Source organism: Dipteris shenzhenensis, chromosome 16 (assembly GCF_047967505.1).
Source record: "Dipteris shenzhenensis isolate YYH24624 ecotype China chromosome 16, Dip_SZ_1.0, whole genome shotgun sequence".
Classification (NCBI taxonomy): domain Eukaryota; kingdom Viridiplantae; phylum Streptophyta; class Polypodiopsida; order Gleicheniales; family Dipteridaceae; genus Dipteris; species Dipteris shenzhenensis.
Genome location: NC_141611.1, coordinates 43,219,166 through 43,363,344, shown reverse-complemented (window position 1 = coordinate 43,363,344; position 144,179 = coordinate 43,219,166). Strand labels below are relative to the sequence as shown.

The 144,179-nt window shown below is 43.6% G+C and overlaps 2 protein-coding genes across 5 annotated transcripts; one reads left to right on the top strand and one right to left on the bottom strand.

Moving 5' to 3' along the window:
* Positions 1–38,254: 38,254 nt before the first annotated feature.
* Positions 38,255–88,282, bottom strand: LOC147892996 (uncharacterized). Of its 2 annotated transcripts, XM_087387775.1 has the most exons (9): positions 88,045–88,282; positions 87,333–87,523; positions 87,038–87,227; positions 68,903–69,017; positions 41,508–42,053; positions 40,773–41,080; positions 40,582–40,665; positions 39,150–39,655; positions 38,255–38,953 (listed from the first exon to the last, which is right to left on the bottom strand). In XM_087387775.1, exons 5-9 carry the CDS (start codon positions 41,849–41,851, stop codon positions 38,552–38,554), a joined length of 1,644 nt encoding a protein of 547 aa, XP_087243901.1. In that variant the 5' UTR covers positions 41,852–42,053; positions 68,903–69,017; positions 87,038–87,227; positions 87,333–87,523; positions 88,045–88,282; the 3' UTR covers positions 38,255–38,551. The 2 variants fall into 2 exon arrangements, with proteins under 2 accessions (XP_087243901.1, XP_087243899.1); XM_087387773.1 differs by lacking the exon at positions 68,903–69,017.
* Positions 88,283–136,648: 48,366 nt separating this feature from the next.
* On the top strand, positions 136,649–140,489 carry LOC147892995 (pentatricopeptide repeat-containing protein At5g27110-like). Of its 3 annotated transcripts, XM_087387382.1 has the most exons (4): positions 136,649–136,793; positions 136,886–137,019; positions 137,131–137,207; positions 137,289–140,489. In XM_087387382.1, exons 2-4 carry the CDS (start codon positions 136,968–136,970, stop codon positions 140,268–140,270), a joined length of 3,111 nt encoding a protein of 1,036 aa, XP_087243508.1. In that variant the 5' UTR covers positions 136,649–136,793; positions 136,886–136,967; the 3' UTR covers positions 140,271–140,489. The 3 variants fall into 3 exon arrangements, 2 of the variants coding, with proteins under 2 accessions (XP_087243508.1, XP_087243506.1); XM_087387380.1 differs by having other exon boundaries at positions 136,649–137,019; XR_015542350.1 differs by having other exon boundaries at positions 136,649–137,207; positions 137,284–137,421.
* The last annotated feature ends 3,690 nt before the right edge of the window (positions 140,490–144,179 follow it).

Here is a 144,179-nt window from a genome sequence, read left to right as displayed (position 1 = left end):
ATGGATCCTTGCCCAATTGAAGAAAGACTTCGGATGTCATTAGAATGGATTCTTAACTCATTAGAAAAATGGAAACATGTTCCTGGCACCTTAGTAACTTTGCAAGGTGAGTTTCTTCTTCCCTACACCCTTCAAGCATCTATCGAAGCATTTCTATTTTGCCACAAACTCATTTATAGCTCTCCTGCTCTTTATTGGTAGTGGCTTGCCAAACCTGATCCACAACTCCCTTGCCTTTGTGAGAATTTTGAAATAATTTGAGCTTTTCTTCATGGTATATGGTGGCGAGAAATTCAACCTTTCCCATTCAAGAATGTCATCTTGAAATAGGAATATATAAGTGATGACCATGGAAACTTCGCCATATATTCATCGCTTGGCAAGTTTCCTTTTTGCACTTCCTCAAGGGCAATCCTGCAAGCTTCAAAAAAATCTTTCCCATCAATGGGCTTGAACCTACATCTGTCCAGGAAGCTATTTTTCAAAAGCACATATCTCTTTGCCACATCACCCTCATATCTACTCTGGTACAATGCAGCTTCACAAATTACATCCCTCATTTTAAAGTCTTCAAAGGTTTGGAAAAAGTTCCATCTTTTGAAATGTGACAAGAGGCAATAGAGGATCATCAAGTTGAGATCTCTTGAACATCATAGGACATGATAGAGCAATGTTGCTTGCAAATGGCATTTTGATTATCCTTGTATCTTCATAGAGTTTGTGTGCAAAACACTCATCTAGCTACCATTGATTGGTGAATTAGGAAGCTTGTTGAAACATCATATTCAAAAATTTTGGACTTGTGTAAAGTCCAATTTCAAAATTGGACTAAAGACAAGTCTACAAATGATGAATACTCTACTAATACAAATTTTTAAGCCAACTTTTAAAACTAAAGTTTAGTAGAAAATCAAATATTTGCTAAGATAAGGAACACTATAGCACAATAAAATACTTGTTGTTATTAATCAAGCATTATATTCCTTAAGATTCACCAAACATTTGCTATGATTAATCTATCTTTTAAAAAAGTATACTTCTAAAGGAAAAATAATGAATGCAAATATTTGCCATGAATGCACTATACTCCTAAGAACATCAATATATGACCAATTCTCTTAGAAAGGTGGTGTACATATATACCTTCTTGGTATAATCTTCTATGCCTCCTGGTAGCTCTTGGGTGGTTTGAGGCACAAGCTCATCATTGCCTCCTAGAGGTAACACATTTTTGTTTGTCCCACCATCTCTCTTCCTATTATCTTTGAATAATTGATGGGATTCATGCTCTCTGTAGAACCCACTTCAAAGTCTCATGGCACTCTTTTGGAGTCTCAAATGCTACATGCCACCATATGTCTTTCTCAAACTGGACTGAGAAGTCTTGCTCAACTTCCTTATCCCCTTGAACAAAGTCTAAATCTTTGTTCATAATATACAAATGCTCACCCTCTCTAGCTTGTGCTCTCTGACCAACTCAGCTTCATCCATTTTTTATAACAAAAATGAGCTTACCATTGCACTTTGAACAATGAATGAGAAAAATAGTTAGCATATGTAGGATATAGAAAATGGAACTAAGTAAAGTGCAATGTTGTGCTGATTGAGTTCCTCTTACCATCCTCTCTCATTCCATAGAATTTGGTATACAACATGCATTCAAAAGGTATTTAAAATCCCCCTTTGTAACCCCTTTTTCTCTATATTATATAACCCCTACTGTGAATTTTTGCCTCAATAATTATATCCCTTCTATAAATCTAAAATTTGAAAAACCTATATTTTTGTCCATCCTCTTGTACATTTCACTGTAAGTTATGAGAAGACTCATTGTGAAACCAAATAAAACACTAAATTATTTTTTATGTCATGGCATGCACCCTTTACACACATACTAATGCCCAATAAAATGTATTTCCAATGTTGCATCTATGCAATTCCTCATGTACTTGCTCCTTCATTTTTATTTTCATTGCCCTTGTATGCTCTTGAACTTGTCACTAGGTACCAGAGTTTTACATGAAATAACCTGAATTGGAGCATGAATAGAATGACACAAATATCTAAGAAGATGGCTTAAACAAAATTTTTAAATCTTATGGTGATCTATCTTGTGAGAGTGTTTATATCCAATATGATGCATGTACTAGTATTATGTTGCTTGTCTAGCACTTTGGCTATTAGAAAATACTAACATCATATCATATCATTAGAATCGCATCAGACTCACTTATGCGACAATTTTGCGATTGGAAAATACTAACATCATGACAATGGCATCAAACTTGATTATACAAAGTGCACACAATTTCCCAAGCTTACTACCAATCCATCAAATGCATTTTTCTCAATCTATCTTCGTTAATTTGTCTTCAAGCTACTTGGTTTCATATTTACGTAATTACTTTTCTCTAATATTTGATAGATCCCTACCTCCAAATGATACTCGATATGCACATGATATAAAAGGCAAAGTTGTAGGAAAAAGGAATACTAAAACTTCTTTGTTGAACTTAAATTTTAATTATTCATGTATCTCAAGATATTTAATCTAGAAACCACCCTTTAGTCCATTTCCAGATGTGGGATGTTTGGAGTTTTAAAGAAATCCATATCACACCTCCATTGGATGCATGATTTGGTAGATACACTCTATTTTGTAGCTACTTAGTCTGCTAGTCAAACACTAGCACACAACCAGGGGTCTCAAAAAGCTCAAGCAATAGATAGCAAAAAAATCATGAAAGAAACTGAAAGAGAAGCTTGAATTGGATCAAAAGTACAACTATATTAGTAACTAAAAGTAGAGGTGAATTACAAGCAACAATTTTTGTCATCAAGAGTACAGCCAAAACTTCCTTTGGATGTGGTCAAAATTTCAGCTAAAGATAGCTAGAATAAAGACTACTGTAGACTTCTATTCCTCCTTTAGGGAACCCAGAATGGCTCAGTAGGATAACATGTAGGAGGGGAAAGTTTTCTTATAGTGCAAATAATATGGCCAAGGGAAGGGCTTAAAACAAGCTGCTACTCCCCCAAATCTCGCCCTCCATCTGATGCTACCCCCTGTTGTTTCATAATAAAGAATTGGACATACTTAATGTAAGAAGAGAAATCTAAGAAGAGTTTGTATTGAAGTTTTGTCTTAAGGTATTTCACTTACAAAAAATGTAGAATTTTGCCTCAAGAATCAACCCAACTCGTTATGCGGTACATGTGAAGTGTCATTGTCTAAAACCACAATCAACCAAGGATGATCTAACGCATTATAAGATATTTTTAAAAGTTTCCACTTACATGAAAATGAATGGTAAACTTACTTAGCACTTTTTAAGAAGTCATTAAGAACTTTGTAGTCATTCTCTTCTAGTTGGTACTTACCTGTTCTTGCATTATATGTCAAGTTAGCTGAAGCAATAATCGTCTCGATGTCCACCATGTTTAAGTCAGCCAAATCATATGTGAACATTAATGCTACTTAAACCCTTTGATACCAGCCAAGCTAAATTTCTAAACCTTGCGGCCTATCTATTTAATCAAAACCATGCTTATAATCCACGTACCTCCCTCCCACTTTCTTCCTCATCTTTTGAACTCCCCCCAAGTACCATGTACCATGAGCTGCATCCATCTTTCTTGAGCTTCTAGCTTTGCCATTTGTTTTGGTGTATTGGTTTTCTTCTCCTTTTGTGTCATCATGAAAGTATACAGTGTAATCTGTGGGGGTTAAAGGTCACTGTGCCTTTACCCCGGTTATATACAATACTTAAACACATATATAAATGAATGAAAAAGAAGATTAGGGTGTTCTACACCCACTAAAACTTGTGTGACTCTCTGTTTCTCTCTCTCCCTCTTGCATTCTTGCTTCCGTTGAGAGCACTCTCAACTGGTATCAGAGCGCGAGTGATCTAGTTGAGCGTACGTGAATGCTTGAAGCTCAGCAGCTTTGTGGGAGGAAGGAGAAGCTCTGTGGGAAGCTTTGTGTGTGATTTTACTTGCATCCAAGTGCGCAAAGATCTTGAAGGAACCTTTGGAAAAGTCACTTTGGTTTTGCGAAGTGGTTTTGAGAGCTTGTTAACTGTTTTCAAAGAAAAAGTCGTTTTTTAAGCTTTTCCCTATTCCATTTGATGACAGAGACTCCGTATTGACTTGTAGAGGCAACTATTGCTTGCTTTTGGTGTCCATTTCACATTAGGAGCTTGGAAACATCTTCATTCTTGAATCTAGGATCATTTCATTGGATTTCTGACTCACTGTGTCAGTTCCTACATTTTTCTGCCCGGGTGTTGGAACTCAAGTTTGGAGCAACCATTTATAGATTTGTCAGCTTCGGTGGACTCAGGAGGTCCTAAAACTTCTATGTTGCTCATCATTCGCACTCCAGTGGAGTTTACAAACAGTGCAGTTTCCAAAAACGTTTTTCAGTCTGTGTGTTGGACGTAGTGATTGAGACCACGGTTTCCAAAACCGTTTGTCCCATTGCGTTCCGGATGCCTAAAAATCCCTACCTATCAGTTCTTGTTCGATTCGGTGGAGTATTTTCAGAGTTATAGATCTTTGTGTATTGGATTTTGTCTCTCTATTATGCATTTTTCATTCTAAGGTTTTGAAACCTTAGATTTATGCCACATGGCAGTGGATAAGTGTTGACTCCCATTTCTCACTTATCAGTTGGGATTTTGGAGTTCCAGCAGAAGAGAGATATTTGCAGATTTTCTTGTTGAGTCCAATTATGCAATGGCGCCCATGTTTTGAGGCATCTCAAGTTCTATTTTTAGTAGCGGTCATTGTCGTGGGACCATGATTTCTTGAGCATACCTTATACAGATCACTTTGGTTGCAGTTTGAGCCATGTGTGCTCATTCATGGTGTGCATTGGGTTGCAGTGGATGATTTATAGGCCATTTGGATGCATTGTGATCCTTATTGGATGCACTGATAGGCCCAGATTGCCTTGTGGGATGCTATTTTTTATGGATGCTATTTTATGTTGAGGGACAACTTTGACACATTGCAGGTGATGCACTGATAGTGTTACACTCTCTTGGATGAGATATTATTGATGCATATGCCCATGGATGGTGTTTATGCTTGAGCCATTTGGCACTTATTGGCATTTTGGATTGCCATTGCAGTTGGCATTTTCTTTTGGGCCAGATTTGCTCATATGGATGCATAGTACATGCACATGAGTCAGCTGTATCTTTTGATTCTTTGAGCTTTGAGTTTTGGTGACATTTCACTCTATTGTGGCATACACATTTGGGTGCACCTGGTATTTGGTGTGATTCTCTCTTGCAGGTACTAGCATTTGGGATTTTGTTTCATTTGCATCATGGCATCCTCTTCCATGTCTAAAAAGGAGTTTTTCAGCATTAAAAAGTTTGATGGGACAAACTTTTCTTTGTGGAAAGAACAAATAAGGGATGTGCTTATTCAAAAGAAGCAGATTAAACCCTTGGCAGGTATTGAAGCTAAGCCTGCAGATATGTCTGAGGATGATTGGAATGACTTGGATGCATTAGCAAAGTCTACTATTAGACTTCATCTTGCAGAGTCAGTTTATTTATAATAGTAAATGAGTAGACTACATAAGATTTGTGGAAGAAACTGTGTGCCACTTATGAGAAGGAAACTGCCTCTAATAAAGTTTACCTCATGAAGAGGTTGTTTGAGCTGCAGATGAAGGAAGGGGTCTCCATTGGTTCTCACTTGAATGAATTCAATATTATTTTCAGCAGAATGAAACTGCCTCTAATAAAGTTTACCTCATAAAGAGGTTGTTTGAGCTGCAGATGAAGGAAGGGGTCTCCATTGCTTCTCATATTATTTTCAGCCAACTTCAGGCTCTCAAAAGATGAATTTTGATGCGGAGACTAAGGCAATATTTCTCTTATGTTCATTGCCATCTTCATGGGATACCTTCCGTACAGCTGTCAATAACTTTGCACCTGGTGGAGTACTGAAATTTGATGATGTTGTGGGTAGCTTGTTGGCCGAGGAGATTAGATGAAAGTTTATGGATGGCAACAAGTAGGATGCAGCCTTAAATATGCAAAGGGGTAGATCACAATTCTAGGGGAAGTCCCAAGAAAGAGGAAAGTCTCGTAGCAAATCCCGGGCACAGAACATTGAGTGTTACCACTGTGGCAAGAAGGGCCATATGAAAAAGAATTGCTACAAGCTGAAAAGAGAGCAAAAGGATAACAAAAAGAATGCAAAGTGGGGTGCAAATCAGAAGGAAGTGATGCTGGTTTTCACACCACTTTTGGCTTTCAGAGTTGGAAAATTTAGAAGGGCTCTATGCTTTTGGCCAGGGGTGCCAAGTGTGGGACTTTGTATTCCTTACATGTATCAGGGGTATTTGATCATGTTGTTGCAATAACCGAGCAGCCAAGCACTTCTTTATGGCATTGCCGATTGGGCCATATGAGCCAAAATGGGATGAAACTTTTATGTCATTTGGGTTATGTACCGCGTTTGAGTTTCTCTAATTTTGAATTTTGTGAGCACTGTCTCTATGGGAAGCAGACTAAATCAGCCCATAAAAGAATGGGAAAGAAAGAGTTTGAAAAGCTTGATTTGGTGCATTCAGACGTATGTGGTCCCATGCCTACACAGTCATTAGGCGGGGCTGAATACTATGTGACATTCATTGATGATGCAACTAGGGAAGTCTGGGCTTATGCCATAGCTCGGAAGAGTGATGTGTTCCAGGTATTTCAGAAATGGCTGGCCTTGGTTGAGAATCAGTCAGGTAGAACGCTTAAATGCCTACGAACTAACAATGGTGGAGAGTATCTCTCTCGTGACTTTTAGCATTTTTGTGATACACGTGGGATTAAGAGGGAGCTCACATCCCCTCGTACTTCAAAGCAAAATCCAGTTGCAAAAAAGAGGAATCGTACCATTCAAGAAAGGTTGCAATGCATGCTTTCCAATGCAAGTCTTTCTGGTGGTTTTTGGGCTGAGGCCATGAAGACACTGCAGTGCATGTGACCAATAGATCACCTAGTAAGAGTTTGGATGGTAGTATCCTAGAAGAGGCATGGAGTGGCAGGAAGCCCTCTTACTCTCATTTGCATATATTTGGGGTGAGGCATATGCACATGTGCCAAAAAGAGCTTCGAAAGAAGCTAGATCCTAAGTCTAGGAAATGCATCTGAAAGTGGAGAGATGGGCTATCATCTCTGGGATCCACAAGCAAAGAAGATCATATGGAGCCATGATGTAGTCTTCAATGAGAAGAAGATGCATAAGGCACCCATGAGGGATGTTGAAATGAGGAGAATCACTTTCCAGGACGTGAATCCACCAGCATATGTTGATAGACAGCAAGCTGTCCATGCACCAAATGTGCAAGAAATAGTACCACCAAGTACTCCCACAGGTATACAATCAAGGGTAGATGATGGATCATCTATTGGTGGAAATGATGAGCCAAATGTGACTGATATGCAGGTGGGACAGCAAGCTGAAATGCCCTTGAGAAGATCATCTAGAGTATCTAGACCGCCTGATAGGTTTGTTCCAGGGGTAGACTATGTGATGCTTACTGATTGCGGGAAGCCTTCTTGCTATAGAGAGGCTATGATGTGTGAGGATCAATGCAAGTGGGAGTATGCTATGCAATCAGAGATGAGTTCACTTATGAAGAATAAGACTTGGGACTTGGTTTCTTTACCACATGGAAAGAAAGCATTGCCATGTAAATGGGTCTACAAGATGAAGGTCACAGGTGATGATGTGCCTAGGTACAAGGCCCGTTTGGTCGCTAAAGGGTTCAAGTAAGAGAAGGGTGTGGGCTTTGACGAGATATTCTCTTCGGTTGTGAAGATGACCACACTTAGATGCATGCTTGGACTAGTGGCAACAGAAGATATGGAGCTTATGCAAATGGATGTCAAGATAGCTTTCTTGCATGGGGATCTGCATGAGGAAATTTACATGGTGCAGCCGAAAGGCTTTGAAGAAAAGGGCAAAGAGCATTTAGTTTGCAAGCTGAAGAAGAGTCTCTATGGTCTTAAGCAAGTGCCTAGAGAATGGTATCAGAAGTTTGATGCTTTCATTTGGTCCCATGGTTTTAGGAGTGAAATTGATCATTGCCTCTACACTAAAAGGACTAAGGATAATAGCCTGATAATCCTGGCACTATATGTGGATGATATGCTATTGGCTAGCAAGAATACTTATGAACTAGATGCATTAAAGGCCAGGTTGCATGAGGCCTTTGATATGAAGGATTTGGACTTACAGGTCATATTCTTGGTATGCGCATCACACGTGATCGAAGTAGGAAACTCCTTTGGCTTTCACAGAAGGAGTATGTTACAAAAGTATTATAGTGTTTCAATATGGAGGGGGGGAAGGCAGTGAGTACCCCATTGCCTCCATATGTGAACCTGAGTCATACAGATAGTCCCAAATCAGATGAGGAGAGGGCCATGATGGCCAAGGTTCCTCTCTCAATCCCTCTCTTTCCCTCTCTCAAACATCCTATTGATAATAAGCCAGGCGAGGTGAATCCGATCGGCCAAGGCGGGTCATCACTTGGCCTGATTAACCAACTCTAAAGGCTCTAGAATCTCACTAAAAGGTAGAAGCGACAACTGTAGCAGTGGGAAAACAATAGGTCTAGCAAGGCGGTAGTGGCGAGAACGGGGTCATTTTATAGGATTTCTCACAGACACCGAGCAGTACCGTCCTACACTGCGCGGTATGTCAACATATAAAATTTCTTATCCTTCCCAATAAAACGATCCAGGGTGTCACACGTGCCAAATACTGCATGGTATATATGACTAACCACCGTGCAGGCAAATGATACTGCTTGGTATGGCTAGCTACCGTGTGGTGGTATGCACATTATGGTATTGTGTGATAAGAGTGTACAACACGCGGTAGTCTTCCAGTCGACAACCGGTGTAAAGAATAGCATTTTTTGCATTTAGGGCGTTAGGCCCCGATCTTTAATAAAAAAGTGCGTATTTTTATTTTTTTGAATGTACTTTTAAAATCCCTGGTCCGAGCCTTGACATTTCTCAAGGCAGAATACTTTGGAAAATATAGGTTGGATAATGGCAAAGCTTCGGGCACATTTTCACCTAGAAGAGAGGCATTTTCTTTTGATATTTTGTATTAATAAACTTGTTTTCATGTCTAGTGTCAAACGGCTTTGCAGGGGTAATGATCTCAATAGCGCTAACACCCTCACGAGACTGGACAAGTCACAACATGTGCTTCTTGTGGTGCCTAAAGGAAGATAGTGCATTTAATCCAAGGCTGTCAATCTCTTGATGTATTCTTGGATGAGATCTTAAGTTTCTTTAGCACCAGCTCTATGCACCTTCGCTATTATCCACCACAAACTAGTGAAATCTGAATAGGGATTTAGGTCTTGACTATGCCTCACGTCTGTCGTATATAGTAGTATGCTTATGGATACCTTTAGCAACATGCCTAGCAAGACTGGACAACGTGTGGTTCTTGTGGTGCCTCAAGGAAGATACTTAACTGAATCCAAGGCTACCTACGCTATGACATTAAAAAATCATATTAGCCAAGGATAAAATCATATTAGCCCATCCTTGACTGAAGGGGGTACTTGGGGGAGGTATAAATTTTGGGGATATGATAAAATGTCACATGCCATTGTCTCCACCGCCCTCCACCCTTCTATAAAACAAAAGGTCATCCATCGGCTTTGGCTTCTGCTTTCGTTCCCTATTGCTTTCCCTTTCACTCATCCGTCTACTTCCCCCTCCTCTGTCTGCCCTCTTCTACCTCCCTCCCATAACGAGTCCTTCTACCTTCCATAATCATTGCCTCCCTCCCATAACGATTCCTTTGATTTTATGCACGAATTTTTTCAAACTTATGAATCTATCTAGATCTAACGATACGAGCGAATGCAAAGAGAAATAAAGCAAAAAATCACGAAGCCGTTGCAACAAATTCTATCGAAACTTGATGCTAGAATGCAAAGATATAGAATTTTTGGATCTAGAAGAGCCATTAGTTAGTAGAGCCGTATTGATGGATTCTTGGATGAGATCTTATGTTGCTTTAGCACAAACTCTATGCGCCTTCACTACTAGCCCTGATAAACTAGTGAAATCTGAATAGGGATTATGTTCTTGATTGTACCTCGGGGTTGGCATATATAGTAGCATGCTTATGGATACCTTTAGCAACATGGTGCTAGTTGTATTAAGTGTGTATGTTGTGGTTAACAAAACGGTAATTTCTCTTACTCTTAGAAAAAGAAAGCATGTATGTTAATTTAACATTTATTTAAAGTACAATCTTTAGACAAGACCTAGTAGCCATGTCACAATGCTCTCTTTTTCTTTTGAGCATGATATGATAGTCCTCAACTTTCCTGCTTGCTTTTAAGTACTCTCAAAATAATGCTCTCTTTTCATCCACCGTTAGGGTTGATTGAGGATGTGTGCTACTCAAGTACATATCAGTGAAGCATGTAACATTAGGCATCAACAACGATGTGTCTAGTAGGTAATCTCCCCACAAGAGGAATGTAAAACATTGTGTTCATTAATTCAAAATGAACCAAGGCCTATATTTGAACAAATTAAAACCAATGTAGTTGAGCTATTTTGTGGGATCAAGAAGAAAATAGTAGGCTTTTATTAAGTATGTTTTGCCTTGAAGGCAATGTCTTAGGTTGAATGTAGCTATTGTTTCATTTATTTTTTTATACTTTAGTAAAGAAAGTGTCTTTTATTTGCACAAAAAAAAGTTTGTGTTCATTAGGTTTCAATAGTGATCAAGACCCTATAGCATGTGTCATTTTTTACCTCAGATGATCATGAAGTTGGATAAGGACCAAACTAAGCCAATAGCTAAAATATTTTCCATGTGAGGAAAGAGGCAATTTGGAAGGAGAGAGCACCCTATATGGACAAGTCAGGTCCATGTGGACTATGCGGTAGGTTGGTTCGGTAGCAGTGAGTATGTTAGCAACTCATGTGCTAGCTTCTTCTTCTTCTTATCCCGTGTAAGAGAGCCTTACAATGGCTTCTATATAGAGATCAAAAGCTGCAACAAGGTCTCCATCTTGTTTGGTACATTCGTGAGTTGCTTGCATCTTGGCTCTTTTGTTATGTCTAGAAGCTAAAATTTTTGTTAATCCATGAGGGAGTACTCATGCCTATGTACTGATGGACCTCAGTATTGCTGACCTAGCTAGTGCCATTAGGCTGATGGATGGGCAATAGAATGAACTTGTCCAAAAATTTTTCTATAAGAACATCCCCAACTCGTGCTTTCTTTGTGATTTGGTAGGTCATTTTACCCAAGATTGCCTGTTTTGAGATTGTCATACAAAGGTAGCACAAAGGAAAGGGAAAATCCCTCAAGAGGAACTAGAGCCTACTTAAGAGAGCTTGCCAAAACCCCTTAAAGCCAAGGCTCAAGAAAAGCGAAAGAAAGAGTAGGATGCAAGAGAAGTGAAAGTAAGGGAGTGGAAAACCATAACACCTTAATAGTGCAGGGATGAAGAGATGGACTCACATAGTCTTGAGAAGGATGAAATAGAAGAGGTGGTTCTCAATTCTTAGATGTTCGAGGGTAAGACCTGCAAGGCTGATCAAGCAACGATTGAGAATGAAGGTCCGACCTTCACATTGGTTGGAGAAAAATGAGGAAGCAAGTTGAGAAGAAGACTACTCACCAGGAGAAGAGCACACATAAGGGTGGGTTGGATTAAAGGAAGATACCAATTTAAAAACCATGATAAGAGAAGATACTCAAAGGAATTTTTTGTTTCTTGAGTGAGCCTAGTTTATATTAAGAAGAAAAGCAATTTAAAAAACATTTAGTCATGTTAGACACCACACAAGAAAACTCTATTTCTTGAGTGTTAATGTTCAAGGATTTTTTATTAACACATTACCTCAAAGGTGGTGATCTCAAGGAGGTGGTTGAAAGGTTTAGTTGTTAGACTTGATTTCTTAGCCTTACAAGAACTGAATGTAAGGGAGGGGGGCTCAGGTGTCAATCATGTAGAAAGTAGACAATAGGAGTAAATGGTTTATTATTGACCATGCAGAAGGAAAAGGAGGTGCAACTTTAGAGGTGGCATGCCATTTAGAAAGATACATTAGTAGGGCCATCCTAATCTTAGGAGTGAATGGGGTTCCCATCGAATTTATGCATAGAAAATTGTCTTGTAGGACTACTATTGTCATGGGTGACTTCAACATTGTTGAGAGCAAAAATGATAGATGGAAGGGCTTGGGTAGTACATTAAGGGGAAGCGCCTAGCAACACATTAAGGAGGTTGGTAGATATGTCAGAAAGCACTTCTTTTACCTAGACTAATAATAAGACTGGGAATGCCAAAAGAGCTAGAACTGATAGGTATATGTTATGCAAAGTGTTTAATGATGAATCACTAGAATGCAGTTGTAGAATATTGAGATCTCTTCCCTTTTTTGATCATAATCCCATCATGAAAGGAGCAGGAAAGAAGGTCAAAGATTGGTTTAAATCCAAGCCCTTTTTTTCCAACCACCCTATGTACGATCCATGATAAAAAATATATGGAAGGATTCTTTCAGGGGGATAGCTAGCTACTAACAAATGGCTAAGAGCTATCCACCTCCTCTGGTGTGGTTGATTTGAGGTTGGCTCAGCAATAAGAAAGGGGGCATGTTGACAACCACAACCACAGAATGCATGGTACAGCCACAAAATGCATGGTAAAGAGTGACTAGAGGTGATTAGGCTTCATGATTTACTTTAATGGCTATAGCCATGGAGCATAGTCATGGGCAATATGGGTTTTGAGCCGCAAATGGCTCAATATTGACCTCGCCATCTGGGTTTTGAGCCTCAAATGGCTGAGGACAAAGGCAAGCATCGGGACCATCCAGATTGGCAAGGTTAAGACAAGCACTAATTGGGACCCGGGTAGGAGCAGCTCCTAATGCCAAGTTTATCCCAAATGCCTTGGCAAGAGCACCTCCTAATGCCAAGATTGTCCCAAACACTATTATATGGTTAACACAAGTGCTATTTTTGACACACAGAGAAGAGTAACAACAAGATCTACAATTGAAAAAGGGAAGGAAAGGATAGAGAAGATGCCTTGGCACCATATGGGCCCAAGAGCCTTGTGAATGTAAAGAGAGGGAGAGTGCAAAAAGGAAAATGGTTAGCCCTCCCTTCAAAAGGTGACTTACATAAAAGGGCAAATGGTTGACTTTGGTCTTCATTGTTGTATGCACAAGTTTGGAATACAAGCTCCCTCTTCCCTTCCAATAGTGTCTTTGGATGTTCTCTTGTTTCCCTCGTACTGCCTTTGTGTTTGCCATTCCATCCCCCTTCACTCTCTCCTTCCCTCCTCCTTCTACCTCCCTTCTCCCCTCTCTTCTCCCCTTCTCCCTCTTCTCTCCCTTCTCCCCCTTCCCTCTTTCTCTCATGGAAACACATTGCAACAATCTGGGAGCCACTTGAGTGACACATGTATTAGCTTCAAAACTCTGTTGCTGGCTGCGGATACAACAAGTTGATATTGATGAGAGGCTGCTCAGGGTTGATGAGCCAATCAACTACCCATGCTTTAGCCACTAGATCTTCATGTGGCTTGGTGATGTCCAGTGCCATCTCAAAATTCGTAGTATATAGGACTCAGGTCACCCTTTGGTGAGTGAATCTTTACATAAGTCACAAACATTATTTTGCATCACCTCTGCTTTTGTAACATGGCTACTAATGAGCTTCTTGATCTCCTACAAAATCTTGGAGTAATAGGAAGGGAGCTTGGGCATTGTAGGCTTGGGTAGCTGGTAGATCCAATCAGCAACAATCAACCGATGCTCTACCTTGAAAATATTCTGCTAGCATAAGGTGTGCTCTTTGACAAATGGTTGAAGGCTTTTATAGCCCGGTCGTAAATTTGTATAATGGGCTACACTAGCTTGAGTGAGGCCTGAGTACACCCTGATGCACAGATTGTGGGGGAGCAAGAAACTCAACTTCTTCCATCTGCCGCCGCCAGACATGATATCTAATAGGTATCTCCTCTCAACCTATAACTTGGTGCAAACTTTGGGAACTGGGATAGCCTCAGGGAGATCCTACCTCAACAAAATTGGTTCGGCATCGAAAACCTACCCGGTTGGGACTACCACATTGCATTGTTTGGCAAAATTTTGACTTGAATTGCAGCATCTTCAAAATAGCAGCAAGTCTGTGTAGCCATACTTCTACACTCTGCTTGGCCCATTGGATTAAGTAGTAATAAAGCCTAGGCCATTATCCCTCTGGTGCCTTAGTCTCTAATGTATCTCTGCTTGGCCCATTAGATTAAGTAGTAACAAAGCCTAGGCCATTATCCCTCTGGTGCCTTAGTCTCTAATGTATCTCTACCTTCAGTCGGCTTTGCTTCCAAGCTACCCACCTGGTTGTTTGGTTGTGAGAGCTCACACACACCAGCCTGATCATCTGAACCTAGTCTGGTGGTTGTCTTTGGGGCAGCTTGTTGGGATGTTTGTCTTCATTGTCGGTAGTAGCAGTAGCAGCTGCTTGATGTATTCGGGTGCTCTCCTTATCGAGCATCTCTATTTTGGCATGGTCCACCTCATATAGCTTTGGGTTGACCCTTTGTTTCTCATACTTCACAGCATGCTGCAACTAAATATTCTTCCCTGCAATAGCAACAAGCTCACTCTGGGACTTGGCAGCAATCATCTTTCTACTTTGCATTGGAGATTGCAAAAGTCCATTTGCAACTCGATATGTGTTTGGATCAGCTAAGAGTGGCTTTGGACTAGCTCATCATACACTACCCTCCTGTTGTCTGATTGCTCTTGGAGACTCTTGCACTCTGCTCTTAAATTTGCCTCAGCCCATCTCAAGCTAGTTATTTGCTCCTCAAAAAACTGTCATCTCTTCTTGGTACCGCGTCTACACAAAAAGATTGTGTTCTAGTGTCTAGGGAGGGAGCCAGTGGTTGGCTAAGAAATCGCCGGCATGTGCTGTGTGCACCATATTCTCCCTTAGGACTTGCCACTGGGGACTCAATGGTAGTTTTATCTTGATGATTATTTTAGGTTAGCAATAATCGAGGGGAAATGGCTCTACATAGGGCAAGCTTCATAGAGGAGAGGGAGGAAACGACAAGGCACTGGTGGTGGTCTGAGTTGCTATACCACAATTTTGTTGCTCAGGCTCGGTAGGTCTCTGTGGAAACTACTCGGCATCACCCTTGTTCGCTCCTTCGGTAGCTTCCTCCCTATGCTCCTTGAGCATTTCACTACCCTCTACCCTTTGGCAGACTCTTGTACCAACTGTCCCTCAGAGGTGCCCTTCGTGCTACTCCCCTCGGTGTTTTCTTGACTTGGCTCCTCGGAGGTGCTCTTGCCATTGTTCCCCTCCAGTTTTTGTTCTTACTCTAGCTCCTCAAAGGTGCCCTTGCCAGTATTCCCCTCTGGTGGCTATTCTTGTCGAAGGTGCCCTCATCGCTATTCCCCTCCGATGTCTTTTCTTGTGCATTTTGTTTGGCACCCTTATCATTCTTCTCCTCCTATGCCTTTCTCCTCTGCACCCTTTTCATTATATTCCTACTCCTCCTATCCCTATTCCTATTCATGTCCCCTATCCCCCTGTCCCTCCAAGTGCTCACCATCTCTGGCTCTTGATGAGCCTGCTCCACCTGGTGTTGGAAGTGCATCGGGCCATGGAACTTCACTGGTTGTAAGATGGTGATGCAACATGAAGAGGTGAGGGCTAAGCTTGTAGTGTAGTTGTCCCTACTTGTGTCCCTGGCTTTGGCTCACCACCTTCAGTTGGGACTCGAATGACTTTTCAAAGGTAGTGAATCATTCCATTGGCAAGTCATCGTCTAATGCTACCACCAACCAAGCCACATATTGTAGTGGGACATAGCCCACGCTCTTCTTCAGACTGATGAACTCATACAGGAAGCTACATGCTATCCTTAGGCTCTCATTAAATGCCTTGATAGACATGTGAGGTTGAGTAGCTCTCATCATCAAAGCATATATTGCATCTGTCAACAAAGGCAAACTTTTATGGCCTTGGGTATGCTCTAAAGCTTAACACTTTCTCCAGCAACCTTGAGGTAAGGTGGACATGGATGTCATCGATCACGACACTATGATCATCTTTGTCATAGGAGTCCAAAATCTCTTCTGCCAAAATTTCATTTTAGACCTCCCTCCATGGAAGCCTTGTAAAATTTAGGAGCATATTGCTCCTAAAAATCCCTCTGGGGATATCACTTTCAAATTTCTCAATTGGGTGCAAAGATGACACACGAGAAGGCATTTTTCGCTACCTCTATTGATTGATTTGCTCTCTGCACTTCTCCATGGGCATGAACACTACATGGTAGGCAGCTGATTACAATAGACAAGGATGATGAAGGAGAGTGTAAACCATAGCGAACGATTGGGCGCGATGAAAATAAGAAATCTAGTAGAAGTGAAAAAGACCACGAAGTTGCTATGAACAATAGGATATGAGAGCATTATAATGTTGAGAAGGCAAATGGAGATGATAACGAAAGTCCCCAACCCAAGGTAGCCAAATGGGATCTAAATTTGTATGTCCAATCATATGAATGCTGCATGAGTATCCCTTTCTTTGGCATGATAATTTTACATTAATGTGCCCACAATGTTTAATATAGTAGAAGAACATTTTGGTATTCTAGTGTGTCTAGTTTAGCACAGCGAGATACCGTCTCATGGGATTTTAATTTCTAACAAAGTCAATGATGCAACCAAAGAAACAACCACGAGAAATGGGAATGAGTTATTAGGACCCCCATCCAGATAATACATCAATGTTCGCCAAGATAATCTGAAAGGTAGCTCAAGATCTAGCAAAGATTATGCATATGGTTGCGGACACTCCCCTATGGAACCCATTATGTACAAAGAGTAATCAAGGTCAAGCTAGAAGAAGTGAAGGGTTTTGTTTATTTTATAAACAATATAAGCTCTCGAGAGCATTCACTTCCTCTCCCAATTCGTAATAAAAATGATATGATAGCAAAAAATGTTTATGACACAATATACACCCACAAAAGAATACTTTCACTCATATTAAATTAATCAAGGCTCATCCTTGCTGGGCTTGTTGTGCCAGACTACTACAATAAAGAATGACTAACCACTTAGCAAGAGGACATAAGGAGCGCATGGCTCAAGATGACTCTTATATATTAAGTAGTGCCAAACTGCCACCTAGAGTAGTTCAAGATCAAAAAGAGAAACTACCTCACAACAATGATCCTTTTAATCATGAAACCTCTTTCATATGCTTGGAATACCATGTAAATAGGGTAGTGCCATGTCAAATCTACATGGTCACCTTGCTTGATTAATGTTCCCAATGAAACATTACACCCCACATACCCCCCTTAACCCGAGGAGGGAAACAACATCACAACAAAAAACAAACAACATTGCTCATACAGTGCCATCACCAAAAGTTGAAAAATCTATCCATAAAGGACCAATCTTAATGACAAGAACTACAAAAACAATTGAACAAAAGATTATCGACAAAGGGCCAAACCTAAGCCAATTTGCAAGAGATAGTATCTCAATCTACACACAAACGGCCAAGACTTAACCAAGAGATTGACCACCCACACGTCCAAGTCAGTTAAAAAACAAGCTACCACATGTTTCAAAAAGCATAATCTTTGATGTGATTATACTCTTTTGCCACCACCAAGCTTGTTGTCTATTGATGTTGCTTTGCAACAAGAGGCACCTTGACATTCTTGTATTCCTTGCATTGATTGTTGTAAGCTTGGATAGCAATACTTCCTTTCCCACAACATTTGCACATAGGTATATTCTTACTATCTTTGCTCTTCTCCTTCCCTTTATCTTTTATTACATTCTTTATTGCATCAGCTATTTCACTTCCTAGCAAAGCACTTCTATTCTATGCTCTTCACTTAATAGAATTGAAACAATTTTATTAAAATCCAAATTATTTTAGCTAAATTCTAGTATAGTTACTAGCTCAGCATGTAGGCAAGCTTGAGAGTAGGATGGCCTTTGCATCATCACGATCTACCCTTGATCCCAACGCATGAAGCTACTTCATAATCGATTGCATGTGATTAAGGTATGAGCCTAACTTTCTTCTTCTCCCATGTGCAATCCGAACAGTGCTTGCTTCAACACAATCTTTGAGTTCCTTAATTTTGCTCCCAAACCATAGCCCAATCAACTCCAATTTTGCACTACTGTCTTGGACACATCGACATGGTGAAAATCGTCTACACCCAATGCTATCCCTAGTGTTCATTTTCCTTTTCATTCTTTTGTTCCCCGATCTTGGATCATCTAAATTCTTTAATAATTATTGGGCTGCTTCTTTGAGCCAAACATAAGCCCTTTTCCATAAAAAAGAGACTAAATTTGAATTGCCACAATTCTTTTCCATTGTGCCTTGTGACAAACGGTTCGACCATGGAGGGTTAGTCTATACCTTGGACAATGTATAGATCGTACTCAACATAGGACAACCCACTAGTACCTCAAAAGACCTCCTACACTAAGATGACTTAATCCATGCACCTGAGAGGTGCTGAAGACCTTGATTACTCTAATTCCATTACGAGCTCTTCAACAAACAATTGAAGCTCTCAAGGGCATTCATTCCCATCTCTCCATACAAACAGAAATGATATGATAGCACAAAGCACCTATGACACCATAGATGGATCCCAAAAAAAAAATCACTCGTATATGGTGGTAAAATATCATTGTCTCCATAAAGATAATGAGATTGATTTGTAAAGATTAATAGTACTATCCAATATGAGCTTGAAAAAAGATAGTGAATGAAGTTGAGTTTGTTAGCAATAATTTGAATGAACACAGAAAACTAAAGCTGACAATAGCTTTCATATCTTAAAAGCAATAGGCATTATCAAAATATACAGCCTTGCACTACAAATGCATGCAAAGGATCTGACAACTTGTCTCATTGTATGCGTAATATCATGACAAAGTGATGGACATTAATAATCAGATTTGACATAGACATAAAGGAAAAGGTGCTAATATTCAAAAGTAATATATAATTAGACAATTTCCTTACTATAGAAAAGCTACACTACTCACACTAAACCATATCTAATAAGGACTCTTGTGTTTGTCCGTAAGATTATGTGTCTGCCTTGAAGAAACAACTTGCATTTTCAGCATTTAATGAGTGAATGAAAACAAAATGGGAAAACACGCAATACAAATCCACATGAAACGCTCCTCTACCCATAGGTAAGTAAAATGAAACACATGTAGCCTTCTCGCATTTCATGTGATAGGGAAATAAGGGAGTAAGTCATCATCTTCTTGTAATTTCTTGAAATATGTGGAATAAAATGAAAATGCAATTATTTGACAGGGAATTCTTTCACAAACTTATCCAAGTAGAGAAATTCATAAGATCTAGTTTACTACAATGCTATTGAATTATATCCATGCTTAGATGGAAAAGATAAGGCACATGATATCAAGTTCTAAAGAGAAAAAGGAGAATCTATATATGTTTTAACTTCAACTCTTTATATATTAGCTTTATGTTTAGAATAAGTTTTTCCAGGTATGGGAGCCTAAAATGATTTAAGTGCTCAAAATATTGAGAAGGTTAGAAAGCTAGGGCAATGTTTTTCCTTATCTAAGGTCTTTTTCCCTAACCAACATGGGTGGATGAGTTAGTAGGTGTGTGTGCCCTCAACCCTAGTTAATGGTTAAGTTAGTATTTTTTCTTGTTGAAAACCTTTTGTAATACTCTATTATCTCTCTTGGATAAGTTTCTAAGTTGAACAAGTTTATTTGTAATACTAAAGTTGATTAGTTTCTATTCTAGGTCCTTGCCTCCTTGCAAACTCGCTTTCTACCATCAATTTGCATGAAATAGTTAATCATGTGTTCCATTTTTTTGCAAGGCACACCCATATGGAGTGTTATATCTTGTGGGGGATCACTTGCAATTACATGCTCACATTGATAGCTAGGTCGAAGACTATGATACCTAACAATCCACCAATGGAAACTTTTTGTTTCACAAAAACTCATACATTGCTTTGTCAAGCAAGAAATAATCCAAGTGGCTATCTTGCCATGTAAAGCTAAGTATGGGGCAGCATTCATTATGATGGTGAATTGTGTATCACTTAGGAGATTGCTTGTAGAACTTCATGGGGTTAGTCACCCACTCTGACCCTCACTAACTATCAAAGTGCTATTGTAGTAGCACAAAATCTTGTGCTTCATGCCCACATGAAACACATTGAGGTTCATTATCTTCATGGGGTTTTGTAGTAACCCACTCCGACCCTCACTAACAATCAAAGTACGATTGTAGTAGCAAAAAATCTTGTGTTTCATGCCCACATGAAACACGTTGAGGTACATTATATCAGAGAGAGGTCACATCCAAAAGAGATCAGCTTGATCTATTGTCTTACACACTAGAACATGGTAGATCTATCAATAAGGCACTACTTAAAGAAAATTTTAAAGCTTTTCGTAAAGCTTTAGTCTTGCTTCCTTTTTGTGGTTGATCTATTTGTCAATGTAATTTGACATCATCAGTACAGGGGGTATGTAGGAAACATTTACGCAATGTTAGTGTATTAATAAGGTTAAACATTTAGGGGTATTTTTTTCCTTATCTAAGGTTTTCCACTGAACAATAGTTAGTGGTTGAGTTAGTTGGTGTGTTGTGCTCTCAATCCTAGTTAATGATTGAGTTAGAGTTTTGTCGTGCTCACACCATTTTGTACTGCTGTCTCCTATCTCTCTCACATTAAATTGGACAAGTTTCTATTCGAGCTCCTTGCCTCCCTGTAAACTCACTTCCACTTGTCTTCATTAGTTGCTACATACGATGATTGCATTTACAACTCAAGGCCATTATTTGCGTGTATTTTACATGCACGATAATAATAAGTTATTTGTTTTAGGCAATAATTGTGCTTATAGACTTGAGATGATTTTTCTAGGAGACATTGTAATGATGTGTATCACGATGCTTTTATATGTGAAAAAGCAATGAAAGGAATTGCAAAATAAAATTAATAATAGTTATGAATAGATATTAATAATAGTTATGTATTGAGGTGGATTGCAAAATAGATTATTAATAATAGGTATGTGTTGAGGTGGATTGTGATTTCATGAGAGGATTTGATGGGAGAGATAAGATTCACTAAGAGAGTCAAACTTGTCTTAATGCCTTGCTCTTATTATATTACATTAATTTTGCCCCAAAAAGGTTGTTAGATATCAATGCTCCACTCTCGTGTAACTATGCAGGAACCAGCTAACTCTACTTGTAAGCCCCCCATATGAGGAGAAGGCATTTGAGTAGCTCGGTTATCCGGTAGGTCCTGGTTTGGACACCAGATGGGGGCCATGTGTGGCCTGATGGCTGGACGACTTCAGATAGAGTTGGCACACTGCCAACTAGGCTACATGCAAGTGCGGGAAGGCATCCCATGACTGATCACACCAAGGGTAGATGGAGCATTTCTCGGGGCAGCCCACTCTCGGGTTATGGGGCCGTTTAGAGTCCCAGATGATCTCGGATGGCTCTGGGCCGAACGGAACCGTAGTTAGCTTGCTCTATTCTGCGCCATGGTTCTATCATGTAGTCAGTGGCCTATTTTGGGACCGGCCTCCAGTCGGCCATTTTGGGCAGACTGGGTCGGCTCCCAATTGGGTCTAATCGACTACAACTGGTGGCTATATAAGAGCAAGCCCGTGAAGCCCATATTCATCACTGGCTACAGCAACCCTAATTCCTTAGCATCCAGCTTTCGTCCTCTACTGTTTCCAATATGCCATCAAAGCTTCTCACATAGGAGCGCATGGCTGGGAGGCAGTGCCATCTATTGTATCAGTTTTACAGTAATCAAGTTTTTGATTCTCTATACTATCTGCTTTTCTCTCTTGCATACGAGATCCTGTTATCTGTCGAGCACAGACATATTCTTTTCTTACAAAGGTTATATTACATTATTTCTTTTGATTTGAATTTTATAAGTTATTTCTCTTTGTTGTTATTTATTATGAAGAGGATATATGCTTATTCTTGAAAATGAGAGTTGGGTAGCTACAATTCTTACATTCAATTATTGTGCCTCCTCTCTTGTATCCTCTAAAATGGTAGACACTCATTGTATACAACGCAAAAGAGGATTTTATGATTCGATGGTCCCTTTGTTTTTCAAGCCCTCATATTTTTCATAATAAGTCATCCACAAGTAGCCTAGGGGTTGTAGTAACATAGAATCAAACAAGGGAGCCAATCAGTCCATATAGAGAACCTACATCTATTGAATGAATGTAAAATGTCTATTATCAATAAAGTCAGCATTGTTTTCAGGTCAATCACTTGTTATAAAATTTGCAAAGATGTAGCTGAGTAAATATGCATGGAAATTTTTGTGTGTGTGTGTGTGTGTGGGGGGGGGGGGGGGGGGAGGGGGGGTGTGTGGGTGTGTGGGTGTGTAAATTTAATAATCCCATCACTAAATGAACCATACAATTAATTCAATCATTTGGATAATTATGAAAAGTTGCATATGATACATGGATTGAAATTTTTAAAGAAAACTAAATTGAAGTAACTTATGACCATACTACAATCCAAACAATTTTTTTGGTAAGGACCTGAGCAACCGGATTGGCACTAGAATTTCTCTTTTTATTCAATTTGCAAATTTAAGCAAAGAATTAGTACAAAAATGTTGAATCCATCAAGTAATCTAGGCTTCGAGGTCAGGGTCCACTTACCTGACCATCCAAGAAAAACTAGGTGTTAGAACATCATAGTTTCAATTGGGTAAACAGGTAATGCCTATATTCCCTGGTGTGTTATTGCTTTACCAAGGAACAAAGACAACCGTCTAGATTCACAAATACCAAAATTTTGCAAATACCATGTTATATGCACTAACAGTGTCACAAATCCATCATATAAGTCTGCCACCAAAGTGTGAGCCTATAAGGGGGCTAGTCCTCACCCTTAGGGACAAGTAATAACGAGAGCAGCAGCTCCTGCGAGCTTCCCCTCCCCCCCTCGCTGTTAGCTCTACCTCCCCCTAGCTCCTCCCCTCGCCGCGACCATCCCCGCCCCCTCCCCCTCCGCCCTCGCCCCCCGCCCCCCCTCCCCCTCACCCGCCGCCCACCTCGCTGCACCCTCGCCTCGCTCCCGCTCCCCCTCGCTGCTCTCTCGCCATTTGCTCCCCTCCAACCCGCCCCCTCGCTGCTCTCTCGCCCCGCCCCTCTGCTCCATCTCACCTCCACATCGCTGCCCCCCCCCTCGCCTCCACTCCCCCCCCCTCTCCCTCGTCTCAGCCGCCCTCACCCCCCCTCTACTCTCTTCCACCCCGCCCCTCCGCCTCACCTCGCTTCACCCAACCCCCCCCTCGCTTCACCTCACCCCCCCCCTCTCGCCGCTCCGCCTCACCCGCCGACCCCCCTCGCTTCACCCGCCCCCCGCCTCCATTCCGTTCTCCCCGCCCCCCGCTTCACCTCTCCGCCCCCTCCACTCCAACCCCGCCCCCCCGCCCTTCCGCGCCCCCCCGTATTCCCCGCACCCCGCACCCTTCACCTCGCCCTCCGGTCTGCTGACCCCCCCGCCCCCTCACTTCGCCTCGTCCGCCTCACTCCCAGGCTCCACCTCCCGCTTCATCCCCCCTCTTGGGTGGCAGCCTGTTCCTCATCGGAAGCTTGCAGTTAGTCTTGGCGGTATGGCGGCCCCCTGCCCGGATCCGGAGGCCCAGTTGGACCCTCCCTCTCTAGATGCCTACCGCGTTATCTTGACAGAGCAACAATCATCTCGTGTTCAGGAGGTTGCCATTGACTTTGCTCGTACCTCTGTTTACGGTAGGGTCATTGGGACACTCCCCCTCCAGGTCTGCCATCAAGGACTGGCTCCAGTCCACTCTCCTGCTAGAGGATGGCCATATTGAGGAGGTGGCCCTTATGGGAAGGGGCATCTTCTGGCTCAAACTCTCCAGTGAGAAAGCTGCGAGCAACCTGATTGCCAGTTCCCCCACATCGGTGGACGGGAAGATTATCATGATAGTCCCGTGGTACCGTGGATTCAGCGCAGCAGATTTCGATGTTCGGTTCCGTATACCTTGCCACCCACCAGTGACACTAGTTTTTCCAGGGCTTGCTGCTGAGTTGCGGCCGATTGTCAGGGACTTGGGCTCCCATTTTGGCTGGGTTATGCACGATACCTTTGCCGACGCGGTGACCATGGCAGGAGCTCCCCGAGTCCGTGTGGCTGTGGCGGATCCTGCGACTCTCCCTGCAGTGATCGAGATTGTGACAGGTGCCGGCAGCATCACCCAGAGCATGATAGTCACCGGACAGCCAGGTCAGTGCCTGCGGTGCCACGGCTTTGGGCACTTGGCGGCTGCTTGTCCACGCTTCGCCAGCTCGTCTCGACCCCCCCGCCCCCGCCCCCTCCGCCCCCGCCCCCCCCGGACAGCCACGTCAGGAGGAGCCGAGGCAGCCGGAGTCTGGTCCAGAGGTAGTGGGCGGTTGGACCGAGGTTAGAAGGAAAAGAGGAAAGAACAAGAAGATCTCGGATAAAGGCAAGGAGGCAGAGGTTACCCTTCCTGCAGCAGCACCCCAGAGACCTGACAGGCAGCCGCCCCAGGGACCTGGGAGAGCTTCTTCTTCGACGGCAGCCCGCCTCCACAGCCTCAGATCCCCCTCTCTCCCGCTCCCCCGCCAGTTTCCCCCCCTTCGCCCGACCCGCAGCTTCAGCCCCCGCCTCCTCTTCCTCAGTCTCCTCCTCCTCCCCCTCAGCCCCAGTTCCAGATGCATCCCCATCCCCCCCCCCCGGTCCCCCTCGCCTCTCCTACAGAGTTAGCTGCACCGTCGGCTTTCCAGCCGAGTGCAGCCCCCGCTCCACCTCCTCCACCTTCTCCGCCAGTCGCCTCCGTGGAGTCCGAGTCGCCTATTCCTCAGCCTCCTCCCCCTCCCCCCCGCTGGCAGGACACCCGGAGTCTACACCACCACTGGAGCAGGCTTCCCTTCCCGCTAGCCCCTCAGTGGCAGACTCAGCTGGGTCTCAGCTCCAGGAGAGAGAGCTTCCTCGAGACTTTTACAGATCTGGCCCCTGGGACTACCTGGATGTGGCCGACCTTGGGACCTTCCCGGCTTGTCTCGACATTAGTATCTTCCTGCTCCGCAAAGGGGCGGATGGGAAGATTGTTGCCTTGGCTCCCAGGGATGGCCCTAGCTTCGCTTTCATGTTCCTCAGCGATGGCATTGAGACCTGGACAGACGACTCGGTTTGGGAGGCTCTCAGAGAGCAGACACACGCCCAGGTTTGCTCCTAGATAGGCCCGTCCGGTGGGCAGCTTCTCGAGACTCAGTGGTCCGAGGGCGATGTGCGCCTGCGGTGGCGTTGCGCCGCCAAACGCTTCCGACTGATTGTGATCCTCAGACCCCCCCTGTCATGGCCTCTCCCCCAGGATGTCAGAGCTTGGTCCCATCAGAAACTCCGAACCTTCTACGGGATGACCACTTCAGAGATCTCGAGCTGGCTCGAGAAAGCTTTTGCTCATGGCACCAAAGGCCTCTCGCCATTGTTGAAGGTGTTGAAGAACGGGCAGGACGACCCCGTCTCCCCCTCCAAACCTTCTCATAAGCGGCAGCGCCTCCATTCCGATATGTCTGATTCTTCTTCGACTTCGACCGCGAGCAGACAGTTGTTCGCAGCCCCACAGCCCTCTCCATGAGCCTACACCTCGTATCCTGGAATGTGAACACACAGGGGAGGAGTGGGGGTGTCTGTACCTCCGTGTGCGAGCAGTTAGCCCAGGGAGTTTTTGGTCACGGCACGTTGATCCCAGGCCGAGCCCTTTGGGTAGGCCTGGATTTGGAGGGATCCAAAATAGGAATCCTCAACATTTATGCTCCCACAGACCTCCGATGCAGAGCCACCTTCTGGAGGACACTTACAGGGATTCTTCCAGACATGGATTCCTAGATTGTTGGAGGAGACTTCAACAACCTGGAGACCATGGAGGACCAGCAGGGCAGAGGTCCGGAGTTCACAGGTATGGCTCAGGCAGAGCAGTCAGCATGGGACTCTTTCATCTTCGCGACAGGAGGGAGGGACAGTTGGAGAGACCCGTCCTTCCGGCGTTGGCACGGGAGCCTGGACTTCTCTTGGGGCTTCCGCAGGGAAGGAGGCAGACTCCTGGAGAGGCTTGATAGATTTTATGTCAGTGATTGGGCCATCAGCAGATGCGGCCAGGCAGGTATAGTTCCAGGGACGACACTCTCCGACCATGCGCCTATGCTCCTATCATTAGATTCGGCAGCCCAGACCCTCCCCCCCCGATCATGCAGGATTCCCGACTCCATCTTCTCGAGGGTGGACGTGCGCAGCATCATTTGCAGTCTTTGGGACAGAGACTGGGGGGAGGGCGTGGATCTGGTAGACTCGGTCGCGCAGGCTCTGCAGGAGTCTAGCCAGATCTGCCAGCTCGCAGCCCTACAGGTTCGACAGGATTGGTGGGCAGAGAGAGAGCTCTTCGGAGGGACCTCGCCTCCATTCAGCGACTCCAGCAGGCTTCCCCGGGCTCGGAGGAGCTTCGGATCCAGGCCCTTCGAGCCAGAGCCCTCCTGGAGGAGACACTCCAGCGTCGCTCCGAGTTTTCCTATCATGCCTCTCTCTCCTTCTGGGCCCGGAAGGGTGACCGGATGTGCAGGGAGTTCTTCAAGACGCATGGACAGAGAGCTGCAGGTGATCAGCTTCGGAGTCTCAGGACAGCGGATGGTCATATCGTTACGGATCCGGGGGATGTCCTGGGGTTGGCCACTGACTTCTACAGGACCCTCTTCCAGCAGGAGCCGCTCGCCCCTCGTGCTAGTCGTGCCCGTGAGGAGGTGTGGAGGCACATTCCAAGCCTAGCATGCAGGTGACGTTGTTGGCGCCGTTCACCTCAGATGAGATGTTGGAGGCCTTGATGGCTATAGACAGACAGAAATGCCCAGGTGAGGATGGGCTATCCCGAGCATTCTTCACCTCTTTCTGGGACCAGATCCATCAGCCCCTCCTTGCAGCTATGCAGGGGATTTTCAGCAGCGGTCAGATGCCAGAGAGCCTTTCCTCAGGACTGATTTGCCTCATCCCGAAGGGAGGAGATAGACAGGAGATCCGCCAGTGGCGTCCGATCACTCTCCTTACCACTGCCTACAAAATGCTCGCCAAGATGATCAGTGCCAGAGTTCGGCCTCTACTCCCAGACCTCGTCCATGACACTCAGACAGGCTTTGTCCAGGATCGCAGTATCCTGGATAATGTCTTCACCTTTTCAGAGGCGGCGGAGTGGGCTCAGCACAGCGGATCACACCTTGCCATTCTACTTCTCGACTTCGAGAAGGCCTACGATCGCGTGGACTGGTCCTTTTTGGAGGGGACTCTGAGCGGCTAGGTTTCCCGGCAGGTTGGATTCAGGGTATCTCAGCTTTGTACAGGACAGCGTCTAGCAGAGTCATCATTGGAGGCAGGATGGGTGAGCGCTTTAGCTTGGAGAGATCAGTACGTCAAGGCTGCCCCCTGGCTCCTTACCTGTTTCTCTTCTTCGCCGAGGCCATGACTTACTACCTTCGGGCGAGGTCCACAGGGCTCAGGGGTGTTCGCCTTCCACTCTGGGAGGACACGGAGCTTTTGGACTCGGAGTACGTAGATGATACAGCCCTTTATGTCCAGGACGATGAGAGGATGCTAGAGAGGGTGCGGATGGCCCTGGAGGTTTTCTGCTCGGCCGCTGGTGCGAAAATCAACTGGAACAAATCAGTTGGTTTTCTCACAGACCCGGGGGCGTGTTCTCAGTGGGGGCGATTTCTGGGTTTCAGATGGATTCCACGTGGACAGACAGCTAGATACCTTGGCTTCCAAGTTGGCCTAGACATCATGCCAGCTCAGCAGTTTCTCCCGGTGCTAGACTCCATCCGACGGAAGCTGGCTTTCTGGAGCACTGCTAAGCTCTCCCTTGCAGGTCGTGCCTTGGTAGTTAACCAGGTCCTTCTAGCCACGGCTTGGTATGTAGCTTCCTGTTGGTGCTTCTCGAGATCCAGCGTGGCACAGCTCAGGAGATTGGTTCGGAACTTCCTTTGGTCTGGGGAGGATGGTCATAGAGATACCAGAGCCAGGGTTGCTTGGCAGACAGTCATTCTTCCGCAGGCTGAGGGTGGCCTGGGGGTCATTGATCCAGAGTTTCAGAGTCAGGCCTTGTTAGGCAAGCTTGTCATTCGCGGTTTGACCCCAGGGGGGCAGACGTGGAAGATGCTACTTCAGCAGGGAGTCGGCTCTTGTGTCCCGCGCCGAGGTGGAGAGCCGAGGTGGAGAGTGGCTACTGTCCCTCAGGTGGATCTTCACCTCCGCCCCGCTCACTCAGCCCTGCTCCCCACTCGTTCGTAGCCTCCTCATGGTTTGGAGGCGGCTCCGCCTCAGTCTCATTCAATCCCCTCCCAGCTGTCAGGAGGAGATCGATCGTCAGCCGCTCATCTGGAACGGTCAGGTCAGAGATGCCGAGGGCCTTCAGTTGGGGGAGAGATCACATATCAGGTGGGACAGCTGGATGAGGAGACCAGCCCGATCCCTTCGTGTGTGGAGGGATACGTACAGACATCTGGAGATGACTGATCTTGCAGATGCAGCTGGAGGTGCACGTGGAGCCCAGGCGAGACACACGGAGATCGACGGTGCGATCCCAGCTACTTGGTCGGTTCCACCTGAGCCTCAGATCCTCATGCCTGGTGACACCCGCTGGCTGGGACAGTTCACCCCCCGCGGCATTCCACTGGTGATCGCAGGACGTATGGATGACTCCTCTATCTCCTTCTTCGCGGTCTCTGGGGATGGACGACTCAGGAGAGAGGGTGCGCTCATCGACCCCCTACTCCCGTGGCAAAGGGTTCGGGTCGTAGGCCTCTTAGGGAAGGTCTGGAGTACCGACCCTAGCATCGAGCAGGTGCAGCTTTGGCGTCTTTGGCTCTGGGAGGGGCGGGCCTTGTCAGAGCTTGATTGGGACCCAGGAGAGTGGTGGTGGCCAGAGATTGCGACAGGACAGGGGCCGACCTCCTTCTTCGCCTACAGTACGACTCTGGGCAGGCGAGTTCTCGGGAGGATGCAGAGCCGCCCCCCCACCCAGCGACCCAGCTTGTACGCACAGGGTATTTCCAGGTTCTTTTTGCAGGCATTCTGGAAGGCCTTGTGGGAGAGCTGGCGGCCGCGGAAGATCTCATACTTCCTGTGGCTTCTTGCCCACAAAGGTCTTCCAGTGGGGAGCTGGTTGAGGCAGATAGGCCAGGACGGATGTTGCCAGATTTGCCATGCAGATGAGGAGACACCAAAACACTGCCTGTGGAGCTGCACTCGCGCCCAGGAAGTGTGAAGGTGGACTTTTGGGATCCTTGCTCGCGCAGCACCAGAGCTAGGATTGATCACTTGGGGCGCGTTCTGTTGGTGCAGCACCGCACCTGGTCTTCATCACTTATTCGAGGCATGCCAGCAGGACCCCACTTTCCTTATTACACAGGGGACGTGGGGACCGCTCGAGGGTATCCCACAGCACCTAGCAGAGGCTGATACAGGAGTTCGGGAGAGGCAGCCAGTCTGGGAGATTATTTGCAGCAGCACAGGGTGGCACATCTGGACCTCGCGCTGTGCGCAGATCCTAGGTGGCACCTCCTTATCGACTGCCCAGATCATGGCGGAGATTTGGAGTGAGATTATTCATACCCTCAGAGGCCAGTGGGACCAGATTCAGGGAGACTCTCGGGCCGGTCAGGAGAAGCGGAGACGCTTCCTCCGGGCTTGGGACACACAGGGCCTCTTCTTCGAGCAGACTACGCAGGGCCTTCGGTGGCATTACTCACCACCCCGATGGCTGTTCATTCATACTCGTCTTATCCCTCCGTGAGAGGATGGTTTATTTTGCTACCTTTTAGGGCTGTGTCCGATTTGTGAACGCGGCCGTCAGCTATAAGCTGACCTCTTGTATCTTGTTCTCGAAGTAATATAATTAGCACTGTTTTTTCCGGAAAAAAAAAAAAAAGTCCTCACCCTTAAAAAGAAAACTTGAAGTGGGTAGTAATCCACTCCCTTAGGTTAGTCAATCTCATCTTATTATCTGATAAACCAAAGAGCAAAAATAACAAATTTAAAATGATCAAGTCTACAACAATTAATAAAAAATCAATATTAGAATCACCAAGGGAAATTTTTGGTAGAAGGTGGTAAATTTCTTTGCAATCCCCGCTTAAAGACAAGGAAAAAACATTACGTCCACTTGTAGTCCACAAGCAATTAACTGCTTAAGATAATCACTCTCAAAGTATTGGCCCAATTTGTTGATTGGTACCTTCTGTGAGTCTTGAAATCCATTTTGGGATTCAACCATCTTGGAGTCTAACGGTTTCGATGCCATGACTTGCCCATTCATCCAATCTAAGAGGTCCCTCCAAAGAGTGGGATTACCTTGGAGTAACATTGCAATGGGCATCTTTACTTTAGTAGAGAGGAAAGATGCCCATTGATTTTGGTTCCTCTAAACCATAAAAAGACATGCCATCACCCTCTCTTGGTTATTATAGACTTGAGTCCTTCTCAAACATTCATTGCATCACATGGGTTTCTCTGAGGAGGAGTTCAAAGCATCCTCCTCATCTACCTTCTCAGGAACATGTAAGGATTTGGAGGCTCGACGAGTGGCCACATGATGCTTTGGATAAATCATATCGGCCCCCTTGCTTGGCCTTGAGCCATTGCTCAAATTTCTCTTAGCACTCACGTACCAAGTTCTATACTTTGGCAAGGCATCATTTCTCTTTAAGGGGGTTGGGATATTCACCATGTCCCTTAGGGGTTGTGGGCTCCAATTGGTCAAGATTCCCCATGTTTCCTTGTTTTCCTCAGGCGGATGATTGATTTGAGGGAGCTTTCCTAGATGAGGATGATGTTGACAAGGTGTCCATGTCTTCATTTGAACCATTCTAGATGATCACCTTATCATGACCCTTTCCATTTTTTGTAAAACCTTTGGTCTTCTGTGATACACTAGCCTTATCTCTTCTAGCCTGCTTACAAAGCTCTTAATTAAATTCGTTGGCCTGCAATCACGACCTGCAATCTCGTGATTGCATTCAAGCATACCAATGATAGCTGACCTCTTTCAATACTCAACGATTTAAGGCTTGTGGGTTTAGAATCAGTGGCCGGCGTTGATGGCCTATGCATCAAAAAATACTTATAGAGATGATCAACTCCACACGTGATACACAGTGGTGCTAGTGTGTTGGAGGAGTTCTGTATGGCATAGGTTGGTTGTCCTTGTAGGGGAAATCCTTCAAATAATGAGGTCCTTGGCACGTATAGCAAGTGACTTGTTGATTAGCTATCCCCCTATATGGTCACTCACTGGCTCTGAGAACTCTTACAAGTATAACACTTTATGGGTAGTTTCCTTGTCAAATTATTCATGTCTCTCACTTTTTGGGAAATAGGAGCCGTCTAATAGATAGGAATATATGGATCATCCTGCATGACATAATGACTCAAAAAGCTCAACCAATATGCATCCTTATCGTATGATAAATAATTATTTCCAATTACATGATGTTCAAGTTCTTCTCAGTCACATTGGGTAGTTCCTCCACCAACACACTTGATTCATAGGAGTGTTTGCTGGTGGTGGTGGTTGAGGTCCCAATTCTGGCAAGGGTAATGGAAGGTCTGGGGCTCTATATTTCCCTTCATTTGTAGGCATATCTCCTTCTATTGCCAATTGAGTATGGTTTTCTATGGTGTGTGGTGCCATCAGCAACAGCAGGGTCAGTTGCGGCCTTGGTTGGAACATGGACTAGGGAGTCACCTTAGGATAGCGACATTGCATAGTGTCATGGTTTTCCCATTGTGCAGAATGAGCCTAGTAAAGTGCAGGTCTTGCCCTTAGGTGAGGGCATTCATTAGTGGGATGATTTTTTATGCATACTCTACACCACACATCGTCACATCACAGGTACAAGTGGGGTTATTGGAATTTGGGACCTTCCTTAGATGCTCCCCCTTTCCACTACTCGCTAAGATTATTTAAAAAATTAGTAGCCAGTTCCTCCACATTCATCCCTTTGCAGATCGCACCTGCTTCTTTAGTGCCTCTTGAGGTAGTTGCCTTTAGAGTTTGAGACTTTAAAGGCAACTACCTCAAGAGGCACTACAGAAGCATCGGATGAAGTTGATGACGATTCCTTTATGGGGCCCTTCTCCATCATATTATTGCTAAGACACATCAAATGAAGTTGATGAAGATTCCTTTCTGGGGGCCTTCTCCATCATATTGTTGCTTAGACATATCGCCATTTTGCTACACAACTCAAACTAAGTTGGATTCATTGCAAACAAATGGTCATGAAGTTTAGAATCTTAGAGTCCTATGAGGAAGCATGGCAATAATTGTGCATTACTCATTCTCTCATGTGGCTCGCATCACGAGTTCAGGTTTTGGCAACGTAATCATGAAGAGACTCGGCCTCTTTTGTTTTACCTCATAGAATTGATTAAGAGGGCTCACCTTTGGTCCACCACCCAGGGCAAACCCCACTATGAATGAATTTCATAAGGTGGTCCAATTAATTTTATCTTATGGGTTCAGCTCCCTAAACCATTGTCTGTCTTGCAGTCAAAGCTCAAGCCAAAGAGGTTTACCATGTCCAAATCTTGAATGTCACCAAAGGTCTCCCATATTTGTTTGAAGCATTCTACGTGTGAGACTGGTTCTCCTTCACCTAAGAACTTTGTAATTAATTGGAGATCATCACTAATTTACTTCTCGATGGGTTTTGCTCTCTACCTGCAAATGTTGTAGGTGCGCCCCCCCTTCCTATATGTAGTAACAATTGGGTAGGGAATGCCTCCCATGCCTTGTGCCCAAGTCTAATAAGGTGGGACTTAAGGTGTTGGGAACCTAGTAAGCGAGTCCTCTAGATTGCCCATTTGTTCTACTTGATTAGGCACTTGGTAATCATGTGGCAATGTGGGGCTAAACAGTGGGGCTAAACACGATTCCAAATGGTTGACCCCCTCCAAAGAACTGGTTTGGTGAAGGTTGGCTTCCTAACACGTATGTTGGGACTTGGTTCCCTCTGTATTGCTTCCGACACTGGTAATTGGTTGACACATGTGGCTCCCCTAGCCCCGTAGACTATCTAGCAGAGGGATTTACCATGTTTGTCAGATTAGATAGACCAATCCTTTCCATCGTAGTTGAAAAGGTTCCTCGAAGATGAGCTGCGATAAAAGGTTCTTTAGAGGTAGAGTTTGGTGCCACAAAAGTTCTAGAATTTAAGGGTTCTCCCATATCTCTGCCAAGGCTCATGGACTCTTTTGAGCTAGATAAGTCATTAGATTGTAGTCCATGTACAGAGTATGAACTAATGACCGATGCTTTCAATCGAGCTGATGTAAAACTGGTGCTTCCAATCAGACTAATGCAAAACTGGGTAGGTAGCTGGATAAGATGTTATTTGAAGCACTATCTTTGAGTTCTAGTTCTGTTTATAGCACCCTACCAGACCTAAGGTGCACGTAAGTGACTTAAATCACTTTTCCAAGTGGTTCCAACCCAATTCAAATTCTAACTGTAGTCTAGTTGCTCAGTCAAAAGCACTGACTTAGATTTTAAATCCACGGTGCTGCTTCTAAGTCAAGCTGATATAGTTTTGAAGTCCTTTTTCAGTTTCGGTCACTTCTGCAAATATTTGGCATAGAACTAGGAGATTTTGGCAGCAATTTGGCCTTTTGTTAAATCAATGACCCCTTTTGTTAAATCATCGTCCTCTTGCTTAAGTCACCATGCTTACTAAATTTGGTAGATCTAAGTACCTAGTCTAACTAAGTGTAGCAAAGATGTTACAAAAAGCTGAAGTCTCAAGTGGGTTGGTGGAATTGATCAGTCAGTGTCCCCTCTAGCTAAATCAGCGTCGTCACTTAAGTCAATGTTTTGATCGAGATGTGAATTCTTGGTCCAAGGATGGTACATGCATCAAGCCTTGATTAAGTTATTGAAATGGAATTGTTGCTTTGATGGTGGCTGACTAAGTAAGCATGGGCAAGTCAGCGGTGCTCACAGTCAATGTCGGCCTGCTAACTATCAGTAATTAATGTCCAATTGGCAGTCCAATTGGCAATTGGTGGAATCTATCAGGAATAGGTGGCTCTCCTAAGTCAATGGCACTAACTTAAAAATCAATCTCTAGTCTGGCTAAATCAACGCATTAACTTGCTAAGTTAGCGCCTAGTTTGCTAAATCAGTGACGACCGAGCAGGTGCACACCCTGGTTTTTTGGAGACTTCCAACTAGAATGTGCTCTTTGTTCAGGATTTTTAGGCCCGAAGGGATCTATCCTACTTATTCAACCTACTAAAACGAACAAACCAAAAAAAAAACACATACTCAACATTTTGGGGTTTGCTTTTGAAATGTGGATAAACTTGTCACCTCAACAACTTCAAAATTCCTTTAAAAACAACATTTTTTTAGTGTCTTTTCTTGTGTTTGACAAGGCCACTACCTTAGCAATCCAAGCACCTATCTACTCCTTTGATTTGACACCTATTCTCCTCCAAAAACACTCAAATCACTTTATGTTCATTCACACACCTCCAATACTCCAAAAACAATAACCATTCGTTGAGCATTGGGAAATGGGTGGTTGACAAGAGAAGCAAATGCAAGTAAAAGCGTACTTGGAACTCCCTAGCAATGGTGTGAAAAATGTGTAGTCCTTGGCAGTGACTCACGTGTTGTGGGAATCTTGCAGGCTGCTGGTGGAATGTGCAACTCCAAGCCACTCTCATTGAGAGCAATGCAAAAACTAGCCATCCGCATGCGTCACATGGCTCCCAAGTTGTTGCAATCGTGATTCCCAATTTGTCTATGATTCTTCATGGCCCTCTTGCTTAGCTTCTTCTTGTCCACACCCCCTCAAAGGTTCCACCCAGGGGTTCTAGGACTCCTACTATTGTCTAGCTGGCCGTTGGAGCTTGATCTCTAAACTATCACACTGTTGACCAAAGCAAGGCTATGGGTGGCTAGGAGCCCATCCTACCCTTGAGGGCGGACCCTCACCGACAAGTGTACCATCTGTCGGGAACATACGCACTATCTTGGGAGGCCAAAAACCTTGATCCACTATTGAAGCTCTCCCCCATCTACACAAGTGTCTCAAGGAAGATCTCCTATAGCAAGATCTCTGGGCACTCTACAATCACTCTGAGTCGTAGGCCCCATCATCTACGAGAACTGAGGCTACTGTGATATGTAGGGACTCCAACATTGTGCCAAAACAACCTCCACTAGAGGACAAGATAGATTGATAATCCTTCGGGAGCATCAAGAAATACGCATCATTAGGAATCAAGGCAAGTGATGCATTGTGTCCATGGCGTCAACTATGAGCATGTGATATCATAGAATAAAGAAAAAAAGGTGCAAGCCAAGGAACATGGGACTCTGGTAATGGGCGAGCTCAATTGGAAAATAAGACTCCTCTCGCCTAGATGGTGACCTCCTGAATGTGTTCATTCTCTAGGGCCAAGCGTGCCTAGATCTAATCACGAACCTAGCTCCTTGTAGGCGTGAGGCCAACAATACGACCCCACTGATGCCCTATCCTGGAGGACTGGGTTGCAATCTTCACCTGATGTTTGTACTCTGCGGAAACGAAATCCGAATGGTTGTGGGAGGGAGCTACCATGTGAGTCCCTCTAGCCAGTCAAAAGAATGGTCACCACCAAGATTGCAGTCCCCTAAACCAAAACAAAAGGACTTCTAATAGCCGAAGGAAGGAAGAGGCAAGGGAAAAGGGATGGAAAAAGGAAAACAAATGGATGGAAAAGGGAAAACAAAAGGGGGGGGGTCTAGATGGAAAAGGGAAAACAGGAGGGGGGTTCTGCAAAGTGCAGCCTGCCCACAAAAACAAGCCTAGGAATTACACCAGTTGCCTCAGTTTCTATGAGCCTATCCACCAGCACAACTGGCTCAAAAGCAATAGAGAACACCCACAACTAGCTGTGCTCACAACAACACAGGGGGGCTAATAGAAGAGGGCCTCCCGATTGCCCTTCAAAAATGCCACCGAGCAAGGGGGGAAGGAAAAACCCCCATGAGTTGTTGCACCTAGAAGCTTGCCTTAGTCATGAAGCGAGCGAAGAGGGGGGGGGGGGGGGGTCGGTGGTTGTCCTCCCACAAACGAGTCGACAAAAAGGGGCGGAGTGGAGGCATGCTCATGCACGCAAAGGACAAGGGGGGAGTAGAGCGCCAAGGGTGGAGAAATGGCATGGAAGGGGTGGAAGGGGCAGGTAGAAATGGGGGGGAGGGTGCTATACGCAGAGTGAAACAAGGAGCTCTGTCTGATGCATCACGCTACTCAAACATCATTAAACAAGACTTTTGTACGTCTTCTCGTACATCAGCCTAATGTTGAGATACCTGTAGCTTGTTGGATTCAAAGTCAAATATGCAAGAAGTAGAAGATGTAAATCAAAAAATGGCACATGCTTTGTCATCCAAGCATCAAATATTGATGACAAGGATGCTCCGTTCAGAGTAAAAGTTGCTTCGGTAGCATGTCATCGTTTTCCTATAACTGCCTAAGTCCAACTCTGTGTTATGCACTTAGATTGTTTGGTGCTGCAAGATAATGCTCATCCAAGCATCAAATATTGATGACAGGGATGCTCCGTTTAGAGTAAAAGTTGCTTCGGTAGCATGTCATCTTTTTCCTATAACTGCCGAAGTCCAACTCTGTGTTATGCACTTAGATTGTTTGGTGCTGCAAGATAATGCTATTAGATTTCTCACGAGAAGCATCAATGATTTGTCATGCCTTTTCGACATCGAATTCATAGTCGTCGTACTTTGTGACAATGTAATTAGCTTGATATGAAGCGGTCAACCCTTTGCTTGGGTTGATTATAACAAAACTCCAAACTCCAGTTACAGATTAAGGATACCATAAGCATCAGCCAACTCAATTGACGTTACCTTAGAACCTACTAGTCCCTATAGAAACTGAACAAGCTCACCTTCGAGCCTAAGAATCACCAAAGGTTGTAATAATATCAAGTATCTTCTAAAGCATTAAGTAAATACATCACGTTCTAGATTTCCATCATTCTACATCCCTATTTGAAAATAGTAGAAAGAACGAGCCAGTATCAGAGGGAAACCTTCATGACCACCAACCAAAGCAAGTGAAGCATCAAGCCAGGCAAAAACCAAACAAACTAGTTGCAACTCATAGCTCCTGCAGAATAAACCTTAATGGCAGCTCCACATTGCCTTTGACCTACCACGAAGAAAATTTTGTAAGCCCCAGGTCATGTGCAGTCCATATCGCATTTCTTCATAGGTGTTATGATCTTTCTCGGTGCACAGCCCTGTTTGCATATACATTCTTTTGCCCATACACATGGTGGATCGATGTAGCAGCCACTAATTGGACCCTACACAGTTGTCTCCTTAGTTTAAAAACTGTTTCTATAGACAGTTTGCCAATGATATCTTCAATTACATCACCAGTTTGCAAAGGATATTCAAAGAATCGACATAAATGACTATCAAAAGCCAACAGTATCGCTGTACATCAAGTCTGGTGTCCTGAAAGAACCCAAATGGAGGTAAAAGAATAGGCATTATACTGTTAATATATATAAATTTTCCGAGTATAGCTTAGTCAACAATGTTTTCTTTAAACTAGATTTGTGCATGCTTGTTTTCCACCAGAACTGTTTATAAAGCTTTCTGTTTGCTGCTTGGCAATTTGGTGTTAACAAGACACGCTTACAGGGGTCCCATTCTGAATCCATTAGACTCGGGCAGGACATGAACAGCAGAAGACTTAAAGATGTATATTATGAAAGCCATCATCATATGGTATATAAAAGGTAAATGTATGTGTCATACATAGAGTTCAACAAAAGAAACTTGTTTTGTCTACTTCAGCAAAGACTTATATCAAACCAGTCATCCAACTAAAACTTCTTATGTGAGCACCTATTCCTTTTTAAAATGGATTGAATATTGCGCACATCATACATTTCTCAAAACACATGAATTACTGTTGTAGAATTTGAACTACATAAATTCCAATACCATCCATTTAATTTACAATCTGATTCACTTCCACTAAAAAACAGAAGAGAAGACATGGATAATATCATCTTCATCTCTTTCGAAATCCTGATCCCATTTTTGGGCATGGATTAGTAGTGTACAATGTATACACTCTAGAACGAACATGAACCTAAATCGCTGCTATCCCAAATTATGAGGGTGCAAAATTTTCTCCCTACTGTAATGAGGATGTTCACAAGACCGTACCAGGAAATTAAGCGGCAAGAGTCCAAGGGCATGAAAAAAATGTGATTTCTTCCAGGGAGTTGATTGATTAACAGAGATGGATGCAAAACGGTGCCAGCACTCTCAATCTTTGTTAAAATCCACATAAGAATTTGCATTTCCATCTTCCATTTTAATTGTCGGCTGATCTTGGTTACACCCTTCAAGTGGCTCCGTAAGTGAAGCATACAGTGGTTCAATCCGTTTTGTTATTGAAGCAATATCCCTGGATTCCCTTTTCCGCCTCTTCCGCTTTGGAACAAACCCAAAACCTGTTGGATGGTCTGAATCGTCCTCTACAAGCACTCCATTTGAGCTGACATCCACCCCCTTGCCAAATACCTTGACCATTCCTTTGGCACCACTCTTAGAGCTTCCCTTTCCAAATGGCATATTTCTGTTTTTAGACCACGGGGCATACTGCTGTTGTCGTTCTTTCACTTCCATCTCTGCATGGCGTCTTCTGTACAGTTCATCATCGGTATCCTGGAAGACAAATGCATACCCCGTAAGTACAATTGCAAGACTGTTTTCAATATCTGCTGCAAGTTCTTAACAGTTTAGGCATCATATACAGCAACATCCTCCAATTTCGACCTCCTCAATACATGGGGCTTACAAATTTCACTAAAACAAATACTGGCACATGCTGAGTAACAAAATGAAAAAGGGTAAAACCTACCTCATTAGAGGAACCTTCACCATCTGATACTGGATTATCAGCAAGCAACCGCCAATGGGGAGTCTCAATAAATGCATGCCTTGCAGGCTCTACATAATTGGCCATCGCATTACCAGGCATCACCACATTGTTGATGTCATAGTCACTGTTACGTCTTCGAGAAATGGACGAGCTTGCATGAATTTTAGACCCACTTAATATAGTCCGAGCTCCTGAACGACCTGGGCACTGTAATTGCATGTGGCCACCTAGGGTCCTTGGACTTGCAAAAAGTGAAAGATGTCCCAAGCTTCCTGGGGAGGATGAAGGTACATCCCTGAATTGTACCATTGCTGCATTTCTGCGCAATGGAGCACCTCGACTAAGCTGGTTTTTAAGCTTCACAACATGCATTTGCAACGCTTCAATATGCCACAGAAGCTGCTCCATGGAATCCTCCTCCCTTGAGAATTCATCTCCTAACTCCTCTTCGAACTCCTGATCGTCAGGCCTGTTCAAATCATCAACTGCAACCATACACAAAATCCAGTTCATGTCAATCACAACCACCTGCAGGCAGAACAAGGTCTCGATTCAAAATCCACCTCCTTGAAAAAGTAATTAATTTAACAAGGTGAATGATATTTAAACATTCAAAAGGCCTGCCCAAGATCAACAAGGTGAATGATAATAAATCATTCATAAGGCCTCTCCGAGATCCAAATAGCGAAAGAGGGCGGAGATGATGCATTGAAAGTGATGAGAGAGAGAGAGAGAGAGAGAGAGAGAGGCTAAAAATGTGGAGGATTTCTAGAGGCAAGTGGACCAATAAAAAATCTCGATTTTTTGAAAATAAAAATTGGCCATTTTACCTTCTTGTTGAATCGCCTTCACTTAGACCTACCTATGGCAGGCCAAAAAAGCAAACAAAAAAGAATCCACTGGAGATGGTGTGGAAGAAGACTGCAGGAGATAAAGGAAAGAGAGAGAGAGAGAGGAGGGGGCGGGGGGGAGCAAGAAAAGGTGGAGATGGCGTGTAGGAAGACTTCAGGAGATAAAGGGGAAAGAGAGAGAGAAAGAGTCAACCACTTTAAAGACTGCATTCAAGTCCATACTAGAGCTAATTAAGAGAAGCCAAGTATCAACATATTGTCGAATAGGAAAAATGCACTTCCAAAAATTCTAAAAATGCCTAATTTCTGCTTTGCCCAATTTTGAAACGTTGCAAAGGCTACCAAGAGGGCAGGCCGAAAAAAAATTAGATCTTCCCCCCAAGAAAGTGTCTTCAAATAATGCCATTCCTACATTAAAGAAACAGTCCCAATCACATGGAGCTTTGTCCCATAGAATCAGATGCTTTCATGTTGTTTACATAACCTGAACATGGCCTGAACTTTACAATCCCGTCACTTAAACCTCCACCACTTTTTAAACATTGAGAAAGAAAACATACACTGCAAAATTTGATGGCTTTCATCATCGTAAATCACGTCCTCAGCTGACACTTCATCTTCATGGTCACGCCGCTTTCGCTTTTCTGAAACACAATGTATGAGTATTATATCAAGAAAATGTACTCTCAAAGACAAGACAGCAAGCAAAGCACAAACACAGGCTGCCCTGAAATGAATCAATCTATACTACCATATCTTGAAAATAATGGGTGCCTTGACATAAGAGATTTCAAGTCGGCATCTTCTTCAGCCCTTCTCCTGCGTCGACGCCGAAGAGCACGATTCTTCTGAGTATAGTCAAACAGAGTATTTGTCCTGGCTGCTGACCCATCTTGCTGCTCTAACAGCTTCTGCTTGCTAATTTTTAAACCCTGAAGTATCTCATCATACTTGGCTGATTCTTCCTGTAGCTCCTTGACTCGCAGCTCGATCCAGCGACACCTCCATTCAATGTCCTGTCTGTATGTCTTCCACTCGGAAGTCAAAGCCCTTTTCTTCCTGCACCAACGAAACAGGTGAAATCTGAAAAATTGAGGCATGGCTCTTGACACCCAATGATGCAAATTGTGGATTACTTCCAAGATCTTGGATCTTGATCAAGTCCACACATACATCAGGATTCACTGTTGCTTTAAATTTTTTGTAAGTCAAGAAGATTTAGTCATGTTTGTAAGTCACTGTCGAGACTCATACGGTTGAATAATTGTTTCTCTCCTGTTCAGTTACAAAACTGCTGTACGAAAGCAATTTACATAACACTTCAGAAAATTCAGAAAAATACTTTTCTGGAACTGAATCACATGTAGTAAGTCTTTGCTCTTTTCAACATGGAGGTAAATTTGTTTCTAGCTACATGCAAATTCTCACATATAAAATCCAACAAACATTCAACACTACCTGCATTTTTGAAGGCATAGAAATATACCTTCTTGAAAGTTGAGGATTGTCCTCCGTAGGTACAAATGCACCATTCCCCTCACGAAGCTGTGACTCGACTTCAGATCCATCATCTCTCGCCTCATGCATGCCAAGTTCATTTTGAGTACCATCAAAAGAACTAGAACACTCTGTTGCCTGATCCTCCGAATCCAACCGTACATCTTCTGTAGGTAACGCCTCAACTACTTCAACTATTACATCCTCCGTTAAAATCTTCTCAAAACCTGTTTTGCTTGTGGGAGAGCTGGCCCTGTTACTTTCTCTACTTTGCTCCTCCCCCTGTTTCTTGGCTCTGGGTAGCTGCAGATCTCCAGATGCACTCACACTCATCTCACTTGATTATATTTTTCTCAACTGTGAGTTAAAACCGTGTTTCTTCCAAGGATTAGATGCCACAACTACATTTTGAGCAGCATCCACACCCTAGATGGTTTTGTTTCATGCTGATTACTACTCCAGGTACCCTTTTTTTAGTCGTACAGCACTTTGGATTTGTTTTCAATACATTGTGGCAAATGAGCTCAGATCCTTCCTGCAAAATACGATGTGTTTTGATTAGTCATGAAAACACAAGTTCTAAGTCCTTTTCATAAACGCCTAAATTTTGCAACTCCAGACCACAAAATGTTGCAAACGATACAGCAGAAACGACATCAAACAACCTTGTGCAGACAGAATGCATGAAAATTGGATATGCAACACTGATGTTATGCAGAAGGAATCACTGCATAATGGTCTCTCTTACCTCTTGTGTTTAAATCTGCAAAAATAGCCAACTGTGGCATAAGTTCTAGAATGGCTTACATAAGTCAGAAAATTCAATTTTAAGCATCGTTGGCGCAATCTGCCTTTCTCACACTCAGCTTTTTTAAAATGCTTGAGATCAGCACTTTGGGAACCAGTCCCTAAAGTAGAGGTTCCCAGGAACAATCTGATAAAACGAAAAACAAGAGCTAACAAGGGGCCGATAGAGATTGATTGATTGTGATGGATTGATTGATTTACTGTCCACTGAGACTGATGGATCCTGTGGGACCCTACTCTATATAGTATAAACGTCTCGGTGGCACTCATCTATGAGAGTGACATGGCGCTGCAAGTATTAGGAGTGAAAACATGGAGATCAGCCTCCCTAAATGATTCAAAACAACTACTGTCTCTTATCCACATCTTATATTTTGTGTGATGTCCCAGATTTTTGGGGACCTCCACAATAGAAGAGCTAATGGCTCTGCTGCTACTTTCTTGCTCAAGGAGGCCACAGTTTTACATCAATCTGCTGCAATAACTTTCTTCATCCTGTTCCAATATGCCAACAAAGCATCTTTGAAATGAAAGAAGAAAAAAAATCTTTGAAAGAGAGGGAGACATGCTGATGGTCCTGCTAACATCCACTAGTACCTGCATATAACCTATAGGACCAAAGACAATATAATAGACCTGCAAGTATTTTGTGATATAAAAATAACTATATCATATCCTTGCTAGTAATGTGTTGTGCCATCAACTTACACTGAGTCATTTCCTAATCTCCCATTACCTGGCAATTGAGTAATGTATTTGTCCATAGCGTTCACATGGCCCTGCTGAAACCAATTGCGCAATAACTTCATGGCCATATGCACATTCCAAAACGACGTGTTGCTCAATTTCCCCAAAATCCTAGCTACAAGATAGAAAGCCCTGTTCTTTGCACAATATCCACTCCTCATGTGGAATATGCCAACAGCATGGTGTGTTCGATAGCTCTTTATGATGACAATTATGACAATCTTTATGATGCAACTAGCATTACACGCTCGACTGAGCAAGGGGGTACGTCCAAACTCGAGCAACAATGCTTTCTTTCTCACTTCTAGGATCCTCAAACCAAGACTCTTCCCTTTGACTCTTTGGTCTGACCAGTAGGTATGTTAGAAGCCCTTGTTGGAGGCCAAATCGATCAAAAATAGATTGGGCTCGACTTGAGATGCTTCAAGTTCGCATGCTTTAACGGATGATTCGCAGTAAGACTTCAGTTGTAACATGCAACGGTAATCTGATCGTGTAATCACAACAAGACCTTTAAACCTTTAGTGAGGAATAAGTGTTCTGCACTATAGAGAGAGAGGAGATAAGGGTAGGGAGAGAATGGAGTCAACAACCGATTGGGCCCCTATACCCACACTGAGGGCCCCCTCCACCAATCAAGGGAGATTTTGCTTTATACTTGGAGGACTGAGAAATACAAATAACATTCTTTGAGAGAGCACGAAAACGCGCTTTTGAAGAGTACACTGTGCACACATATTGCAGACCCAAAGACATGCGAGGCAACGCCGACCAATACCAAGACCTTGATGCTGTCCGCACTGACAATGTAGGGCACTTCTGCAAGGCAAGGAAGAGGCTTGTGCTGTCCACCGGGATGTCCACCGGGATGCAAGGTTACTGCGTGAGTGAGAAAGTGAAAGCTAGGAGTAACAGATTCTAAAGAGAGCTGAGAGATAATTGAAATTTAGAGCTGGAAAGTGAGCTGTGCAACACAATAAAGAGCTGCTGAAACAGTACCCTAACCTTACTCTGCTTGCTGGTCCGAATCCTCAACTGTGATGCTGCGTATACACCTTCCGAACAGGCTGAACTGAAAACCGAAGGCTGAGGCTGATCAGGGCCAACTCCGGAGGTGTTCAGGCTGCACGCAAGAGGCTAGAGGAGAGCTGTTTTGGAGTGCTGAAGGTTGGGGAGCCGGATGAGAAATGAGGGCCAGGAGGACCCCTATTTATAGGGCTGGAGGGCTGAGCCAACCTTGCCCAAACTGGCCGACTTTTCAGTCGGTTGTTTGGGCCTGGTTGGCTGATCCCTTGGCCCTATAAAGGCTGCCCTTGGCCCCATAAAAGGTGGAATCCAAAAGGGCTCCTATCCTAGGCTGGACCTAAACCTATTTCTTAACCTAAGATGGAAACACTACCCTATTGTTCTCCAATGCGTACTAGTGAACAAGAACTGATCTGTCTTACTTCACCTAAGGCTGAGAGACTGACTTACGTAGCTTGTGCCTGACTGTCCCCGGACAAGGGGTCACAGCATACGACAAAATCTCCTATTAGGGAACTATTATATGCACTTGTCGATGTAGCCAATGTGTCACATTGCACCCAAGTGGAGGGATGCATGTGACATCAATCCCACACCAGATAGTTTTGGCTGAGTTTGGGGCATCCCCACTATAGATCGATGCAGCATTTCAGGTCATCACATATCTCTACATAAACATGAATGAACTCAGTTTAGTGGCTAAATGCTTTGCACTATTACATGCAAACTCAGCCATGAGGAGATACTCTTCCCAATCAGATTGCTTCCAAGAGACTTGTGCACGAGGTATTTGATAAGGGTTGGTCACCTCCCCACCTAGGAGCCCCCAAATGAGCTCTCTCTCTCTCTCTCTCTCTCTCTCTCTCTCTCTCGTGTTCGTCTTGACTACGCAGAGGCCATCTCAAGGTCCTCGTATCCTTGTAAATCAGCCCATAGCTTATATGTATAGACTTAACCAAGGGTGTCCTTGTTGGAAATAGAGGATAGAATCACTCACACCTCACTCCCGATCTAGCTCATACAACACTCAAAGAGACAGAGAGAGAGCAAAAACTCATATATATTCCTCCACAATAGTAGGCAGACAAAAGCTCAAAAGATGAGCATGTACAACAGCCAATAGAAGTTGTCCAAGATGCTGAGCCTACTGCTCTCCCTATGCGCTTGCATGTGCAAGGCTTTCTGTTCAAGTGATGAGAAATTAGGAGGGGAGAGCGGGCCTTTTATAGGCTCATTGCTGGGCTGACCAGCAGGGGGTTGGCCCCCTACTTATAGCACCGACTCTATGAGCCCCTCCACCAACCAGGCTGGTCAACCTTTGGAAGTTGTACTGGCCGGCTTGGGCCAGGCCTATAAATAGGCCACATGGACTGCTGATGCAGTCCGTAGGCCAATACCTGCTCCATGATGTTAGAAACCAAGAGAGTGAGAGAGCAGGAAGCAAGAGAGCTGAACGTAGTGCTTGTAATAGAATAAGTTACTAATACAAGTAGTGGGATGGGTTTTGTCTAAGTGACAAAACCTTATCCTTCAGTAACCGTAGTTAGTGAACTAACTGTGGTTAGGGGGAAAAACCTCTAAATGAGGGAAAAGTGCCCCTAACCTACTTATTACATTACATTGGTCACTGCTGAATTATAATAATAATTCTAACACCCCCCTGCAGTGCCAATGTCATGTACAAGGAAATGATCAATCACCAAAAGGAGATAAGTTCAGGGCACTGCGAAATGCCTCAAACTTTTCACGTGGAAGTGCTTTGGTGAAGATGTCTGCAACATTATCATGTGTTGACACAAAGATCATACTGATCTCTCCTGCATGCAACTTCTCTCTGACATAGTGATAGTGAACCTAAATGTGCTTCGTGCGAGCATGAAACACAGGGTTCTTTGCCACTGCTGTAGCACTCTGACTATCAGTGAGAATCGGAGAAGGATCCTCCAATGAAAGATGAAGATCAGCAAATAAACGACGCAGCCAAACACATTCAACTGTCACTGTGAAAGCTGCCCTGTACTCAGCTTCACATGAGGAGGTAGCCAATGTAGACTGTTTCTTGCTCAACCAAGAAATGCAAGCATGTCCTAGAAAGAAACAATTCCCACTGGTGGACTGCCTAGTATCATAGTCTCCAGCCCAATCTGAGTCACTGTAAGCATTCATCTGCAAGTCACCCCCCTAGGAAACATCAAGCCAAAAGACTTTGTACCTTGCAAGTAACGGAAGATGCATTTTACAGCCTGCCAATGCATAATCTTTGGGCTGTGCATATACCTGCTCACCTAAGAAACTGAAAACTGAATATCAAGTCGTGTATTGCAGAGATAAATGAGGCATCCAACAGCCTGACTATAGAGTGTGACATCAATTGATTCACGCGCATCATGCATTGTAAGCTTCAGCCCCGGCTCCATGGGAGTGGACATAGGCTTGTAATCATGCATGTTGAATCTGTCCAAGAGCTTTTGTACATACTTGGACTGAGACATAACAATGCCACATTTCTCTTGAATAAACTGGATCCCCAAAAGAAATGTAACAAGCCCAAGTCTGACATATCAAATGTAGCTTTCAATTGGGCCTTGAAATCTGCAATTACTTCCTCATTTGATCCGGTGAGCAGCATGTCATCTACATAAAGAATGATGACCAGAATATCCCCCCCATCCTTCTTGATGTAGAGGGTGCTCTCAGTTGGACTATTGTGCAGCCCCTTGCTGGTCAGAAAGGCATCAATTTTGGCATACCATGCACGTGGGGCTTGTTTCAGCCCATACAAAGCTTTATTCAGCTTGCATACCTGAAGTGCATTTTCTGAAATTTGAAAGCCCGGAGGTTGTTTGATATAAACCTCTTCCAACATGTCTCCATTACGGAAAGCTGTTTTAATGTCCAACTGATGAACATTCCATTCAAAATTTGCAGCCATGGCTATAACTGACTTGATGGTTGTCATCCTGGATGTAGGAGCAAAAGTCTCCTCATAATCTATGCCCTTTTTCTGAGCATATCCTTTTGCAACCAGCCTTGCCTTGTACCGATCAACGGACCCATCTAGCTTTCTTTTGACTTTGAAAACCCATGGTGTACCTATGGCATTTTTACCTAGTGGCAAATCCACAACATCCCAAGTCTGATTTTTATTAATGGACTGCAACTCTTAGTGCATGGCATTCATCCAATGCACATTATCTTTTGCTTCTTCAAATGTCTCAAGCTCCTCCGCATCAAGAAGAGTACCTGCAAAAGCTGATTCAACTGAATAATCTCCCTCCATGTGCCTTACTGCACTACGAGTTCTGCCAGGCAATGGAGCTTCAAGCCTACTCTCCTTGAGAGTCTGAAGCAGCCAATGCGGGACTGTTTTGGCTGCGTGTATCTCTTGAATTTCTTGCCTGACAACTTCATCCACACCCTGAGGTTGTACCAATTCAGCTGGGGGCTGAATCTGTACTTGTGGAGCTAGCGGAGGTTGCTGTAAATTCTGATTTTCAGCGGGGGAACCAAATGCTATAGGAAGCATCCCCTCAAACACATCATCTGAAGAGGCCGGAATCTGAAATTCAGCATTTGTATGTGCAGAATTTTCAGAGAATATGACATCTCTACTTATAAAAATCTTGCGTGTAGCAGGATTGTAGAGACGATAGCCTTTGCTTTGTGAACTATATCCCACAAAAATGCATTTTAGTGCCTTATCTGACAACTTGTGTCTGAACTCCACAGGCATGTGGGCATATGCAACACAACCAAAAACTCTGAAGTGGTCCACCAAAGGCTTTCTCCCATGCCATGCCTCATAGGGAGTGATTGTCTTCAAAGCCTTTGTAGGAGCCCGATTTAAAATATAGTTGGCACACATGAGGCCTTTAGTTAATGAACTAACTATGGTTAGGGGGAAAAACCTCTAAATGAGGGAAAAGTGCCCCTAACCTACTTATTACATTACATTGGTCATTGCTGAATTATAATAATAATTCTAACACGAGTCGCCTAGAAAGCTGCGCCACTCTCCCTTGTTGCATGGATTCCAGCCAAGTGGGTTCTTTGCTCTTTTCTTCCCCTACCCCCTATAGTCTTCTGCCCCCTTGTCCCCTCAAAACGGGGGCTCACAGGTTGGGCAGTGACTTTTCTAACACCCCCCCTCAATGACACAACTGTGGGCCGATCACCATGCGTCGAATGAGGTGTTCCATCTACTCCTTGGGAAGCACCTTCGTGAAGACATCTGAGATGTCGTCGTTGGTCGAGCAAGACATCAACTCTATGACTTCTTCATCGATGAGTTCTCGAACAAAGTGGTAGTGGACCTCGATGTGCTTCGTCCATGCGTGAAACACGGGGTTGTTGACGATCGCTATGCAACTCTGGTTGTCGCACATAGCCACAGTCGCATCTTCTTGGGCCACATTCATGTCCTCCAAGATCCACCTAAGCCACAATGCTTCACATGCCGTTGTACAGGCAGCCCTATACTCCGTCTCTGTAGATGAAAGGGCAACAGTAGCCATGAGGCATGCACAACTTTGGGGCTGCTCATGGGTCCCGCGTGGGTGCATATGGGCCGGCACAATAGACCCAAATATAGGGCTGACAAAGGGGACTCCAACCCAGTAAATGGCTGAGAGAGGAGGGGCTTATATAGGCCTGCAACTTGGTTGTTTCTTACTCAGCCATGACACGGCTCCTAATGAGAGTAAGAAACAATATCCAGAGGTGATCTCCGGATATCAATGTCACCTGCACAATCACTATCACAGAAACCTTCCAACTCAATGCCTCTCGTATAAGTGATGCCGTAGGTGCAAGTACCCTTCAAGTATCTTAGCACCCTCATACTTGTGTCCCAATGGACCTTCTTGGGTGTGGCGAAAAATTAACAGAGTAACCCAACGCGTAGGAAATTGCAGGCGCCTTTGGCCACTGCAGATCCCGCCTTCAGCCAAGATACCATCAGCCTTGTCCTCCATCCAGTAGACCTCCGTACAGCGCCATACAGTGGGTCCGTACTTTGCTGATGCCATCCCGCCCTTCACAGGGCCCTGTTGCAGGCCGTACGACTGCTCTGAAGTTTCGTCTTGCCAGTTCAGATCCAGGGCTACATTCCCCCACCATCTTTCCTGCACAAGGTCTCCTTCTAATGCATTACTTGTGCTGTCCACATGACAGCTCATGTGCTGCCCATGTGGCAGTCTATACATCCCTAGGTCCACCCCCCCATGCTCTCCTCATATGGGGGCTTACAGATGGGGAGGTGACCATTCCAACACCCCCTCTCACCGACACATCCAGGCCCAATGCCAACACGTCGATGATAATGCTCCAATAAATCCCTGGTCGTAGTCCTCTGGAACTTTTGTTGGAATCGGAGTCCTAGTGTGTGTGGTCCTAGTGTGCGTGGTCCTAGAGTCCTAGGAGTGTCCTATAGTTGTGTGAGTGTGAAGAGTCTTGAGGCCACTTGTGCCACCTCATGTGGTAGGTGTGATTCCTCCCCTAGATTACAGGATCTAGATTCTCTTGTGTGTGACCTCATCTATGAGGTATCAGAGTGGGAAGATAAGGCTTGCCCAACCTATAAATGAGGCCATGTACTTGCTACGAATTTATCAACTATCAACATCAACTATTGTGCCTCAGCTCTTGTCTCCAATCATGTGTCTCTCACCCTCTCCCATTTTCAACAGTTGGTATCAGAGCCACCTTGAAGCGTCCTGCCCATACCTCTCCTCGTAAGCTCCTCTTGTAGCTACTCGTGATTTCCTCCTCTCCTTGAGGTGATGAGCGTCATCAACGAGGAGCTGCGCTGCCACACCTGCACCCCCTCGTTGCCACACCTACGCTGCCACGCCAGATCTAAGTCGGCCTCCCTCGCAATCTGCTCACGCCTTGCTGCTGCCGCCATACTGCGCGCTTGTGCGCCAATCTGCCCGCCATACTGCGGAGCTTCTACCTGCTCGAGCCTGCTGAGTGCCCGTACACCCACGCTGCTTCTAGTTGCCCACGCAACTTCTCCTACTGCTCACGTAGCTAGACCTGCCACAGCTCCGGTCTTGTAACAAGGCGATGACTAGGCGGCGTCTCGTATGTACCGGCGACTGACGACCTGAGGGCCGTGGCCTTCGACTCGCACGTCAACGCAACGGAAGCGTGGTGGGCCCATAAACCTCACGATCTGTTGTCCATAATTCAGCTCATTGATTCCTTGCAACCTCCCTGTCTCTTGAGGATGCCTTGATGCAGTAGCAGCCCAGCAATTCAGTCGTCATTTTGACTGACACAGGTCCTGTTCGTGACCAATTTACTGCCCGAAACCCTAATTTTCGCCTCTTTACAATTTATGCTCAACTTCTCGAATTTTTTCGGTGTTTTCATAATGTGACGGTTCCCAACCGTTGAACGAGAACTCTTCTGTCAGAAATTTAGAAAAGCCCCAGTTTTCTGCAAACCCTAATTTTGCAGCAACCCTAACCCTAAAATTTAGGGCTTTTCTGTTCTGTGTCTTTTTTTGGCATAATTGAAGCTTCTACCATGTAAAATTTGGGCCTTTTTTGAAATCTGAGTAAACATTGTAAGGGATTTAGACACTGGCTGTAATAACAGCTAAGACCTTCCCACCAATGGATAGCATAAAAAACTCCTCGTTCATCGAGAAATTCTCAGGGAGCAATTTTCCAACTTGGCAGACAAAACTCCGGCTTCTTCTTATGCGAGAAGGCATATGGAATATCACCAATGGCAAGGAGCCAAAACCCCAAGGTGATGATGCTAGAATCAGTTGGTGGGAGAACCAAAATGATAAAGCAATCGCTATCATTGGCCTAGCTTTAGCTGACAACCTTATCCACCATGTGGATTTTGATAAGACAACAAACGACGTTTGGGAAAAGTTAGAGAATTTGTTTGGAAATAAGATCAATAATTCCAAAGTATTTCTCAAACAAAAACTCTTCAAGCTCAAGATGAAGGAAACTGAAACCCTCAATGAACACTTGAGCAATCTTGGGTCAATTCTCCAACAATTAACTGCCATCCGAGCCATTGTTGAAGATGATGATCAAGTTGCTGTACTTCTCTCCAGTATTGAAGACATTTCCAAGTACAATGAGATCCTTGCTGTCCTAAGAGTCAGCCGCAATATGAGCTTTAAGGATATGCTAGCTCATCTCATTGATAAGAACCGTAGGCTTACAGAGAAAGCAGAATCTTCCTTCGAATCTAGCAAAGCATTCTTTCTCAAGAATAAGCCCAAGAAGCATGGAAAACCTCTTAAATGTAATTACTGTCAGAAACTTGGCCATCCAGAGGATCGTTGCTTCAAGAAAATGGCAAAGGTACAAGCCAAAGAACATGCCAATCTGGTTGCGGAGCAAAGCGAGAACGAAGACGATGAAGCTACGCCTTCTGCACCTGAGGAACAAGCCTGCACTGCTGCTACTTCTGATCTATCCCTCCATGAGATGATAGATGAAGAGTGGGCTTTCTAGAGTCATGTGTGTTAGGTACTCTGCCTTGGGTAGTCCCCCTAAAATGATGTAATAATTTGTCATTTTGTGTGCCTTGTCCTATAAAAGGCTCCACTTATTTCCAGGTACCCAGTTAGGAGACACGGGGGGTTGTTATGTCTTTCCTTTATCAGACCTGGCCGAGTTCCAGGATGTTGGTGTACTCCCTAGACCTATGAGTTGGTCATGCATCCATGCTCAGATTTGAGTCTCTGATCACGTTGACACCTAAGCCATGAGAGTGCTTGGTTCAACCTCTGAATTATGCTCAGCTGTTAGCCTCTGAGATTGCCTGGGATGCACAGTCTGGATGATGTCATAGTCTCTCACCCTAGCTCCGAAGGGGGGTTTGTTGGAATCGAAGTCCTAGTGTGTGTGGTCCTAGTGTGCGTGGTCCTAGAGTCCTAGGAGTGTCCTATAGTTGTGTGAGTGTGATGAGTCTTGAGGCCACTTGTGCCACCTCATGTGGTAGGTGTGATTTCTCCCCTAGATTACAGGATCTAGATTCTCTTGTGTGTGACCTCATCTATGAGGTATCAGTGTGGGAAGATAAGGCTTGCCCAGCCTATAAATGAGGCCATGTACTTGCTACGAATTTATCAACTATCAACATCAACTATTGTGCCTCAGCTCTTGTCTCCAATCATGTGTCTCTCACCCTCTCCCATTTTCAACAACTTTTTGATGTCGAAATCTTTTCCTAGCTTTTCATCTAGTGGCTCCTGCTCCACCAGGTCTGGTTTCGCTTCCGCACACCATCCTGGTACACAAGTCCATCTCTGGTAGCACCTCTCGACACCACCACCTTCAGTCACGTTCCTACCTTCAAACTCGAGCAATCCAGCCGTCACGATCTTCCAGTTGTCCCCCTCATAATGAGTGAACAACCTGGAGTCTTCCAAGCACCATGCTCTGAGGGTCTGTTTCAACCCATCCTTCCTTTGGCAAGGTCTGAAAACAATAAATATCTTCAGATAACCTAGATCATGAACTCTCACTGAGCTCTCAAGCAGGTAATCTTCTAGCTTCAGTACTCTTTGTCCATCACCTTCCAGCAAGCTGCGTCCGAGATTTGAAGAAGCACCAATACTTCCCCTTCTGCCTTCGAAGAAGGCCAATTCCTTCTAGTCTCACAACACCTGAGACAAATGAAGAGCAGAGTCTCCACAGCATGCTATAAAGGCTCAAATGCAGCACATCAAGTACATACCAGACCGTCGTACTGCATGTGTGCTTGCTCTAAAAGCAAACTATGCACCTCATCAAGGCACCCACCAATAGCCTGTGTAATCTTGTACTGTCCCCTTTTGAAGTACAGCATCCATCTGACCATGAGACCCCAGGGCACTCCATGGAATCCACCCTCGTGTCAGTGTCTCTTTGGCAGGCACATTTATGCATGGAGCCATTGTTTGGCTGTAAAATTTGGGGCTTTTACAGGCAGAGTGCAAATTGTGCAACGTTTGGGGCTTTCATATCATTTGCCCTCTTTTGTATGCAATTTCCCACAAGAAATTGGGGCTTTTGCATTTGGGTTGAAAGTTTGCAGGTAAAAGAGCATTTTGGAAGTTTGCAAGCATTTCTGGACTTAGTACGAGTCAATTTGCAGAATTTTGCCACTTTTTGCAGATTCTATTTGCAGATTTTTGGGCATTCAACAGTGCATTGTGGTGCATTTTGAGCCTTTGATAGGCTGTGACAGTATTTGTCACTGTGGGCAGATTTTCTTTGGCAAATTTTACTTGTGCATTTGGCATCCCAAAAAGGAATTTTACTTGGTCAGTTTGCTGTGTTTTTTGAGTTTATCTGGCAAAAATGGCTCAGAACAACCCCAATGAGGTATTCGGAGTTCTCACACAGGAGGATAAGTTGGATGGCACCAACTACTCCTTGTGGAGTTTCATGGTTTGCAATATCTTGGTTGGCAGACATCTTTGGGATTATGTCAATGGAGATGAAGCAAGACCAGATACAGTGGCCACACCTGTCACTCCTACAGCTGGAGGCAGGGATAGAGGTCAAAATGCAGCACAAGTAGTTGGAGCTGCCGCTCCAGGAGCTCCCATCTCTCTTTCTGTCAAGAGGTTCATTATACCTCACATTCGGTCATGCAAGACATCAAAGGCAGCTTGGGAGATACTAGAGAGTATGTTTGCAGCAAGAAATGATGCCAGAGTGTCCTTTCTGAAGCGAGAGCTTTCTCATACGCATATGGATGAGGGAGATTCCATGAATTCTCACCTCACAAAGCTTCAGGACTATTGCTGAATATTGAAGAAGTCATTCCGGATTCAGAGATGATTACCACCACTCTGAATTCTCCTTCTGAGTCCTATATCGGATTCCACACCTCGCTGAATTTGTCATTGAGGGGGGGCAGCAATCCTCTCTCCTTTCATGAGTTGGTAGGACTTTTGTTGCAAGAGGAGCAGACACGAAGAAATATGGCAACCCGGGCTAGTGAGCATGCCATTGACAATAAGACAGGACTCAAGGTGCAGACACTTCGCACAGATCGAGGAGGGGAGTATATGTCTCATGAGTTTGAGGCATTCTTGAAGGAGAAGGCATCACGCATCAGCTTACAGTGAGGCTTACACCTCAACAGAATGGCAAAGCTGAGCGGAAGAATCACGCTCTTATGGAGATGGATAGATGCATGCTTACCAGTAAGAAGTTGCCTCACAGGTTTTGGCTTGAAGGCCTCATGTGTGCCAACTATATTTTGAATCGGGCTCCCACAAAGGCTTTGAAAACAATCACTCCCTATGAGGCATGGCATGGGAGAAAGCCTTCAGTGGACCATTTCAGAAATTTTCGTTGTGTTGCATATGCCCACGTGCCTAAGTTTCAACACAAGTTGTCAGATAAGGCACTTAAATGCATTTTTGTGGGGTATAGTTCACAAAGCAAAGGCTATCGTCTCTACAATCCTGCTTCACGCAAGATTTTTGTGAGTAGAGATGTTATATTCTCTGAAAATTCAGCACATACACATGCTGAATTTCAGATTCCAGCTTCTTCAGATGATGTTTTTTAGGGAATGCTTCCTATAGCATTTGGTTCCCCAGCTGAGGTTCATGCTGAAAATCAGAATTTACAGCAACCTCCTCCTGATCCACATGGCCCGATTCAGCCACTGGCTGATTTTGTACCTCCACAGGGTGTGGATGAAGTTGTCAGGCAAGAAATTCAAGAGATACACGCAGCCAAAACAGTCCCGAATTGGTTGCTACAGACTCTCAGGGAGAGTAGGCTTGAGGCCCCATTGCCTGGCAGGACTTGTAGTGCAGTAGGACACGCAAGGGGGACTCTTTCAGTTGAGACAGCTTATGCAAGGACTCTTCTTGATGAAGAGGAGCCTGACTCTTTTGAAGAAGCAAAGGATAATGTGCATTGGATGCATGCCATGCACAATGAGTTGCAGTCCATAGAAAAAAATCAGACTTGGGATGTTGTGGATTTGCCACCAGGTAAGCATGCCATTGGTAGCAAGTGGGTTTTCAAGGTAAAAAGGAAGCCAGATAGGTCTATTGACAGGTACAAGGCAACGCTAGTTGCCAAAGGCTATGAACGAAAGAAGGGCATAGATTATGAGGAGACTTTTGCTCCTACATCCCGAATGACCACCATACGGTCAGTTATTGCAATGGCTGCAAATTTTTATATACCTAGATGAATCCAGGAACATTCCCAAACTCAACCTCTAAAAACACAACATAGTGCACTTTCACTCTCATGATAGTCACTCACAAGGTTGAAAACCATAAACTCCATCATGCATAGCAGGGACTAGCTACTATGACATCCCCACTGACGTCATCAATGCTCAACAGTGCGTGTAGACCATAGTATAAAAATATGCTCTCACACATACAAACCCACACACCCACACATACTTGAGCATCCATTTATACAAAGTCTTCGTACTGAGTTTCTGTCGACACTCCGGAGGTGAAGGGAAGACTCAGTGTCATGTGCATGGTGTACCTAGGGTTGGATAGCAGGTTACCGTGGGTTACGGGATAGCATAGGGCTGGATGGCTATTTTTAGCCGAGATTGCTATATATAGAGATTGATTCATATATAGTGCTCGCTTTATATGGAGGGAGCTATTCATAGCATTGTGCTATCTATAGCGGGTTTCCTTCTATATAGAGGGAGGGCCAGTGCTATTGTGTAGATCAGTTGAGCGCTCCTCAACTGATGAATGGGACTTGGACCCAGGCCGGGACTCTGGCCTTCTACATGGCGGATCATAGGTGGTGTATCGAAGGTCCTCTGGACGGGCTCAGGTGGTATGGGACGCCTGGGTTAGATACGGGGCTATGGATGAGTCGAGCTGTAGCCCACGTGCTCGAGGGTGGTCGGGAGGATCGAGGCACCTGCGCTATGATTCTGGTTGGATTGAGGTCGAGATTCTAGGGCGGTGATAGGGTCAGATCCTGCGGGGTTGTGTCATTTGGTATCAGAGCCATCCTATCACGATTGAATTCAACGCGAGGTATGCAGAAAAGATGTCTTCTAGGTACGTTGTTTGAGATTGCTCTTGCAAATCTGAATTTCCACTCATGTATGGGCTGAATCGTTGGCTGATGATGTGCGCTCATGATTGAGAGATTTGTGGAAGAAATAGAAGTCCATAGGTTGTGTGCTCTCTCGGTTGCTACGTGTTTGAAAATCGTGATTCCCTGAGAAGGGTAGGCGATGAGAAGACTTGATGCTTTCAGCAAGAGATATGACAATGGATCGTTTCTGACCTATAACTTTCCACGCTTGGGTTGTTGATGTGATTGGTTGTGTGGGGACACGTGAGAGTGCGCTGGTAAGGGAAAGAATTCACTCTAGGTTCTCAAGGATGAGATTCCTACCCTAGAGACCTAGATTTGCTGCAGTTGAAAAGGAGGAAAGAGAGGGCGTTCATAAGCCGGAGAGCGACTTGTCTAGGAGATTCGGACATCAAAGACAAGGGCGATATGATTGGGGCAGGCGCTTGGCTTTGGGAAGGAGCGTATGGCCTGATTTTAGCACGTTTTGGCTATTTTTGGCTGGTTGGAGAAAAGCAGGACCAGATCTATTAAAAGCGAGACTGTTTTTTGGTTAAAAAAAGCAGGTTGCTTTTTTGTTTTTCTCCAGCAAGGAAAGTACTTGCTCTAAATCAAGCACCCACCCTAAATTCGCCTAGCTTTTGATGGCCCTTCCGAGCTATTTATATACCCGGGATTTCTCTCTCTTTCTCACTTCAGCACTTCAGCGCATGAAGGCGAATTTCCCACCCTCTTTCCGTCTGAGATCAGCCTATCAGATTCCGCCATCTTTCTTGATGTCCTCTACTCGCCTTCTTCCTTGATTCCACGCAACACCAGATTCTCTTTTGTTAGTGTGAAGAGCACGTGTTTGGACGCAGCTGTTTTTCTTCTAGTCCCTCTCCTGTGCAAGATATTTTCCAGCCATGGAAGGACATCAAAGTAATTAGACACCTAATTTGGATTACTGTTTTATTGAGATGGAGGATTCTTGTAGTCCCTCTCCTGTGCGAGATATTTTCCAGCCATGGAAGGACATCAAAGTAATTAGACACCTAATTTGGATTACTGTTTTATTGAGATGGAGGATGAGGCTACATCGGGGGTTATTCCTCGTAGACCTCATGACCCGCTACGAGAGATGGATTCCTTGATGGATGAACTCTGGGCAGCTCTTCACTACTATAAAACCCCTCAGTACCAGAAATATATTGAAGAAGGCTCATGCTGTTCTAAATGTAGACAGCTTGTTTTAGAGTCTTTATACCGCTTCCGAGTTATTGAGAAGCGATGAAGAAGTTGAAATCCTCAGTTTTGACCGACACCTAATTAATTTTTGCTCGACTGGATCTTTTGAACCACTCTTGGTTCAAGAAGCACCCCAATTTTGTATGAATTATGTTCTAAATTGTCTTGTTATTAAATTGACCAGGTTTTGGTTAATTTGGATTTGATTTGTAACTAAGTGGCATTTATAGTTTGATTGGTTTTTTCAAATTATATAACGTGTACTTTTGTTCCATATATCTTGCAGTTTTTTAGATATATGGTACATTGAGGATGCCTGAGACTTTGTTACATCTTAAACTAGACTTAACTAAGACAATTGGATTTTTCTTTCTCGAATCTTGGTGCGTAGATTCCTGTTTCATTTCTATTTGAAGTTTTGATCTCGATGTGATTGTGAGTTATGGTGTTTCTTCGAGTCACCGTTTGGACATATGAAGGTTCTTATTGATTAGACCAGGATGAGTCTTGATGGATACCTTCTTTGACTCATATCCAAAGGCGGGGTCATTCTGATTCTCACTCTTTTAGCCCGAGGTCATGGATAGTCAGGATTCAAGAGTAGTTAGGGATGCTACCTACTGAGTTTTCTTCTTTGACCTATTGGTTGGGGTATTGTAACACAAGGGGGTGATATAATCACATTAAGAAAAGGATTGAGAATGGATTTGCCACCCTGACTCAATCTGGGATCATCTGATTGAAGAGGGATTGGCTACCTGATTCACTCATTTTTCCACTGAGTTTTTTATTTGCAGTATACTTTGGTGGTATGGGACACTAAGGTATGTTACATTTAAGATTCTCTGATGTGGTGGTATAATCCAACGTGAAATAATACCCAAGGACCTCTAAGGTGAAGTACAAGTAGGCTGAATTGAATTGGGAGCAACCTAATTAGATTTTTTACGAGGCCTGACTAAGATCCTTTACCTTGAGAGAAGCCATGTATTTTTTGGGTTCAACCCTGGAGCTCCATAGTCTAGACTCAATCTCAGGGAGGGTTACCGCATCTCTTCTGATGATGGTCTGTCAGTGCCTTGTTTGGAACTTGATGTTCCTAGATAAGAGATCCTAAGAATTGGATGATCCTGTGATAGGAGCGGTTTATTGTGCACAAGTTTATACAGGATATCCGATAGTGGATCTTATTTTTAGAGATTTCGGATTGTATATTTCCATAGTCTTTGGATCACATAGGATGCTATTCCTATGATGGTTGACTATATACATGTCCAGAACAGTACCATTGACTAGATATAGCCAACTGAACTTTTACTGATTATCCTCATGTAGAGGCATTTCGAGGATAGATCAAAAGGGCCATATCTTTGGTCAAGATTTTGCCCATTGATACTTTCATGAAAATTCTTCCATCATGAGTTATGAATGGAAACCTAATTGTTCTACGATGGAAAGTCTCTCATGTATTTCAACCCAAGAATTTGAATTACAATGGGTATTCCGTTAAGGAATTTTCTGAATACTAAGTAATTCAAGAATTAGGGTTGATAGAAAATTGCAACCCAAAAATTGGCCTTGAGGGGTTCAATTGATGGGGTTGTTCGAACAATGATTCCTCAATCTCAACCTAAGATTTTGAGTTCAAGGATACTCAATAGATAAGGTCGATAGAAACATTCACCTGTTAAAAATGGGGAGAGGGTGAGAGACAAGATCTGAGGCACGAACTGATGTTGATGGATTGTGTTATCACAGCAAGTACATAGCCTCATTTATAGGCTGGGCAAGCCTTATCTTCCCACACAGACACCTCGTAGATGAGGTCACACACAAGAGAATCTAGTGTTAGAAAATACCCAACACAGGGTACACGCAGCGGAAGACTGATAGTAATGCCCAAGAGCTCACACAGTGTGCGGTGTGGGTGTGGAATCACAGACTTCTTTACTTATGTGCATACAATAGGTGTGCAGACTCATCAATAGACAAAGAACCAACCAGATAGAGAAACCACCAAAATATATATTTCCGTCCACAACTATGGACACAATACAAAAGAGACAGATCCACAGTCCCACCAATGGTGTGGTCCTCTGATCTTACCACAAGGTACTTCTCCTAGGCCTTTATGGCCCACACTTTTAGGGCTTTTGGCCCTCCAACCTGTGCAAGGGCCCAGCCCCTAGGTCAGCCCTATATAAGGCCTGGTTGGCTGCCTCAAAGCAGCCCAACCAGCCTCTCTCCTGGCCGACCCATGTGCTGGTCTGTCCCGCCTCTGCTGCGCCACTCTGATCTGCCTACTTGCAGGTCCATCTGTACACGCCTTGCCACGTGGCATTGCGCCACTGGTCCAGGCCCTATGCGCCCTATTGCGGTCCTTCCTGCAGGCTCCAGCCTGCCCTCAAGGCACGCCTCTGCTCTTGCTATGCTGCGCCATGTGCCAGCTCTGCTTGCAGGTCGTGTCCCTGCCTGTAGATACCTGCCATGTTAGACGCCTGTACCCAGTGATACCCCGCCATCTTGTGCTGCTCCAAATATGTCTCTTCCCAGCCAGATCTATGCCATGTATGCATCGCCATCTGCCATGGTCTCGACGCCATGTGTTGCAGCCACTTTGATGCGTCCAGGTACTTTCCTTTTTCTCTATGAACTCTGCCCCCATGGGCAGCAAGATTGCTGCCCATGTGGCCATCCCTCAGAACCCAGGTCCACCTCCCCCATGCTCTCCTCATATGGGGGCTTACAGATGGGGAGGTGACCTTTCCAACACCCCCTCTCACCGACACATCTTGGCCCAATGCCAACACGTCGATGAAGATGCTCCAGTAACTCCCTGGTCGTAGTCCTCTGGAACCTTTCGGTGTCGAAATCTTTTCCTGGCTTTTCATCCAGTGGCTCTTGCTCCACCAGGTCCGCTTCCGCTTCCGCACACCATCCTCCTACACACGTCCATCTCTGGTAGCACCTCCTCGTACCACCTCCTTCAGTCACACTCCCGCCTCTGAACTCGAGCAATCCAGCCGTCACGATCTCCCAGTCGTCCCCCTCATAATGAGTGAACAACCTGGAGTCTTCCAGGCACCATGCTCTGAGCGTCTGTTTCAACCCGTCCTTCCTTTGGCAAGGTCTGCAACAAAAGTACATCTCCAGATCACCTGGACTGCGAACTTTAAATGCACCTGACTGAACCTGAGTCACCCTCCTTCTCGCAAGGGCACAATCCTCCAGTCGTGGAAGTCAATTCCCTAGAGCTTGTGAATAAGGGTCGTCCTTCAGCAAGGTCCCTGCCTTCAGGCTCCCACACCTGTGAGCCTCCTACTTGGGCTCTGATACCATGTTAGAAAATACCCAACAGAGGGTACACGCAGCGGAAGACTAATAGTAATGCCCAGGAGCTCACACAGTGTGCGGTGTGGGTGTGGAATCACAGACTTCTTTACTTATGCGCATACAATAGGCGTGCAGACTCATCAATAGAAAATGAACCAACCAGATAGAGAAACCACCAAAATATATATTTCTGTCCACAACTATGGACACAATACAAAAGAGACAGATTCAGAGTCCCACCAATGGTGTGGTCCTCTGATCTTACCACAAGGTACTTCTCCTATCTGCTGGCTATCTCTAGACTCGAGCCCGCGTGCTCCACCTCGAGCTTCTGTAGACTTTCCGTCCAGAATGATCCTCTCCACCTTGCTGTCTGGAAACCAGCCTAGGTGGGCAGCCTCCTGCAAGCTAAGTCTGCAGCACAAGGTACTTCTTTCTCCTCCTGACTATAGGCCCAAAGGTAGCCCTGCTGCTGCTCCTTCTGCTGGTGGACTGGCTGCTGCAGATGATGTAGTGATCTCAGCACCTTGCTGCCCTAGATGACAGCCAAGGTCCCAGCCCTTTCCTGGCTAAGTCTGCAGCCCTTCAAGCACCTCTCTATCCTCCTGAATGTAGGTCCAGAGGGTGGCTGCCTGCTGCTCCTTTCTGCCCTGGATCTGCTGGAAGCTGGATGTTGAAATGAGGCCTGAGCCTCTCCTTTTATAGGCCCTGAGGCCTGCTGTAGAAAACCGACCAGCCAGCTTCATACTGGCCGACCAGTCTGCCGCTGGTCCAGCCCTTTAAGGGCTCACAAACCTAGGCCTTTATGGCCCACACTTTTAGGGCTTTTGGCCCTCCAACCTAGGCAAGGGCCCAGCCCCTAGGTCAGCCCTATATAAGGCCTGGTTGGCTGCCTCAAAGCAGCCCAACCAGCCTCTCTCCTGGCCGACCCATGTGCTGGTCTGTCCCGCCTCTGCTGCGCCACTCTGATCTGCCTACTTGCAGGTCCATCTGTACACGCCTTGCCACGTGGCATTGCGCCACTGGTCCAGGCCCTATGCGCCCTATTGCGGGCCTTCCTGCAGGCTCCAGCCTGCCCTCAAGGCACGCCTCTGCTTCTGCTATGCTGCGCCATGTGCCAGCTCTGCTTGCAGGTCGTGTCCCTGCCTGTAGATACCTGCCATGTTAGACGCCTGTACCCCGGGATACCCCGCCATCTTCTGCTGCTCCAGATATGTCTCTTCCAGGCCAGATCTATGCCATGTATGCATCGCCATCTGCCATGGTCTCGACGCCATGTGTTGCAGCCACTTTGATGCGTCCAGGTACTTTCCTTTTTCTCTCTGATCTCTGCCCCCATGGCAGCCATCTTGCTGCCCATGTGGCCATCCCTCAGAACCCAGGTCCACCTCCCCCATGCTCTCCTCATATGGGGGCTTACAGATGGGGAGGTGACCTTTCCAACATCTAGATCCTATAATCTAGGGGAGGAATCACACCTACCACATGAGGTGGCACAAGTGGCCTCAAGACTCTTCACACTCACACAACTGTAGGACACTCCTAGGACTCTAGGACCACACACACACACTAGGACTCCGATTCCAACAAACCCCCCTTCGGAGCTAGGGTGAGAAACTATGACATCATCCAGAATGTGCATCCCAGGCAATCTCAGAGGCTAACAACTGAGCATAATTCAGAGGTTGAACCAAGCACTCTCATGGCTTAGGTGTCAACGTGATCAGAGACTCAAATCTGAGCATGGATGCATGACCAACTCATAGGTCTAGGGAGTACACCAACATCCTGGAACTCGGCCAAGCCTGATAAAAGAAAGACATAACAACCCCCCTGTCTCCTAACTGGGTACATGGAAATAAGTGGAGCCTTTTATAGGACAAGGCACACAAAATGGCAAATTATTACATCATTTTAGGGGGACTACCCGAGGCAGAGTACCTAACACACATGACTCTAGAAAGCCCACTCTTCATCTATCACCTCACGGAGGGATAGACCAGAAACAGCAGCAGTGCAGGCTTGTTCCTCAGGTCCAGAAGGTGTAGCTTCATCGTCTTCGTCCTCGCTCTGCTCTGCAACCAGATTGGCATGTTCTTTAACTTGTACCTTTGCCATCTTCTTGAAGCAACGATCCTCTGGATGGCCAAGCTTCTGACAGTAATTACATTTAAGAGGTTTTCCTTTCTTCTTGGGCTTATTCTTGAGAAAGAATGCTTTGCCAGATTCAAAGGAAGATTCTGCTTTCTCTATAAGCCTACGGTCCTCATCAATGAGATGAGCTACCATATCCTTAAAGCTCATATTGCGGCTGACTCTTAGGACAGCAAGGATCTCATTGTACTTGGAAATGTCTTCAATACTTGAGAGAAGTACAGCAACTTGATCATCATCTTCAACAATGGCTCGGATGGCAGATAATTGTTGGAGAATTGACCCAAGATTGCTCAAGTGTTCATTGAGGGTTTCAGTTTCCTTCATCTTGAGCTTGAAGAGTTTTTGTTTGAGAAATACTTTGGAATTATTGATCTTATTTCCAAACAAATTCTCTAATTTTTCCCAAACGTCATTTGCAGTCTTATCAAAATCCACATGGTGGATAAGGTTGTCAGCTAAAGCTAGGCCAATGATAGCCATTGCTTTATCATTTTGGTTCTCCCACCAACTGATTCTCGCATCATCACTTTGGGGTTTTGGCTCCTTGGTATTGGTGATATTCCATATCCCTTCTCGCATAAGAAGAGGCCGGAGTTTCGTCTACCAAGTTGGAAAATTGCTCCCTGAGAATTTCTCGATGAACGAGGAGTTTTTTATGCTATCCATTGGTGGGAAGGTCTTAGCTGTTATTACAGCCAGTGTCTAAATCCCTTACAATGTTTACTCAAATTTTGCAAAAAAAGCCCCAAATTTTACATGGTAGAAGCTTCAATTATGCCAAAGGAAGACACACGACAGAAAAGCCCTAAATTTTTGGGTTAGGCTTGCTGCAAAATTAGGGTTTGCAGAAAATTGGGGCTTTTCAAAATTTCCTAGAGCATAGTTTTCTAGCAATACTAGGGAAGCTTCAGACCATAAAAGCCCCAACAAATTCACCCAAAATGAGGCAAAATTCTTGAAAATCGCAATTTAGAGTTTTGGGCTCAGAAATGGGCTGGAACAAGCCGCTCTTCAGGTCGTCATGCAGCATACCTCCGAGTTCAGGGAAATGGACCGGGCAGGTTGGAACTGTTTGCAGAAGAGCTGCGTTGAGAGGCGGCGTATGAGTCGATGGCCACCGTCCTCACAAGATCGTCTGTCGCCGGTATATGCGAGACGTCGCCAACACCTTCGCAGGTCATTGGGGCAGAATGCTGCTGTAGAGCAGAGATAGATGTGCTTTGCGATTGCAATCCATCTTTATTCTGTAGTCCACGCTCGTCCAATGATCAATAGCGATGACCCAACATCGAGCATGCCGTTTGAGCTTCCCATATCTAGCCTTGAGCAAAAACATCAATGCTTAAATCTTTCTAGAGATGGTCCTGCAAAGGTGTCGCCCATCAAACTTGAAGCTTTCTTGGACAAGATCGAAGCTATCTCCATGAAAGACAGCAATGGACAATAGCGGGCAAAGCTGGATTAGTGACCAAGACTAGACAGTTGTAGCTTCATCAAGGCAGAAGAGTGCAAGGGATGACGGGCAGAATGGCGCAGCATCAAGGAAGATAGCGGGCAGAACTGGAACGGCCTGTTGGTCAGCAACGTAGAGATGGCGACGTGCGGTGGAGACATACGGCAATGTTATCGCAGAGACATGACAGGAAAATCGTGCGTGATGAGGCAAGGCTGGAAGACCTGCTCTGATACCAACTCTTAAAAATGGGGAGAGGGTGAGAGACAAGATCTGAGGCACGAACTGATGTTGATGGATTGTGTTATCACAGCAAGTACATAGCCTCATTTATAGGCTGGGCAAGCCTTATCTTCCCACACAGACACCTCATAGATGAGGTCACACACAAGAGAATCTAGATCCTGTAATCTAGGGGAGGAATCACACCTACCACATGAGGTGGCACAAGTGGCCTCAAGACTCTTCACACTCACACAACTGTAGGATACTCCTAGGACTCTAGGACCACACACACACACTAGGACTCCGATTCCAACATCACCTTCAGGTACGGATTATACCATGCTTGTGTACGGGATATATCAACGGAACTAACTCTGTGGATTCAGGCGTTACTAGATTTCTCGATGAGAATACTCGACGATATGTAACCTTGTTTAGATTGAGAGATTTACTTTCCTTGGGTTAGTTATCAAAGATTGTGGCTTTGGCCTTAGACTCTCTTTGATTTGAATCTCATGGAAAGAATAGCACACTCAAATTGATAGTCAGAGTATAGTTATTGGCATGGACTCATCTTCACAGAGAGTTTTCGGACTTTCTAGTGAACTCAAGAGTGAGTTCTTAGAGGAAGGGGAGTATGTCATGTGCATGGTGTACCTAGGGTTGGATAGCAGGTTAACGTGGGTTACGGGATAGCATAGGGCTGGATGGCTATTTTTAGCCGAGATTGATTCATATATAGTGCTCGCTTTATATGGAGGGAGCTATTCATAGCATTGTGCTATCTATAGCGGGTTTCCTTCTATATAGAGGGAGGGCCAGTGCTATTGTGTAGATCAGTTGAGCGCTCCTCAACTGATGGATGGGGCTTGGACCCAGGCCGGGACTCTAGCCTTCTACATGGCGGATCATAGGTGGTGTATCGAAGGTCCTCTGGACGGGCTCAGGTGGTATGGGACGCCTGGGTTAGATACGGGGCTATGGATGAGTCGAGCTGTAGCCCACGTGCTCGGGGGTGGTCGGGAGGATCGAGGCACCTGCGCTATGATTCTGGTTGGATTGAGGACGAGATTCTAGGGCAGTGATAGGGTCAGATCCTACGGGGTCGTGTCATTCAACCATGACGAAGGCTAGCACTAAAGGAGAAGGCTGCAAATTTTGTTTGGAATGTCCATCATTTGGACATAAAACAATTTTCCTTAATGGGGACTTGCAGGAAGAGGTTTATGTCAAGCAACCTCTTGGATTTGAACTTTTTGACACTGCACTTTGGGTTTGCAAACTTAACAAAGCTTCATATGGGCTGAAACAAGGCCCACGTGCATGGTATGCCAAGATTGATGCCTTCCTGGCAAGTAGGGGGTTACATAATAGTCCCACGGAAAGCACCCTCTACATCAAGAAGGATGGGGGGGATATTTTGGTCATCATTCTTTATGTAGATGACATGCTACTCACAGGGTCAAATGAGGATATAATTGCAGATTTCAAAGCTGAGTTGAAAGATGAATTTGACATGACAGATTTGGGCATGTCAAATTTTTATTTGGGGATCCAATTTATACAAGACAAGCATGGCATCGTTATGTCTCAATCCAAGTATGTGCAGAAGCTCTTGGATAGGTTCAACATGCATGATTGTAAGCCTATTGCCACTCCCATGGAGCCAGTGCTGAAGCTTACTATGTATGATGCAGGTGAATCAGTGGATGTCACACTTTACAACCAGGCTGTTGGATGCCTCATATACTTCTGCAATACACGGCCCGACATTGGCAGGCTGTAAAACGCATCTTACAAAGTCTTTTGGCTTGATATTTCCCAAGGGGGTGACTTGCAAATGCATGCTTACAGTGATTCAGATTGGGCTGGAGACTATGATCCCAGGCAGTCCACTAGTGGTAATTGTTTCTTTTTGGTAGGGTTTTGTCACTTAGACAAAACTCTCATCTCTTTCATTGTACTTCACTTCAGTTCAGTACACTTTGGGGAGTGAACTACGTTCAGCTCACTCTCTCCATTTTGCTCACTCTTGTTCTTGCTTCTTGTTTTCTCACAAGCACATGGGCTGCCATGTGGGCAGTACGGAAAGAGGGCAAGTACCTGGCAGAGGAGATCCACCATGGAGGGCAGACTCTGTCAAAGAAGGTTCTAGAGGCTGTCCATACTTGGAGAGGACAGAAATGCACAAGGAACCCAGCAAGCAAGGAATGCATGGCCAGGAGAATGACGTCAGCAGGGCATGGATCTGTACAGAAGGCTACGGATAGAAGTACGGGCTGTTTTGGAGCAGTTCCGAAGGTCTGCAAGAGGCCAGCAAGAGGCGCAACAGGCAGGAAGCAAAGGAGCCGCAATGTCAGCCTGCCACATGGCCAGGCAGGGCCAGCCAAAATCTAAAGTGTGCCCCCAATGTTGGAATGGTCACCTCCCCATCTGTAAGCCCCCATATGAGGAGAGCATGGGGGAGGTAGACCTGGAGATAATGGGGCTGCCACGTGGGCAGCACAAGAGCGGTCATGTGGACAGCACAAGAGACCTTGTGCAGGAGAGATGGCAGGGGTATGAAGCCCTGGATCTGACCTGGCAAGACGGAATTGCAGAGCAGGCGTACGGACTGCAGGGCCCTATGAAGGGCACGATGACATCAGCAGGGTGTACGGAACTGTACGGCGTTGGAGAAGGGCCTGGCAAAGGCGCAACATGGCGGAGGTTACCAGCAGCCTGGTTGGCCAGGTATAGGGCTGGTAGGGCTGGTTCCAGCCAGCCTACCATGCCTAGAAAAATGGCAGGGCAGAAGGGGGCTGGACCCTGCATATATAAGAGGGCATCAGCCCTTGAAGTGAGGGCCAAAAGCCCTAGTTTTGTGGGCCAAGGGCCCTGGTTATGAGAGCCCTTTTAGGGAGGTTTTGCAGCAGCCTGATCGGCCTGTTTGGGTCGGCCAGATTGAAGCTGCTGGTAGGTTTCTACAAGGGGCCCTTGAGGGCCTATAAAAGGAGAGGGCTCAGGCCTCATTTGATATCCAGCAGAGCAGCTTTGGGAGGAGCAGAGAGGAGCAGCATATCCACCATCCTTGGGCCTCTACACAGGAAGTGAAGGAGAGAGGTGTAGCTGCAGACTTAGCTCCAGGGAGAGGCTGAACCTAGACTGTCTTCTAGGCAAGAAAATTGCTGAGATCATACATCACTTGGAGCGGCCCTCAACCAGCAGATAGGAGCAGCAGCAGGACCTAGCTTGGGCCTACATTTAGGAGGCAAAGGTGACCCAGAACAAGCTGCAGACTAAGCTAGAGGTGCTGCCCACCTAGGCTGGCTTCCGGACAGCAAGGTGGAAGGGATCTAGACAGAGAGTCTACATATGCTCGAGGTGGAGCACGCGGGCTCAAAGATCTAGAAGTGCTTGGCATCAAGTAGGAGAACCTATTGGTATTGTATCCTGTCCTACTTTGTGGACGGACGGAAATATAAAGAGTTGCTTCTATATTTGTCTCTGAGCATTGTCTATTTGCTTGCTTGCACATCTATGCATATAAGTTAACAAGTTTGTGATTCCACACCCCACACACACACTCTGGGAGCTCCTGGGCATTACTATCAGTCTTCCGCTGTGCGTACCCTTTGTTCGGGTAATTTCTAACACCCAAGGGGGGCTTTATAGGCAGCACGGAAAAAATCAGAGGGGGGGGGCTGGTTGAGTTGGCCAGGAAGCCCCCTACTGGTTGGTTTAAGGTTATTTCAGAGGGGCCATTTAGGGCCTCATATCTCATCAATTGGAGGAAGGAACAGCAAGAGCAGCATTAGTTGGGCCTTATCCAAGAGGTGAACTAGGCTGAGGAGCTGCAATCTTAGCTCAGCAAGAGCTGCCCACCTAGGCTGGCTATCCAGATAGCAAGGTGGAAGGGATCACTAGACAAAGAGTCTACATAAGCTCAGAGGAGCACACGGACTCAAAGATCTAGGCGGACGAAAATATATAATTGTTACTTCTATATTTGTCTTGGATGCACAGTCTAATCTGGCTTACACACACACATTTATGGTTGTGACATACACACAAGTTAAGAAGTTTGATTCCGTAGTGAAACACTTCCACGTGTAATTCCTGGGCTCATCTATCAGTCTTCCGCTACAATACCCTCTAGTGGGATTTTCATTTTCTAACACGAAGTATACCCTCATGAATCTAATTACGTCGCTCCGTTTGTCCATCTGACTCTGAATTGTCGGATGAACTTATGTTGAGGCTAGCATCCACCTTCTTGAACAATTCACACCAAAAATGACTCGTGAACTTAGGATCACAATCATTGACAATCTCCGCCCAAAGCCCATAAAGACTAAACAATTTATCCACAAATACCTGTGCCAATTGTGGAGCAGAAATTGTTGTCTTGGTTGGAATAAACCTGGCCATTTTGGTCAATCTATCCACGACTAGATAGTCACATGAAAACCCGTTTCGTCCAGTTCGAAACCTTGAAACGCGAAACAGACGAAACGTTTCAATATACAACGAGACGCTCTCACCGTTGTTTCGCCCAAATCAAAATACATGTTTTTGCCCTGTTTTTTCTAGAATCCATATGCTTTTAAGTTTCGACTCCATAAATATTAAATGGTCTAAAGTTGAATGTTGAGAAAGGAGATTGAACGCTTAAATTTACATTTGAAGAATGTGTTTGTGTTTTGCATTTCCTTTTTAAATATCTTGACTTGTATTTCTCTTTGTTCACTCTAAACTTGAATATAACATATCTTATTTGCCCCTATCCTTATATATATTCAGTATCATTTCGAAACCCCTATCCGAACCTGAGAAAGGAGATAAATTTGAAGAATGTGTTTGTGTTTTGAATTTCCTTTTTAGTGTCTTGACTTGTATTTCTCTTTGTTCACTTTAACTTAAATACAACATATCTTATTCGCCCCTATAAGGGTATATATTAAGTATCAATTTGAAACCTATCCGTTTCGTCCGAAAAATCGAAACGAAACAAAACTCGTCAAAACGGCGACACGTACGAAACGTTTCTTGTGACTATGACGACTACCCACATGCCACAATATATTTGGATTAATCCAAGAACTAGAATATATCCAAGAACAATTGTAGGCCATTCTATTGGCTATCCATAGTTGCCACTCATTCCTTGGTATGTGCCCTGTAGGCCTAGTTAGGGACAGTTAGGACACTTGGTACAGTTAGCATATGTACCAGTTAGTACCACTAGGACACCCTGTCCTAGGGTTCATCATATAGGGTGTACTTTGTACCTTTCCATCATTGCAGCAATTCATTACAACAGCTCGGTTTTCACTCCATTGCTTCATTTCTTGAGCTTCCATTGCTTGCCCTATTCTAGGGTGGTATCAGAACAGGTCAGGGACCTTTCCCCTCAGCCATTGGCAGCTTCCCCAAGCTGTTGGCAGCCTGTTCTATTGCTGGTCGACCCATTTTCTTGCTGGATAGCTCATTTCCCTAGGCGCTTTTCACACGTGTGAGCATTTAGGGCTTCTCCAGGCACTTCCATCACGGGAAAATCACTTTTCGAAGCACCTACTGCAAAGGTGACTGCATTTTGGTGCATTTCAACCCCTGCTGCTGTACGGAGAGCCGCCCTCTCACATGTGTGGTCCGTACAGCTGTACGGAATACTGACCGGCACATTTAAGTGTTTGGAGCATTTCTCTTGACCTGTTTCAGCGTTTTGAAGCCTCAGCTGAGCCAACTTGCTGATTTGGTAACCTGCTGCTACATTTCGGAGTGCCTACACCCACGGACTTGAACTTGGAGCTTGCTGTTGCCATCCAGAGACCTCTCTTGCAGGACCTTGCTCTCATTTGCTGGTTTTTCACCTCAGGCTGAGAGCTTTTTACCTCTCGTTGCCGTTGCAGTCACTTCGAGGTCTTCTCCTGTTTGTGGGAGCACATACTCTTGCTGCAATTCCATTTTCCAGCCTTCTCTCCTTCATTGCCATTTGCTGTCCATTTCACCTCTCCTCCAAGGGTGACTACATGTGCTCGCGTTTGGAGCTATTTTCTTGCTGTAATCTTGGTCTACATCACTTGGTAAGCTCCTACTACATCGATTTGTTTCAGTTCCAGCAAAACAGTCCTTTCTTTGCTTTATTGGCATTGTGGAAAGGCAGTGTTGCCTTGGGAAGGCCTCATGTTGCCTTTTGGGAGTCTAATTGCAGCAGGTACATCTTTTGACAGCCACACATTTTGCAGTGAAAAGCTTTGAAGCTTGTGCAGTAATTTGCCTTTTGGATTTGGGAGATTGCACTCCTCTCATTTGCATTGTCAGTTGGTGCCTTTGCCTTGCATTTCTACACTATGGCTGGCAATAAGGATGATTTGTTTGGGATGCTTGGGTCTGAGTGTTGGAAAGGTCACCTCCCCATCTGTAAGCCCCCAAATGAGGAGAGCGTGGGGGAGGGAGACCTAGGGCAGGATGTGCCCAAAGAGAGATTACCTGGATGTGTGGATCTGGGACAGATCTGGAGCATTCATGGTTGGTGGGGTATCCCAAGGATGAAAGGCTGCATCAGGAGCAGCTCATGTGCAGGAAGATGGCGGGGACACAGTGTCTTGGATCAGGCCTGGCATGAGGCACTCAGTGGACTGCAGCAGGACCCTCTCATGGCTACCATCTTCAATATGGATAAGTTCAATGGTAAAGGCTTTCACACATGGCAGATGAAGGTTAAGTTTGCATTGATGAGGGGAAACCTCTGGGGGCTTGTCAACCCGGCTTCAACTTCTTCTTCAACAGCCTCTAATGCTGGAGAATCCTCAGCTCCGACACACCCGGCAAGAGATCCTGCTAGAGAGGAGAAAGCCTATGGCATCATTGCTCTTGCCTTAGGAGATGACTATATTCATCACATCTTTGACTTAGAGTCTCCTTCAGAAGCTTGGCAGAAGCTTGACATTATTTTTGGTGCTAGCTCTCACATCTCAAAATTGTCACTTAAGATTGCTTTCTTTGAATTGAAGATGGTTAGTGGCACTCCTCTGGCTGCCCATGTCAATCTTATGCGGAGTCTCATGACTCAACTTGCTTCTATCAACTCTCCAATCACTACAGATGATGCAATGGCAGTATTGCTCAAAAGTATGCCTGAAGATTATGATCATGTTGTTACCACTTTGAAAAATCTTCCTAATCCTAATCTTGAAGGTCTTATTTCTGCTCTTCAAGAAGAAGAAAGGCACATGGAACTCCGGAGAGGGAATGACACAGCATACCAGAGAGGCAATGACACAGCCTATGCCATAAAATTTCAAAAGGGCAAGTTTTCACCTTGCAAACATTGTGGGAAGACTAATCACCTCTCAAAAGATTGCTTCAAGATCAATACATGCAAACACTGTGGCAAAAACAATCACCATGAAAAGTATTGTAGAGCCAAAAAGGAAGCAACTGCAAAGTCAGAAACTGCCAATCTACTTTCATTTGATGAGTCTCCACATGATGAAGATTATGCTTTTTGAACCATCTCCATATATGCTCCAGATCTCTCTTTTTATGTTGAGTCAAGGTACTCAGCCTGGATAGTCCTCCAAAATGAATGAAATAAACTATTGTGTTCTTTGTAAACACCTCTGGTCACCATATGATGTAGGCCATGTGTATGTGTTTTGCTCCATGGTACCTCCTGCAGACATTGTGTGCATGTACATGCAGGGGAGATAACCGTTGGAAGGTCTTATGTATCCCTTTTGTTTACCTCACACCCTTGGGAACCCCTTGCTAGCATGAGATCCTAGCCATAGATTAATCCTTGACCACCATGAGATGGCATGAGAAACTATGAGACTAGATGAATCCTTGACAAAAGCCTGAGGCATTCCCTTGAGGGGGGGTTTGTTGGGATATCTCAAGGTGTATGCCCCAGGCACACCTTGGTTTCTATGTGTGTGTGCTAGAGGCACAGTTAGGTGCCCATAAGCACTGTTAGGTGGTAGATGCCACATAGGATGATTGAGAGATTCTAGGAGCTGATTGAGGAGATGATTGTGGAGCTCAGAGATCATCAGTGATGGCAGTGATCATGTAAGAGGTGCCTACATATGGACCTCACCTTTCTTCATTCCATAGAAAAGCATTCTCATTTTGTGTTCACTTCATGCTTTCCCTTTAGTTCCTCAACAGAGGACGCCCTGTCCTAGGGTTTCATCATATAGGATGTACATTGTACTCTTTTCATCATTGCAGCAGTTCATTACAGCAGCTCGTTTTTCACTCCATTGCTTCATTTCTTGAGCTTCCATTGCTTGCCCTAGTGTACAACAATATAATCCAAGAACATGCCCAAACTTATCCTCTAAAAGCACAACACGTATTGCAGTTTTTTTTTTTTAATAAAGGAAAACACGTATTGCAGTTTCAATCTCATGACAATCACTCGCAAGGTTGAATACACATAGCAAGGACTAGCGACTATGACACCCCCACCAATAATCAGTGCCCAACAGTGGGTATAGACCATAGTATAAACATATGCTCTCGCACATACAAATCCACACCCCCAAACATTCTTGAGCATCCATTTATACAAAGGTCTTCATACTCAGTTTATGTGAGCATCTTGAGGTGAAGGGCGACTCAACCGTGACAAGACTCACACTGAAAGAGAAGGATAATCAAAAAGTAATCCATAAAAATGCTTTCCCATTTCTTATCTAGCACTAATGGAAAAGGCTACTCAAAAAACAATCCATAAAAATGCTTTACCATTTCTTATCTATTGGAATAATCTTTGATGGGAACCTGTCATTTGTCTAAGATTGAAGTGAGGTGCCCATGCAATGTGAAGCTGTGGAGAGTCTGAAGTACCTCGTGGTGTGTTTGTGGGAAGCAGCATATTGTGTGGGATCCTTTGCACTGTGCATGTCATGGATCCAAGCAAGATTGCCCAATTCAAGTTCTTTGTTCAATTCTACGAATCCAATCGAGCCGTGCTGCAAGAGCATTTCTTTCAAAACTACTTGGAAGAGCTTGATGCCCAATTGCCCCCGTATTACTCCATTTGTTGGAAAGGTCACCTCCCCATCTGTAAGCCCCCATATGAGGAGAGCATGGGGGAGGGAGACCTAGGGCAGTACCCAACAGAAAAAGAGAGAAAGGGGCTGCCACATAGACAGCATCATGGCTGTCATGTGGGCAGCACATCTAGAACTGTTATGGGCAGGACAGAGGGCCCGGAGAGTGCGGAAGCATGGCAGATCTGTACGGATTACAAACGCCTGCTGTACGGCTGGTTTCAGGGTCACGTACGGAGCTCAGGCAGGAGCCCTAGAGCTGGAACAAGCCCGGAGCAGAGGCAAGACAGGCTGGGACAGGTTGCGATGGATCTAGGACATGGAGGCGCACTGTTTGCAGTAGGTTTTGGGGGGGACTGGACCCTGTATATATAGTAGGGCATCTGCCCTTGAAAGGAGGGCCAAAGCCCTAGTGTTGTGGGCCAAGGACCCTTGTAATGAGAGCCCTTTAAGGGCGGTTTTTTTCCAGCAGACTGGTCGGTTTTCAGACAGACTGAGTCGGCCAGATTAGGGCTGACCAGTCGGTATTTTTGCAGGCCTTGGGGCCTATATAAAGAGGCCATTCAGGCCTCATTTCACATCACTTGCAGCAGCAGTTCAGGGAGCAGCAGGAGCAGCAGAACAGGCACCTGTGGGCCTCTCTCTAGGAGGATTCAAGTGGGCTGTAGAGCTGCAGACCTAGCTCAGAGTGCTGCCCACCTAGGCTGGTGCAAAGACAGCAAGGTGGAAGGGATCTGGACGGAAAGTCTACACAAGCTCGAGGTGGAGCATGCGGGCTCGAGTCTAGAGATAGCCAGCAGATAGGAGAAGGACCTTGTGGTAAGATCAGAGGACCACACCATTGGTGGGACTCTGGATCTGTCTCTTTTGTATTGTGTCCATAGTTGTGGACGGAAATATATATTTTGGTGGTTTCTCTATCTGGTTGGTTCATTGTCTATTGATGAGTCTGCACACCTATTGTATGCACATAAGTAAAGAAGTCTGTGATTCCACACCCACACCGCACACTGTGTGAGCTCCTGGGCATTACTATAAGTCTTCCGCTGCGTGTACCCTCTGTTGGGTCATTTCTAACATGGTATCAGAGCCCAAGTAGGAGGCTCACTCGTGTGGGAGCCTGAAGGCAGGGACCTTGCTGAAGGACGACCTTGATTCAGAAGCTCTAGGGAATCGACTTCCACGACTGGAGGATTGTACCCTTGCGAGAAGAAGGGTGACTTAGGTTCAATCAGGTGCATTCAGAGTTTTGGTCTACTGAAGTTGAGTTTGGTTACTTTGCTGTGTGGTATAAACAATAGAGATGTCGACCTCCATAGCCTCTTCAGCCCCTGCTTTCCCTTCCTCCTCCTCCAGTTTTCTCTCTTTCACTATCCCTAACTTTGGAGAGTCTGGGAACCCTGATTCAGAAGCTCTAGGGAATCCACTTCCACGACTGGAGGATTGTGCCCTTGCGAGAAGGAGGGTGACTCAGATTCAGTCAGGTGCATTCAGAGTTCTGGTTTGCTGAAATTGAGTTTGGTTGACTTTGTTGTGTGGTATATACAGCAGAGATGTCGACATCTAAAGCCTCTTCAGCCCCTGCTTTCCCTTCCTCCTCCTCCAGTTTTCTCTCTTTCACTATCCCTAACTTTGGAGAGTCTGGGAACCTGGACGGGACTAATTACCCGATCTGGAAAGTGAAGATCCGGAGTCATTTAGTGGCTCGGAAGTTGTGGAAGCTGACCACGGGAGAGGAGTCGAAGCCGGAGGACATGGTGGACAGTAAAGGGGAGGTACTCATGGCAGTAGACAGAGAGGAGCTTGAAGCCTGGGAAGAAAGAGATGCCCATGCCCTGGCAATAATCATAGGGACTACGGCGGACTCCGTTCTTTCGCATATCCAGCTGGCCGAGACGTCGGTAGAGGCGTGGGTCACCCTGAAAGATCTGTACGAGACAAACGATACCTCCCGGATCGTGCTTCTTCAGCATCAACTCTACAATCTTGATATGGAAGAAGGCTGACGAAGGTCAAGGTGGTGCGGGATCAGCTGGCAGCAATTGGTCAGAAGACAGACTCATGCCATATGGCCTTGATGGTACTGAGGAGATTGCCTCGGAGTTTCAAGAGCTTTGTTACGGCTGTGACAGCAGGACAGAGGACCAAACCTCTGACGTTTGAGGAGTTGTGTCCATTACTGTTACAGGAGGAAGCTCGGGAGAAGCTCTACAACAAGGACAAACACGAAAGGCGATGCTGCAAAGGATTCTGCTGGCAAAGGAAAGGGCAAGCCTAACGGTGGCAAGTCCAATAAAGATGACTCTGACGACGAGGGGACTTCGAAGAGAAAGCACAAGAAGAAGTGTTTCTATTGTGATACGCCCGGACATTTTGCAAAGGACTACAGAAAGAAAAAGGCAGATCTGAAAAACAAACAGGAGTCTGACTCAGATTCAGAGAGAAAGGCCAAAGCAAATGTGGTAATCGAAGAGTTGTTCCTGGTGACATCACCAAGTGTTACCGAGGTCAGATATGTTGATCCAGAAGTCACAGTAAGGATGTCTGACATAGAGATGTGGGTCGACGAGGAGTCAGATACCTTTGTGAAGGTGAAGGACAGTATGGAGCGCTTGGTGCCTTCCAGGTGTGTGGCTGTTGACACTGACACGAGGGTGGATTCCATGGAAAGCCCTGGGGTCTCATGGTCAGATGGATGCTGGACTTCAGAAGGGGACAGTACACGATTACATAGGATCTTGGCGGGTGCCTCATTGAGGTACAGGGTTTGCTTTCAGAGCGAACATTCAGGCAGTACAACAGTCTGGTATGTATTTGATATTCTGCATTTGAGCCTTTATAGCATGCTGTGGAGAGATTCTTCTCTTCATTTGTCTCAGGTGATAAGAGATTGGAAGGAACTGGCCTTCTTCGAAGGCAGAAGGGGAAGTATTGGTGCTTCTTCAAATCTTGGACGCAGATTACTAGAAGGTGATGGACAAAGAGTACTGAAGCCAAAAGAGTACCGGCTTGAGAACTCAGTGAGAGTTCATGGTCCAGGTTATCTGGAAATATTCATTGGTTGCAGACCTTGCCCAAGGAAGGACGGGTTGAAACAGACCCTCAGAGCATGGTGCCTGGAAGACTCCAGGTTGTTCACTCATTATGAAGGGGACGACTGGAAGATCGTGACGGCTGGGTTGCTCGAGTTCAGAGGCGGGAACGTGACTGAAGGAGGTGGTACCAGGAGGTGCTACCAGAGATGGACCTGTGTACCAGGATGGTGTGCGGAAGCGGAACCGGACCTGGTGGAGCAGGAGCCACTGGATGCAAAGCCAGGAAAAGACTTCGACACCGAAAGGTTCCAGAGGACTACGACCAGGGAGTTACTGGAGCATCTTCATCGGCGTGTTGGCATTGGGCTGAGATGTGTCGGTGAGAGGGGGTGTTGGAAAGGTCACCTCCCCATCTGTAAGCCCCCATATGAGGAGAGCATGGGGGAGGGAGATCTAGGGCAGTACCCAACAGAAAAAGAGAGAAAGGGGCTGCCACATAGACAGCATCATGGCTGTCATGTGGGCAGCACATCTAGAACTGTTATGGGCAGGACAGAGGGCCCGGAGAGTGCGGAAGCATGGCAGATCTGTACGGATTACAAACGCCTGCTGTACGGCTGGTTTCAGGGTCACGTACGGAGCTCAGGCAGGAGCCCTAGAGCTGGAACAAGCCCGGAGCAGAGGCAAGACAGGCTGGGACAGGTTGCGATGGATCTAGGACATGGAGGCGCACTGTTTGCAGTAGGTTTTGGGGGGGACTGGACCCTGTATATATAGTAGGGCATCTGCCCTTGAAAGGAGGGCCAAAGCCCTAGTGTTGTGGGCCAAGGACCCTTGTAATGAGAGCCCTTTAAGGGCGGTTTTTTTCCAGCAGACTGGTCGGTTTTCAGACAGACTGAGTCGGCCAGATTAGGGCTGACCAGTCGGTATTTTTGCAGGCCTTGGGGCCTATATAAAGAGGCCATTCAGGCCTCATTTCACATCACTTGCAGCAGCAGTTCAGGGAGCAGAAGGAGCAGCAGAACAGGCACCTGTGGGCCTCTCTCTAGGAGGATTCAAGTGGGCTGTAGAGCTGCAGACCTAGCTCAGAGTGCTGCCCACCTAGGCTGGTGCAAAGACAGCAAGGTGGAAGGGATCTGGACGGAAAGTCTACACAAGCTCGAGGTGGGGCACGCGGGCTCGAGTCTAGAGATAGCCAGCAGATAGGAGAAGGACCTTGTGGTAAGATCAGAGGACCACACCATTGGTGGGACTCTGGATCTGTCTCTTTTGTATTGTGTCCATAGTTGTGGACGGAAATATATATTTTGGTGGTTTCTCTATCTGGTTGGTTCATTGTCTATTGATGAGTCTGCACACCTATTGCATGCACATAAGTAAAGAAGTCTATGATTCCACACCCACACCGCACACTGTGCGAGCTCCTGGGCATTACTATAAGTCTTCCGCTGCGTGTACCCTCTGTTGGGTCATTTCTAACACCATTTTCCCATTTCCATGGAGGTCTCGATGTTCTGAGGTAGCTCTGGAGGTGTTGATAGCTTAGTTGCAGGAAACGTCCGAAAAAGTTAGGAAACCCCGTTTCCTAACGTTTCCGAAATTGAGACATTTCCGAAACTTGGAAACGTTTTGGGAACGCCTTATCAACAAATGCGCCAGAAGAAAAGTCAACAAGGGCAGGTGTTGACAAGAGATGATGGCAAGCTCTTGCATTATCATGGTGGGTGCATAGCGAAGGCTTTAGAAGTAACACAAGACTCAGATTAGACAATCTACATGGGTGACGACTAAATCATCATCTCCGAAACTTGGAAACGTTTTGGGAACGCGTAATCAACAAATGCGCCAGAAGAAAAGTCAACAAGGGCAGGTATTGACAAGAGATGATGGCAAGCTCTTGCATTATCATGGTGGGTGCATAGCGAAGGCTTTAGAAGTAACACAAGACTCAGATTAGACAATCTACATGGGTGACGACTAAATCATCATCTGCTCCATGCCCTCCAAGAATCCAATTGCTTGCCTTGCGCACATGTCTAGCTTATATATACCTTTGTAAGACTAGAATAAGTCCAATCATACAAATTTAGAATTTTTTGTTGTTCTAAAGATCAAAAATCTACAAAGAAAATAAAAGAGAAAATGAAAGAGAAGAAAAAAGAGGTAAACAAAAACTTTTATGAAAAGCAAAAGGAAGACATACTTAGCAAGCAAAGCAACACTTATGTCGTCATCAGTGCCCAAGCATAAGCAGCTATACTGGGTTTCTAAAGACCCGCGGAGTCTCTTGGGCAAACCCAGTGCTTGCTAAAATACGTCAAATAAACAAAAGAGAATGAAAACAAGAAATAAAGAAGAAACGAAGCAGGTGACTTAAGCAAAAATAAACAAGCAAGTCAAGAAACAAAAACTTCCAAAAAACTAGAATCTCTCTCTCTCTCTCTCTCTCTCTCTCTCTCTCTCTCTCTCTCTCTCGTATTTAAAACATAAAAAGTTAAAAGGCACTTTACACTTATGTCTCGTTTCTGCAAAGAGGCAAAAATACATTTCTAACTTAGAAAGCACAAGTATACTCAAACAAACTGTCTAGCTTATATGGTGCATGTTTTTTTTAATTACTAGCTTCTGTATGTAAGCAAAAATATACTTTATTCAGCCTACCCCTGCCATTTCCTATTAACTCAAGTGGCGTTTCAGAAACGTTTCAAAACTACCACGTTTCCTGCATGGAAACATTTCGTGCAACATAGGTTAATAGCAGCTTAGCAGCCCTGTAGGCTTCATTATTCTCAAACGTGGGGTTTGCAGCTTGTGTGTCAGTTGCAGCAAAAACAAGAATGATGGGAAGTGCAGCAAAGTCTGAAGGTGAGTAAGAATTTTCTTCTCCGATTGTGCACGAAGGTTTTGGGTATCTTCGAATATGGGAATGTTGTCATCCTTGAAATTCTCTCGACACATTACATCAATTGTGAGTGAAATCAGAGAGCCAGTAATGCATTGTGCAGAAAATGATATGGAAAATATGGCTAGACCCAGGAACAAAAAAGCAATTCTACAAGCATGAGAGTAACCCGATGGATAGGTATGAAATGCAGAAATATATTGAGGCAGATATCTCAATGTTTAAAAGACATTTAATCTGCAAAATAAGAACCAGCTCACATGACCTAGAGGTGGAGACGGGCAGATGGGCGTGGCCCACGATCCCAAAGGAGGAAAGAATATGCCAAATTTGCCCTACAAGGGAGGTAGAAGATGGAACAAAGATGCAAGATGAAATATGATTGCAGGCAACACATGCTTCTGAAATGCCAAGCATATGCACACATCAGAGAAACTATGATGGCAGCAGGGATAGTCTGAAAAATCTACTGGAACAGCCACCCCAACAACTTGGAAGCTACCTAAAAGAAGTCCTAAAGCACCGCAGCAAAGTCATCAGGCTAGCACACAAAATAGCCCAGCAAATACTAACGACATAGAAAGTGTTGTACTATTTAGTTAAATAGTGGTCTCCGGTCCCATACATCCTGAAAGGTCTCAAGAAGACTTTAATACGATCATATCATATCATATCATCTCTCTCTCTCTCTCTCTCTCTCTCTCTCTCTCTCTCTGTGGACAGAGACGAGGGGTCACTCTAGACATAGCCTAGAGGGTTCAGAGATCGAGGAGACCGCATCCCTTGCCACAGCATGAGACAGATTGTCAGGCATAGATACAAGATATCTTCACTGCTCACCAGAGAGCCGCCACTATGCCGGGCTTCGGTTTCCGAGTCCCAGCTCCGAGATTGATTTGATTCAGTTTGTATTTGATTGATTGTGATTTTGCTAGAGCTCCTAAGGTTAGTAGAGCAGCATAAATTGGTACTCAGCAAGGGCCCTAGCGCACCCTTTGCTCCAGCCCATTGAGGCTTGTATGAGTCTTCTTTTTGTGCACTTTGTCCCATAGACCCGCGGGCCTCCCGTGGACTTTAATACATCTCTCTCTCTCTCTCTCTCTCTCTCTCCAAGTTCCTTCAGGATTTACTAGGCACCTCTAGTTCCCCTATAACGTTGTTTGATCACATTCTTTGCTACTCAGGGGTATGCTAGGCACCTCTAGTTCCCCTTATCACATGACACATTACTCCTTGGTTTTTCGGAGATGTTAGTAAAAACCTCTCTCTCTCTCTCTCTCTCTCTCTCTCCCTCCTCGCTGGAAAATGAGAAAGTTTATGTGCACCATGTTCATAGAAAAGGTCATGCTCATACAAAAGGTAGTGCCCTACAGTTGCCTAGCCTGGGCACTGGACTATCCAGGGCATATAGAAAAAAAATGCTCATACAAAAGGTAGTGCCCTACAGTTGCCTAGCCTGGGCACTGGACTATCCAGGGCATATTGAAAAAAAATAGAGACCATCCACAAACATTTTCTCATCAGTGAGTTAGGGGTTCAAGCCCAAACTCCAAAACCCATCCTGCTTGCAGACACAGGGATGTTACCTGTTGAGGGGGAGGCATTATGCAAGGACATGACCTACCTCAACAAGCTCGGAAAGATGGATGCAAGCAGGATGCCACGCAAGGCAATGGAGGCCACAAGAACCACAGGGTGGCACAGAGAAGGTGCTAAATGGATGGAACAGTGGGAAATACCAGCTGCCAATATCTCAGAGGATGCACAAATGTGAGAAATCGGGTCATGCAGAAAATGCTACAGAAAATATGGCAAGACCCAGGGCTGGAAATGAACTTTTACGAACGAGAAATCAAGCAAATGGACAGGTACGAAATGCAGGATTATCTCAGAGAAGCATATCATGATAATCTGTAGAGTAAGGACCATCTCTCATAAACTAGAGGTGAAGAGGGGCAGGTGGACAAGACCCTGAACCCCAGGAAAAATCTGTCCCACAAGGGAGATCAAAAACTTGCCACCTTCTTTGCCATTTAACTTTGGTAGAGTGTGCATATGGTGTAGCTCTTCTTGCATCGTTCCACTTGGAAGTAAGTTTCTTGGGTTGACGTGCATAGAAAACTATAGTGCCATTGGGTGCCTCTATAGACCTTTATTGCATTTGTCCTTTGAATACAACAAGGGAGGACAATAGTTGCTAAAGACAACATATCAATGAAGGATGCCAGCTTGTCAACAAAATGCCCAAATAGAGTGAGAAAGTGGGCAGCGAGAGAGAGAGAGAGATGATTGTATTAAAGTCCTCTGGAGACCCTTCAGGATCTATGGGACTAGTGACCACCATCAAAAGGATAATGGATGTAATGATCTATTCGACTCGTGACCACTATCAAGATGATAGTGGTTTGTTACATATAAAACTTTATATACCACTTGCTATGCTATGCTGCAAGCACGTATTTAGCTAACTGCTGCACCCTGTCGAGGAATTTGTTGCAGTGTCTTATGATTTCCTCTATGCAGGCGCCTAGCTGCTGGGCCAACATCTCTAGAAGGGTTTTCAGGCTGGTGGCATTGCTGCTGTATTTTTCCCTGATCTCTGGTGAACAGCCAACAACACTCAAATGTTTGCCAATCCTGTGATGCTACTTCTAGTCCTAGGTTTGGAAGGCAGCTTGCCAAAGGGTACATGGAATCAGCAGGAGAAGATCTGAAAGCGTTACAGCTCTCCAGGAGTCACGCTACTCTATTCGTCCCTTGAAATGGAGAGCGTTGTCAGCTACATCTTAAAGTGTAAGGCATATACAATCCCCCATCAGGACTAGAAAGCTAGTTCCAATACATGAAGAGGTCAAAAGAGAAACCTTACTCAAGGCATGACTAGAGATGGTGTAGCCTGCTCATCGAGGCGGGACAGATTCAACACATTTTTCCAGCACACGAGAACACAGTGTTAGAAAATACCCAACAGAGGGTACACGTAGCGGAAGACTTATAGTAATGCCCAGGAGCTCACACAGTGTGCGGTGTGGGTGTGGAATCACAGACTTCTTTACTTATGTGCATACAATAGGTGTGCAGACTCATCAATAGACAATGAACCAATCAGATAGAGAAACCACCAAAATATATATTTCCGTCCACAACTATGGACACAATACAAAAGAGACAGATCCAGAGTCCCACCAATGGTGTGGTCCTCTGATCTTACCACAAAGTCCTCCTCCTATCTGCTGGCTATCTCTAGACTAGAGTCCGCGTGCTCCACCTCGAGCGTAAGTAGACTTTCCGTCTAGGATGATCCTCTCCACCTTGCTGTCTGGGAACCAGCCTAGGTGGGCAGCTTCCTGGCTAAGTCTGCAGCCCTGCTAGCACCTCTCTATCCTCCTGAAAGTAGGTCCAGAGGGTGGCTACCTGCTGCTCCTTTCTGCTCTGGATCTGCTGCTGCAAGTGATGCTGAAATGAGGCTAAATGGCCTCTTTATATAGGCCCCAAGGCCTGCACCAAAAAACCGACCAGTCTGTAAAAACCGACTCAGTCTGTAAAAACCGCCCTTAAAGGGCTCACAAGTCAGGCCTTTTATACTTCCAGGCCTTTTGGCCCTCCATTCAAGGCAAATATGCAGCCTATAAAAGGCCTGCCACCTGCCCACTGACAGTCACATTCCTTGCTGCAGATCTGAACCTGCACTCCCTGCCATGTCTGCACCTGTGCAAACAGTGCGCCTCCATGTCCTAGATCCTCTGCAATCTGTCCCAGACTGTCTTGCTTCTGATCCATACTTTCCTGACCCTCTGTCCTGCCCTTAACAGTACTAGATGTGCTGCCCACATGACAGCCATGATGCTGTCTATGTGGCAGCCCCTTTCTCTCTTTTTCTGTTGGGTTTTGCCCTAGGTCTGCCTCCCCCATGCTCTCCTCATATGGGGGCTTACAGATGGGGAGGTGACCTTTCCAACACCCCCTCTCACCGACACATCCCAGCCCAATGCCAACACGTCGATGAAGATGCTCCAGTAACTCCCTGGTCGTAGTCCTCTGGAACCTTTCGGTGTCGAAATCTTTTTCTGGATTTTCATCCAGTGGCTCCTGCTTCACCAGGTCCGGTTCCGCTTCCGCACAACATCCTGGTACACAGGTCCATCTCTGGTAGCACCTCCTGGTACCACCTCCTTCAGTCGCATTCCCGCCTCTGAACTTGAGCAACCCAGCCGTCACGATCTTCCAGTCGTCCCCCTCGTAATGAGTGAACAACCTGGAGTCTTCCAGGCACCATGCTCTAAGGGTCTGTTTCAACCCGTCCTTCCTTTGGCAAGGTCTGCAACCAATGAATATTTCCAGATAACCTGGACCACGAACTCTCGCTGAGTTCTCAAGCAGGTACTCTTCTGGCTTCAGTACTCTTTGTCCACCACCTTCTAGCAATCTGCGTCCGAGATTTGAAGAAGCACGAATACTTCCCCTTCTGCCTTCGAAGAAGGCCAATTCCTTCCAATCTCTTATCACCTGAGACAAATGAAGAGCAGAATCTCTCCACAGCATGCTATAAAGGCTCAAATGCAGAATATCAAATACATACCAGACTGTTGTACTGCCTGAATGTTCGCTCTGAAAGCAAACCCTGTACCTCAATGAGGCACCCGCCAAGATCCTGTGTAATCATGTACTGTCCCCTTCTGAAGTCCAGCATCCATCTGACCATGAGACCCCAGGGCTTTCCATGGAATCCACCCTCGTGTCAGTGTCAACAGCTACACACCTGGAAGGTTCCAAGCACTCCATACTGTCCTTCACCTTCACAAAGGCATCTGACTCCTCGTCGACCCAACTCTCTATGTCAGACATCCTTACTGTGATTTCGGGATCAACATACCTGACCTCGGTAACACTCGGTGATGTCACCAGGAACAATTCTTCGATTACCACATTAGCTTTGGCCTTTCCCTCTGAACCTGGGTCAGACTCCTGTTTGTTTTTCAAATCCGCCTTTTTCTTTCTGCAGTCCTTTGCAAAATGTCCGGGCGTATCACAATAGAAACACTTCTTCTTGTGCTTCCTCTTCGAAGTCCCCTCGTCATCAGAGTCATCTTTATTGGACTTGCCACTGTTAGGCTTGCCCTTTGCCTTACCTGCGGAATCCTTCACCAGCATCGCCTTGTCATCTTTGTCCCCGTTGTAGAGCTTCCTCCTGTAGCAGTAAGGGACACAACTCCTCAAATGTCAGAGGTTTGGTCCTCTGTCCTGCTGTCACAGCCGTTACAAAGCTCTTGAAACTCCGAGGCAATCTCCTCAGTACCATCAAGGCCAGATGGCATGAGTCTGTCTTCTGACCAATCGCTACTAACTGATCCCGCACCACCTTGACCTTCGTCAAACGGCTATGTATCGTATCGCCTTCTTTCATATCAAGATTGTAGAGTTGATGCTGAAGAAGCACAATCCGGGAGGTATTATCTGTCTCGTACAGATCCTTCAGGGTGGCCCACGCCTCTACTGACGTCTCGGCCAGCTGGATATGCGGAAGAACAGAGTCTGCCGTAGTCCCTATGATTATTGCCAGGGCATGGGCATCTCTTTCTTCCCAAGCATCAAGCTTCTCTCTGTCTACTGCCACGAGTACCTTCCCTTTACTGTCCACCATGTCTGCCGGCTTCGACTCCTCTCCCGTGGTCAGCTTCCACAACTTCCGAGCCACTAAATGACTCCGGATCTTCACTTTCCAGATCGGTTAATTAGTCCCGTCCAGGTTCCCAGACTCTCCAAAGTTAGGGATAGTGAAAGAGAGAAAACTGGAGGAGGAGAAAGGGATAGCAGGGGCTGAAGAGGCTGTCGACATCTCTGCTGTATATACCACACAGCAAAGTCAACCAAACTCAAATGCAGTAACCCAGAACTCTGAACGCACCTGACTGAACCTGAGTCACCCTCCTTCTCGCAAGGGCACAATCCTCCAGTCGTGGAAGATGATTCCCTAGAGCTTCTGAATCAGGGTCGTCCTTCAGCAAGGTCCCTGCCTTCAGACTCCCACACCTGTGAGCCTCCTACTTGGGCTCTGATACCATGTTAGAAAATACCCAACAGAGGGTACACATAGCGGAAGACTTATAGTAATGCCCAGGAGCTCACACAGTGTGCGGTGTGGGTGTGGAATCACAGACTTCTTTACTTATGTGCATACAATAGGTGTGCAGACTCATCAATAGACAATGAACCAATCAGATAGAGAAACCACCAAAATATATATTTCCGTCCACAACTATGGACACAATACAAAAGAGACAAATCCAGAGTCCCACCAATGGTGTGGTCCTCTGATCTTACCACAGAGTCCTTCTCCTATCTACTGGCTATCTCTAGACTAGAGTCCGCGTGCTCCACCTCGAGCGTAAGTAGACTTTCCGTCTAGGATGATCCTCTCCACCTTGCTGTCTGGGAACCAGCCTAGGTGGGCAGCTTCCTGGCTAAGTCTGCAGCCCTGCTAGCATCTCTCTATCCTCCTGAAAGTAGGTCCAGAGGGTGGCTACCTGCTGCTCCTTTCTGCTCTGGATCTGCTGCTGCAAGTGATGCTGAAATGAGGCTAAATGGCCTCTTTATATAGGCCCCAAGGCCTGCACCAAAAAACCGACCAGTCTGTAAAAACCGACTCAGTCTGTAAAAACCGCCCTTAAAGGGCTCACAAGTCAGGCCTTATATGGCCCAAACTTCCAGGGCTTTTGGCCCTCCATTCAAGGCAAATATGCAGCCTATAAAAGGCCTGCCACCTGCCCACTGACAGTCACATTCCTTGCTGCAGATCTGAGCCTGCACTCCCTGCCATGTCTGCGCCTGTGCAAACAGTGCGCCTCCATGTCCTAGATCCTCTGCAATCTGTCCCAGACTGTCTTGCTTCTGCTCCATACTTTCCTGGCCCTCTGTCCTGCCCTTAACAGTTCTAGATGTGCTGCCCACATGACAGCCATGATGCTGTCTATGTGGCAGCCCCTTTCTCTCTTTTTCTGTTGGGTTCTGCCCTAGGCCTGCCTCCCCCATGCTCTCCTCATATGGGGGCTTACAGATGGGGAGGTGACCTTTCCAACACAGTTCTCCTCTCCTCAGCATGCTCATTGAGGCAGGACAGATTCCAACATATTTTTCCAGCACATGGGAACAACACAGTCCTCCTCCCTCACAAAGGAGATATACCGACGCCATAGACAAACATTGCTGAAATCATGAGCTAGGAAATAACTTCAAGAGCATGCTCATATAGGTGTTGCATCACCGCCCTCTTGCACACCCTAATTTGCACATGCCTGTAGCTTTTGTTTTAGTGGTTCTCAAGAGGGTATTACTATCGTCATCGTCAAGGGCATCCTTGTCATCATGAGTATCATTCATCTCTCTCTCTCCCTCTCTCTCTCTCTCTCTCTCTCTCTGTGTTGCACTCCATTGAAAGCAAAGACAGCTGTTGCACTCCATGCAAAGACAGATTAAAAACAAGGTGCAAAAGATACGGGTGTAGGAGTGTTACATTTGAAGGCACAAGTTGTTATGTAGCCTGGACTTTTGCCCGTCCAAGAAATATTATAGAATTACTGACTGGTACAAATCAAGATCAGAAGCTCGTGTCATTTAGATAGATAACTCTAGTATCTACTAAAGAGCATCTGCACTCTGCTTGCAGTCAATCTATCGACAATATGTTACTCGAACGTCGCAAACTGCAAGTTCAACCCAAATCGTCAGGTAGTAATACCAAAAGTGTGTAAAAAGGTGTACCCAGAAAACAGTAAAATCAATACAGGTAAAAGTGGCAGGGAAAGTACCGCATATTTCCTCTGTCGGTGTGGTTCAAATTATCACTGGAGATAAATAGAGTAGCATTGTTTCCTCGGAGCTCAGTAGCTCATAATCGCAATATAAGCCAATGGCGTTGTGTTCCTCAAAAAATAACCTCGGAAGGGCAAGTTTTGGAGAGTAGCCCTGTACTCAAGTTTCCAGGTCGCCGTAAACTTTCCTGTCCAATTCCAAAAATGCAAAGCAATAAACAATTTACAAACGAATTTGCATCAGGATGAGGACACAAGAACAGGAAATTTGAGCCAGCGAGCTAACTTTCGATGGATAATTTAATTGGTCTTTGCTCTATATAGGAAGAAGAGTGGTTGAAAGCCAATATATCAGGTAAAGCTGCGGCCGTATGCAAATCCCCAGATCGATAGGCGATGTCGCGGTCCAAGACGAGCGGATGACAAAATTTCCCGCCAAAAAGGAAAAACTTGATACCGTCCCACGAGGTGCAGAGAAGCGAGCAAACTGAGCAGCGAGGGGGCAGGGCAGGACAAGCGAAGCGGAGCAAATGCAGGATGGGAAGGGGCAGGGGGGGATGAAATGCGTGCGTGAAGGGCAGCAGCTGGAAGTCGATCTGGGGGGCGAAAAGGATGAATCGAAGGAGGGGGGGAAGGAGCAGAGAAGATGGGAATCAGAAGGAGAAACGAGCAGCAAAGAGAAGAAAGAAGCAAAGAGAGCGAACCATACCTGGGGAGAAGCAGAGGAAGGAGGGGAAGGAGCTTGTGGGAGGGAGGAAACCCTAAATGGAGCTGGAGCAGGAACGTCGCCATAGCCATAGCCATAGCCAGAACCAGAACCAGAAGAAAGTCTGCTGCATCTTTGAGGAAGACGAAGGAGCTTATTTAGTTGTCTGTTGTCTCGTTTCTGAATTGTCTGTACTTCATTTTGCCCCTCTTCTGTTTTTGGTTGAAATTTTAACAAAGAAACAAAACCACCAACAACACGCTTGTTGTTCATCATTTTACTTATTATTAATATCGATGTTGGTCCTGAAACAGGAAGATGATGGGCCCACCCCGTTCCCCCCCCGCCTTCAAGACCCCCCCTTTTAAATGTACCTTGGCCGCACCCCCTTGGACCTCTTCCTTCTCAAGACTCATGAACACCCATTCCCTCTCCCACTCATACCCTCGCCGCCCCGGCCCCCCAGCAGAGTCCTCTTTTGATCTAGCAGGGTCCTCTCCCTATTAGCCATGGACTTACATGATGGAGCCCATCTTCACACTACACATACTCTTGGGCCCCTCTACGTCAAAGCCACCTTGCTAGCAAGTAGGATGGACGTGTGGGTTTTCCCTTCACAATGCTCGTAGCAAGTTGCAGAGCATTGGAGACACCAAAAAGGGCACCCCTCAAACCAGGCTACTATTCATCAAAGTCCAAGCGAAAGGACATAGGAATAAGGCAACTACCAGTACAAGCCACACAAGGTTGTTGCTACAAAGCAACACCCTCTAAGGGTGGTTACCCATTAAGGATGCCCGCCAAGTTGAGTTGATGTGGCAAACATGTCCACCACCGAAACTTGATGGGCAATGAATATTGACCGCCCATTGCCCGTCCAAGCTTGTCTGCAGTAAACACCCTAAGCCATGGGGTCAAGGATTGTACTGTTAGCACTTGTCCCTAGTTAAAGAGGCTTAATCGTGTGACGGTCAATCTTTGGAAAACCCAAAAAAGGTCAAGAAAATGGGGAGCTCAAATAAAGGGGGGCTGGATGTTCTAGACATGAAGCTTTGTGATCAAATAGAACTTCCTCCTTTGGGAGGTGGGCTACATCGTGAATAAGCTGACCTTCCTTTGGGAGGTGGGCTGCATCAAATAGAACTTCCTTTGGGAGGTGAATAAGCTGACCTTGGGAAGGGAAATTTTCACAAATCACCTTAGAATCTTTCAATCAAAATACATATTCTGAGCCAACTAAACCACCTCCTTATGAAATACCACAAAGATAAGACCAATAAAGCAAGAGGTTGGGATTTGTGGAGTCTTAAAATTAAGGGAACTTTCCAAGGCAATTATCATGTAAAACTCATTTAAAACATCAAAGACTATTCGATTTTGCAATTATCATGGCAATTGTCATGTCAAACTCATTTAAAGCATCAAAGACTAGACTCCTACTAGATTATGCAAGAGGTAGAAGAGCTTACTATGGCCATGGGTACATGTAGGTTAATCACATTAAGAGTCCCTCACTCATCCCCTCATCCTTAACATTCATGGCATTTGCTTCCCCTTGCTTATCTTTGTCGTAAGTATTTTACATGTTGCCTACACCACACAACAAATAGCTAAACCATTTAGTTTGACTATGGATAAATGTGCACATGATAATTCCCTGTGAGTAATCAATATCATTGGTTTGTTTATCATTTTTATACCATTTGATGTGAGAGAGGACCCAAAGCACAATAGCCATGCTCTTTATACTATGTTAGCAACGAAGAAGCATCATGTCCTAGAAATGTTGGTAGAAAGTTGCATACCAAATAGATTGAAAATGAGAGAATGTTCTAGGTCTGTGCTTTGATATAATTAATTCCAAGTAATAGTTTGTAAATTCCAAAATTATAGAACGCAATGCAATATAGAACAAAGATGTGGCATCAAGGCATGTCAACAATTTGATTAATCTTGTCACTCCCACCAAATCCTACTATTCTTTATATGCTCCACATTCCTTCCATGAATACCCAAAAATCTTCAAAAAGTAATGTAATGCATGTCATCAGATTGCATCCTAGGAAATTTTAATAAAGTCTGTAACTCATCTCGTGTGTGTTACCACAATTGCCTACAAAAAAAAACTAGTTGGACTGCCCATGTAAAGGTCATGCAAGAAGGCCTAGAATTAAACATATCTTTATCTTAATAGAAACCTCTACAAGGACTTGAATTTTAGCATATATAAACCCTCCTTTTTCTCCTTAACAAATCCACTCATGTGGCTAATCATTTTCATGTGCATGTGGATATAATGTCAAACATTGTAGTATATATTTTATTTATGAAAATTCCCATTTTTAGTTGTTTGTGAACAAATTCTCTCTTGATTCACTATATTCAATTTTCATTCCTCATAATTTCAAGAAGTTGATGAAATAAAGAATCAAAAGGACGTTGCATGCATATTGTCTTACTTTTTGAAATACGTAAATAGATAGAGGAAATGGTTCATGTGAGTTTGCATGATTTTTCTTCAAATTTTTCATTATCAAAAGAGCTAACGTCGTGTAAACTATTTCTTGAAGGGTGTGTATAATCTTGTGAACAAGTAATACAGTCTTCACTTAATTTGTTTTAATGCAAAAAGCAAGGATCTTGTTCAATAATTAACAATTTGTAGCTTTTACAATATCAAGAGGTTTACCCTTGTGCTTATTTTCAATATTTGGCTTACCTTTTCATCATGCTAGATTGTTTAAGTTCTATGTTGTCATAGTCCCTTTTTTATCACATGGATCTCTAGAGAGCATAAGCTTAGTTGTTAGTTTATTTGCATGTGTTTGCAATGCAAGATTTATACGTTTCAATAACGCGAATTTATTGTGAGAGCAAAATATATTGTCATATTGTTGCTCTACTTTTGTAGCTTTATGCCACTAAAAACACCATTGATTGAGAGGCACACATGGTTTCCCAAAGGATGGTCGTGGATAGCTCAATCTCACCGAATGATTTTGGAGATGGTATCACTGACTGCTCTTATCGTTGCCATGTCACCTATAGTTGCCATGTAGATTATCGATGACACTTCATCAAGACCTCCATGTGCCAATTCAATTCGAAATACATCTAAGACCTAATAAATCATGTCTCTCCTTCAAAGGTTGGGAAAACCCCACATGGGTTAGTCTCATTAGCCTAGCTTGTACCTTCACAACGGTCATGAGTTCAAATATCCATAGTGGACTAGAAAGAAGGCAATATTTTCTACCAAAGAATAAAGAGACTATATTCAAAAATGAGGTAGGCATTTAATAGCTCGTCCAAGAAAGCTTTTAAATAAAGTGGTGAAATTCTAGCAATCAAGGCTTGATGTACCTTTCATTTATGCTCAACTTTTTGGGTGTTTTCAACATCTTCATTTTGTCAAAATTGTCTTTTAAAATGTAAGGCTAATGAGCCTTTCAAAGGATAGGAAAAGTGCTTACTTTCACTAGTGTATATCGTTCGATGATTATGTCTAAATATGAAACATTCTAAATCGAATTAAAGAAAAATCTTATACTATCACATGCACTCCTCAAATCATTCATTTGGGTAGTTCCATAGTATGAGCATTTACTAGTCATCATTCTAAGGCTATCTTGAAGCCAAGATCATGTCATGTTCTACTCGCAATGCAAGTCAATGATCTCTTGCCATCGTGCAATTCACAGTGTCCTCCAACAATTATCTTTGGTGGGATCATCAAATATGTCCTTATTATGTTATCAATTGTGTCATCAAGTTTAATCTACATTGGCAACAAAAAACAAAAAATTAACCCCTTAGTTTTATAAGCTCTATAGTTTTAGCAGTGTTTGTAAAACCCTTATGATGTTTTATTTTGTCATCGAAATCGTGCAATTTTAGTTCAAAATTCTCAGTGTGGTCATGCCCTTAGTACGAGGCACTTCAAGAATAGAATCAATTGAGATCCATCTCTCTTTAATCAATGATGATACCGTATATTGCATCCAACAGTATGAACATTCATGTCTTAGTGCAATATATTTTAATTGTGAATGCGATACTGTATTAGTTAAATATGCCTTTTTTAGACTCAAACTCAGGAGCCATAGTGCTCAAAGTTGTGTAGAAAACATCATTGATTTGCTTGGTCATCAAAATGTTTAGATGTAATTCAAAAATCCAACTATTGCTCACAACACCTTCATGCTATTTAGGTACAAAGGTCACAAAACCTCATGTTGATTTTCATGGGTAATCCATTGATAAGTCTTTATTATCTCACTTTTATCAACAACTTTAATCAATTGCCTCCAACTACATAAACCATGTTAGGACTTCTTAAGCAATTGGTCCTACAGTGAACATGTGGCATATCCTAGCCATGAGCTTTTGTTCCATGCACGAATGCATTTTAAGAAAAGTTTGCTTGCACATACCATATTTTGTTGTATTTTGCTTATGGGCGTTAAGACTTACTAGCAACAATTAGTTTTATGCTATGACCATAGAGTTAAGTACTTTTGCTTATGGACATTGACACTTACGATAGCAATTTGTTCTATTCCAAGACCATAGAGTCAATAGATATTCCATTGACCATTTGGCTCAATTTTCAATTCAAACAAATACTCAATGCCATATAGGGTTCTAGTCTATCTTCTAAAAAACTAGTGATCGATGTCAAAGCTACGCATACATGCTAAGTTTTCCCAAAAGACACGTCATGCCATAGATTATGCTCATATATCTCAAGTCAAATATGATTTCCTTCATATAGTACAATGTTCCAAACACTTTAATATTTCCTTTGTTAAGGATGTCCCTAATGGCCATCCTTTGTTTGTAAGTCTAGAGAGACTCTTGTTCATTGTTGTTAATATTAATAAGGTATCTCTTCAAGAGCAATGTAAGGCAATAGCAAAATGAGATTTTATCAAATACCTTTCATGCTCACATTAGATGTAAAATTGTCAATGGTACAAGCTACAACTTTTTGACCATGACACCATGCTCCATGTGTCATTGTATAGGAACTTTGACAGGTTCTTTTTGCTTGATTTTCTCACAAGGTAAATTGAGCTAGTCATGCTAGATGCAAGTCATGTTTCTCACATATTCTCAATGGTCCATTGGTAAAGACAAATGCCATAGTACTATTGAACAAACATGTCAAGATCAAAGAATCGTGGCTTAGATCATGTGTCTAACATATTCTCAATAGTAAATGATAAATGCCATAGTACTATTGAACCAACAGCTCAAGCTCAAAGAATCATTGCCTAATTAGATCGTGTCAATAGCCACAATGCATTCTAATTTCAAATATTCCTCCTAAAGTGGCTAACACATGCAATTCACCCTTGGATCTATTTTAATTTAAGATTTCATTTTTTGTGATTGTGCAGTGTTCTATTATCCAAACAATGAACCAATTTCAAAACTATTACTATATTGGCAAGATATGTTTAAAAATTCATGAAATTTTATTTAAAAATGCAAAGGCGTCCCAAATTTTCACAAACTTGGCATAAAGATTAGAAATGTGCTAGCTATCATCATTAGATAATATCAAATTTCTTGATCCAAGAGGAATTTCAACTCTACCACACTACCACTAATGCATTCATTAGACATCATTTTCTACAAGCTAGCTACCACATTTCATACAAATCCATCTTGCACAAACACTTTACTAGAAAAGGAGAAGAATAGACAGTTTGCTTCATCTCCAATCAGTTCTTTGGGGTATCCTCTGTGCTGGCATAAACTAGATCAATAAAACCTACTAGAACCTTCTCCTGCACATAGTGATAATGCACCTCAATGTGCTTTGTTTTAGCATGATAGACTGGGTTATTTGCCAAGTGTATACTGCTCATGTTGTCACAATAAATGACAACTGGCCCATCTGTAAATTGATGCATATCATAAAGTAGCTCATGCAACCAAGCTACCTCACATGCAGCCATTGTTGCACCCATGTACTCAGCCTCTATGCTCGACGAGGCAACTGTAGGCTGTTTCTTGCTACTCCAAGTGACTGCAGCACTCCCAAAAGAGAACACATATCCATTGGTAGATCGTCTATTAGAAATACTACCAGCCCAATCAGCATCAGTGTATCCATGCAACTGTATCTGAACCCCAGTCTCAACTTCACATACCTCAGTATGCGTCTAGCCGCATCCAAATTCGGTTTCCTTGGAGCCTGCATAAACTGATTTACCAACCCAACAACATAGCTCAAATCTGGCCTGGTAATAGTCATATAAATCAAACTTCCTATTATGCATCTGTACATAGTAGGGTCTTCTAGAAGCTCACCTGCATTTGCACTCAACTTCACATTCTGCTCCAAAGGAACTGAAATAGGCTCACAGCCTGTCATCCCATATTTGTATAGCATGTCCAATTCATATTGCCTCTGCAAGAGCCATATCCCACTTGTGGATCTAATCACCTCAATGCCCAAGAAGTAACGCAGCTCTCGCAAATCCTTCATCTCAAACTTCTGCTTCAATAGCATTTTCACATAAAGGATATCTTCATCATTATCACCTGTGATGATCAAATCATGAACATAAATGACAAGCAGCATAATGCCTTTCTCTGTTTTTCTCAAAGTGAGAAATCTGCCTTGGAAATCTGAAAGCCAATAGTGACAAGATACTGTCCTATCTTGTCAGACCATGCTCTGGGTGCTTGCTTCAAGCCATACAAGGCTTTCTTCAACCTACAAAAAAACTCAAGATGAATAGCATGAACATAACCTGGTGGCTGCTCCATATAGACCTCTTCTTGCAAATCACCATGCAAGAAAGCATTCTTTACATCCATCTGATGTAAAGACCATCCCTTTAATGTCGCCATAGCAACGATTGCTCTTATGGTTGCCATCCTTGCAACCGGACTGAATGTTTCTTCATAATCAATGCCATATGTCTGTCCATACCCTTTGACAACTAATCTTGCCTTGTATCTGTTCACAGAACAATCTGCATTGTGCTTCACCTTATAAACCCACTTGCAGCCAATTGCATTCTTGTCTTTAGGCAAAGGAACCAATTCCCATGTAGCATTTGCTTCCAAGGCATCCATTTCTTCATCCATGGCTTTCTCCCATTTTTCTTTTCCCATGGCTTACTCAAAAGAAGTGGGTTCTGGTTCATGTATCACTTTGACCATATAGGCATAGTAAATGGCTATAAATCCATCATATTTCAGCCTATCCACAGGAAACTTAGCTCTCGTAGACTTGTGCAAAATAGGCTCACTACCAGGTGCTCTCAAAACATCCCTTGTCTTCCCTACTCCAGGTGTAACAACAAAAGGAATACCTAACTCATCATCAAGGCTCTGTTCTGAGCCACTGGATTCACCATCCACATAAGAGTGACCTGCATTCACATCAACCATGGGCTAATCTACTTTCTCTTTTCCTTTTTGTGATACGTGCATACCACTATCTGCATTGCTTTGAGGAGATTCTCCTGATCTCAATCTGCCTATCCATGGCGAAGTATGTGAACCATTGCTAGAGGACACTACAGGTCCACTAATATTTTGTGATTCCTGCTGTGAATTCTGTGTAGCATTACCATTTTGTGCATCTACATCATCAATCACATTTACTGGTCTATACCAACTACTCATCTCATAAAAAACAACATCTTTGCTCATTGTAAACTTACGAGTAGAAGGGTTATAGCATCTATACCCTTTCGGCTACAGAGAATAACCAATAAAGATGCACTTCTTAGCTTTTGGATCCAACTTGGATCTCAACTCATCTAGCACATGAACATAGGCAATGCAACCAAAAACTTTCAAATGATAAATATCTGGTTTCCTACTAGTATACCTCTCCTTTGGCATCATGCCATGAATTGCTGCAATGGGAGTCGTGTTCATTATGTAGACTGCTGTAGCAACTGCTTCAGCCCAATAATAATCTGGCAGGTCTTTTTCGTTGAGCATGGCACGAGATACCTCTCCAATATGCCTATTTTTCCTTTCTGCAAGTCCATTTTGTTGTGGGGTATGACTGCATGAATATTGCTGCTTTATGCCATGCTCATGTAGGAAACTTGCAAACTCATTTGAGAGGTACCCATTTAACCTTAGGCATTTTATTTGCAGGCCTGTTTCTTTTTCAACCATAGCTTTAAAAGCTTTGAAATGCCCAAACACTTCACTTTTCTTTTTCATAAAATACACCCAAACTTTTATGCTATAGTCATCAATAAAAGTGACAAAATAATGACAGCCTCCAATAGATGCAGCTTTAGTAGTCCACACGTCAGAGTGGATTAATTCCAATGGCCTTTTACTCTCTTGAACATGTCTAGGAATGGTTTCCTTGCCTATTTTTCAAATTGACAGGCTTCACATACCTTATGCATTTTTGCAACCTTGAACTTAGGCAATCCTGCAACAATATTTTGGGCTTGCATTAATTTAAGTCGTTGTACATTAACATGACTAATGCGTTTATGCTAGATATCAATATCTGCAACTACATCGGTCCCATGTGTAAACATTGCTACACTCAATTCAGGCATGTCCGCATCCAACGTAAACATCCTGTCCTTCTTCTTCCCTTTTGCTATCAAGCGACCTTTATTTTTTCATATCCTCAACGAAGCATCCATGAGGATTAAATCTGACCTGCAAGCCCTGCTCAACCATTTGACCAACAGAAACCAGGTTCTTGGTGATATTCAGGGCATGAAATACATCAGACAGGTATTTCTTTTTCCCATCCTGCATAGACAAATGAATTACCAATCTACACAATAGGATGTGCAGTATCATCCAAACGTGTACCCACCAATGCTTAGTGCTTGTTAATGCTCGGCCTGATCGGGGAAATTCAGTTGCCTATGTTAGTAGTGGAGAAGGGACGTGCTTTACTAGTAGTTGGGAAGGGCCATTTTGAAGGGCGAGAGTAAGGAAGATTTTGTGGAAGTTGTTGTTAGCCGCTTGTCGTAGAAGCCTCTATTGCTGTTAGCCGCTTCTTTTATCGGTGCTTCTTTTGTTGGTTGTGTGGAATTTAGCCAAGTTACTGAAGCCTGCTTTGTCGTGTGGAATTTAGCCGGAGTTACTGATGCTTCTTTTGTTGGTCGTGTGGAATGTAGCTGTGGGGAGCTTTGAAGCATGAAGCCTGTGGGGAGCTTTGTTGCAGTTGTTTACTGAAGGCGAGCAGTCACTGAATTTGTTTCCGCTTCCGCTTCTCCCTCCCTTTCTGCTTCCACTTCCGCTTCGCCTTCGTTTCCTGTTTTGCAGCTGGGGACCTCTCTGAGTTTTTATGCAGCTTTGTCTGCATGTCCATTCTCCACCCGTGGGAGAGCTTGGATCTTGGGACCAACCTCGTTCTGAGGGGCCATTCCTTGCTCCTTCTAGCCTGCATGTTCGGGGGGACGTTCCTCCCTGTCTACATCTTCCATCAGCGAGCAAGGCTATGGCATTGAGCATTGCATCCCCCGCTGCAATCGTCGTTGTTGGCAGTCATCGTTGGCCTCTTGATCTTCCCTTGATCTCCTTCCACGCTCCACCTTCTCTCCCGCCAAGGTACACACTCCTTGCCCACGCTTTTGTATTCAGGAATTCCACATCCTTTTTTGATCGACTTTCCATGAGAAAGGGCAGCACGTTGACGCGCTGCCCTTTCTCATGGAAAGTCGATCAAAATCATCTCTTTTTTTGATCTACTTTCCATGAGACAACACGCTGCCCTTTTGACGCGCTGCCCTTTCTCATGGAAAGTAGATCAAAATCATCTCTTTTTTTGACGTGCTGCCCTTTCTCATGGAAAGTCGATCAAAATCATCTCTTTTTTTAATCTACTTTCCATGAGACAACACGCTGCCCTTTCTCATGGAAAGTAGATCAAAATCATCTCTTTTTTTGATCTACTTTCCATGAGAAAGGGCAGCGCGTTGACGCAGTGTCCTTTCTCATGGAAAGTAGATTAGAATCATGTCAAAGGAGGTAGACTAAAAAGCATTGGGATAATACTACGCCCTGGCCTTTCTTATGGAAAGTAGATCAAAATCATTGGGTCCTCTAAGATCTACTTTCCATGAGAAAGGGCAGCGCGTCTCTGATTTTGATCTACTTTTCATGAGAAAGGTCAGCGCATCAACGCGCTGCCCTTTCTCATGGATAGTAGATCAGAATCATGTCAAAGGAGGTATACTAAAAAGCATTGGGGGTATACTAAAAACTTTAAAAACTTTTATCGATTTTTGTCTATGCGCCTCAAATTGATTTTGAAATTGTGAATCCTTCTTCTCCTCACATCCTCAAATTGATTTCGAAATTGTGTTAAGCATTTGTAGGAGCATTTTGGATACCCTTTCCATTGAAATGGATAACGTGTTGACGTGCTGTCCATTTCAATGGAAAAGGGCATCTAAAATCCTCCATTGTATCTTTCATGTACCACCTTCATATTTGAGTAAAGAAGGAAATTTTGATGCTTGTGACACCAAAATGGGCAGCGCGTCAACGCGCTGTCCATTTCGGTATCCCGAGCATCAAAATTGGCCTCTTTTAAGCTTCATAATAGGCTTTCAGTGGGGTGGCATTTAGATGTCTTTTGCTTCAAATTGACGCGCTATCTTTTTTGGTAGAAAAAGCTTCACAGTTTAGGACATTGATATGCTCCCACACTTGCAACAGTCTTCCTACAATAAGATTGGTTGTTCGGATCAAGAATGCTCCCACACTTGACCTGCATGGTGACTTGAAAATAAAGTTAGCTTCCAGATCCCAGAGTTACTGTGTCAAGCCATCTTGTGTCAAGTCTTGCTCAATAGTGGCCTTGTATTGGGGTAGCATTTTATATGTCCTTTTCACTGAAATGGACAACGTGTTGACGCGCTGTCCATTTTGGTAGAAATAGCACTAAAATGCACACTACTAATGTGTGCTTTCACAGTTGCATTCAACCTATACATTTTAAGATTTTTATTATATATGAATGCTCTTTGGACATAAGATCTCAAAGAGGAAGAGTTAAGTAGATATAAGGTCGACATAAATGTCATCTATGTAGCTTTCAATTCTACGAGTTATTTTGACCACAAGGATGATTTTGCCAACACATTGTATGCTTTTGCTTTTAATCTACATTCTTGAATCATGCCTCAAGTTAAAGGAGGAACTCCTTGATTGAGGAAAGTCCTCTATGGAAGGGGGTGAGAGTTTGTGGAATATTGGAGAAATCCCCCAAAAGATCGCCACATGTACATGTATTACACGATACATGTATATAAATAGACATGCTTAAGTATTCATAGACATGTATGTGTGTTATACATTTATTGTAGATTTATTTGTGTCCATATGTCATGTATGAAAATGTCAAGATGTATATATGGAAGTCTGTTGTAAATGTAAGCATATGCATGGAAGATGCGGTCTCTTCCATTAGCAAATGAGTGCTATATGGGGTTGAGAGTTTGAGAGGTTATGTATGTATATGCAGATATAAATTCATACATAGATAAGTTTATACATGCATACATAAAATTATTTACATGTGTTTTCTTATTTGTACATAGAAAAGGATATGCATACATATGCATAAATATGTGAAAACAGATGTGTTTAAAGATAAATAAAGACATGTGTATAAAGATAAATAAATATGTTTAGATATTCCTTTATACACATCTATGTATAGGAGTTTGAATGTTAGCTCTATGTATCAATAATAGTATATTAGTTTGATTGTTAGCTCTATGTATCTTTAATAGTATAGCAGTTTGACTGTTGGCTCTAAGATAAACTAGACCCTAAATGCATGTGTTCAAAATGATAGTGTAAACATGTCTTTGATTAGTGTTTAAAAAATTTAATAGTTGTGCTCACATTGAACTCTTGATCTTCATAGAATGTTTTGGAGAAGAATAGCATGTGCCATGAACAATAGATTTTTTCTATAGTTTGCTATGCTATATTTGCTCTTGGATTAGATTTTCATTGTCTTGCAATCTCATTTCATATGTGACCAGTGTATGAAAAGGTGTTATTTTTGTATTTCATTTCAGGATGACTGGAAGGAAAGGTAAAAAGCCTCAAGAGGCTCTGCCTCCAAAGTTAGCAAGAGGAAAGAAAATAGATCCCCCTGTAGCAGATCTGGTACTTGTAACTTGGTTGGGTAGTCATGGATCTTCAAGTTCAAAATGTAGTTGATTGTCTTGTCTCAGGTCTATAGTATTATGTAGCTCTCTGGCGACTTACCTTGGATGGCATTTGTGGTGTATAACTCACACTACAGTAGTCATTACATAGCCTTATCATGTGTTTCATGTCGAATAGCCTGATATGCATCGATCTTTCATCTCCCACATACTCATATGGTGAGATTCGAGAACCTTGAATCTATTGTGAGATGGTTCAACCATTGTAATCTATGCAGATACACCTCTAGTATTTGTTTTTAGGAACGGTTTATAATTGGACCATACCATAGGCTTCTCTATGGTGTTTGTGCAAGGATTATGTAAAGATATTTCTGCTCCATAATGATATCTGTGCATCTTGTACATAGTGTCTTGTAATGTAAATAAGAATGAAAGTTATTTGAACTTTGTTTCAATATAGTAGCTATCTGTAAATGCATGCACACTATTCTTAGCTATTCAAGATCCATTGAAGTTTATCAAATGTAGCCTACAATAAGCCTCCTTGAACTATTAAAAGGATTATATTCTCTTGATATTAGCTTTAAAAACATCATCAAAATACTTGATAACTTTTCTTTTGGTGAGATTTACCCATGCTCTTTTCTACTAAAGGTGAGGACATGTTCTCTCTCATGCAAGATAACCTCGATAAGCACCATGATAAGAAAAGTTCAAGGTAGAGGGGAGGGATGACATGGATGGTTTCTATCCTACAAACAAAAAACGACACATAAGATTGGTTTGCACGATAATTGATCCTAGAAAAATAAGTGAGATTGCTCTATTGGCTGGCCTACAGTGCATGAATTTGTAAGTACTTTGATACCTTTTTTTCTTTCATTATTTTGTGTTGTATAATTCTTTACCTTCATTATTTTTATTTTGTACAAACGAACTAATCTTTTGATGTATCTTGTAGTATGAATGAGCATGCCATCGTAAACCTAGCCTCCGAGACACACTCATAAATGCACACAACATTTGTGAGTGTGATCCTATGAGAAGAGAGAGGAGGAAGGAGGAGGAGGGAAGAGGAGGAGGGAGGGGGAGGAGAGAGAAGGAGGAGGAGGAGGGAGGAGGAACTACCTTGAGGCAAAGGGAAGAGATTGGCTAAAGACAAAAGTGATCCAAAGAACGAAAAGGGACCTACCATTGAAGCAACAATTGACAAAGATTTGACCCACAAAGATGTCCAATGCTCTCTACGAGTACACCCACGTCCTCTAGTAGGCCATCAACGTCCTCTTCCACACTTTGGAGAACTTTGTCCCTCCTAGAGTGGCTTAATTCAAGGCCAAAAGGATGATTTATTAAAAGGAGGAATTGGTGACATCATCTAACTTGTGCCTCATTCCATTAAGAGGACGAATCAAGACATGGTGCGGGTAGCCTTTAACCTGCCAGTGGTTGGGGAGAAATACTCCAAGCAGAAGAAGAAGCTCGACGCCATCAAGACAGTCTGTCACTACGACCGCCACAAGTGCAGGGGCCGTCTCCAATTCACCACCATCTACAAGCCCAAAGTAGAGCGACTAGCAAGAGCCTTGCAATGGCTCACTCAAGTTAAGCACACGGACCATCATCAGTCCATTGTGCCCAATATCTTGCTGTGAATGGTGAACTTCCAAGAAACGAACTGGGCTAACTACTTCTGCAGCCAAATGCGAGATGATCTCGGCACCCACGGGGACATTATCAGCAATCCCATGTTGTACATGCCGGTCCTCTATTACTTGAAAAGTCAGCATCCGCCGCCAGTCGGCTTCGGCCTCGCAGAGAAACCCACAGGCTGAGCAAGAAGAAGTGGAGGTAAAGACCAAGAGAGCGAGGACAATGCCCAGTGTCAGTCCGGTAATTCAGGTGCAACCGAAAACAAGTCAGCTGCTCGACCAATATGAGGACCGCCAGTTGCACGAATTCATGCAATGACAACTACGCCTCCAGCGGGTAGGCCCTCAAGATAAGGGCAAACAGGTTCAAGGAGGGCCTATTCTCATGGAAGACCTCCAGGGCGATGACATAATCAAAATTGGCCTCCATACAGGAGCCAAAACTACGCCGACCACCCCTACTGCACCCTATGTCTCAATCTCCACCACCCCTTAGGAGACAACATCCTTCACCACCGGCACCTCTTCCACTCCATGGGAATGCCTAGCGAAGGCCATACAATTTTGCAACGTGCCCCAGTGTAGGGCAACGGGTGGCTACAGCCACATGACGACAGAGCACTTGTCACGTGCGGACGTGATGGAGCTAAACCTCTTTGAAGCCATGGCATAACTGCCCCAGGTCGGCCGCACGATCTTACAGAGAGGAGGCAAGAGCAAGCCTCACAACTCTCCTCCAGTCTTATCCAAGCCCAGCTCTCCGTGCATGAAAGCCAATCGACAATGGTCGCAGCCCAGGCAATAGGCCATGCTACACTACATCAAGCTGAAGAATACCGGGCCAAGGTGGAAGAGCTCGAGCTCGCTCTTACGAAGGTCAAGGACGACCTCTCCACTAGTGAATCCCTGGACCAAACGCTCATGGACCAGGTGGACAAGGTAGAGTCAACCCTGCACACAACACTGGAGCAGCAGGCACAGGCAGAGCAGCGGTACGCCCGCTCACAGGAGTCCCACGACCAACAGATCCACTCCTTACAAGATCTCTCGGCACAAGAGAGGAACCTAATGGTCTCCCTCCAAGAAGAAATCGAAAGCTAGCACGCCATCGGCCAATCTAAGGAGCCAAGATTGGAAGACTGCGAACAACAGGAGTTTCGGATGTATAGGGAGGTGTCTGCACAATTAGCCACATACACACTTGCACCATGCCCAAACCCTTCAAATGCACTTTGATGCACTCCGCGCACAAAATCTTATCTTCAACGTAGACCTCACTACTCCACTTCCTCCTAACGCCCTCCAGATATTCTCCGCCATAATCCCGACCACTAATGCACCATCTTAGCCATGTCATATTTCTCTCTTGACGTTTAGCCCACTTCTCTATCTCTTCTCCGCCCCTACGATCTCCAAACCCTATCCGCCCATCCATTCTTCTTAATTTTCAAGCCTGGTGCCACGTCATCACTGAGTCCCTTGATTATCCAACGGACGATGAAGTGATGCAACTCGCAAAGCCCGAGGAACTCAATCCATGGGTCTGCACTCCCACAAGTTTGCATGCAGACATAAATTGGATGTGTAGACCTACGGCCAAGCCTCAGCAGTCCAATCTCAAGGACACCTTGCGGCCTACCAGTCTACAACCTGCCAACCCCTCAGAATAATAATCCTCTTTAATAGGGTGCTACAAGCTCTCCAAGACTCACTTGAGTCCTTGGTGAGCATTTTTGAAACAATTCACGTAGCCTACTTAGAGGAAGTAACCAAGGAAGAGGGAAATAATATAGTCACCCTCTTTAATACCCCTGCCCCCCTACAGAAATTTCGCTATCGCCTCCCCTAGATCCCGTCCAACCCACCCAACAAGCTGCCCACCCGCCCCTCCCTCGGACAACACTACCCAAATACTCGTCTAATGCCTCTAACACCACCATCGCACAGCACGAACCCTTCCAGTCCATCTCCTCCAATGCTCCGGTCGACCTTCCTGACAAAGCCTTCAACACGCTACTCAAAGCAGCAAATTTTATACAAAGCATTGACACCGCAACTCTTGCAGGCGCAATGGAGCCGGAGCCCATGCCGCTTGCAAATGATGACGCTCCATCATCCCCGCCAGTTTCTCCCCCTAAAGATGTTCATTGGCATCCGAACTTACAATCCTTTCAGGAGCTACCAGATAGCATGCTAGTGCACCATTGGAAGCACCAACTCGAGGGCTCACACCTCCACCTCTACGAAATTATTGAGGTGCGCCCCCTCACACAGTTCATGTTGAGAGTTCACGCTCAACATCATGTGATCACATGTGCATAGCACCATCATGTGATCATATGTGCATAGCACTAACCCAATAGAGTGTTATAAAGGAAAGGGTTAGATGCCCTAACCCTAACCCTAAATGGGTTTGTATATATTCTATTTTTTCAACTAAATCTAATGTATAGTTAGTCATTTGTGGTGTGCTCTCTAGCTGTGCCCTCTCTCCTCATCTCCACTCTTCTCCTCTCCCCTCTTCATATTTTGTCATGGTATCAGAGCACCCTTGCCTTCCGCTGAGGCATTGCGATTCTTGAGAGTGCGAGAGAGATTGTGAGATTGAGAGTTCTCTTGAGTGATCGTGAGTTTCTTCTGTTCACTTCCATTGAGAGAATTTCCGTCGATTCATTTGAAAGTTTCCGTCCACTATTCTTTTTGTGTGAGAGAGAGTTCTTTCGTTTACTACGTGAGAGAAATCTTCTAAGAGGGATTCGATTCATTGCTGAGAGAGAGAGAGAAAGAGAGAATTTTTGTCGAATTCTAGTTATTCCGTGAGAGAGAGATATAGGGAGAGATCTGTTCTTTCGAGAGAATGAGTGAAAGAGAGAGAGAAAGATTTCTCTATGTCCTTCTGAGAGAAAGAGCCATTGAGAGAAATAGAGAGGTAGATTGAGGGCTCCTCGGCAAGCCCTTCAATGGCGACTTTGAGCAAGCCCTTCAACTACATCACGAGCAGCAGCGCCCTTCAGTGACCTCTCGGTTGCAACGACCTCTTCAACGACCTGACACAACATCGCCCAATGACCTAAGCTCCTAAGTAAGGCTCCATATAGATCTAAGGCTCCAATGAAAACCTTTAGCAAGGCGCCGTGGCTTCCCATCGACTCCACCTCCAACAAAAGCCTTCAACAAGCACGGCTGCCATAGCCAATGACTCCACGAGCCGCCTATCTCCAACGCAGACAGCACGCTCCAGCTGCCTCCAACGTGAGCCCAACGGGCTCCTCGATGCCTCCAAATGCAACGCCAGTGCATTAGAGCTCCTGCAGCACACCCCTTGTCATTGCCTCGACTCCACGCCGCAAGCCTCCGTCTCAATGACCACGTACTGCTCAACATCCACTCTCCTACATGGAGCCTACTCCAGCCTCAGCCAACAACATTGCAAGCACTCTCCTTGCAAACGTCTCCCTTGACCTGCGGCTTCAACACTCCAACTGTGGCTCCAAACGCCCACCAGCAACCGTGCAGCGCTCCACCAACTGATGCTCTGGTCCATGCCGTCGTCGACAAGTGCCAGAAAGGGCTTGGATGCCGAAATTCTGACCGTCTCCTGGCAAATCCCACGCCAGACGCGACAAGAATTACTGCTCGCCAACGACCTACTCAGTCACGGGCCTTCTTCACCTCAGCAGAGATCCAAACGATGACTCCTGCACTACGACTACTGCTCCAATGCCTCCTAAGACCTAAGCACAATGCTTAAGGCAACTAGAAATGACGCCAGTGCCACAGACTTCCATAGCCACACAGCCAATGAGCTCATCTCCAGCACATCCTAGCAAAAGGATATGAGGGACGGAAGTATTTTCTTTGATGTAGTGCTCACCAAACCACTCGGTAAAGAGCTATACAAGAAACACCGACTAGCTCTTGGTTTGACGTAGAGGAAGGACATTCCCATTAAAGGGGTGTGATGGAATGTAATGTTCAGTCCTTCTTCGATTCCCCAGAATCATCATCTTAGGGAAGGACTACTTCATGATGTTGATCTTGAGGGAAGGTGTTGAGAGTTCACGCTCAACATCATGTGATCACATGTGCATAGCACCATCATGTGATCATATGTGCATAGCACTAACCCAATAGAGTGCTATAAAGGAAAGGGTTAGATGCCCTAACCCTAACCCTAAATGGGTCTATATATATTCTATTTTTTCAACTAAATCTAGTGTACAGTTAGTCATTTGTGGTGTGCTCTATAGATGTGCCCCCTCTCCTCATCTCCACTCTTCTCCTCTCCCTCTTCATATTTTGTCGGTTCATAGCGCAGTCATTTGACGAGATTGGCGCCGTGAGCATCCTAAGTGCACGAGAGGAGGGTACAGCCTTGCCCCCAATGCCCTAATTCCTGTGACCGATGCAGTTGCCGGTCTACAGCCCAATTGGCAGCTCCCATTCTTAAAGCTGGAGAAATTTTGGCGCTACTATCGCAGTGTGCCCATCGATCGTCAAGTCCACCCACTCTACATGCCCATGGAATGACGTTGACTTGGGCCGCCTTTCGAGTTCTCCAGCAGCAAGAGCCCAATGTGTTGTACAATTTTTCTAAGTACAACTTTCCCAAAGAAATGATGTAGGAGGGATTTTACTTACGGCTCAGTGCCAGATCCTGCCGTCGTCGCCGCTATCCATTTCAACCACCTCATACTCCTCCTCCATGATCTTCCTGCCCACAGTCGCCCCATCGATGACCGCATCCACAATCTGAACAACTAGATTGTCTTCAACCCCAACGTCGGTCCGACTTAGTTCCAGGACTTCCGCCTCTACCTCCGCGTCTGCAATCTCCACAGGCATCACCTCCACACTTACGAGGATATGCATGCCACACATTTTTGGAACTATCGCACGTACCTCACTTGCCCAACGTCACGACAGCTGCACCGCTATGCCATCCTGCAATCATTTCTCACCACCAACCTCCTCCAACGCAGCTAACCCGAGGATGAATTAGCAATAGGAAAGGGGACATGTTAACGTCCATAGAGTACAGCCGCTAAATGCAGGGCAATCAGTGAGTAAAGGGGACCAGGCCGAATGATCTACTTCAACGGACAAGCTCAAGGGAGTTTGATACCCAAATACACCAAGGCCAGTGATTACAAGCAATGTGCACGTGGAAGGAGTATAGCCCAAAGTCAAGGAGTTTGATTCCCAAATACCCAAAGTCTACTCCAAAGTCCAAGGATTCAAGGATTCCAAGCACAGGTTCTATGTTCCAGCTACCACCGCCAAGAACAAGGAGATGCACACTTCAGGTCCACGCCCACAGAAGTGCAAGGAGCACAAGCAACGTGCACTTTTCAGCTCCACATCCATGGAAATAGCCACACCAACGAAAATAGCCATGAAAGGAGTACAGCTCAAACTCAGGGAGTTTGATTCCCAAATATTTCGAAGCAAAGGCTTCCAGGTAACGTGCAGGGTTGTCGTGGGGAGTCTTGCGGAAGTTAAGCCTCACCACTCTAGCTTTTGAGCCTAGTTCACGGGGTTCGAACCACAAATAGGTGAAGGTGTGAGGGCGCTCAAGGAGTTTGAGCCCCGAATCACCTAAGCCTAGGAGGCACGAGGCTATCACAAGCGCTATTTGGGAGCCGGTTAGGAACCTAACGCCAGGCTTGTCTCAAACACTTTAATATGGTTAACACAAGCGCTATTTCCGCTAGTAGGGAGAGATGGTAAGAATAGCAATATGCCTTGACACCCTATGGGCCCAAGAGCCCTTGGTTGTAAAGAGAGGAAGAGTGCTAAAAAGGAAAAGGGTTGGCCCTCCCTTCAAAAGGTGACTTGTATAAAAAACCAAATGGTTGACTTTGGTCTTCATTGTTGTTTGCACCAAGTTGAATACAAGTTCCCTCTTCTCTTCCAAGAGAGTGTTTTGGGTGTTCTCTTGTTTCCTTCCTAGTGCCCTTGTGGTTGTCACTCTATCCCCCTTCACTCCCCTCTCCCCCTTCTCCTCTAGGCTCCCTTTTCCCTTCCTTCTCCCTCTTCCCTCTCCTCTTCCTCTTCCCTCTCGCTAGCATGAAACCACATTGCAACAACAATGTGGAGGGCTTGCGTGACACTTGCGGACGACTCGTGCTATGCATTGCTCCCACAAGGAGTAGCTAGGAGTGGAGACTATATCGGCATATCTTCAACAACCCCATGACATGTGACTCACCGTTGAGACCCACTACACTTTTCGACTTTAATTCATGTTGAGATTTTCTATGTTATCTTTTTTTCATTTACTTTAGACCTTATTAATCCCTGATTTATTCTCTTCACTAATATTAGGGTATCTCTTTTCGTTTTTGGACCCCCTCCCCCCCCCTTTTTTTCCTTGCCCTCAACCCTATTCAAAAATGATTTTAATCTAATGCCTTAGCTTAATTGCATTTTTTACATTTTCTTCAATTAAAGTTATTGCCTTAATTAGATTAATCAAATGCTTTATATATATATATATATTTGTAGGAGTATCCACGTACTTGTATTGATTTTGGCATTTTTATTTTTCTACATGTATGCGTGAGCATACAAAGGAAATTGGCACTTTGGCTTTTTGCTACAACATACACACACAAAAAACCCTCTTTAGTTAACTAAACCTCTTTAAAACAAACTCCTCCCCTTGCCTTTTATTTAACTAAACCCCTGACCTACCTTTTCTTTAGCTCTAACCCCTTCTACCTCAGCACCCCCCAGCCTAATTACCTTTCCCACGGCCTTGAAAAGCGTTTCCACCTTACAACGCCCTCCCTTGTGTAGCTTTCTTGTTCTTTGTAACGTTTGCAAACCTTTTATTTAGCAGGTTTGCAACCTACCTCCTTACCTCTTTCGTTTTTGCTCCCAGTGTCTTGTTTGCCAACCTCCTCAATGCCTTCACCTTGCTTTGCGGCCTTGTTGAGCATGCCTTTCTAGCTAAGGTACTCTATTATGAGTTATTACATGCAACCCCGACTCTTTTAGGTGATAAAAGAGTTAATGGGTGTGAAATACCCCCCTTGTTTTTATTTTATTTTATTTTTATTTTTTCACACAGTGGATGAGAAATAACCCCTTCTAGTGTAACTTAAACTCAAAGTTCTTTTTGCTATAGAATCTAGATGGTTCCTAGGTAAAGCAATAACAAGCCAGGGAGCACAGACATTACCTGTCTACCCAAATTAAGCTATATTGTTCTCACAAATGGTTTATTTGGATGGTGGCAGGTACATGGACCCTAACCTCAGAGCCTGGACTACCTGACAGAGTCAACACTTTTATACCAACGTTATACATAGTTGATGTACACCCATAAAATGAAAATTTTCTTATCTACCCTTATTTGAGCTTCGTGTGTCGTATTATTAAAAGGTTTTATTTTTTACAGGCACAAACACACACACACGTGCGTGTGCACACTCACACACATAGAGTTCCCCTTGTGGACCTTTATTTCTTTTGGGTTCATCAACACTTTGGAGACCCTTGCAAACATACCATTGTTTCAAGAGGTTGAATGTTGATGGTTGGATGTTGATGTGTATGCTTAAACATTGGATACACATATACCATGGTTTTACTAAAATATTAGACTCAAAAGTCAATTGACCAACCACAAGAAATTCACAAACAAGCCCCTCAGAATTTTCTACATTTAACATGTCAACAAAGCTTTGGAAAATAGCGGATCTCCATAAGTTATTAATTGTATATTTTTACAAGGATTTCATAAACACTTATTTAATTGGGTATCTTAATAATGATTTTTTTAAACTTTGATAAAATTTTTGAGTCTAACCATGAGGTGTATCTTACTTACATAATAGAGCTTGGCAGATATATTATTTTATGGTGTTGATACCTTATGGCAATGCATCATCGGATAATACAAAAATTTGGTATTTTGATAGACCATATCTGGAGGAATCTTATCCAAATACATTATTGACATCTACCCCTAGTGCTTATGATATATGGACATTGATAAACTATGATGAATGCATAGATCGATGTTTGGGATTAACATCTCAAGGACATATGTGATATTAATATGGGTTGAATTTGGATTTACATGCTTACTACCTTTAGGAATTTCATATTAAGGCGATCCTGCTCATTGAGACAACTTTTTATTGCATATTTGGAATAGGCATGCATTGATAGTTGAAAATGGCAAGGAAAGAATGCATTGGTGGGGAATTTATGACCGTGGGTACTTGGAGAGGGACAAAAAAGGAATTATTTGCACCATTTGTTTGTAGTATCCTTCATAGTAATGACTCCAAGACAATAACCCAATACTCCTGCATGGCTATGATTAGAGATGTTGAAACTAGAAAAGCAAGAAACACATTGGCGACTGCCACCCTCAATCGGTGCATTTTCTTGGCTTTCCTTACACTCTCTTTGTGTGTATGGCGATAATTGGTGATGATCCTCACTTAGGAGCATGAAGCTTAAAACACATTGTTAGCTCATTTGATGACTTTGGACTCTAGCTAGCCCTGTAGAGTAGAAATCTTGATGGTGCATCAAACGGTTCACAACAGCTCAACTACCCCAAGTAAGGGACTCCGTCTCGTCACAAACCCCGTTTCCAGAGCTGCATGGTTCTACCGAGATGCACAAAATTGGTCGCTCAAAGGAACCCGCTTTCACTCCATCTTGGTCGCTTCGTGACACTAGGGATCCGTACATCAACTAAAGCCATGGCTCCCCCAAAACCTAACAATAGATGGACCAACAGGATGACCGTTTCCTTCGCATGGAGCGTGTATATGACACGGAGGGTGTATATGACACGGTTCTGCCTCTTGGAAGCGTTCTAGTATGATAAGTAGAGCTCGGCTGCCTCAGACTACTGCCTTCTCTTCTTGTTGCCCCCCCTCCCCCCCCTTGGTTGGGCTGTGAAGAGCTTTGTTTCCTCCAAAACTACCTCTATCGGTACAACTCGTTCGGGTATTCTAAAGGTGGAGAAGAAGTTGGAGGAGCCTGTAATGGACCAGCCTTTGAAGGCTATTATGTAACAGAGAGCCTTACGTTGATTTTTTTAGCATTGTTTGTGTCATATATGTGTCGACAACGCTCTAGTAACAATCACTCATCTTGCGCAGTGAGACTATATAAGACGGGATTCGCACAACTGTTTTGGTAATCTGATTCGGATGCCCAGTAATTCTTGCTCACACAAGGATGCTTTAATCAAGCCTAGGCACTAGCGCTAATGGCCTTCAGCTCTGCTTCGTTTTTTATCGCCTTCCTACTGTTCACAACTGCTTGAGTTTCTCCTGTAGTTTGACAGGAACTTCATAGATCGCCTTAGGATACATTCTGAGTTTCTAGACTCCTTTTATTATGTGATCTACTTGCATAGATTTGTATACTCCTTAGGTGGCTTCAAAAAGGTTTTGTTTCAAAACTGTGTTGGCTCTTAAAAGGTTGTGCTCTTTGTTTCATTGAACACATGACTGGAGCGAAGGGAAAGCTTAGACCTTAAGCTTAGAGGAATGGTTGTGAGCATGTTTGTAGACCGTGTTATAGCTAGAAACAACCAGAATGGAACACTAAGTTTCTTCATAATGACTACCATGAAATAGAAACGTAGCACTTCAAGAAATACATTGAAACGTGGGATATTTCGGAACACTTTCTTTTTCGTTCCTTGACCCTGCTATAGACAGATAATGTGACCCCCCGTAATAGGATGTCCATAGACGTTTTATTACTACACATAGCAGCTTGTTGTCTCAAGACCAGGGAATCACTAGTGATGATTATCGGGGCCGGGCTCATAAATTAGCTTTAATTGCCATTTATTTTTTAGGCATGCACTTGGGTGGTGACTAGCCTTACGTTTGAGATAATGCTGCTAAGCTCTGAAAGGCCCAATTATTAAGATATCTTGCTTAACTTTAGAAAATAAATACCTTATTTTCAATCATTTTTTTAAAATATTAGTCTCAAGATTTGCATTTTAAATAGGTAGAGGAATATTCTAGTGCATTCTTACTATTACTTTTTTATAATAATTCCTTGGGTAACATTAATTTTAATTACTTGTTAACATTTGGGTGTCTTTATCATTCTTACTGTGTCCTCTTATATAGATGGGCAAGGAGTAAGTAAAAGAGGCTTCAAGTTTGAGGCTTTAATCCCTTTAATGAGTTAAAGTGCCTCTATTTATATGTCTTTTACCATGTTCTCTTGGAAGCTACAAGTAGTAGAATTTTTTTACAATTATAAATTTTATGGGGTTATTAGGATGATGAAACAAATAGCCTATCTAAACTTGTAATATATACCCTTGCGCATGATGATACAATATAGTATATGTTTTCCATTACCTTATTTAATGTTCATTTAGAAATGGACACAATTGAGGAGTAGCGGTGGGAGGAGACAAGTTTTTTGGCGAGCTTTTTTGAGTAAGGCAAGCTTTTCCTTTTAGGAGGCACAAAATAGGTGAGCTTTTTTCTTATTTGCACACAAAATTGGTGAGCTTTTTCCTTATGTGCACACAAAATTGGCAACCTTTTTCCTTATGTGCAGCAAGGTCAACCATATATTGGTCAACCATTTGGATTGCTAATTTGCATATCTGTAGAGATTGGGTTGGCGCTAAAAAACAAGTCGAGAGCCATCGATTAGGACCATCGATAAAAGCAATTTCTTTTTCTTTGATGGCTAAGGACTATTTATTAGGGCCCCCGATAATTGTCCCAAGTCCCCACTCAATGCAATTTGGCTCGAGTTGCTACCGAGTTACTGAGAGTGCTCTCAATGGAAGCAAGAACGGAAGAAGGAGAGAGAGAGAGACAGAGAGCCACACAAGTTTGGTGGGTGCAGAACCACCCTAATCTTCTTTTTCATTCATTTATATATGTGTTTGAGTATTGTACATAACCGGGGTTAAGGCACAGTGACCTTTAACCCCCACAACCTCCCACTTAAAGGACAATGTGCCTTTAAGGGAGAACAACCAATGAGCATACTATCCAATGCCCATCAATACACGACAATACTCAAACCGCTAACTAGGTAGACTCTTCGTCAGCATATCTGCAGGGTTATCATCTGTATGAACCTTGACAAGCTCTATGCGCTTGTCCTCAAGTACCTCCCTGATGAAATGGTACCTGACCTCAATGTGTTTGGTCTTTGCATGAAAGACCGGATTCCGTGCTAGCTGAATAGCACTCATGGAATCACTATGCAATGTCGGTACACCTGTATGAATCCCCAAATCTCCCACTAGTCGATCAAGCCATATAGCCTCCTTGCAACCCTTTGTGGCTGCAACATACTCAGCCTCTGTGGTAGACAAAGCAACGCACTTCTGTGCGCGAGACATCCACGACACTGCACCACCTACAAAGGTGAACACATAACCAGAAGTGGATCTCCTACTATCCACATGCCCTGCATAGTCTGAATCTATGTACCCAAGTACACACATGTCTCCTTTACCAAAGCAGATGCACATCTCCTTGGTACCCTTCATGTACCTCATGATGCACTTAACTGCCTCCCAATGCCTCTTTCCTGGATTAGCCATATACCGGCTAACAACTCCCACTGCAAATGCAATGTCTGGTCTAGTAGCTATCATAGCATACATAAGACTCCCAACTGCTGATGCATAAGGAACCTTGGCCATGATGGCCCTTTCCTCATCTGATTTGGCACTATCTGTATGACTCAGTTTCACATATGGAGGCAATGGAGTACTCACTGCCTTCCCCCCCTCCATATTGAAATGCTGCAATACTTTTGTAACATACTCTTTTTGTGAAAGCCAAAGGAGTTTCCTACTCCGATCACGCGTGATGCGCATACCAAGAATATGACGTGCAAGTCCCAAATCCTTCATATCAAAGGCCTCATGCAACTTGGCCTTTAATGCATCTAGCTCATAAGTATTCTTGCTAGCCAATAGCATATCATCCACATATAGTGCCAAGATTATCAAGCTATTATCCTTAGCCCTTTTAGTGTAGAGGCAGTGATCAATTTCACTCCTTCTAAAACCCTGGGACTGAATGAAAGCATCAAACTTCTGATACCATTCTCTAGGCGCTTGCTTAAGACCATAGAGACTCTTCTTTAGCTTGCAAACTAAATGCTCTTTGCCCTTTTCTTCAAAGCCTTCCGGCTGCACCATGTAAATTTCCTCATGCAAATCCCCATGCAAGAAAGCTGTCTTGACATCCATCTACATAAGCTCCATATCCTCTGATGCCACTAGTCCAAGCATGCATCTAAGTGTGGTCATCTTCACAACCGGAGAGAATATCTCATCAAAGTCCACACCCTTCTCTTGCTTGAACCCTTTAGCAACCAAACGGGCCTTGTACCTAGGCACATCATCACCTGTGACCTTCATTTTGTAGACCCATTTACATGGCAATGCTTTCTTTCCATGTGGCAAAGAAACCAAGTCCCAAGTCTTATTCTTCATAAGTGAACTCATCTCTGATTGCATAGCATACTCCCACTTGCGTTGATCCTCACGCATCATAGCCTCTCTATAGCAAGAAGGCTCCCCGCAATCAGTAAGCATCACATAGTCTACCCCTGGAACAAACCTATCAGGCGGTCTAGACACTCTAGATGATCTTCTCAATGGCATTTCAGCTTGCCGTCCCACCTGCATATCAGCCACATTTGGCTCATCATTTCCACCAATAGATGATCCATCATCTACCCTTGATTGTATACCTGTGGGAGTACTTGGTGGTACCATTTCTTGTACATTTGGTGCATGGACAGCTTGCTGTCTATCAACATATGCAGGTGGATTCACATCCTGGAAAGTGATTCTCCTCATTTCCACATCCCTCATGGGTGCCTTATGCATCTTCTTCTCATTGAAGACCACATCATGGCTGCGTATGATCTTCTTTGCTTCTGGATCCCAGAGACGATAGCCCATCTCTCCACTTTCACCATAACCCAGAAAGATGCATTTCCTAGACTTAGGATCTAGCTTCTTTCGAAGCTCTTTTGGCACATGTGCATATGCCTCACACCCAAATATACGCAAATGAGAGTAAGAGGGCTTCTTGCCACTCCATGCCTCTTCAGGAATACCACCATCCAAACTCTTACTAGGTGATCTATTGATCACATGCACTGCAGTCTTCATTGCCTCAGCCCAAAAACCACTAGAAAGACTTGCATTGGAAAGCATGCATTGCAACCTTTCTTGAATGGTACGGTTCATCTTTTCTGCAACTGGATTTTACTCTGGAGTACGAGGGGATGTGAGCTCCCTTTTAATCCCACGTGTATCACAGAAATGCTAAAAGTCATGAGAGAGATACTCTCCACCATTATCAGTCCGTAGGCATTTAAGCGTTCTACCTGACTGATTCTCAACCAAGGCCAGCCATTTCTGAAATACCTGGAACACATCACTCTTCCGAGCTATAGCATAAGCCCACACTTTCCTAGTTGCATCATCAATGAATGTCACATAGTATTCAGCCCCGCCTAATGACCGTGTAGGCATGGGACCACATACGTCTGAATGCACCAAATCAAGCATTTCAAACTCTTTCTTTCCCCTTCTTTTATGGGCTGATTTAGTCTGCTTCCCATAGAGACAATGGTCACAAAATTCAAAATTAGAGAAACTCAAATGCGGTACATAACCCAAACGGCATAAGAGTTTCATTCCATTCTGACTCATGTGCCCCAACCTGCGACGCCACAAAGAAGTGCTTGGCTGCTCGGTTATTGCAACAACATGATCAAATACCCTTGATACATGTAAGGGATACAAAGTCCCACACTTGGCACCCCTGGCCAAAAGCATAGAGCCCTTCTGAATTTTCCAACTCTGAAAGCCAAAAGTGGTGTGAAAACCAGCATCATCTAGCTGACCCACTGAAATAAGACTCTTGGTCAGCTTAGGCACATGTCTCACATGTTTCAAAACAAATGCAGACCCATTTGCAAAAGAAATTTTTATGTCACCTGCTCCCACTATGTCACATGCATAGTCATTTCCAAGATGCACACAACCTGTCTTTCCACTATCATAAGTGGAGAACCATTCCCTATGGGGAGTAACATGGAATGAAGCACCAGAATCCAAAATCCAATCCTGGGAATATGCATCATCTGAAGTGGTAAGCAACTCTGTAGATAAACTAGACATGAAGAGGACGTCATTGTCACTATCATGTGTGACTGCATTGATCTCCTCGATCTTCACTTTTCCTTTGTCCTCCCTTGGACTCTCTTCCTTTTGATTTGCACCCCAATTTGCATTCTTTTTCTTATCCTTTTGCTCTCTTTTCAGCTTGTAGCAATCCTTTTTCATATGGCCCTTCTTGCCACAGTGGTAACACTCAATGTTTTGTGCCCTGGATTTGCTACATGACTTCCCTCTTTCTTGGGACTTCCCCCTGAACTGTGATCTGCCCCTTTGCCCATTTAAGGCTGCATCCTACTTGTTGCCATCCATAGACTTCCGTCTAATCTCCTCGTCCAACAAGCTACCCACAACATCATCAAATTTCAGTACTCCACCAGGTGCAGAGTTACTGACAGCTGTACGGAAGGTATCCCATGAGGATGGCAATGAACATAAGAGAAATATTGCCTTAGTCTCCGCATCAAAATTCATTTTCTGAGCCTGAAGCTGGCTGAAAAAAATATTGAATTCATTCAAGTGAGAAGCAATGGAGACCCCTTCCTTCATCTGCAGCTCAAAAAACCTCTTCATGAGGTAAACTTTATTAGAGGCAGTTTCCTTCTTATAAGTGGCACACAGTTTCTTCCACAAATCTTCCGTAGTCTGCTCATTTACTACTGTGAAATAAACTGACTCTGCAAGATGAAGTCTAATAGTAGACTTTGCTAATGCATCCAACTCATTCCAATCATCCTCAGACATATTTGCAGGCTTAGCTTCAATCCCTGCCAAGGGTTTAATCTGCTTCTTTTAAATAAGCACATCCCTTATATGTTCTTTCCACAAAGAAAAGTTTGTCCCATCAAACTTTTTAATGCTGAAAAATTCCTTTTCAGACATGGAAGAGGATGCCATGATGCAAATGAAACAAAATCCCAAATGCTAGTGCCTGCAAGAGAGAATCACACCAAATACCAAGTGCACCCAAATGTGTGTGCCACAATAGAGTGAAATATCACCAAAACTCAAAGCTCAAAGCATCAAAAGATGCATCTGACTCATGTGCATATACTATGCATCCATATGAGCAAATCTAGCCCAAAAGAAAATGCCAATAAGTGCCAAATGACTCAAGCATAAACACTGTCCACTGGCATATGCATCAATAATATCTCATCCAAGGGAGCATAGCACTATCAGTGCATCACCTGCATTGTGTCAAAGCTGTCCCTCAGCTTAAAATAGCATCCATGTGCAAAGCGTCCATAAAAATAGCATCCCACAAGGCAATTTGGGCCTATCAGTGCATCCAATAAGGACCGCAATGCATCCAAATGGCCTATAAATCATCCATTGCAACCCAATGCATACCACGAATGAGCGCACACTGCTCAAACTACAACCAGAGTGATTTGCATAAGGTATGCTCAAGAAATCATAGTCCCACGGTAATGACCGCTACTGAAAATAGAACCTGAGATGCCTCAAAACATGGGCGCCATTGCATAATCGGACTCAGCAAGAAAATCTGCAAATATCTCTCTTCTGTCAGAACTCCAAAATCCCAACCGATGAGTGAGAAATGGGAGTCAACACTTATCCACTGCCATGTGGCATAAATCTAAGGTTTCAAAACCTTAGAATGAAAAATGCATAACAGAGAGACGAAATCGAATACACAGAGATCTATAACTCTGAAAATCCTCCACCGAATCGCGCAAGAACTGACAGGTAGGGGTTTTTGGGCGTCCGGAACGCAATGGGACAGACGGTTTTGGAAACCGTGGTCTCAATCACTGGGTCCAACACACGGACTGAAAAACGTTTTTGGAAACAGAGCTGTTTGTAAACTCCACTAGTGCGAATGATGAGCAACATAGAAGTTTTAGGACCTCCTGAGTCCAACGGAACTGACAGATCTGCAAATGGTTGCTTCAAACTTGAGTTCCAACACCCGGGCAAAAAACGCAGGAACTAACACAGTGAGTCAGAAATCCAATGAAATGATCCCAGATTCAAGAATGAAGGTGTTTCCAAGCTCCTGAAGTAATGTGGACACCAAAAGCAAGCAATAGTTACCTCTACAAGTCAATAGGGAGTCTCTGTCATCGAACGGAACAGGGAAAAGCTCAAAAAACGACTTTTTCTTTCAAACCACTTAACAGGCTCTCAAAACCACTTCGCAAAGCCAAAGTGACTTTGCAAAGGTTCCTCCAAGGTCTGTGCACACTCGGATGCAAGTAAAGTCACCCACAAAGCTTCCCACAGAGCTTCTCCTTCCTCCCATAGAGCTACTAAGCTTCTAGGCATTCACGCACGCTCAGGTAGATCACCCGAGCTCTGATACCAGTTGAGAGTGCTCTCAATGGAAGCAAGAACGGAAGAAGGAGAGAGAGAGAGACAGAGAGCCACACAAGTTTGGTGGGTGCAGAACCACCCTAATCTTCTTTTTCATTCATTTATATATGTGTTTGAGTATTGTACATAACCGGGGTTAAGGCACAGTGACCTTTAACCCCCACAGCTACTTGCTCTACCTAACTCATACGCTGGTCACCTTTATTCCATCAACGATAACAAGATAGAACTCATTTGACATGCAAGTCAGGATCATCCAGCTTATTACATGGATCTCCTCATTATGGGAGCCTTATAACTTTGAGCACCATGGTCCATTGGTCGTCATGAGGGTGGGGCATTGAGCAGATCTAAGACCTTCAACATTATACAAGCGCCCCATTGAAGCTCATTGGAGCCTACCCATAGGCACATAGACTGAGGGCATTATGCAAATTATGCCAGATGGATACCATGTGAAGCTTTAATACAATCTGACTACCTTTACAAATATAAATGACTTGCTTGCAAATTCTTAACATACTTAAGTACTTTGAACACAATTACAAGAACCCTCCAATAAATCTCCTTGGGTTGATGCATATCATGACTCGCTTCTTGATGCTAGTTTGTTGCTTAGCCATAGCCAAGAGGTGGCTTTTGTGCCCTAAACCATGCAAAAATTTTGCCTTGGCTCTAATATTCATGAAAACAACCCTTTCTACATAAAATTCTCCCCTAAAACGTCAGCTTTATATATGTTAAAACGGACCATTTAAGGCTGTAACCACACTGCCTTTCCAATAATTTTGACTATAAACACGACTATGTTCCATGGCGGGAAAGTTACGGCCTAAAAGAGTTCTTTGGCCACACAGCCAAGAGGTGGATTTTTCCTGGCAAAAGCCACCTCTTGGTTGTGGCCATACAACCCTTCCAGTGGCTTTTGCCTTTGCTAGGTGAAAGCCACCTCGTGGGTGTGGCAAGGCAACTCTTCCGGTGGCCATAACTTCCTCACCATGAAGCGGAACATAGTCATGTTTATAGTCAAAATTATCAGAACAATAGTGGTCTACAAGCCTAGATGTTTCGTTTTACTTAAAACTAATGTATGTAAAAGTTGAAATTTTAGAGGATCAGTTTATGTAGAAACGATTGTTTTCAGCAATCTTTTTGCTTGGTATTGATCGACTATTTATTATCCCACAATTGAGGTGTTGTATGAAATAATCCACTGGTTCAACACTATTTCATTCGATTCTTTGAATGTTAAAGTCTGACTTCTATTTTATCCATCTTATGTGATTTTCATCAATTAATCCTAATGATGGAATTAACTATATGGTTCTATATTGATGGGAGTATTAAATTTGAACACACACACACACACACACACATGGATGCATGCATACACACACACATACACACATGCATGTTCATCATATTCCACACTTACAATTATAATGCACTTGTAATGTTAATTTCTAATATGTCCTTGGTACTTACACTTGCATTTTTTATCTCATTCTATGTGAATCAATGTAGGGTGCCATTACATTCATTGAGGAGTAATGTATGGAGCAAGTACAATTTTTGCTCAACTATCTTTAGTGTGGTGTTTGCAATAAGATCTCATGTACTTGGTCTTTGAGTGGTTTTTGATTAATTGGAGCTTCTTTAAGCATCATTTCAATTGCACAATCAGGTGATATGGTTGTGCGATGGCATATGATGGGGGTTTCTTTTCAATATTCTATGGGTGGTTTGTAATGATCATGTGATCCACTTTGTAATAATATTTCCCTTTCCATATCTCAATGTTAAGCATCCTTTCTTCCTTTTAATACAAAACCTTCTTCATATTTTGATTTAATGCCTTTGTGCCTTTTTAATAAATTGAGCAGGCCATATGGTATTCCTAACTCACTAATCTATCTTTTAACCTTACCTACCCACACACTTACTTATGCCATGTTTACTTGGTTCCTTACTAATCACATAGTCAACTACATTAATTGTAGGTAAGGCTCTAATTAATATGTGTAACATGGAACATGATGGTGATACACAGTGGTCTTTATGAGATTAAACAGTGACCTATCAATTTATGTGAGGGTATGTATGAAGTCTTTATGCCTTGGTATCACAATCCCTCTTCCTATGTGTTATATGAGTATGGAGTCTTCCTCTTACGTGCTATTGTTGAATCTCCAAGCTACCTCATGGAGATGGCAATGTATTAGTACTCTCCTTCTGATACAATTTACACATGTACGCTAGTTGTTGAGGTGATTGTTTGCCACAGGCTCAAGATGTCTGCATTCTAGACTTGTTCTTTAGTGGTCTCTCTTTATGCCATGCCTACATTGTATTTTGGCTCTCACTCTTGAACCCATTATTCTTACTGCTTCTAAAGAAGTCAATTGCTAGTGCCATGCTACTTGCTTCCAATAGTGTCTCTCTGTTAATTTTTGGCATACTATCTATGCACGTAGTGTTCCTGTCTATGTCACATATAAATGATTGCCACAGTTAATGCATGTTGGATAAATTACACCATAGAGATGTAGGCGACTTGATCTTGGCATTTGTATTTGTAGAGCCAATATCAAGGGACCCGATTTCTTTGTCACAAGCAACTGCCAAAGCTACTGCAACATTATGCTAGCATGCCTTTTGTGTAGAGATGGTTCTAAACTCCTCACATCTTGTATACTATGTAGTCACACATATGAGGTGCTTTCTACGATCAAAACCTAAGATTGGCATTATTGGGTAATTTCTTTGTTCGTTAGATACATATACTGATGAGACAATATAAGAGTATATATTCCTAGGTCTGTTATATATGGGTCATTTTTGTTTCACTTGTGTGGAGCTCACCTACTAGTAGCTGGTGGTGGGTACCATGGTTTGTAGGAGTTGCGCCTCATGCTTGAAGTCTTGTGATGGCCCAAACATCAGTAGGTGGGACAGAAGAACCAGGGAGTGCAGCAGGTTCTGAGCCTGATACATCCTCTGCTCCAAGAGATGAAGGACCAAGATTGGAGGAGGTTGAATTGGATGACTGAAGTGCAAGTGGAAGGAGGAGGTGATGTGATTGGAAAATGTAGGATGCTTGATTCAGATCATTGTCCTCGCATTCCATTATGTAGATTGATCCCTTATGCATGAGTACGAGGACTGTGTGATGATGTGTCTTCACTAAAAAGCGCATTCCAAGTGGAGGGCTACCTTCCAGAGAAATTATCTTTCATAGTGTCCGTTTGCAAAAGTGATGGAGAGGAGGTAGTAGTGACAGATGATATGATGGAGAGGTGGTCTCCCACTTGGAGAGATGTTGATGAAGATTTTGAGAATGGCTTGCTATCAAGTCATGAATTTAAATTTATGTCAAGAAGGATGTTTTTTGTTTGGGAGGGTTGCTGAAGGAGTTGCTATTGTGGCTGTGAATTTGGAGCTTGCTCTTGTGGTTATGGCTATGCCTTCCTGATTATTGGGTTGACTCTGAGGGTTGTTCAGAGTTTGGCCTTGAGGAGTCACTAAAGCGTCTCTCCACAGTTTATCACGTGATGAGAAAGATCTAGAATATAAGGATGTGTTGTGGAGAGATAATAATGAGGTGAGATAAGGTAGACATTTGGCATGATGATGTATAAAGGTAATCTTGAGGCTATCTATATATAAATCCTTCCATTATATGATTGAGAGACATTGGAATAGATTGGACTGAGTGTGCCAATCTTGCCTCTCTCTCATGGAGTTTCTTGTATGCTTTGAAGCCCCATAGATTATACACTCTTCTTGTATGCACTAAGCATATTGGCAATTGATTCTTGTATTTTGTGAATGTTCTATTGAGTATTCATCATACAACGTCGTCATGTATGTTATTTCCATCTAATGTAGGTTAGGTCCCAAATCAAGGCCACTCATCAACCATGACCGTGATGCCATTTCATCTTGTGTGTTGTTGAGTTGATCCATGAGCACCCTCATTCTTGCTACAAAATCACACACTTCTTTGCTAGGGGAGATCATTAGGCTCAACCAAGACAACTTCCTTGCTAAATTCATGCTGGAACCTTTTCTAAACACATCCTTTAAGGTCCTATGTCTCGAATCAGCCATCTAGACAGTGGTCATACCGTTTGATACTATCCTTAAAAAGTTTTGCACAAAGGATTAGCATTCTCTCCCTTGGGTCCCATTGAAGTTTTGGAACTTCACTCATATTGGGTTTTCTAGTGGAGTGACATTGTGCTCGCCTTCTTATCATTCTTCTTTTCTCTCATCTCTCGAGTCTTCCTGATGGTTGTCTTTTCTATCTTCCTTACGCTTTGCTCTTCTATTTTCTTGCTAATCTTCTTAGTGTCTTCTATTTTCTTGCTAGTCTTCTTAGTGCTCTTCCCTTCTGTCCTCTTGGTGCTCTCCTCTTCTATCTTCTTGCCAATACTCTTGGTGCTCTTTTGTTTTGTCTTCTCGCTAGTCTTCCCAGCACCCTTCTCTTCTATTATCACCGGGTCTCTCCATTGCAACATAGCCTCCTTGATTTGGTACATCTTGCAAGGGCAATGAGGATCCGCTTCCATGTCCTTGCAAAAAATCACTCAAAATAACTCAAGTTGTGGTTCTTGGACTCTCTTGCTCATTCCCTTCAACCTCTTTACATTCACCATTAATAATGGTGAGCTGGTCAACCTGCTCCTATTCTTCTATCACAACTTCCTCTCCTTTGATAGTGGTTTCTAATTTTCTTCTCACATTCTTGTAGTTGGACTGCAAGGTCCATGGACATTTTCTCCCTTAGTCGCGAGTACCCCAGTTTCCACCTTGCTTGTTCATTTGGTGGCCCCATCATCCATTTCTCCCAGATTACACACACCCTCCCGCCTTCTTTGTGCACGATAGTACCTTAGAATTGCCAAATGTTAATGCTGAAATGTTAACCTCAAACACCTAACATTTCCCGCACATAATCTATTTGGTTGGTCATATCATGAGACCTATGTTCATATGGTTGACCATGCAATTGCATTTAATTAGGGGTGGTAAGCAAGAGTGACAATGATTGAAATCAAGAACGGGAGGTAGCACGGTTGGATTCCAAAAGTGATCATTCAAAAAGGGAGAGAGAGAGAGAGAGAGGGGGGGGGGGGGAAGACAGAGAGAGTTGTATTACGTATGTCCAATTGCATAGATCTAGTATTGCACTTCTGCACTCAATGCGCTCCATTCTTGATTCAAAAATGATGGACCCATCCTACTTTGAGTTGTCGACTATTTATACCAAGGAGAAATCTAACATTCGACAAACCAAGATGGTAGGTACTACCCACTTTCTTTACAATAATTGAGTTCTGAGCATTTGATGCTGATATCTTCCCATTGCTAGGTTTGATTCGATTCTTACATCATTTACCCCACATCTCTGACAATTTGTGGCTCAAGTGCCATAGTTATTGACTTCTGTCTACCCACCATTGTCTCTTGTGTTTACTCCTACTTGAATAGTGCTACGATAGATGATACAAGTCAGTGTGTTCGTTGTGCTCGTGTCCCTTCACCCAACTCTTTTGCCAACTTGTTGTGATGCTAGTTAAGGTGGGCATATAGAGAATCATCCAAATGCCAAAATTTCTACATAAGCATAACCCTTTGATGATTGTGCTTTTGGGTTTGATCAACACAATTCTTTATCAGTCATGCCTCTATGTTGATCAGGACCTTTTTTCGGTAATCATGCTTTTGGGTTTGATCAGCACCGCTAAGCCAAGATATCACAAGGTAGTATAAGTCAACCCAAGCATTCTTGTACCAAGGCATAAGGAGTAGATCATCAAAATGATAGAACCAAGCCACCAATTGAGAGAATGGTAGAAGCAACAAGCAATCCACATTTTTTTGATGACACTAGGAAGTAATCAGTGAAGAATATGATAAGAAAGAATGCAGCCACTGCTAGCTTGCATTATTACTTTTGGAAAATCCATTAAGAACAATTTAGAATAGGGGAAAAGTATGTAAAGAAACTGCTCATTAGGTTGCAATTTTCCAGATGATTGATTAAGGAAGTAGCCAATATTGTAGGATAAGGGCCTGCAAGAAAAACATTAGAGGTGAATATTAGTCCAATGGCGAATCTAGAGCCTTCTCCAAGCTGTTTGGGCTAATATTTATAGCTTTAAATTTAATAAAATTTCCCAAAAATTAACAAACTTTCTCATACAAGCTCAATTTTATCCCTTCAAGTACTCAAATAGATCAACACAAGTCATTTGAACCCTTGTATAGGTTATATTTTTCAAATTCTAGTTTATTTAAAGCCTATAAATGAAGTTTAAGTATACTTAAAGACATTGACATCATGAAAATTGTAGCATGGGCTAATATTTGTAACTTTATATTGAGGAAAGTTTCACCCAATCATATACCCTTCCATAGCTATATTCCTAAAAGATTTGCCCAAGGACCTACACTTCCACAACTATGTTCCCCCCTTATTTTTTACCCTTGTCAACAAGGCTTTAAAGGTGCACGGCTTCCGACCATCCACATGAACTATATAATACACAAGGTACAATGAAGACAAAGCTATGCCATATAAAGTTTTATGGTGGTTGGAAAAGAGTGGAAAAAGAAGAAAAGAAAAAGCCAAATTATAGATTCTTTTTTATGCCTTTCTCCCTCTCCTTTGTAAAAAAGGCAAACAAACGACCCTTAATCTATTCTTTTCCAAAGTAGATATCCATGAAAAATTTAGCAAAATAACTTCAAAGCTCAAATAATGAGTTTGAAAGGATCTAACTTTGAAGATCAGGACCAAAAGACCTTCAAGCCCTAAGTGCAAAGGCATCAAAGGGAGAGAGATTTGACTTTAAGTTCAAATTCTAAGAAATACACCGCTTGCAAATTAAGTTGTTGAAGTTAGTCTTTCTCTAGTCAATGAAGCTTGTGACTGGTGGATGAGCCTTAGAGGGACTGAAATCTTGATTGGTTATCACTAGTGAACTAAGTGCAAATGCCTGAAGAGTTGCACAAGAAGCTTAAGGGAGAGATTCAAGAAAATTTCAAAGGAGAGATAAAGAGCTATTTAGGTACACACGCCCAAAATGAAGTAAAGGGGCAAGCTAAAAGGTAGCTCAACTCAAAGAAAATAAGGATTGGAGGACTACTAGGCAACTGGAATGTAGCAGAAGATAGTGGGAGTGAGCTTCAAAAAACTCAACAAATATCTACCAGGAGTTGAGTGCAGAGATGTAGAATTTGACATTGGACAGGAAGGATCACAATTCTCACTTTGGAACAAGAGTGGAAAGAATACAAATCCTTAGACAGTCTAACAAATTGAAAGGAATTCTAGTGTGGATTGCAGAGGAAGTCACAAAAACTCAGCCAAAGAGAAAAGCCTTAGAGCTTGCAAAAGTGAGGGCGGCTAGAAAGGAAGGCAAATGGGCTATCTACCGAGATGGAAAGGCATTGATCAAAGACTTCAAAACAAAACCAATAGACCCTTAGTCTATAACTGATGTATGGTCTTCATTTGCTCTCCCTTTTTTTGTTTTGGTTTCTCAGGTTATCTGGTGGAACCAAATGTAATCGAAACTTTATGTGCCTATCAGTCTCTTGAGATGTAATATAAAAAACAACTACTTTTAACACTACCTTAATTGGGGTACTCCAACTTTCCACCTAAGAAATCAATTGAGTTTCTTTATTAAAATGCTCGAACTCATTGAGACCTCTTTTCAAATGGATAAAGGTGGTGTATACGATCTCATCTCTAGCATGACCAATCGGACATTAAGAGTCCTTCAAGAGAGGTTTCTTGATGTCTTTCTAGGAAAATCTTATCTACAACACTTTGAGATTAAATTACAACACCAAGTTACATCCTTGTTGTTAGATATCAATGCTCCACTCTCGTGTAACTACGTGGGAACCAGCTAACTCTACTTATAAGCCTCCCATATGAGGAGAAGGCATTTGAGTAGCTCGGTTATCCGGTAGGTCCTAGTTTGGACACCAGATGGGGGCCATGTGTGGCCTGATGGCTGGATGGCTTCAGATAGAGTTGGCACACTACCAACTAGGCTACATGCAAGTGCGGGAAGGCATCCCATGACTGATCGCACTGAGGGTAGACGGAGCATTTCTCGGGGCAGCCCACTCTCGAGTTGCGAGGCCCGTTTGGAGCCCCAGATAATCTTGGATGGCTCTGGGCCGAACGGAGACCGTAGGTTCAATTGCTCTATTCTACACCACGGTTCTATCGTGTGGTTGGTGGCCTATTTCGGGACCGACCTCCAATCGGCCATTTTGAGCGGATTGGGTCAGTCACCCAATTGGGTCTAACCGACTACGATTGGTGGCTATATAAGAGCAAGCCCGTGAAGCCCATATTCATCACTAGCTCCAGCAACCCTGATTCCTTAGCATCCAGCCTCTGTCCTCTACTGTTTCCAGCACGCCATCGAAGCTTCTCACATAGGAGCGCACGGCTGGGAGGCAGCGCCATCTATTGTATCAGTTTTACAGTAATCAAATTTTTGATTCTCCATACTATCTCCTTTTCTCTCTTGCATACGAGATTCTCTTATCTGTTGAGCACAGATGTTGTATTGTTTTCTTACATGGTATCAGAGCTTGGGCTCTAGCATGAGGCTTGTGTGCAAGCTAGGAGAAGATACACGTGACGAGAATGAGTAACTAGGCGTGGAGAATGTTTGTTGAAGTTGTCATCACTGCCTATAAATTCTGTGTGCATGGGCAAAACCTTTGCAAAATCGCAATTGCTCGTCTTGCATTGTCTTTGTTTTCGGCTATGGCTGGAATAGATCAATGTGGCGACTACATGGAAACTGACAGCGGGACGTTTGAGCGAGGTCTCTTGTAGATGAGCACCTTCTTCCTTCTCTTCCTCCCTTCCTTCATTGCTTGAGTTGAAATAGTATTGTCTTCATCTTGTATTGTATCGTTCCTTTCATATTGATTTACACGCTAATGCTTACTCCGTTTCTTCTGCATAGGACTGGCAAAGGCCCTTCACTCACCTCTACCTGCGAAGGTTGTTCCCTCTACGTATGAGACCCCTGGGATTGCATGCTCATTGAAGCCCACCTTATGGCTCCTGGAGGACGTACCAGTAACTGTGACTTGCAAAGTAAGTTCGTGTTCATTAAAGTATGGTATTCAAACGTTGTTATTGTGAACATTCAAGTCTAGTATTCAAACATTGTTATTGAGAACATAAAAGCATAACTTTGTAGATGCTATTGCGTAGAGTTTTAGTCCATTGCGCATGCATAAGTTCGCAAACTCTATTGCATAGTTTGTGTGTGTCTCATGGTTGCGTAGAGTTTTAGCCTATTGTTCATGCATAAATTCATAAGCGTTGTGGCATAGTGTGAGAGTTTTTGACGGCAGACTATTCGTTAGCTTATGCTCTCAATGACTTTTGTTAGAGACGCTCTAGGATAATGCATGACCGTTTGCTACCTGTTTGTGCTCTGGGATAACGTGAGATCATCTGCACGCTATGTGCTAGGCTTTCGCTAATTGGAGACGCTGTCAAATGTTTTTATAACATAAGTCTGCACTGACGAATTTTAACGCTATCCATCTTCACGCTCTGGAATAACGCATGACTGTCTGTTGGCTGTGTGTGCTCTGGGATAACGTGAGATCATCTGCAGGGTTTGTGCTAGGCTTCCACTATTTGGAGATTCTATCAAATGTTTTACAACATAAGTTTGCACTGATGAATTCTAACGCTATCCATCTTCAATCCTTTTCACTTGTACATAGTACTTTGAAAATTTGAATTATTTCGCTAACTCTTTGTGATGTTTGAGCAGTTTTCAACAAAATACATAAAATTGGCTATGTGTGTTCCGTTTTTTGCCTTATCTGTGCTGTGAAAGAGTTGTCAGCATTCTTGGCAACACACAAAACAAAAATTGGAACGATATGTTTTTTTCCCCCAGATTGTTTTACACTCTCTTAATTTGCTATATGACATTAGGCCCGTTTCCACCTAAGTCTGCATGTTCATTCATGGAAAAATCAGCTTTCCCACCTAGCCATGCATCAACCCCTTTGTCAATCCTTTCTCCAACCAAGGCCCCAAAAGAAAATTTGTTGAAAAACACAGCAATTAAAAAGTCTTCCTCAAAACGATCTTTGAGAGGATCGTTCCAAGCTATTGCAGAAGAGGCCTATGCTCAAGGTGCGCACATCTAAACCTTTATTTTTTTAATTTCAGCATGTACACTTTTTAATAGTTTATTTTCTCTATTTTCCTCAGTGAAGAAGCTTGTGCGCAGACACCCGGAGTATGTGGACTTTAGGTGTAAAATTAGCACACGTGTTGTTTGCTCCAAAAATTGTGTTTGTGTTCAAACTCCAAAGGACGGATTCCGCGCAATGAAGCCTAGTGTTGTCAATGTCATAAATATTGACTCAGACTAGAAGAACTTCAACTTTAAAATTACCGTATTGCAACATCTTGTGATAAGAAATTTTTACATATGAACTTTAATGATTGTGCTTTAGAAATTGTGATACTTTGAAGTTATTGTGACGTAAATTGTTAGAAATTGTTTTGACTATTAAGCAAAATTTCAAATATTTTAATATGAAACATATGATTAGGTTACCAAATATGGAATAATGATTTTGAAGTTGTTCTTCATTTGTAGTCTTTTATATGAAATGCATTTCATTTTCTAAACATATTCTTTTATTGTATTACATTTTGCAAACAAGCACTTTCATGAAAAATCTATATTGCACAAAAATGTAATCTTCAATTGAAGTGAGAAGAAAATTATGATATAAAGCTTTGCAATAAAAATGTTGATTGCGCAACAATCTTTGCAAATACTCTCTTTTTGAATAGTTGTACTTGTAAATGCAATTAGCAAACAAATTGTCTTAAAACAAGATGGAGAAGAAGTAAATTCTTACAATGGAGGCGCTTACAATAAGAACTACCAAGGAACTTCTCATGGATTTTCTCCAAATGCCAAAGCAATCATTCCTACCAATGAGAATTTTGTAGGAGGTGGAAACACATTGGTGTCACTAGGAATAACCCAATTATCCGAAAGTGTTCCACATAGATTTGTCTTTAAAGGCAAATTGTTATGCAAGTATGGGACATACAGGGTCCCAAATGCAAAATATCCAGTGTTATTGAAGGGGGACTTGACAGACAAGAATTGTTCTCATATTATTACATTGCTTGTACCCTCCACATACATTCACCAATTTGTGAACTTCTTACAAGTTGGAAAATTCTATAGAATAGAGGGAGCAAGTGTTGTTCCAAAAGGTGCAAGTGAAGGAGGTACCTCCAAGTTATCCTTGCTTGTTGATGCAACCACTTGCATTATTAGAGGAGAGCCATTTGATGGTAACCTTCAATTGCTTCCAAATCATCATCTTTGCACTTATGTCCCTTGGGTTGTTGAAATGGTCAACCTTTGCAACTCAAACGTTGCAAATGTAGTTGGCACAATTGGCATTGTCATCATTAAGGTTAGCAATAATGATGGCAATGTTGACCAAATCATTGTGGCAGATGGACCAAGAGATCATGATAGAGCAGCTGTAAGTTCAAAACACTCTTTGTTTATTTTCAATTTTAAGATAACATAGTAAAGCTTGTACATGATGATTTCTTTGTGAACCACAGTTGTCTTTTGTCCTGGAACGCAAGTCTACTCTCACATCATTGATCCAAGAATTCAAGCGTGGTTATGTATGTTCTAAAAAATGTCTCCTTCCTCAAAGCCAAGGGGACTATACGTGTCTTTGATTTCACCATACTTGCAGAAGTTCCTGAAGGTCCAATCAAAGATGCATTGAAGGCTGCATTCTCAAGTCAAGTCGCCTGTTTGGGCTATGGAACAAAGGTAGGTTGTTATTCCAACAACAATAAGTTTCTACTTCACCAAAGATAAAAACTCACTATTGTCTCTTGTCTCCACAGGTTCATGGTGTGCTGCATTTCACTAACATCAATGCAGACTTGCTCGAGTATGAATGCGACTCTTGTAGCAGGCTACACATGAGTCAAGATGAGCTTCGCCCTTACTAGAAACTCATGCAAAAGTGTGCAAACAATTGTTCATGTTCCTTGTTTGACTGGCGATATTTACTAGCACAATGGGGAGAGGATTCTAGTTCAGCTTAGAGGACCAAATGTGGACATTGTTCTTTAGTTGAATGTTCCTTTCCTTGACTTCTACGAGGCAGATATCATGTTGGCACGCGGCAAGCTCAAGACAACTAAACCAAGTGGAAGCTTCACAATCAACAGCTCTGGCTTTGTTATTGCTTTTCAAAACAATTTGTAATTATGGTCTTTCAAGATCAGTGTTCTTTCCTTCCATTATCATAATGGAATAGTTTCAAGAAACTCTTGCTTTGTTACTGCCTTGGAAAACAATTTGTGAATGTAATCTTTTACTTAGGCTTGTTGTAATTTCAATGTTCCATGAAGTAGCTCAGAAAAGTATCATCAATTCTGTGAATAGTTGCTACATCACAACTGTAGATTGAGATTAACTTCAAAACAATGGAATTAGATAAAGCACTTCAAAGTAAAAACTTTACTCTTGATTTTGACTTCTTGCAAAAATTTCCTTCAAATGAAGATTGTTTCTTGTGCCTATTGCATTTCTTTCCTACTTTTACAAATGAACAATTGTTGAATACTATGTTCAAAAACATTATAGCCACAACAATTGTAGAAAATTCTCCATGGCAAATGTTGAGTGTAAGATCAATCAATTCTTCTTTTGATATTAAAAGTATGCAAGGCGTGCTCACAAAATCTTCATCATCATACACAATTATTGTTGATCTGTTGCAGCGTTTCCATAATTTATTTGGACACTCTTTCAATTTACTACGCTTTAATGGCTCCAAAATAACGAAGAGAGCCTTGATAGGCAAATTTGACAAGCATGAAAACACACTCTATTAGTAGATGAGTCCACACCTACTTGGTCAATTTGTCCTTTGATTGAAAGTGAGGTCAAATCACACATATTGCAAATGGACACAAAAAGATTTGACATTACTAAATGAACTTGTGATAACACACTTTGACTTTTTTGCAAAAGACATTGCTATAATACATCAATCACTTGTACTTGAGAGGAAGTACACAATGCAAAGCACAGTAAACAAAATATACAAGATGAGGAGAACAACATTTAATGTCTGCCAAGTTCCACTTCTTGACAATGTTGTCGAAATAATTCGAACACAAAGTACGGATTTTTAAAATTTGGGGGCACAAATACATCAACAAAAAGGGCAAACCAACAAGAGAAAAAGAAAACATTTGTCATTACAAGCAAAATATGAGGAAAGGATTAAGGACACTCCAACTTTTGAATGTGTCTTTTGTGGATCACTAAAATTTCGTCGTGCATTGAACAAATGGACCCCATCAATGGCCATATTTCTTGAGTCAAATGAGATCAAAGTATCCAACATTGACAACTCAAAAAAATTAATATGTTGTATATGCTCCAAACAAGTCAAACAAATGAAAATTCCTTTGTTTTCAAAGAAAAACATGAAAATGTCTCAAACAAAGAACTACACATTAGCATTGAACAACATAGAAGCATGTCTGATATCCATTAGAATACCATTTGCACAAATTAGAGAATTATCATATGATGGGCAATATGGACTCCACGGTAGCATTGTGAATGTCTTTGCAAATGTGGACAGAGCACAACATCTTCTCCCTAGGTTTGTAAGTGAACAAGACACAGTTGCTATCTCTATCAAACAAAAGATTTCATACAAGCATAGTTACATGAGTGGAGTTGTTTGACCTACATTGACAATGCTTGCCCTGAAAGAAATGTTGGATTCTCCATTGTACAAGTTATTCAAAGTAAACTAAATCCATTGTGGGAAATGCACATTGGTGTAATACAACAACAAGAGAAACAACTCCATCATGTAGACACCACATTCGAAGAATTAAATGATGATGATCAACCATTGACTGACACATTGGTTCATGGAATCTATAATAGTCAACAAGTAGTGAATTTTGAGGAAGATACTATTGTAGTTGCTCCATCAAAAGGTTACTCCCCTTTGAGCATTTTCAAAGATAAGTATTGTGAGGAATTAGCATTTCCAAAACTTTTCTAGGGCAATGAAAGACAATACAACCTTCCTAAATGCACCTCCTACCAAGAAGCAAAGTGGGAACTCATCAATGTTGATTAACGATTTGATCTATGCATAGAAAATATTTTCTTCAAAACAATGAAGATACTAGTACAACAAGTCCTTTCCTCTACATGGGTTAGAATGCAAAAAGGACAAAACAAGGGGCAAACATTAAAAGGAAAGGATGCATTACTTGACACAAACATAGAAAAGTTACTCCACTCCAATATAGGGTACATGGATTTCACTCATCTACGTAGCTCTGCAGATTACAAGTACCAATTAAAGAAAAATGTTTTTGCAATGTTGCGCCAACTAGGGCCACCAACCTTCTTTGTTACACTATCTGTAGCAGAAAAACTATGGTAACCGCTACTTAATTGCCTTCAAGCATTGAAGGATGAAAAATTACAAGAAACACATGCGAATCAAAGAATGGCCACTCGCAATCTCATACGCTCCGACCTAATAACAATAGCTCAATACTATGTTCACAAGTTCCAATCTCTAAAAAAACTCCTGCGCAAAGATGTCAATATTTTGGGGAAGGTTAAAATTTTTTTTTTCGTTCCAGAATTCCAACATGGAGGTAGTCAACATGATCATGGGCTTCCATGGATTGAAGGTGCCCCCATCCCTAGCCTAGCATCAAACGAAGACATAGAATCATTTGTTGACAAATACATCTCCACAAACATTTCATTGTTTCCACTTGAACAAAGTGACATTCAAACACACAAGCATAAAAAAACTTGCTTCAAGAAGAAGAAAAAATATAGATTTGGCTTCCCAAGAGCACCAATGCAAAGAACAATGATATTATCTCCCCTGCAAGAAGACCTCAAATCAAGTACCTTAAAACAAAACATGAAACACATAAAGTTAACTCTCAAGGATGAAAAAACACTCGATATGACCCATGCAAATTTTCTTCAAACAATTTGCCTAACAGAAGACGAATACATCAAAACTTTGCGGCCAACACTCTCTCAACCAACATTGTTTCTTAGAAGAAGCCCAAAGAACATTTTCCTAACAATTTCAACCCCACAATTTCAAAGCTATGGTGTACAAATACAAACTTTCAATTTATCCTAAACCCACATGGAGCAGCGTGATATTGCACATCATACGTTACCAAAATAGATAAGGAAACATCAGATGCAGTGAAGGTAGCATACAATGAAAGCATTGCCTCAAAAACCCCACCCAATGAACGAATTAGAAAAGTTGGGAATGCTATTCTCAATACACAACACATAAGCTCACAATAAGCAGCATACTTGGCATTGTCTTTGCCTCTTACATATTCCACTAGACAATTCCAATATATCAACACAAACATTGCAAAAAATAGAACACTTCTACTCAACGAAGAGCACAATTGGAAAAGCTACAACCTGGCAGTACATATAGTTTTTTTGATGATGTCATCGTAAAATACTGCAAACGTGAAAGAGGCCTTCATTCTATTTGCCTAGCAGAATTTGTTAACGAGTACACAACCAAAGGCAATGTAGCTACAAAAAGAAAAAACCCTAAAATCATTAGATTCAACAACTATAGTGAACACAAGGATCCAGAAAACTATTTTAGAGAGTTGTGCACTTTGTATCTCCCTTTTCCCAACAAAGAGCCTACTCTCCAAGAAATTAATTAAACTTGGCATGATTTATACATGGAATACAAGCATATAATTGACATACAAAGAAACAAATTTAACAAGCTCATACCCAAGAAAAGGTCTTCATCTTCAACTTCCAATAACATGTTTAGCACAACAAACACAAGCAATGACATTTAGAATCCTGAAAAATACGACCTTGCGCTTGACATGACAAAACAAACAAGGACAAACCAATTCTTGGCAATTTCATCGAAATCTTCACAAATACTTTCAAACCAAGAATACTACACCACAATTAGAAAAATGAACCAAGAACAACGTTTGCTCTTAAACGATATAATGTTGAAAAAAAGAATTGACAAAGGTGAGAAATTCCACCTTTTTCTCACTGGAAATGCAAGGATGGGAAAAACCTTCACCTTACTAGCAATTGTGCAAGGTCTATTGCGACATTATTCCCACAAAGACACTTCCAACATTGAACTCCCAAAGGTTCTCCTTCTAGCCTATATAGGAAAAGCATTATTCAACATTGGTGGGACAACAATTCACTTAGCCTTACACTTACCACTCACGGCAAGCCACTACACAGGCTTGTCATAGCAGAAAAGCTTCAAGAACTATCTCTCCTCTACCAAAACCTTGAACTCATTGTCATCAATGAAATTTCACTAGTTGGACATAGCATACATGCGTCTAAGAGAGATCAAACACAGTCACTCACAACCTTTTGGCGGTGTTGATGTGCTCTTGTGTGGAGACTTGTGCCAAGCGAGGCCAACAAAAGCTCCTGGATATTTTTTAGCAATTCCAATACCACATCTTCAATGGCATCATACTGGGAGAGCAATGTCATCCAATATGAATTGCATACTCCAATGCGACAAAGCAACCTCCAATATCTCGAAGTACTCAACAAAATTAGATGTGCTGAACACACAGAGCAAGATATCAACTACTTGAACAATACCTACTTGAGAACTCCATTGGACAAAAAAACAATACCACACTTGTTCTACACCAACAACGCAAAAGATATTCACAACGAAGAAATTTTTAATTTGTTGCAAGGAAACGAACATGTTCTCCTCGCCATAGACAAGAAACACAAAACATGTAGCAAACCATTAACTATCCCAAACAACGCAAAAAACACAGCTGGATTACATAAAGCATTGCACTTGAAAAAAGACATGATAGTGGAGCTATGTTCTGGAAACTTGGACATATTAGATGGCTTGGTAAATGGTGCAGATGGAATTTTCAAAGATGCAAACATTCAAGAGTCACCACCTTGTCTATGGATCCTTTTCAATAATCCTAACATTGGAAAACGCACTCGACTTGAAAACATAAATCTTTACAAGAACAACATTTTATCCAATTGGACTCCAATTCGCCAAATCACAAGAGAGTTCCAAGTTGGCAAAAACAAGCTGAACACTATTACAAGAACACAATTTTCAATTCAACCTGCTGCTGCAAGAACAATACATCCTTCTCAAGGGCTAACAATGGATGAATTAGCATTTGACCCCTCCAACATCAAATCCCATGGCCTTGTCTACACAACACTATCACGAGTAAGAAATCCAGATAACCTATACCTTGTAAACAAGTTGGAAGCTAAACACATAAAGGTAAACAAAATCGTTTCATAAGAAATAGATCGCTTGAGGACAACACGACAATGGATGCCAAAGCAAATCAACTTTAACAAAAAACACATAGATCGCTTCACAATACAATCGTTAAATACAAGATCGCTAAACAATCACTTGGTGGACATCTTTGAAGATAAAAGCCTACTCAATGCAACTATTTTGTGCCTCCAAGAGCTACACACAAACAACTCCATCAAAGATAAACTTCAAATGTTCAACTCAGTAGAAGATATATCTCAGGCTCGAATAGCAACATGCTACATAAATAAAATTAAGCTGATCAAAGATGCCAGTCACTTCTCACAAGATTCTATGACGAATTCGGAAACACTTTTGCAATAATCAATATATGCAAGCACCCACAAACACCAACTTTTACGTTAATTAGAATCTTGAATGTGCTTTTACAAACATTGGAGAACAATGTAAATACAACTATTCTAAGAGACTTCAACATCGACTACAACAACTACAATAAAAACACCCAAAAACTTAACGAGTTCATGAACAATTACAAAATGACACAATTAATAAAGCATCCTAGAACACATGGATCTACTCTCGACCATATTCGAATGAACACAATCTAAACGGAACTAATTACATATACTCGGCAGACCATTCTGTTGTTTACACAATACTCGAACTAATTACATATACTCGGCAGACCATTCTGTTGTTTTAAGAACTCTCTCTCTCTCTCACACACACAGCATTACACAATACTCGATCTACCCATTTCGCAGGACTTCTGAATGAAATTCACCTTGTTTTAAGAACTCTCTCTCACACACACAGCAAATCATTAGAACTTTCCTATCTTGACAATTGTTTTCTTTTGACAGAACCGCTCACAAGTACTTGTACTCACTTGTTTACAATCTGTAATAAGTTTGCCGTCCACTATCTCTGTCGTGTTTCCCGTTGCGCAGCCAGATAGATCACGACATTCTGGTATGGTTCGTCTCGAGGATGATGAACATGTATACTGCAGGAGGCCGAGATCCCTTTCATACGCCTGATGCAACCGTAACGAAACTATGCAGCCATATCTTTGCTCAGGTTCGTGGTAGCGCACATCCACAGTGGGCAGCTCATCTGCCCAGCCCATCTATCCCCAACCTTCCGATGGCTGCCAATGAGGACAGTGGAGCGGTTGCGAAGAACTTTTCACGTTCAGGTACGGCCGTTCTTTAGTGTATCTTGCAACAGTCGAAATAGAGAGAATTCAGCTTAGATTTTTTCCCGGCCACACAGACTTCTGGCAATTGGTTTTCTTTGTGATTCCCAGGTAGGCCAGCGACCGAGCGCTTATGGAAGGTGTACTTCATGGATCCCTCCGTGTGGTGGGATAGCCAAGAGAGCAAAGTAAGTGTGCTGCAAGTCGAAACTGAATATTTGCACAGGTAAATCTGGATTCTGATGAGTTCTTGTGAATCTTAAGGACAGGAAAACCCGATATCTTCACATTTCAAGCATAAGATTTCCAAGGAATCGCTATCGATAGACGGCTGGTACAATCGAGTTCGAATTAAAGACGTTTTCCAGAAAAAGCCCGAAGTATCCACTGGTCAAGCCCAAGAGCTTGGCTTGGCGGAGGATTGTGGCAAGGCTTGCTTCAGGTCGGTGGTAAAGGTGCCCACATCTGAAGCACAAGGACTGTGCGAGAAGAATGGCTGGGAAACGCTCAGCTTAGAGGAGGAACTCGCGGCTATGGAACGGGTGCCCCAGCCACCTTCAGTTCAGAACCTTGCATGCATCTTGCATAAGTGCAGAACAAAGAAAAATCCAGTGTATGCTAAGCGTTTGTATACTTACATGTGCAAAAATGGTCTTGAAGATCACAAGTTTCTTGGGAACTACCTCGTCCCAATGTTGGTCCAAGTTGGAAATATGTGCGATGCTCAGCAGGTTTTTAACAAGTTGGTTGATCGGAATGTGTATTCTTGGACTTATCTTATCAGGGGTTATGTTGAATGTGGGGATTCAAGTAATGCCCTCAACCTCTACCAGAAAATGCAAGAGGATTCTGTACACCCTAGAAATTATACCTTGGTGGCCGTGCTGAAGGCTTGTGCTAGGCTGAAAGATGCAGGAAGAGGCCGAGAAATACATGCCGAGATAGCCAGAAAGGGGCTGGAAAGAGATGTTTCTGTTGGCAACACTTTGGTGGATATGTATGCAAAATTTGGCTTGCTTCCAGAAGCACAGGAAGCGTTTGACAAGCTGCCAGTCCAAGACGAGGTCTCATGGAATGTACTAATCACAGGATATGCTGAGCTTGGGCTTGGTGAGAAAGCTCTGAACTTTTTCCAGCAGATGCAACTGGAGGGTCTCTCTCCAAATGCTGTCACATTTGTTTGCAGCTTGAAAGCTTGTGGCAGCGTAAGAGCCATTGACCAGGGCCAAGGAATACATGCTGAAATTTCCAGAAAGGGGCTGGAAAGAGATCTTGCTGTTGGCAGTAGCTTGGTGGATATGTATGCCAAATGTGGCTCCCTTGCAGAAGCACGAGAAGCTTTTGACAAGCTGCCAATTCGAAACGAGGTCTTGTGGACTGCATTGATAGGAGGATATACCGAGCATGGGCTTGGTGAGGAAGCGCTGAACTGTTTTGAACAGATGCAGCTAGAGGGTGTCTCTCCAGATGCTGTCACATTTGTTTGTAGCTTGAAAGCTTGTGGCAGCATAAGAGCTATACACAAGGGCCGAGAAACGCATGTTGAGATTGCCAGAAAGGGGCTGGAAAGAGATGTTGTTGTTGGCAGCATCTTGGTGGATATGTATGCCAAATGTGGCTCACTTGCGGAAGCACGGGAAGCGTTTGACAAGCTGCCAGTTCGAAACGAGGTCTCCTGGACTGCAATGATTGCAGGATATGTAGAGCAGGGTGTTGGAGAGGAAGCACTTAACTGTTATGAACAGATGCTAATGGAGGGTCTTTGTCCAGATGCTATCACATTTGTTTGCAGCTTGATAGCTTGTGGAAGCATAGGAGTTACAGACAAGGGCCGAGAAATACATGCTGAGATTGCCAGAAAGGGGCTTGAAAGAGATGTCGGGAGCACTTTGGTGAGCATGTATGCCAAATGTGGCTCACTTGCAGAAGCATGGGAAGCGTTTGACAAGCTGCCAGTTCAAAATGAGGTCTCATGGACAGCACTGATTGCAGGATATATCGAGCATGGGCTTGGTGAGGAAGCACTGAAATGTTTTAAACAAATGCAACTGGAGGGTCTCTCTCCAGATGCAGTCACATTTGTTTGCAGTTTGAAAGCTTGTGGGAGCATAGGAGCCATAGACGAGGGTCTAGAAATACACGCCGAGATTGCCAGAAATGGGCTGGAAGGAGATGTGGTTGTTGGCAGCACCTTGGTGGATATGTATGCCAAATGTGGCTTGCTTGCAGAAGCACGGGAAGAGTTTGACAGGCTGCCAGTTCGAGATGTGGTCTCGTGGAATGTAGTGATCTCAGGATATGCCGAACAGGGGCTTGGTGACGAAGCGCTGAACTGTTTCGAACAGATGCAATTGGAGGGTTTCGCTCCAGATGCTGTGACATTTGTTTGTAACCTGAAAGCTTGTGGCAGCATAGGAGCCATAGCCAAGGGCCGAGAAATACATGCCGAGATTTCCAGAAAGCGGCTGGAAGTAGATGATGTCGTTGGGAGCACCTTGGTGGATATGTATGCCAAATGTGGCTTGCTTGCAGAAGCACGGGAAGCATTTGACAAGCTGCCAGTTCGAAACGAAGGGTCGTGGAATGCACTAATGGCAGGATATGCTCAGCAAGGAGAAAATGAAATTGTTTTCCATTTGCTCGACAGAATGAGAGTACAAGGCATAAAGCCAGGGGGGGCCACGTTCTCTATCATTCTGACTATGTGCTGTCACACGGGTCTACTGGATAAAGGCCAGACATGCTTCGAGGCTATGAACAAAGACTTTGGCATCACTCCTACTCTTGACCACCATATTGGCATGGTTGATCTCTTTGGCCGTGCAGGCCAATTAGACAATGCGGTAGCGATTGTGAAGGAGATGGCTTTCCAACCTAATCTTGCAGTGTGGCATACATTGTTGGGTGCTTGTCAAAAGTGGGGTAATGTGAAACTCGGTAGATTCGCCTTTGAACAAGCAGTACAAGTGGATGAAAAGGATGCTGCCTCCTATGTGTTAATGTCTAACATCTATGCAAGTGCGCACATGCAGGAGGAAGCAAAGAAGGTCAAGGAGAGAATGAGAAAACAAGCATGGAAGAAGCCAGGACATAAAATAGAAGATATTTCCCTCAAAATGAGGGAGGAAGGGTATGTCCCAAACTTGCATTGTATGTCACAAGGCATATCTTTTGATGCAAAGAAACGTGTGTTATGTGGACATATTGAGAAGTTGGCTATGGCTTACATGCACCCAAGGTATGTCACTTGAACCATAGCAAATAAATAGGATTCAAAGGGAGGGAAGACGAGGGTGTGCATCGTCTTTTGTAGTCATCCATCAATGGCGGACTAGTACAAGAGTCAATTAACAGAGGTCATGTTTTGAACATCTTTTTAGTGGAGGTTCATGGCATTGTAGTCACTTGAGGGGAGAAGAGAGGTGGTTATTACATTGTAGTCATCCAAGGTAGAAAAAGAGGTGGTAAGAAGAGACTTTTCATCATATTGTAGTCATAGTGTACCCATTTGAGGGAGGTTAGAGGTATGTGTTAGAAATGGACCAACAGAGGGTACACACAGCGGAAGACTTATAGAATAGCCCAGGAGCTCACACAGTGTGTGGGGTGGAATCACAAACTTCTTTACTTAATGTGCATCACATAAATGTGCAGACTCATCAATAGACAATAATCCAGCCAGACATAGAAGCTACCAAAAACTTGTATTTCCATCCAAAACTATGGACACAACAAAAGAGAGATAGATCCAAAGTCCCACCAGAGCGTGGTCCTTTGATCTTACACAAGGTACTTTTACTATCTGCCGGATATCTCTAGACTTGAGCCCACGTACTCCACCTCGAGCTTATGTGAACTCTCTGTCCTGAATGATCCTCTCCACCTTACTCCCTGTGTATCAGCCTAGGTGGGCAGCACCCTTGCTGAGCTAGGTCTGCAACTCTCCAGTCTCTGTGTTCTCCTGGATGTAGGCTCATAGGTTGCTGGTTTGCTGCTCCTTCTGCTCCCTGAAGTGCTGCTGCAAGTGATACTGAAATGAGGCCCGAGGCCTCTCCTTTTATAAGCCCCCAAGGGGCTGAGAACTCCACCGACCCAGGCCCCTAGATCTGGCTGACCTGGTCGGTTCTTCCTGCCCTCCTGGCCTACTTTGTTGCAGGCATTTACCTGCCCAAAACTGCCCCAAAAGCTAGGGCACTTGGCCCATACTTCCATGCAGGGCCCAGCCCTCGCTTCAGCTCACAACCAGGCCTGGTTGGCAGGCTATACCCTGCCCAACCAGCCTGACCAATAGGCGATTTTCTGCTGCTGTCCCCTGCTCCAGTTCCGCCACCTATACCTAGGGTATCCCAAAAACAAGCACACCAATAGCTAGGATGGGTTATATAACCGACAAATTTGTAGAAGTGCTCCCACCTTTCCACTTCCAGGGACTTGTTTCAGATCTCGCTTCTGCCCACACACCCTGCAAAGTATGTTGCCACATAGGCGCCTCCATTCTGGGTATCTCTCGCCCTTTGGGTGCTGCTCCAAACATGCCTCTGACAGGCCAGATCCAGGCTGAACCTCCATAGCCAACTTTCTGTCCATGAGCTTCAGTTGTTCCAGCCACCATGGCTCCTCCAGATTCTTCTTTCTTCTCTGATCTCTGCCCCCATGGCAGCCATAGTGCTGCCCATGTGGTCTTCCATCAGTTTCCAGGTACGGCCCCCCGATGCACTCGTCTTTGGGGGCTCACAGTTGGGGAGGTGACCATACACATTCCAACAGCATGGTCAATGTGATGGTCATTCAAGGAAGGAAATGGAGAGAGAGGTTGTCATCTTAGGTCTTGGGGGAAGGGCATCGACATCTGCCACTCGTACTGTGCTTGTCTTTTTCTTCACACACGGTGTTAAAAACTTTTACACCTATGCAAGTATAGGCTTACTTCCCAACCATACTAGATTTTATTGGGTGATAGAACAGGGACCTCTATTTGAAAGTGGTGCATGTGTTTTCTAAATTCAAGCTGTTGGCATATGAACACTGACATTACTCTAAGAAAGTTGATTTGTTGAAGAATACATGTAGCACACACACTTCAAATATTGTGTTGAAAGATAGGTGGCATGGTTCAAGCATAATTGTATGTGAAGTTCATGATCTTTGGAGCAACATTTGGAGCCCATTTTCATGTCAAGAGATGGGTCAACCATGTTGCAATTGCTAGCGACACACAAGATTTACCACGTATTTCTACATGCTTCAGTCATTGATAAGGAACAAGAGTTTCCTTATCGATGCCATTATTGCCATCATTAGTATTATCATCAATGTTATCCTTGTTTAGGATTCGAAGATCTTCATTCTCGTCCCAGGTGTCTAACCATCCTCCCCTCATCTTCTTGGGCATTTGGAACTTGGAGTGGAGGGGTCTCTTTAGGTTGGGTCGAATTAGGTAGCAATTCATAGATCCATCTTGGAACTTGCTCCTCACATCCCAGGTCTTTTCCCCAAAGTACTATGGATATATTCATAGTGTCTCCAATATTTTATTGAGTCTAAGTTGGAGGATGCTTGAGCAAGCATTTTCAGGGCAATCGGATCCAAAAGCTCACAATTGGCACCTTTCAATATGTTTCCTTTTTAAACCGGGATCTTTTGTTTCTTTTTTATTAGATGCATGCATGTTCGTACCTAATTCGAGTTTGGTTGTTGGCTTTGACTATATGATATTATTTGATAAAAGAGAAGCACTACTATGCAGGAAGACTTGTCTAAGTGGGTGAAATATTGGAGAACTATAGCATTCCTTGGATGAGATGGCCAATCATCTCATCTAATAGATTGTTTACGAAGTCCAAGTTCCAACAATTCAATCTTTTGGATAGATCTCTCTAGATATGTCACATGATCTAGGTCCTAGGAAGAAGATCTAGTAGAGGAGAACCATATTGCAATATTTCTTTTTACATTAAATGCTGGAGTCCTAAGATTTCCTAAATCATAAAGGACTGTCTCCTCAGCTCAAAGTATCATTTTCGTGGCTCAAATTCGGATCCCAAGGAAAAGTACTTTAAGTTCCAAGTTTGACCTAAAAATGGATGCATTACAACACTTATGTTGAAGAGTTGACGCTTGTGATTTAGAATAACTTATGACTTTAGCATTTGGATAAAAAAGGCGACAACTCATCCATCTAGACAATTTGGATGTCCCATCAGAGCTTCCCTCTTAACAAATGTTGGTTGAGTGATAGTTCTAATATTAATTGATTGTTGGTGTATCTTTATTCAATGTTGGTCAGTGTGTGGTTTTTTGACTATGTATTGCAGGAAAGTAATAATTAGAAAGTGTATTAAATGCTGCAATGTTTATTGATAAGTGTTGCAATAATTAACGTTTATTAAATGTTGCAATGTTTCTTCATTTACTAATGTTTATTAAATGTTGCAATGATTGTTAATTAAATATTACAATATTTAATGTTTATTAAATTTTGCAATGTGTTTGCTCATTTAGTAATGTTTATTAAGGTTGCAATATTTGTTGATTAGATGTTTAGTAATGTTGATTAGATGCTCCAGTCTAGTAATGTTTATTAAATGTTGTTATGTTTGTGGATTTATTAATGTTGCTGATTAGATGTAGTATTTAATGTTTATCAAATGTTGTTGTTGCTACGTTACCACATTTCTTAGTTTCTCATTCAAATTGATAGTGCTAGAATGAATTTAACATCGACAAAAAGCACCAGCAAAATGAAATTTAAACATAGATGCAAAAGCTCATGGCTATGGCAATAAATAAAGATGTATCACATTATTAGAGTTTAAATAGGCCATGTGAATGAGCTCATGGGTTGGTGTAGATTTCCCTTAAGCCCAAGACTATATACAATGCTTTTGAAATCTAATATCTATAAAGGGGGCATGGAGAGGATCTGGGGCAAGTAACATGTCAAACAATATAATATGGAATCTTTGGTGGCATGGCAAAACATAATAGCCATGGAGACACAAAAAAGGCACTGTCAAATGGGACACACAAGCCATTGCTCGAGGACTTTGATGAAATCGATTGGATTGCATAACACTATGCTACGAAGGGTCGACATCCACTTCTTGACCTAGGTCCTTGGTCAATGCTATAAGCACATCAATGTACTCTTATTTCAATTG

Bases quoted from the DNA above. Each gene is read 5' to 3' on its own strand.
- LOC147892996 (XM_087387775.1), bottom strand. From the start codon at position 41,851: ATGAGTGTGAGTGCATCTGGAGATCTGCAGCTACCCAGAGCCAAGAAA. The intron at 39,656-40,581 runs GTATGTTTTCTT...GTATGGTTGCAG, and splicing joins AAGCCATCAAATTTTGCAGT to TTGATGATTTGAACAGGCCT. The intron at 38,954-39,149 runs GTAGGTTTTACC...TTTGTCTTCCAG, and splicing joins GTGAAGGTTCCTCTAATGAG to GATACCGATGATGAACTGTA.
- LOC147892995 (XM_087387380.1), top strand. From the start codon at position 136,812: ATGATGAACATGTATACTGCAGGAGGCCGAGATCCCTTTCATACGCCT. The intron at 137,020-137,130 runs GTACGGCCGTTC...TGTGATTCCCAG, and splicing joins GAAGAACTTTTCACGTTCAG to GTAGGCCAGCGACCGAGCGC. The intron at 137,208-137,288 runs GTAAGTGTGCTG...TCTTAAGGACAG, and splicing joins GGGATAGCCAAGAGAGCAAA to GAAAACCCGATATCTTCACA.